Below are 123,055 nucleotides of genomic sequence, written 5' to 3'. Positions count from 1 at the left end.
CTACAGTTTGAGTACAACACGTTGCCTCGTGGAGTCATTCATAAGTGCATTACAAATTTGCAGTAATATTGTGGAGGACGAATTCATGAAAGGTATACAAGATGGTTTTCTAGATCAATATGTTGAGGAACCAACTAGAGAACTGGTTATTTTAGATCTAGTATTGAGCAATAAGAAAGGGTTAATTAACCTTGTAGTAAAGGGGCCCTTAGGGAAGAGTGACCATATGACAGAATTTTACATTAAGTTTGAAAGTGATTTAGTTAAATCTGAAACTAGGGTCTTAAATCTAAACAAAAGAAACTATGTAGGGGAGAGTTGGTTAAGGTAGATTGGGAAACTACATTAAAAGGTATGACGGTAGAAAATCAATGGCTAGCATTTTAAAAATTAATACATAATTTACAACAAACATACATTCATTTAGGGCACAAAAACCCCACAGGAATTGTGATCCAACCATGGCCAACAAGAGAAGTTAAAGACGGTATTAGATCAAAGAAAGATTCTTATAATGTTGCCAAAAAGAGCAGTAAGCCTGGGGATTGGGAAGATTTTAGGATTCAGCAAAGGAGGACCAAGAAATTGATAAAGAAAGGGAAAATAGAATATGAGAGTAAACTAGCAAGAGACAAAATAACAGATTGCAAAAGCTTCTATAGGTATATAAAAAGGAAAAGATTAGCAAAAGTAAATGTGGGTCCCTTACAGGCTGAGACAGGAGATATAATGGGGAACAATGAAATTGCAGGGAAATTAACGCATACTTTTTGTCTGTCTTCACAGAAAAAATGCAAAAAACTTGCCGGAACTACTGAAGAACCAAGGGTCTAGCGAGAATGAGGAACTAAAAAAAATTAGTATTAGTAAAAAAATGGTACTGGAGAAATAATGGGACTGAAAGCCAATAAATCTCCTGGACCTGATGGCCTACATCCTAGGGTATTGAAAAGGGTAGCTGTAGAAATAGTGGATGCATTAATTGCCATCTTGCAAAATTCCATAGATTCTAGAATGGTTCCCGTGGATTGGAAGATAGCAGATGTAACTGGGCTATCTAAGAACAGAGGGAGAGAGAAAATGGGGAACTACAGATCAGTTAGCCTGACATCAGTCATAGGGAAAATGCTAGATTCCATTATTAAGGACGTGGTAACAGGCACATAGAAAATAATAAGATTAGGCAGAGTCAATACAGCTTTAGGAAAGGGAAATCATCTTTGACAAATCTGTTAAGAGTTTTTTGAGGTTGTAACTAACAGAATAGATAAGGGGAAACCAATGGATGTGGTGTATTTGGAGTTTCAGAAAGCATTCGATCAGGTGCCACATGAGATAATTAAATTATGGCTCATGGGATTGGGGGTAATGTACTAGCATGGATTGCGGATTGGTTAACGGACAGAAAACAGAGAGTAGAAATAAATGGTTCATTTTCAGGTTGGCTGGCTGTATCTGGTGGGGCACCACAAGGATTGTGCTTGAGCCTCAGCAATTCACAATATATATCAATGATTTGGATGAGAGGACTAAATGTTATATATCCAAATTTGCTGATTATAGAAAGCTAGGTGGGACCGCAAGTTGTGAGGAGGATGCAAAGAGGCTTCAAGGGGATATACAGGCAGGCTAAGTGAGTGGGCAAGAACATGGTAAATGGAATATAATGTAGGTAACTGTGAAGATACTCACTTTGGTAGGAAAAATAGAAAAGCAGAGTATTTTTTAAATGCTGAGAGAAGTTGGTGTTCAGAGGGACCTGGGTGCCCTCATACAAAAATCACTGTAAGTTAACTTGCAGGTATAGCAATCAATTAAGAGAGCAAATGGTATGTTGGCCTTAATTACAAAATGATTTAAGTATAAGAGTAAACGCGTCAGTGTAAACATATAGGATCCTTGTGAGACCACATCTGGAATATTGTGTACAATTTTGATCTCCTTACCTGAGGAAGGATGTACTTGCCATAGAGTGAGTGCAATGAAGGTTCACCAGAATGGTTCTTGGGATGGGGGAATTGCCCCATGAGGAGAGATTGAGTAGTCTACAGTTTAGAAAAGTGAGAGTCAATCTCTTTGAAACATGCAAAATTCTTACAGGGCTTGATAGGGTAAATGCAGGGAGGATATTTCTCCAGGCTAGGGAGTCTAGAATAAGGGATCAGCAATTTAGGACTGAGATGAGGAGAAATTTCTTCACTCTGATGGTGGTGAATCTTTGGAATTCTCTGCCCCAGAGGGCAATGGAAGTTCAGTCTTTGTGTATATTCAAGACAGACATCGGTACATTTCGATGCTGATGTCGATGGCAGACTGGATCATTGGAGATGTCCAGCTGTGTCATAAGAACATAGGAGCAGGATTAGGCCATTTGGCCCATCGAGCCTGCTCCACCATTTAATAAGATCATGGCTGATCTGATCATGGACTCAGTTCACTTCCTTGCCTGCTAAGGGAATCAAAGGATATGGTAATAATGCAGGGAAGTGGAGTTGAGGTAGAAGATCAGCCATGATCTCATTGAATAGCGGAGCAGGCTCGTGGGGCCAAATGGCCTACTCCTGCTCCTAGTTCTATGTTCTTATGGTGACAGTAAGTAACAGGATAGGTAAAGCCAAACTGCAGGTGTACAGGTACAACCAAGGGGTCAATCTACCCAGTGACCAGAGGACACATGACTTATGAAGATGGGTTGAGTAGGTTGGGCCTATACACATTGGAGTTCAGAAGAATGAGAGGTGATCTTATCTAAACCTATAAGATAATGAGGGGTCTCAACAAGGTGGGTGCAGAAAGGATATTTTCACTGATAGGGGAAACTAAAACTAGGGGACATAGTCTCAGAATAAGGGGCCACCCATTTAAAACTGAGATGAGGAGGAGTTTCTTCTCTCTGAGGGGTGTAAATCTATGGAATTCTCTGCCCCAGAGAGTTGTGGAGGCTGGGTCATTGAAAATATTTAAGGCGGAGATAGACAGATTTTTGAGCTATAAGGGTGTAAAGGGAAGTGGAGCTGAGTCCATGATCAGATCAACCATAATCTTATTGAACGGCAGAGCAGGCTCCTATTTCTTATGTTCTTATTTTCTTATGACACAGCTGGACATCTCCAATGATCCAGTCCGCCATCGACGTCAGCATCGTGTTGGATCAATTGCTAAAAATGGTTCCTCGTTGGTTAACTGACAAAAATGGAAAACAAATGCTGTAGCTCGTTATGAAATAGTCTGTGTCCGGTTCTATGCTGAGATGCAGCTCCCCACCTCCCATTATATGAAGAGAGTTCGACGTGATCTAACCGAGCACTTTGAACCTCATTGATGCCAAGATAGAAACAGTCTATAATTTATCGAGAGCCGAAATGTGGAAGGAGAAAGATCTGGCTATTGCTATTTATCTGTGTGTCTTCCATCTCTTTTGTCACCTCTCCTCAACCCCTCTGCCCCCTTCTCCCTCTCTATCTCTTTGGGGGGGGAGGGGGGGGTTGTTCCTTTTTCTGATCAGCCAGCTCTCTCTGTGACAGTCATCCACTTTCTATCCGTCTGTCCCTCTCTACCTTTCCTCCTTTCTCTCTATGGTCTCTCCCTGGCGTGTGGCCACTCCCTCTCAAACGCAGCCATACCAGGCCACAGTCCCTCAAAAAGGCAAAGTCAGGGCCATGAGGGATCTTCTTATTCGTTAATGGAATAAGGACATCGCTGGCAAGGCCAACATTCATTGCCCATCCCTAATTGCCCGTGAGAAGATGGTGGTGAGCCACCTCCTTGAACAGCTGCAGTCCGTTTAGTGAATATACTCCCACAATGCTGTTAGATAAGGAGTTACAAGATTGTGAACCAGCGACCATGAAGGAACGGTGATATATTTCCCAGTCAGGGCGGTGTGTAACTTGGAGGGGAACTTGGAGGTGATGGTGTTCCTATGCGCCTGCTGCCCTTGACCTTCTATTTGCTGGAAGCCTTGGCGAGTTTCTGCAACTTGTAGATGGTACACACTGCAGCCACGGTGCGCAGGTGGAATGTCACCAAATAGACAAAAACAGGTTTGTTAAAACATATAAACAGCAACCAACAGCAATCCCAGCCGCTCAGATCAGGTATAACTGCCGTGTACTCTGGGTTGTAACGGTCCACATTAAGGACACAAATGAGATAATAACAAGGCATTGTTGTGTGTATTGTACCACATTGTAATGCCAGAGTCCAGGAGAGTTTGGAGGGAACATGATGAATGGTCTGAGAATAATTGTATTATGGGCAGGAGGTTAAGACTGACCAATGGCTGTGCTCCTGGAAGTGCAAATACGTCCCGCTCATACAGCTGTGTGGGGCAGAAGAAACAGACAGAAGGGCGGATATAGAATGACAGACTTTCCAATCTGCTGTCCATTCTATTACAACCACGGACCGCGACCTCTGCTGCAGACCCGGGATCACAGGATGGGGAAAATAGCAACCATCGCAAAGAAATGAAGGGACACCTGATCAGTGGACTCCTGGTAAACTAGGGGAGTGAGTAGGAGCTGGAACTCCAAATAGAGACATACTAATGATTAAAAAGGTTTAGATTCCAGAACTTACTGTTCATAGAGTTAAACATGTGAGGCTAAGGACACAGGAGTTAAACTGTGAGTAAATCCTTGATGGTTGTGACTGCTCCCGTGAGACCCGCAGTGGATCCCAGCAGAGGATCCGGCTGTAGATCATCACAGACCATGTAGGGAGTGCAAGGTACTGAAGGATTCTATCATGGCTCTTTAAAGAGAGGAAACATCCCCGATAAAGCATTATACACAAAGGTATAGTCCCAGAGATTCAGAATACATGGGAACAGCTCTTGTAGTCTGTCCACAAGTGAATGAGACCTTGAGGTCCGGTATCGATTGATAGAAATTCAGCGCCAGGATCAATTTCTCTGAGACCCTCTTTCCCGAATTCACTGATCTCCGGTCACTCTGAGCAAAGCCGAGCCTCTCCCCGCCATGGCCGGTGATTCCGGCAGGAAATAGTTTGTAAAGTTAGCTTATACCTCACCTGGGAGTGCGTGATCCTTACATGTACCGGGATTTCTGTCCTGTATTCATACCATGCTGTACATTGTGTGTTTCATTTGATGGTGTCAGAGGAGCTGCAGGCTGCTTTGGCCACATGCTGTATCTGAGTTTGTTCTGCTTGATGAATGACTACACAGTGAGATTTACACTGTATCTAACTCCTGTCTATCTGCTCTGGAAGATTTTGATGTGACTGTGTTGAGCGAGCTTGACTCTGTATCTGAAACGTGCTGTTTCTGTCCTGGGAGTGTCTTATGGGGCAGTGTAGAGGCAGCTTTTCGCTGTATCTAGCCCGTGCTGTACCTGCCCTGGGAGTGTTTTATGGGGCAGTGTCGAGGGAGCTTTACTCTGTATCTGAAACGTGCTTTTTCTCACCTGGGAGTGTTTGATGAGGCAGTGTAGAGGGAGCTTTACTCTATCTGAAACGTGCTGTTTCTCACCTGGGAGTGTTTTATGGGGCAGTGTAGAGGAAGCTTTACTCTGTATCTGAAACGTGCTGTTTTTCACCTGGGAGTGTTTTATGAGGCAGTGTAGAGGGAGCTTTTCGCTGTATCTAGTCCGTGCTGTGCATGCTCTGGGAGTGTTTGTTAGGAGTTTGTAGAGGGACCTTTACCTGACCTGGGAGGGTTTCACGGGATAGATTAGAGGGAGCTTTACTCAGTATTTATCTGGACTTGACGTGTGAGTGTTTTATGGCCACTTTAAACATGCTTTACAATGTATCTAATACATACTGTATCTGACCTGGGAGTGTTTGCTGGGTAGTTTAAATATGCTTTACACTGTATGTAAGCCAAGCTGTACGTGACCTGGCTGTGTTTGAAGGGACAGTGTAGATCAGTGATGGGAAAAATACGGCCCGTGGGCCTTTTCCGGCCCGCTGGATGGGACAGAAATAGAACGCGAGCCGGAGCTCGAGCTGTACATTCGTCTATCCATTTTCATTTCTCATGGATCAGAGAACCGAACTGCAGCCAAGGAAAAACAATAGTAATACTTCATTCAAATTAATTATTCGCAAAATCGATTCTTCCCAGCACGATTAAAAGGATCCGTTCCATGAGCCTGGGCCCCAATGGCGGACGTGCCTACCCAGAATGCACTGCATACTAGAATATGCCCTTTACATTTTAGAGTGCAGTCATGACTGCTCATCTCCACAGATCTTTTACCGAAGAAAGTGACCGGCGCTGCATCTTTCCTCTCCCTATATCCAGAGTATGACGGCAGGGGAGTTCTCATCTGTCACCAATTGGGCCGGCATTAGTAATCTTTGCAGAGGGACATAAGGATGCCTCAGGTGGGGAATTGAAGCTGACACAGGCTCTAAAGGGGCTACAGTTCTATTTCACAGCACTGATTTACAGAGACCAGAAGATACCACAACATTTTCAAATTTTTATCTTTGATTCATTTCTAGGCGGTATCGAATTCATGTTGTGATAGCATCTGACTATTATCTGAATTTATGTTTATGCACTGTTCTTGTTTATCAAATATTCCATCGAATTCTTTTCCGCACACGGTCCCTTTCAATTTGCTGCTCGGCCACTAGGCAGCTGCACATGCGCAGTGTCTCTTCCAGCGGCAGGAGCTGGGGAGCAGCCTGCGCGGGACCGCGCGATTGTTGCTGACCGTGCGGCCACGCGCCTTAGCGCCAACATTGGTGGGCGGCCCTCAACAGCTCAACAAAACTTGTTAAGTGGCTTTCAGCCCATATAATTGCCCAGCCCAGGCCTAGGTGATGGAAGCCATGGCAAGTTGCTGCATCTTGTAGATGGTACACACTGCAGCCACGGTGTACCAGTGCAATGTTAACAAATATAAACAGCAATCCCAGCTGCCCAGATCAGGTGTAACTGCCGTCTATTCTGGGTTGTAACGGTCCACATTAAGGACACACATGAGATAATAACAAGGCATTGTTGTGTGTATTGTACCACATTGTAATGCCAGAGTCCCGGAGAGTTTGGGCGGAACTTGATGAATGGTCTGAGAATAATTGCGTTATAGGCAGGAGGGCAACACTGACCAATGGCTGTGCCCCTGGAAGTGTAAATACATCCCGCTCTTACAACTGTGCGGTGCAGAGGAAACAGGCAGAAGGGCGGATATAGAATGACAGACTTTCCAATCTGGTGTCCATTCCATTATAACCACGTACCGCGACCTCTGCTGCTGACCCGGGATCACAGGATGGGAAAATAACAACCATCGCAAAGAAATGAAGGCACACCTGATCAGTGAACTCCTGGTAAACTAGGGGAGTGAGTAGGAGCTGGAACTCCAAATAGAGAAATACCACTGATTTAAAAAGGGTTAGGTTCCAGAACTTACTGATCATAGACTTAAACCTGTGGGGCTGAGGGCTCAGGAGTAAAACTGTGAGTAATGCCTTGCTGGTGTGACTACTCCAGTGAGATAACGCACTGGATCCCAGCAGAGGATCCGTCTGCAGATCCCCACAGACCATGTAGGGAGTGCAAGGCACTGAAGGATTCTATCACGGCTCTTTAAAGAGAGGAAACATTCCCGACAGACCATTATACACAAAGGGATAGTCCCAGAGATTCGGAACACATGGGAACAGCTCTTGGAGTCTGTCCACAGCTGAATGGGACCTTGAGGTCCGGTGTCGCTTGGTGGAAATTCAGCACCAGGATGAAGGGGCCGCCCATTTAAAACTGAGATGAGGAGAAATTTCTTCTCTCAGGGGGTTGTAAATCTGTGGAATTCGCTGCCTCAGAGAGCTGTGGAAGCTGGGACATTGAATAAATTTAAGACAGAAATAAACAGTTTCTTAAACGATAAGGGAATAAAGGGTTATGGGGAGCGGGCAATGAAGTGGACCTGAGTCCATGATCGAATTAAATGGCGGAGCAAGCTCGAGAGGCCGTATGGCCTACTCCTGTTCCTATTTCTGGTTATGTAAGATTGGTCTTTCCTGACCGCTGGGCCTCTGTACCTGCCTCGGACTGGCGCGGCTCTCTCGCGCCCTCTCCTGGCCCGCTGTATAATGTACGATTGCTGGTTGAGGGCCTTTCTTTAGTCTGCTCACCACATCCTCCCAACCTGACAGCCACCGACTCAATGCCCATTTTATTATATTGTTTGGATTGCCGGAAAGCACACAATGGTTTGTTCTGAGTTTTATGGATTCACTGAACATTGGACCCTATAGGTTCTCGTGAATGACTTGGACAGGTTTCATCATGACATGTAATCGACCAGTAAAACTGGAGCTGATGGTTTTTTTTAAACTGCCAGGCGAGGTTTCAGTGTCAACTCATTCTTGCCACTGGACCAAGACCTAACTCTATCAAGCCCATGTGGTGGCTGGTGTGCAACGGCACCACATTAAAAAATCCATGCAGAGGCATCTTCCACCCTTCAGCATGTGGTTCAGGACGTGGAATATTAGGTCCTTCATTGAAACACTTGTGAACTCATTCCTTTTTGGCATGGTAGCAAGTCATCCTCGATACAAGGGACCGCCTATGATGATGATGATAGCCTTCCCTAAATGCATTACCTCACACTTCTCCAGATTGAATTCCATTTGCCACTGTTCTGCCCACCAGACCAATCCCTTGCTATCTTCTTTCAGTCTGCAGATTTCTTCTTCTTTATAACTGTACAGTCAATTTTTATAACACCTGCAATCTTTTTAATCATACCCCCGCCATTCACGTCTAAGTCATTGATATAAAACTCAAAAAGCAAGGGACCAAGTTCTGGGAGGATCATGGGGATGGAGGAGATTTCATAGATAGGGCAGGGGTGGCCATATGGAGGGATTTGAACATGAGAATGAGAATTTTATAATCTAGAGATTGCTGGACAGAGAGCCAATGTAGTTCAATGGACAGTGACGTGTGAAAGGGACTTGGTGCGAGTTAAGTTATGGGCAGCAGAGTTTGGGTGAGTAAGTTTTTGCAGGGAGCAAGATGGGAATCAGGACAGGACAACATTGGATTGGTCCCGCCTGGAAGGGACAAAAGCCTGGAAGATTTTAGTGGCAAAAGGGGCGGAGCATGGAGAGGGAGCTATGCTGTACCTGCTTTGGGAGTGTTTGATGGGACAGTGCAGAGGGAGTTTTGCTCTGTACCTAACCGGTGCTGTACCTGCCCTGGGAGTGTTTGATAGGATAGTGTGGCGGGTGGGAAGGAGGGAAAGAGGGCAGGAGGGAAGAAAGGAATGAAGGAAGGGAATGGGAGGGAAAAAAAATGAAGGAAAGCAGGAAAGAAATAAAGAAAGAAAGGCTCTTCATGTTTTTGTGAATGAGTTGAAAAGAACAGGTTGGTTTCTCACAACACCCAACCTCCTGTTCTCACTCCTTTACTCATTGAGAGAACAGCTTAAAATAAAGGATGTATCTTTCTGTATTTCTCCCATCCCCAGAATGCCCATGCTCACTGATCTCCTCCTCCTCCTCCTCCTCTCCCCATCTCTTTCCCAGATGCGAGCTCAGAGTATCCGCTAGACTCCCGCCGCTGTCTCCAGATTTTTCAGGAAGGGCATGGAACTGAAGTGTGATGTCACGGGGCCCAGTAACCTTGACATGTCCTGGTACAGACAGGGCCCGGGGAGGGAGTGGGACTAAAGTGTGATGACACGGGTCCCAGTAACCCTGACATATCCTGGTACAGGCAGGACCCAGGGAGGAGCTGTAGTTGATGTTTTACTCACTAACTGTACCAAGTGTGAATCCAGAGGGGACAGTGGACAGTTTTACCGCCGAGCGACCGAGTGGCAACGAGTTGAAGCTTAAGTGCTCCAGCCTGTGGGCGGAGCAGTTGGCCATGTATTACTGTGGCTGGAGTCTGCACAGTGAGTCTAAGAGATGGAGGGGCTCGACACAAACCCCAGAGGGGCAGAGAGCACCTGTGGGACATAAAATCTCATGGTGCCTCGTCCTGTTGGGTTTATTCTGCAGAGCAAATGTGTTTTGACCAGAAGGGATATAAAATTAGATTTTAAAAAAGGCAATGGAAAAGGTGCAAAGAATGATTAAGTTAGATGTAGAGAAGAACGATAGAACGAAAGGAAGGTTAGAAAGGAAGATAGAAAGATCGATAGAAAGAATAAAAAGAATTGAAATAAATAAATTAAGAAAGATAGAAAGAATGATATGTAAGGAAAGAAGGCAGAGAAAAAAAGGATAGAAAGAATGAAAGACAAAGGAAGAAAGAAAGAAAGAACGAAAGAAGAAAGAAAGGGAGAAAGAATGTAAGAAACAAGGGAAGAATGATAGAAAGGAGGAGGCCATTCAGTTCCCTCGAGTCTGTTACTTAGGAACAGGAAAAGCTCATTAAGCCCCCTTGGGACCACATGCACAGGAACCGGAGGAGGCCCATTCAGCCCCTCAAGTCTGTCACCCGGGAACAGGAGGAGGCCCATTCAGCCCCTTGAGTCTGTTGCATAGAAATAGGAGAAGGCCCATTCATCCCCTCGAGCCTGTTACATCGGAACAAGAGGAGGTTATTCAGCCCCTCAAACCTGCTCTGCCAGCCATTGAGATCATGGTTGACGTGTTGATCTTCATTCTATCTGACCGCATTTGCACCATATCCCTTGATACCCTTACCAAACAAATATCTGTCAATCTCAGTCTCAAAGGCTCCAACTGACCCCAGCCTGAACAGACTGTTGAAGGAGAGTGTTCCATATTTACACTACCATTGTGTGAAGAAGTGTTTTTTGATGCAGCGCCTGAACGACCTAACTCTAATTTTAAGGTTATGCCCTCTTCTACTGGACCAGAAGTAGTAGTTTCTCTCTATCTACCCAATCAACTTATTTTAACATTAAAAAACTCAGTCAGTTCACCATCGAATCTTCTATACTTAAGGTAATATAGGCCAGGTTTTTGAAATCTGTCCTCATAATTTAACCCTCTGAGCCCCGGGTATTAGTCTGATGAATCTGCCCTGCACCCCTCCAAGTCTATTACATCTTTCCTGAGATGTGCTGTCCAGAACTCAGTACTCTAGATGGAGGCTAACTAAGGCTCCATATGCCACAAGCAAAACGTCTTGCCCATTGTATTCCAGATTCCTCGAGATAAAGGACAACATTCCTTTAGCCTGTTTGATTTATTTTTTCCCTGTTTACCGGCATTTAGTAATTTATTTACCTGAGCACTTAAAAGCCCTTCCTCCTCCACAGTTCCTAGCTTCCCACTATTTAGAAAATACTCTGATCTATCTTTATTAAGTCCAAAGTGGATGACCTCGCTCTTGCCCACATTAAATTCCTCCTTCTGCTGTTTTGACCGCTCACTTAATCGCTCTATGATTCCTTCGCTGCAATATGTCTTAATGCAATTATATAGGGCTCTGGTGAGATCACACCTGGAGCATTGTGGACAGTTTTGGTCTCCTTACCTAAGGAAAGACATACTTAAGAACATAAGAATTAGGAGCAGGAGTAGGCCATTCGAACCCTCGATCCTGCTCCACCATTCAATGAGATCATGGCTGATTTTCTACCTCAACTCCACTTTCCTGCATTGTCCCCATATCCCTGGATTCCCTTAATATTCAAAAATATATCGATCTCTATCTTGAAGGTACTAAAAGACAAGAGCCTCCACAGCTCTGGGATAGAGAATTCCAAAGATTCACCATCCTGAGTAAAGAAGTTTCTCCTCATCTCAGTCCTGATTGGAAGACCCCTTATCCTGAGACTGTGACCCCTGGTTCTAGACTCCCCAGCCAGAAGAAACATCCACCTTGCATCTACCCTGTCAAGCCCTGTAAAAATGTTGTATGCTTTAATGAGATCAGCTCTCATTCTTCTAAACTATAGAGAATATAGGCCTAGTCTACTCAATCACTCCTCAGAGGACAATCCACTCATGCCAGGAATCAGTCTGGTGCATTTCCTCTATGTTAAGTATACCCTTCGGTAAGACCAAAACTGTACACAATACTCCAGGTGCAGTCTCACCAGGGCCCTATAAAGTTGCAATAAGAGGTCTTTACTCTTGTACGCAAATCCTCCTGCAATAAAGACCAACATACTATTTCCTTTCTTAATTGTACCTGCATGTTAACTTTCAGTGATTCGTGTACAAGGACACCCAGGTCCCTCTGAACACCAACATTTCCCAATCTCTCGCCATTTAAAAAATACTCTGCTTTTCTATTTTTCCTACAAAAGTGAATAACTTCACATTTCTCCGCATTATATTCCATTTGCCATGTTCTTGTCCATTCACGTAGCCTGTCTATATCCCCTTGAAGCCTCTTTGTACCCTCCTCACAACTTGCATTCCCACCTAGCTTTGTATCATCAGCAAACTTGGATATATAACATTTAGTCCTCTCATCTAAATCACTGATATATATTGTGAATAGCTGTGGCCCAAGCATCGATCCTTGTGGTACCCCACTAGTTATAGCCTGACAACCTGAAAATGACCCGTTTATTCCTACTCTCTGTTTTATGTCCATTTACCAATCCTCAATCCGTGCTAGTATGTTATCCCCAATCCCATGAGCCCTAATTTTGTTCAATAACCTTGTGTGGCACCTTATCGAAAGTCATTGCTTTTCTACCATCATACCTTTTAATGGAGTTTCCCAATCTACCTTAACCAACTCCCCCCTCATACCTACATAGTTTCCTTGGTTTAGATTTTAGAGCTTAGTTTCAGATTTAACTAAGTCACTTTCAAATTTAATGTAAAATTCTATCATATTATGGTCACTCTTGCCTTTGGGCCCCTTTACTACAAGGTTATTAATTAATCCTTTCTTATTGCACAATACTAGATCTAAGATCTCTCGTTTGTTCCTCAACATACTGATCTAGAAAACCACCTTGTATACCGTCCATTAATTCGTCCTCCACACTATTACTGCAAATTTGGTTTGCCCAGTCTATATGCAGATTAAAGTCCCCCATGATTATTGTATTAACTTTGTTACAAGCACCTCTAATTTCCTGATTCATACTGTGCCCTACAGTACCACTACGGTTTGGGGGCCTATAAACAACTCCCACCAATGTTTTCAGCTCCTTGCTGTTTCTTAGCTCCACCCAAACTGATTCTACTTCTGGATTTCCCGAGCTAAGATCCTTTCCCTCTGCTGTCTTTATCCCATCCTTTATTATCAGGGCTACCCCTCCTTTTCCATTTGGCTATCTCTTCTAAAAGTTGCATATCCTGGAATATTTAGTTCCCAACTGTGGTCACTTTGCAACCATGTCTCTGTAATGGCTATTAAATCAAACCTATTAATTTCTATCTGTGCTATTAATTCGTCTATTCCGTTGTGAATATTTCACGCATTCAGATATAGTGTCTTTAGATTCAACTTTTTTCTATTTTTCTCCGATGTCACCTTAGTAAGTAATGCCCTATTACCTTTGTTACTCTCTCTGTCCCTTCCTGACCCACTCTGCTTATTGCTACCCAAAACTCTGCTCTGCACTAGAGCCTTGACATTTCTCTTGCTGCCTTTTCTCCGTATCTAAACCATGCTTATACTTTCCTGAATTCTCCCCCCACCCACTTCATTAGCTTAAAGCTCTGTGTAATGCCCTAGTTATTTGATTTGCCAGGACACTGGTTCCAGCCCAGATCAAGTGGAGCCCATCCCAACGGAACAGCTCCCTCTTTGCCCAGTACTGGTGCCAGTGCCCCATAAAGAACACCTCTGCCTCCCACACCACTCTGAGCCACACATTTAACATTCTAATCTGCTTATTCCTGTAACAATTGGTGTGGCTCAGGTAACAATCCAGAGATTATTACTTTTGAGGTTCAGTTTTTTCATTTGGACTCCAACTCCTCAAACTCTTTCAGCAGAACCCCATTCCTAGTTTTATCTATGTCATTCATTCCTACATAGCCCATGAAAACTGGATCCTCTCCTTCCCATTCTGTTGGGGCTCAAATTTCCATATTGCCGATTTTTAGCGGTGATGAAGAGTTACGGTCGATTTTTTTGTGCCCGATTACGACAAAAAAAAGTTGCAACTTTTGCCGTTTTAAATTTTGAATTTGGCGCGATGCAGATTGTCCTAAAGCTCTGTCGGTGGAGCCTAAGATCTGAGCTGAAAAATGGAGGCAGCCTTCTGTACATGCACCAAAAACAAATCCCCTTTTCCACATGACGAGTGTGCCTGCGCTTGCACAGTACACTTCCTGGTCTGCATTCAGCCGTTTTTAAACAGACAATTGTGTGTGAGAACTTGCTTGTGAGGAGAAAAATCAGAGCTGCAATATGGGATCAGGGGACAAGGACCAAGAATTTCCTACCAGAAGAAGTCGAAGCCTTGGTTTCTGTCATTGTGGGCCGATGGCACGAGCTTCAGAACAAAGGTCAAGTTAAAATAAAGCCAAAAGAAATGAACAAATGCTGGGACAAAGTTGCAGAAGATTTCTGTGGAATAGTGACCACCCTGATGACCAGCTGGCAGTGCAGAAAGTGGCAGGACCTTGGCCAAGCAATTGGTGTAAGTAATATTTTCATTTATGCACTGGAATTACAATTGTAAGCGTGACCATGTGTGTGTGCCACCCACCACAGCAGACAGACCTCTCTCTAAAGTTATTTTTGTCTTTGTAGAGGAAGGTGGCACATAACAGAGAGCAAAATCGAACTGGAGGAGGTCCGGCAAATCTGCACCCACTGACACCCCTGGAAGCGAGGGTCGCTGGTATGATTGGTGCTGGCTCTAGAAGGTCAACAAGCTGGGCCAAGACACCAGAGAGAGGGTACGTCCTGCAAATTCCACAGTCTGGCTTGGTGAAATGTTGAGTACTGCACAGGTTAGCTATGCTTCAGTTCATGGGATATACTCTCCGTCAGCAACGCTTCAGTTTATGCAACATGCTTTCATTCATCGTGCTCCTTCAAATGAGCCTGCGCTGTGTGAGCCTACTCATGCCACCCTGCCCTCTCTCCTGCTACTAACCCATTGTCTTGTCTGTTATATTTTGCAGAAGTTGCACCCATCCCTGAGGAAGCACAACCTGATGCCGCAGATCATTCAGACACAGAGGAGCCTGAACATGATCATGTCTTTCATGCCTAGCTTCCAGAGGAAGAGCAGGACGAGGATGAGCAGGGGGGCGAGGGGGGACGGGGAAGCCCCCAATCGTGACACTGTCACACTGAATCTGGAGGAGGTAGTACCACCCATTGATGTGCCAGCCCCTTTCCAGACTACTACGAGTGATGTGACATTTCATGGTGTCCCACATTGAGAGGTTGTGGGTCCCAGTGAGTTACAACAAGCCACACCCAGGATGAGGAGGGGAAGGAGAGCTCGACAGTGCTCTCCTGAAATGCAGGATGCAACAGACGTGGTTCAGACATGGCAATGAGTAGGGAGTGCATTGATATTACCTGATCACGCCTGGAAACCATCAGTGGGGTGGGTGATGAGATAGCGGGACTGTCGGCAGAAGTAACAGCACTCTAGTGCGAAATGGGAACACTGTCGGGGCATATTAGGGAGGGAATGTCACAGGTAGTTGATACGCTTTTGAGGCGGATTAGGGAGGGGATATCGGAGGTAGCTGCTGCAGTATAGGAACACACCCAGGCTGTCATTGCCCCGCGGCAATTGACAGAATCAACTGCTGCCACTCCCATTCCAAACTCCAGACCAACCTCAGGCAGTGTGTCGGTTCATCCACAGGCCGAGGAAGAGCTGAAGAGACCCAAGTCGGGCCTTCCACATTGCTGTCTGTCCATCCCCACCAACAGGAAATGCACATTCCCCAAGATGCTCGAAAAAAACAGCTTGGTACCAGCGGGAGAATGCCTGCACCACCACCTCCAGCCAAGGGTGGAGTCAACAAGGGCAAGTCTTAGAATAAGGGGGAGGAGAGATGGCTGCAGCTAAAGTTTGTTTGCTGCTGTTGTTATTCTTATGTTATTGTTATTTAACTGATCTCAATTGAAAAGTTTTTTCTAAGTGATGTAAATTTACAAGTGATCTTAACTGAAAAGTTTAAAATTTGATACAAAAATATTTTTATTAAAGTTAAGTACAAGTGTAAACATTTTTAACGAATGTTATTCTTTTTTCAATTAAAGCAGAATCACTAACATTACTTCTTCAATTAACACAACACAACATTATGGAACATGTCCAAACAGTAAACATGGTCAATTATGAAACGTGCTGCTGAGCCTTCATGTAGCAAAGGGTTCAAGGATTAGCTGCTGACGGAAGGTTCGAGCAATAGTAAAAGGTGCACGGTACCCACCCCCACCGTCATCCTGGGGGTTGAGGTACTTGCATGGTTTCCTCCACCTCCTCCTCGTATCAGCCTGTTCGTCATCATCCTCATCCCCTCTCGCCTGAGGTGGCTCTTCTACTTCCAGTTGCTGTTGCCTCATGATGGCCAAGTTGTGCAGCATGCAGCACATGACAGTGAACTGACCGACAGTCTCAGGGACATATTACAGGTAACCTCCAGTGATCCAGGCATCGGAAACGCTGCTTCAGTATGCCAATGGTCCTTTCAATGACGCTGCACGTTGTTATGTGGGACATGTAGTGACGCTCGGCTTCTGTCCGGGTTATGCATGGGGTGGTGGGGTGAGGGTGATCAGGCAGGTGACGAGGCCGTACCCTTTGCCCCCAGCAGCCAGCTCTGACCTTGTGGCTGCTGCTGAAAAATGGCAGATATAGCGCTCTCACGCAGCAGGAAGCTGCTCCCTGGGCATCTGGGCAACTGCCATGATGAGCTGGGTGTTCAGTGAGTGGAACCCTTTTCTGTTCCTGTACATCACGGAATCATCCAAAGGTGCTCGCAAGGTGATGTGTGTACAGTCAATGCAACCCTGTACCTTGGGGAAACCAGCAATCCTGGAAAAGCCCACAGCCCTGTCACGCATTGCCTAGGCGGTCATGGGAAACTTGATGTAGTCGTTCCTGCAGGCATACAGTGCAGCAGTCACCTGCTGAATGCAGATGTGTTGGATGTTGAGAGATGGAGCATACATTCCCAGTTGATGCCAGAGCCAGAGACATAGAAGGCAAGTGCTGCAGTAACCTTCACTTCTACAGGCTTCGAGGCTGCAGGTTTGCCTTGATTAATTCGCAGATCTGTTATGACCTTCCTTTCGAAAATGCAGCCTTCTGATGCAGTCTGCCTCACTCAGGTGCAGGTATAAATGCCTCTCTCTCTCTCTCTATACCCGATTTGGGTAAGGCCTCCTGGCCATCATCCGCCGTGCTCTCTGGTTCCTGATGTGATGCCGTCGTATCAATCGTCTCCTCTGCATCACCATGATGCAGAAGGCTATTACTAAGTAAGGCATTATTAATATTGCCCACATTATTTGTTCTAAGTTTGAAATGCAATGAAAATAGTAGCAGAAAGCACTCACACCTTCTTCCCTCTAAGATTGAAGCTCTAGTCATGGACCACACCCTGGTCTGCGCATGCACAACACGAGGCTCGGTTTCTACGGCGATGCAACGCTCACAAGGCAGACATTTGGGACACAAAATATACATTATAATAATGACTGGGGGCAATATTTAATATTTTTCATTGTTGCTGTGCAAAGAAATGTTTCTGTGCCGTCTCCGATGCTCACCGGGCTCGAGGCACACAGGGTCGGAACATCGGCCGGCAGCATCGATCCCTTGGTCGGACACAGGAGCTTAGGGCTCGGCTTCTACCCCTCGGGCTTCTTTTGAAGCTGAGTGCCAAGCTCCCGTGTCCGGCCAAGGGAGCGATGCTGCCGGCCGGCACTCTGACCCTCGAGCCTGGTGAGAAGAGGTTCAGTGGTGAGGTGGAACTTGGTCAAAAGTCACAATTTCCATTTAGACATTCAAATAAATGTAGTTTCTCCCTTTTCATTCTCCAAAAATGAACATGTATCATGCATTAATGCCTCCTTCACTCCCTCCAAAACCTCGGCTAAAAACAATGGCGTCTTATCTGCGCCGATTTTGTTATGTGACTGATTTTGTTAAAAGCCCAGAAGGTTTTTCAGCGCGGTCCAATACGTCATCTTAAAAGAAATCGCGGTTGGCCAAACTCGCTTAAATGGCAAGAAATGGTACAGCCGGCAGGTTACGCCCCCAGTGACATCAAAAAATCGTAGCATTTAAAAAAAAATCGTACCCAAGTGATTTACGATGGCGCAGAAACTTTGGGGAGATTTTAGTTTGCTCAAAAAAAACAGTGGACGCCAAAAAAACAGCACAGAATGGTGGGGAAAATTGAGCCCCAAGTTCTGACTCTGAGCTGCCCCAGGGAGGGCGCAATGTGAGATGTCCCTGTGGGGGTGCAGTATGTTCAGTATCTGGCCCTGAGCTGCCCCAGGGAGGGGGCAGTGTGTGATGTCCCTGTGGGGGTGCAGTATGTTCAGTGTCTGACCCTGAGCTGCCCTCATTCCGCCTGCTCTAGGGGGCAGTCACTCTCCTCTCAGTCAGAGTTAGTTGGAGGGACAGCGTCATCTACTGGACACCGGCGGTATTTCAAGGCACATCATCTCCGGCTCCATCCCAGAGAAATCCCAAACCAATCTGCAGATTCAATTCATTTTATCAATGGTTCAAGAACTTTTAGCTCTATTTGTTGCAGTTTTCAGTATTTGAAGAAAACCATTTAAACAGTGAAATATGGATGCAAACAAAATCAACATTATTTTTACCTGACCCTTTTCCCGTTGATTAATTGGTCAAATATCCAGAATATTAAACTCCAGTCCAGTTATAGGGGGAATCAGTATTTGCAGAAAGAAACCCCAACTGTCAGAATGGACACGATTCAGGCTGGAATAAAAGTAGAATCCAATCCTTCCAGTCACTTGTGAACTCGCTGGTGTGTCAGCAGGTTGGATGAGGTTGTGAATCCCTTCCCACACATGGAGCAGGTGAACGGTCTCTCCCCAGTGTGAACTCGCTGGTGTGTTAGCAGGTTGGATGAGGTAGTGAATCCCTTCCCACACTCAGAGCAGGTGAACGGCCTCTCCCCAGTGTGAACTCGTTGGTGAGTTAGAAGGTTGGATAAACAAGCGAATCCCTTCCCACACTCAGAACAAGTGAATGGCCTCTCCCCAGTGTGAACTCGCTGGTGTATCAGCTGGTTGGATGAACAAGTGAAGCCCTCCCCACACTTGGAGCAGGTGAACGGCCTCTCCCCGGTGTGAACGCGCTGGTGTACCAGCAGGTTGCATTTCAAAGTGAATCCCTTCCCACACACTGAGCAGGTGAATGGCCGCTCCCCAGTGTGACTGCGCCGATGAACTACTAGATCAGACGGGTAATTGAATCTCTTTCCACAGTTCCCACATTCCCACGGTTTATCCGTGGTGCGAGTGTCCTTGTGTCTCTCCAGGTTGGATGATAAGTTGAAGCCTCGTCCACACACAGAACACGTGTACGGTTTCTCCCCGCTGTGAATGGTGCGATGTTTTTTCAGTCTGTGTAACTGGTTACAGCTCTTTCCACAGGCAGTGCACTGGAACACTCTCACTCGGGTGTGTGTGCTTTGATGCTTTTCCAGTCACACTGATGTTTGAAATCTGTTCCCACAGACAGAACAGACAAACATTTCTCCTTCAATATTCAAAGGCCGATGATATTCAGGTCCTGATGAATCAAGTGATTCAGTCAGATCTTGACATGATGTTTGGTTTGAGTTTCCTGTCTGCAAATGCTACCCTTCGAATACCCTGGAAAAGGAGTTTACAAAAATAATTACGTCAAGTACAGGACAGAAATTCAGAACAGACAATTCTAGATTCCATGGAACATTCTTTCCTCTCTTGTTCCTCCAGAACTGTAAATCCCTGTCCCATACACTCTCCGTACTCACTGTTCTGAAATTCGAACACATTGCACGTCTTAAGACAGCATATCCGCCACTCCCAGTTTCACCACCAACTCTGTCTGGGTTCAGTTCTACACTCACTGGTTCCCCTCCCTCTCCTCCCCTGAAGGTGCTGACTCTGGCTGGGTTCGGTTCTACACTCACTGGTTCCCCTCCCTCTCCTCCCCTGAAGGTGCTGACTCTGGCTGGGTTCAGTTCTACACTCACTGGTTCCCCTCCCTCCCCTGAAGGTGCTGACTCTGGCTGGGTTCTGTTCTACACTCACTGGTTCCCCCCCTCCCCTGAAGTCGGCATCTCAATGCCCGGCCCACAATTGTGACTGAATTACTGCCGATAAAAGGGAATTATTGATCTACATCACCATTAATCTATACCTATATATCCGACCAGAGTGAAGGGGGAATAGGAAGCAGCCGCTGCTGACGGGGTGATTTGGAGATTAGATTTAAAGGGAGGGAGTGCGAGTGAGATTGAGCCGAGCGAGGTAGCGGCTGGAGTCCAGCACAGCCGGAGAGAGGGCGATAAAGCTCCGAAGCTGCAAACACCGGTAGTTCAGGTTATTATTCCCAGTTTGCGGCGTACACCAATTGTTTATGAAGCCTCCCTGTCCATCTGTCGGACTGCAAGAGCAAGATTGATTATCAAAGATGTTATCTGGCTATTATGTAGGCCCTGAGCTGGCTAAACAGAAGGTATGCTTAAAACTGCACATACGCATACAGCCACAAGATGACCACTCGTTGAAGGTATGCTTAAAACTGCACATACACAAGATGACCACTCGTTGACCTCACGCGCAAGGGTGCAAGATAATCTAAGGCGAGTGACACTTGGAAGGAGGGAACAAATGGGTATTTGATCATGCGTTGGTACAACCAATCATGTCATTGTTAAGGTCTGTCCATGTGCTAAACCCTGTATAATTAAGGTGCAATTTGAACAGCTCATTGGAGGTCCTTTCTCAGGGGCTGAGAAGTGAGATGCTCCCCCTTCACATCTTGGAATTAAAGTCATTGAAACTTATCCAAGGTGTTCGTCTGTTGAATCTGGGCTTGTTGAGAGGAGAAGGGCGATTCTCCCCATCAACTGGCGTAGTTTTGCAGGATACAGTCTCGCTCGCCCGAAAATGATGTTGGAGTGAGTACGTTTTAAATACCACCTACAAGTTAGAGCTGTTACACTCTTTACGGGAAAGGAGGAAACCTGTAGAAAGAACAAATAAATGAGCCACGGGGAGGATGAAGACCAAGGAATAAGTATGACTTGGGGTATGAGTCGGCTCTAACACGGTCACAACTGGGGTGCGGTACTAACGAACAAGTATCGGTCAGGAGACGCGATGGAGGTACAAGAGTAGCCCACTAAGGGAAAGGTAGCCCCTTAGCAATCTTAGAAATGGCCGGCGAATATGACTGGGGACCCGAGGGATCTATAGGGAAAATGCTAGCAGATAAAAACATGAAACTAATTGAGGGAATGATGAAAAAGGGATGGCAACGAGACGACTCACCGGAGAGGCAGGCAAAATGGTGGGAGTGCCAGCCAAGAAATAAAGGGGACCTGGCTCATATAGTAGTATTAGCTGCTATCGGGAACAAAATAAAGAGATGGAACGAAAGGGTCAGGTAATACAGGAAAGATGTGATTGCACTGGAAAGGATGCAGAGGAGATTTACAAGAATGTTGCCTGGACTGGAGAATTTTGGCTGTGCAGAAAGATTCGAGAGGCTGGGTCTCTTTTCTTTGGAATAGAGGAGGCCTGGGGGGAGACTTTATTGAGGTGTATAAAATTAGGTGGGGCCTAGATAGAGTGATAGGAAGATCCTGTTTCCTTGGGAAGAGAGGTCAACAACCAGAGAGCATAGGTTTAAAGTAACTGAAGGGAGGTTTAGAGGAGATGTGATAGGGATCAGAAATTGAAAATTGATTTAAGGAATAATGGATAAATAGTTATGACTGAATCAAAAGGAGAAAAGGGAAGATCATGTTTCTTTCTTACTGTTTTCCTTTGATGTTTCAGTAAAGTTTTAGGAAACATGTGCGATTGTTCCTTTGTTTGGCTGTGGCCCCTCCCCCTTTTCAAAGTGGCATTGGGAAGTTTAATATTGGAGTTACTGAGGTTAATTAACCTATTAAAAACCAGACTTTTATTATGGCCATGATCAAATTCTGGTTGATGTAACTTGTGTGAAGAGTCTGTTTTTAAAAAATTCTGACCAATGTGTAACTGGGGAGAAAAGGATAAATACTATTATGTGTAAAGATGTTTTTCTGAATATTTATTTTGAGAATAAAAATGCGGAGACTTTATAAAAGTAACATTCTTAACTGGAGAGTTTAAACTGAAAAAGGCTGCAGGCTGAAGTCGACAATGATTAATGGTGTCTGTGTTTGTCAGCTTTCGAAACAAAGGAAGTTAACTCTTTCACAGGCAGCTGTGAACTGTTTTAACTCAATGGGTGATACCTTTTGAATATTGGAAATCTTAATTTGAAGAGAATCACCAGAGATTCTGTTTTTTTTTGTTTTAAATAGATGACCATCGGAAAGAAGCGATGTTGTTTAAAGGGGTTAGTGGATTATTCCTGAGGGGTCAGGAGGGCACACCACTGTAACCGACTACATCTGAAAATAAATCTCAAGTGGGATTCGTCCTCTCCAGGGGAATGAGGAAGAAGGGGTGCCGAATAGGATACCCCCACCTAATGAGGTACAGTATGATCCAAAGGGAAGTGGACAGGACACGGGAACTGGAAAAATCTCCTCGGGTCCCAGATTTGGAACTATCTCCTGTCCACAGACATACCTCGCAAACCCCGCCAATCTCACAAAGTAGTAAGAGTCATGTCGTGAATGGTAGAAGTAAGGACAGCCGAGGGTATAGGATAGGGGTACATTTACAGTGGCATGGTAATCATACCACTATAACCGCCCATTATATCAAGGACGGGAGCGCAGTTGTACAAGCAGTAGAGTTTTAAAAAAGACTCATCCAAAGGCTCCTTCTCCAACGAATAAACAGATTTGTGGGAAAAGCGAATTGTTTGTCATAAATGGGCTAATGGTAATCTCAACTCAGGTGATATTGTACCATGATGTGCATCACAAAGTGGTACCTGTAATATTGAATCTTTGAACCCAGACCTATTGTTGAGTGTTAATTTTAAATACTCCATACAATAGGCGTCACGAATAGGATCTGAAGCGGGCGGCGGACACCGGCTGATGGAGGCCATGTCAAAGGCGTGAATACGTTTAAATTACCATGCAGTTAGGACAAAGGGCAGAAATCTGTCTGATGTCAGTTGCCGGAGAGATCCGAATCTGCAGGTCTGGCCGAGACTTCAAGTAGTTAGCGGAAGATCCCAGGTGAAACAATTGCGATCGGTTATATAGAAGCGTGTCTGTGTAACGTTGCGATTGATAATTGATAAGTTTGCAAGTAACGGTCTCACTCGTGAGGAATAAGTAAGGGACGTACTGCTGACAACCTATAGCCATGGGAAGTGAGAAACTCGAGTGGGGACCAGGGATCCCTGACACGTTACCTGACACGTTACCTAGCAGACAAAAATTGAAAACTAATTGAAAATGATTAAACAAAATTGGAACCAGACGACCCACCCGCTGAACAAAGAAAATGGTGGGAGTCGGAAAAGAAACAAAAAGGAGGAAACCCTCGTTTTAGTCACTCACGCGTATTATCAATTAAGTAAATGGACCAGGCTATTGACTGAGAAAATGATGAAATAAACTGATAGTAGATGTGACGAAGATAGCATCCATCAGGACACATAAAAAGGAACAACTGCCAGCAGTCCCCATCAATTAGAAACAGTGGGGGACACCCGAAGACTGTTATAACTGCAACAGACTGACAAACATGGTGGAAATGTAGAGAGAGAGGCTCTTTGTAATGCAAGAAATGAGGGGTCGAAGTTAGTTGCTCCGGTGACTTTTTTTTTAAAAAGCAGGAAGCAATTCTAAAAGGAGATATTTAGTGGGAATCCAAACCATGAAGTGTAGGCATATAGCAGCAAAAAGTGCTAAAAACTACAGAGGCAGCAGATTATAAAATAAACATTAAATGGTACGACACTGAAAAGTGTAGAGGAACAAAGGGGCCTTGGAGTATAGGTCCACAAACCCCTGAAGCTAGCAGGCTAGGTAGATAAGGTGATTAAGAAGGCATATAGAATACTTGCCTTTATTAGTCGAGGTATGGAATACAGGAGCAGAGACGTCAGACTTGAACTGTAGAAAACTCGAGTTGGGTTACCACATTACAGGAAAGGGATGGGTAGATATGCCGCCCCGGATTTTAATGAAATTAAGGGCAACCCCAAACCGGACCACCGGATTCACGCCATTCAAACTAATGACAAGAAGGGCAATGAGATTACCTGAGGTTCTAGTGACAGGGAGTGATGGCGTCGGACCCTACCGGGACCCAGTAAGGAGATTTGTGATGGAATTATGTAAACAATTACATGATCTGAAGGCACACGCCAGGGATCAGCAAGTGATCAAGGACTTGGAAACTGGCACCAAGGAACAAAAGGCTCAGATACCACAGGTTGGGAGCAAGGTAATGGTAAAAATAAACCCCAAAAAGCCAGGATTCTCACCAAAATGGACAGGCCCTCACCAGGTAATAATGGTAAGCGATGTGTGCGTGGCAATAGATGGAACCGGACGGTGGAAACATTGGACAGTTAGAACATTGTGTAACATGAGACCCTAACTGACCGGTGACATGTTGTGTTTTATAGGACCTTAGTCCTAGTAGGAGGAATACTGGGTAACCCCATCTTATACCATGACCCAGCAGTAAGTTGCCCAGACAGCTATCAAGGAAATATTTCCACTACAAACTCAATCTTTTGCGGAAAATGCCAAAGGGGGCGACTTGAAGTGGAATGGACAAGCCTGGATAAAGGACACTCATGGCAGAACCAATCATGGACATGCATGAATAGCATGAATGCAAGGAAATCCATGCAAGTGTGTGTGGGTAAGATGTAACCTCACCAGGGAGGCAGAGGGGACTACCCCCATACCCATCAGGGAATCACAATGCGGTAATGGTTCCTTATAGAGAATGTTCGTGTGTAAGATAGAGATCCCAACCACCACAAAAGCCCCAACCACAACGACCCCAGAACCCCCAAGATGCCCAAACATGACACGGGGCAAGCGGAGGGTTAGTAATAAAAAGAACTGAAGACAAAATCCATTTCAGGGTACGCCAAAGGGTAATTACGGTATTATTAAATCTAACGAACATAACTGTTCCACTGTTTTGCGGTAAGAAAACTAAGCTTATATAAAAACCTAACCCCCATGAGCCCTCGAGGGGCCCGAATCCAAGTTATGAAGTTCAGCATAAAAAAGCTGAACAAAAACGGGAAAGGCGGGAGGAGAAAGAGGGGAATATTAGAAATGGTGGGAGCAGGATATGCGGTGGGTGTTGCGACAGTTAATACAATAGATCTTCAAACAATAGAAGAGCAGGTCATCATCCTCACACAGACCTTAAAAGGACTGCTGGAAAGGGGAGATAAGAAGAAAATGCAGGCCCAGCTAGGGGATGGGGTGGAATGGGAAATGCGACAGGTTGCCCATACATTGCGGTACCATGCAAAAACAATAAATTTGGTAAACCAGGCTGGACAAACTATGAGTAAAAGAATGGCAGCCGAGATAGCTTGTGCAGGATATGGGACTTGAATGCTCAATGCGGTAGAACATAACCTAGAACAACTCCAGAATGGAGGAGTGCCGGATTGGATAATCAATGATGTATTTGCTGAATGGGCAAGAATGATACCCAAGCCTGTGAGACCCGGAGGAATAGCCATGCCTGGGTCCCTTAGAACAGGTGTGTAACCTGACATCAGAATATAATAGGGTTTGTGTTATCAATACCACAATACGACGTGACAAAGGGAAACACATTGTACCAAGTAAGCAATGTAGGAGAAATAAGAAATCAGACCCGTGTGAGGTATCACAAATTGCACCAGTACATAATTAAAAAGGGAAACAATACCAAAGGTATCTATATTAATCATTGTTATAAGAATAATCAAGTTGTTTTATGCTGAGAGCACCCAGAGCTCGATAACAACGACTGTGGATATGGCCAAACAGAAGGATGTGTGTTGAGTGTCACACCGCTAACACTGGACTCTGAAACGACCTCAGCCTCACTAGAAAAGAGAGGATGGTGTGTGAGCACCACGGCAGTCAACATGACTGTGGGGGGAGTTACCCACTGCCCTATCACGACCACCGACTTCTGTTTTGCGCCAAAATTCGTCGTCGATATTCAGAGAGATATCATATATCCGGAATTGAAAGGAGAGTCCGTCAATGGGACGGTGGTGGACACTATCAAAGCAGGGTATAAAGGTTTCGAGGAACCACAAGGACGACATATACCCAGACTTAGTGAAGAACAAACTAAGTTGGAACAGGACATCCATGAACAACAGCAGAAGTACATCATCCTGATGAAGAAGATTGACAAACTCCAGAAGGACACTAAAGAAATGTTGGCAAACCAACCCTGGTATGCCAGGCTTTGGAACTTTGAACTAAACATGCAGGTACACCCCTGGATAAGAATAATAACCCATGTATTGGTGATTGTGCAATGTGTGGTTTTAATGGTTGAATTATGTTGGAGATGTAAACGACTGGCGAGGAAAGCTATAGCTCAGGCCCCCATAAAAGCCTTAGAAGAAACTAAACCTTTATTTTCTAAGGAAAAATCTGTAAAACAGGTAAGTGGTGTGTAAAGGAAGAGATACGAGAAGCCATCCGTAAGCAAAGGCTTGGCCACCCAGACGGACGGATTAAGCTGACAATATCACTTCCCCTTTGGATGAAATAATGAGGCGATGGCACATTGGCCTATCTTGGAGTATATAGCCAAGGGCCAAAAAGGGGGATTGCAAGAGCAAGATTGATTATCAAAGATGTTTTCTGGCTATTATGTAGGCCCTGAGCTGGCTAAACAGAAGGTATGCTTAAAACTGCACGTACGTGTAGAGCCACAAGATGACCACTTGTTGAAGGTATGCTTAAAACTGCACATACACAAGATGGCCACTCGTTGACCTCGGGCTCAAGGGAGCAATATAATATAAGGCGAGTGACACTTGGAAGGAGGGAACAAATGGGTATTTGATCATGCGTTGGTACAACCAATCACGTCACTGTTAAGATCTGTCCATGTGCTAAACCCTGCATAATTAAGGTGCAATTTGAACAACTCATTGGCGATCCTTTCTCAGGGGCTGAGAAGTGAGATGCTCCCCCTTCACATGTTGGAATTAAAGTCATTGAAACTTATCCAAGGTGTTCGTATGTTGAATCCGGGCTTGTTAAGAGAGAAGAAGGGCGATTCTCCCCATCACGGACCATTAGTGCCCTCTGCTCCACCGGCCCGCAACCACCTCTCCTGCTACAGATAATCCACCGACAGCAACTCAAATATTCATTTCAAAACTAAAATCCGAGGTTCCTATTTGTTTCATGCTGTCTTGTAGCTAATTACATCTGGAGAGAGCAGAGTGGGAAGGCTGAAGGGATTTGCAGTGATCAGGATCAAACTGCAACCGGAGCGAGTGTGTGCCGGTGTAAACAATAAATTGAGTAGAAAAGGACCTGTTTGATGGGACAATGTAGAGGGAGCTTACCTCTGTATTTGAAACTGGAAACTATATAGAAATTATATCTCTAAGTTGAAACTGGCACAGGACAGAATGTGGAGAGCTCCAGTTCATACAATCACAGGACAGAGAGTGGAGAGCATCAGTTCATACAATCACAGGACAGAGAGTGGAGAGCACCAGTTCATACAATCACAGGACAGAATGTGGAGAGCTCCAGTTCATACAATCACAGGACAGAGAGTGGAGAGCATCAGTTCATACAATCACAGGACAGAGAGTGGAGAGCATCAGTTCATACAATCACAGGACAGAGAGTGGAGAGCACCAGTTCATACAATCACAGGACAGTGAGTGGAGAGCTCCAGTTCATACAATCACAGGACAGAGAGTGGAGAGCATCAGTTCATACAATCACAGGACAGAGAGTGGAGAGCTCCAGTTCATACAATCACAGGACAGAGAGTGCAGAGCACCAGTTCATACAATCACAGGACAGAGAGTGGAGAGCTCCAGTTCATACAATCACAGGACAGAGAGTGGAGAGCATCAGTTCATACAATCACAGGACAGAGAGTGGAGAGCTCCAGTTCATACAATCACAGGACAGAGAGTGGAGAGTGGAGAGCACCAGTTCATACAATCACAGGACAGAGTGGAGAGCTCCAGTTCATACAATCACAGGACAGAGAGTGGAGAGCTCCAGTTCATACAATCACAGGACAGAGAGTGGAGAGCTCCAGTTCATACAATCACAGGACAGAGAGTGGAGAGCATCAGTTCATACAATCACAGGACAGAGAGTGGAGAGCTCCAGTTCATACAATCACAGGACAGAGAGTGCAGAGCACCAGTTCATACAATCACAGGACAGAGAGTGGAGAGCTCCAGTTCATACAATCACAGGACAGAGAGTGGAGAGCATCAGTTCATACAATCACAGGACAGAGAGTGGAGAGCTCCAGTTCATACAATCACAGGACAGAGAGTGGAGAGCACCAGTTCATACAATCACAGGACAGAGAGTGGAGAGCTCCAGTTCATACAATCACAGGACAGAGAGTGGAGAGCTCCAGTTCATACAATCACAGGACAGAGAGTGCAGAGCACCAGTTCATACAATCACAGGACAGAGAGTGGAGAGCTCCAGTTCATACAATCACAGGACAGAGAGTGGAGAGCATCAGTTCATACAATCACAGGACAGAGAGTGGAGAGCTCCAGTTCATACAATCACAGGACAGAGAGTGGAGAGCACCAGTTCATACAATCACAGGACAGAGAGTGGAGAGCTCCAGTTCATACAATCACAGGACAGAGAGTGGAGAGCTCCAGTTCATACAATCACAGGACAGAGAGTGGAGAGCTCCAGTTCATACAATTACAGGACAGAGAGTGGAGAGCTCCAGTTCATACAATCACAGGACAGAGAGTGGAGAGCACCAGTTCATACAATCACAGGACAGAGAGTGGAGAGCTCCAGTTCATACAATCACAGGACAGAAGTTGGATCAATGGTCTTTGGAATGATTACTTCTCATTGTGTCTTTTGATCTACCCGAGAATTGATTTACTGATTTAATGAGACAGCTAGAGACTGATTTAACTTTTCAATTATTCAAATTCTGATTTTAAGTTTACTTATAATTAATCTATATATTAATCAATTTTGTTTCAATATAATTGATCTTGATTATACTGATTGTGCTATTGTAGAATCCCTATTGTAGTATTCCCTATTCACTGTGTAAACTGAGTTTTTTCCTCCCAGTGTCCAATTGCTGCCATTTTGGCTGCCGCTTTGGACCCGAGCCATTCCCTTCTATTTCCACTTCCTTCTCCTGCCACTGTCCCAGGCTCGACTCCCTTTGAGACAAGCCTGCAGCTTCCCTCTGTGCTCCTCTTGGCATCTGCCGAAGGGCCCACCGAGGCACTCGTCGCTGTCTCCTCACGAGCAACAGCCCCAACTGTCCCATCCTCCTCTCACCGACCTTGTCCCCAGCTTGCCTGGGGGGGGGGGCTGACCTTGCCAATCTCCTCCCATCCAACTCATCCCTCCAATCCCTGACCCTGTGGATGCTGGCAGTGGGTCAGCCATCATCGATCCTCTCTGCATCTCCTTGCAGAATGTCCGTTCACTTGCGGACAAGGCCCTTGCCATCCATGAGCTTATTGTGGATGATAGATGGCCCTGACGGAAAGTTGGCTGAGGGATGATGGCACATTACCTTTAAAGGAAGCCGCCCCTCCCGGCTATACCTTCCACTACTTGCCCCGCCCAGACCGCCGTGGTGGTGGTGTGGTTCATCATCAAATCACACCTTGGTCTGTCCTCCTACTCCTCCAGCACTTTCTCCTCCTTTGAACATCTCACCTTATTTAAAATTCTTGTTCTCCACCACCATCCCAAGTATGATTAAAATGTTATCGCGGATATATCCTCACTGCTCTCCTCCCTCAGCCTCTGCACCGAGTGACTTCTCATCCTCGGTGATTTCAACATCCATCTCAATCTCCTGAGTGCACTACCCTCCTGTCCTCCCTTAATCTCTCCCTCCATGTGAACTCCTCAACCCATACTCACAGCCTCCCCCTTGACCTTGCCATTTCTCGTGGCCTCGATATTCCTACTGTGTCAATTACAGATAAGGCCATCTCTGACCATTACCTTGTATCGCTCTCCACCCACATCCCCCGTCCCCCACCCAAATCTACTTCCTTCTGCATCCTCCCCTGGAAAAAACTCTCTCCAAACTCTCTTATAGCTGCACTTATCAACTCCAAACTGTCCAGCCTTTGGCCCTCCTTTCACCATGACATTTCTGCAGCCACCGATCTGCTCACCCACACCCTCACTACCACCTTTGATGCCCTAGTCCCTATTATTACTCTCTCTCACCCTGGCCGTTCCCCCCGGTACAGCCCTTATCTGCGCTCCCTCAAGTCCAAGGGGCACAGACCTGATCGGATGTGGTGGACAAGTGGTTTAGTCATTCACCTGCAGATCTGGCTCGACCACATAAAGCATTATCGGGTCCTACTCTTGTCTGCAAAAACTGCTCACTGTTTTAGGATTATTCTGAAATGCAAAGCTAATCCCCAGCTACTATTCTCTACTGCTAACCGTCTCCTTAAACCCCTCTCCCCTGTCTCCACCACACTCACCTCCAACAAGTGTGAGGAGCTCATGGACTTATTTGCCTCAAAGATTGAGACCATCCGATCGTCTGCCTCTTCCAGTTGTTCCCTTCCTTCCCCGAGCCCACGGGGACAAAGTTCCTGAGGTGTCCCCTTGCCTTAGTTCTAAACTCGCATCTTTCTCTAGTTTCTCTCTGATCTCCCCTCTTGACCTCTCCACGCTCATCTTGTCCGTGAGACCCACTTCCTGCTCCCTTGACCCTATTCCCAATAAACTGCTGATCACACAACTTCCTGTTCTAGCTCCCATGTTATCTGACATTGCTAACGGTTCTCTCTCCTCAGGTACTGTCCCCTTCATGGTCGACAGAGCAGTAGTGAAAGCCACCCTCCTATATGCTTTAGAGACAGACAGCAGGCACCTCAAGGCACTGGAGAAGTACCAACGTTGCCTGCGCAAGATCCTGCAAATCCATTGGCAGGAAAGGCACACCATCAGTGTTCTCACTCAGGCCAACATCCCCAGCATCGAGGCATTGACCACACTCAATCAGCTCCGATGGATGAGCCACATTGTCCGCATGGCCGATACTGGACTCCGAAACAAGCGCTCGACTCAGAGCTTCGACACGGTAAGCAAACCCAGGTGGGCAGAGGAAACACTGCAAGGGCACCCTTAAAACTTCCTTGAAAAAGTGCAACATCCCCACTGACAACTGGGAATCCCTGGCCGAAGACCGCTCAAAGTGGAGGAGAAGCATCCGGGAAGGCGCCGAACACAGAGTCTCTTCACGGAAGACAAGCGCAAACAGCAGAAGGAGCGCACGGCAACCCAAGCAATCCACCCACCCGTCCCTTCAACCAACGTCCATTCAACCACCATCTGTCCCACCTGTGACAGAGACTGTAGGTCCCGCATTGGACTATCAGTCACACGAGAACTCATTAATATGGAAGCAAGTCATCCTCGACTCCGAGGGACTGCCGAAGAACTGTCCACCTCTCCTTCAAATCTGCGGTCATCACCCCTCTCCTCAAAAACAACCTGACTCCACTGTGCTGGTTAGCTACTGCCCCATCTCTAACTCCCTTTCTTCTCCACAGTCGTTGAATGTGTTGTCTCCTCCCAAATTCAAGCCCATCTTTCCCAGAACTCCTCGTTTGAATCCCTTCAATCTGATTTCTGCCCTTGCCACAGTACTGAAACTGCTCTAATCAAAGTCACAAATGACAGTCTTTGTGACTGTGACAAAGGTAAATTATCCCTCCTCATCCTGTCTGCAGCCTTTGACACAGTTGACCACTCCATCCTCCTCCAACGCCTCTCCAACATCGTCCAGCTGGGTGTGACTGCACTCGCCTGGTTCCATTCCTATCTATCTAATCATAACCAGAAAATCTCCTGCAATGGCTTCCCTTCCCGACCCCGCATCAGTACCTCTGGTGTCCCCCAAGGATCTATCCTTGGTCCCTCCTATTTCTCATCCATATGCTGCCCCTTGTTGATGTCATCCGAAAACACGGAGTCAGGTTCCACGTGTACGCTGATGACACCCAGCTCTACCTCTCCACCACTTCTCTCGACCCCTCCATGGTCTCTAAATTGTCAGACTGCTTGTCCAACATCCAGTACTGGATGAGCAGAAATGTTCTTCAATTAAATATTGTGAAGACCGAAGCCATTGTCTATGGTCCACGCCACAAACTGCGTTCCCCAGCCACCGACACCATCCCTCTCCCTAGCATCTATCTGAGGCTAAACCAGACTGTTCGCAACCTAGGCATCATATTTGATCTTGAAATTAGCTTCTAGCAACATATCTGCAGCATATTTAAATCCATCTATTGCCACCTCTAATATTGCCTGCATCTGCCCCTGTCTCAGCTCATCTGCTGCTGAAACCCTCATCCATGCCTTTGTTACCTCTAGACTGGACTACTCCAACGCACTCCTGAATGGTCTCCCACATTCTACCCTACGTAATCTTGAGGTAATCCACAACTCGACTGCCCGTGTTTTAATTTGTATCAAGTCTCCGATCACTCATCACCTCTTTGCTCATGACCGACATTGGTTAAGCAACGCCTCGATTTCAAAATTCTCATCCTTGTTTAAAAATCCCTCCATGGCCTCACCCCTCCCTATCTCTAATCTCTTTCAGCCTCACAACACCACATGATGTCTGCATTCTTCAAAATCTGCCCTCTGGAGCATTCCTGATTAGAACTGTTCAACCATCGGCAGACGTGCCTTCAGCTGCCTGAGCCCTAAGCTCTGGAACTCCCTCCCTAAACCTCTCCATCTCTGGACATTTCTTATCTCCTTTAAGACTCTCCATAAAACCTCCCTCTTTGACCAAGCTTTTAGTCATCTGCTGTAATATGTTGTTATGTGGCTCAGTGCCAAATTTATTTTTTGTCTTATATCACAGTTGTGAAGCACCTTGGGACATTATACTACGTTAAAAGCATTATATAAATAAAAGTTGTTGTTGTTGATAGCAATGGGAGCTCGTACAACCGGAGCTCCAATTATTATCAATGCGAATACTAGATGTTCATTGGTGGTCCAGGCCCACGTGATCCCAGGATACAAATACATACCTGGAAGAAATGTTCCTGTACGCTGCACTGCGAAACTAGGACTCCGACTGCAATCCTATGTTCCTCCAGGACCACCAGGTAATTTTGTTAAAAAAATTCCCGTCGGGGGCGTTCACCCAAAGGAAGCCTCCAACCACAATTTCCCCCCCAAAGAATGTGTTTAATTTCTCTGCCATTTCTTTATTCCCCAATATAATTTCTTCTGCCTCAGCCTGTAGGGGACCCACATTTACTTTTGTTAATCTTTTCCTTTTTAACATACGTATAGAAGCTTTTACAGTCTGTTTTTATGTCTGTTGCTAGTTTACTCTTATATTCTATTTTCCCTTTCTTTATCAGTTTCTTGGTCCTCCTTTGCTGAATTCTAAAATGCTCCCAATCCCCAGGCTTACTGCTCTTTTGGCAACATTATAACCCTGTTCCTTTGATCTAAAACTATCTTTAACTTCTCTCGTTAGCCACGATTGACCACCTTTCCTGTGGGGTTTGTGTGCCTCAAAGGAATGAATGTTTGTTGTAAATTATGTATTAATTCTTTAATGCGCACCATTGCTTATCTACCTTCATGCCTTTTAATGTAGTTTCCCAATCTACCTTAACCAACTCGCCCCTCATACCTAAAAATTTTGTTTGCTTAAATTTAAGATCCCAGTTTTGGATTTAACGAAATCACTTTCAAACTTAATGTAACATTCCATCATATTATGGTCATTCTTCCGTTACCAACACGTCCCATGTACAAATAAACAAAATAAACAAGACTCGCGGTTAAAAGTTGTTGTTGTTAATAATCACAAGTCACTTTTTACAAATCACTCCAGGGCCTCGCCCCTCCCGATCTCTGGAATCTGTTGCAGCCCACAAGATGTCTGCGCTCCTCAAATTCTGCCCTTTTGACCATCCCTGATTATAATCGCTCCACCATCGGTGTCCGGCCCTTCAGCTGCCTGGGCCCCGAGCTCTGGAACTCCCTCCCTAAACCTCTCCGCCTCTTTCCTACTTTCAGACCCTCCTTTAAAACCTACCTCTTTGACCCAGCTTTTGGTCATCTGCCGCAATTTCTGCTTCTGTGGCTCGGTGACAAATGTATGTGTTGTGTCCTGTAACACTGCTGTGAAGCGCCTTGGGACGTTTAAGACTCTCTATAAAGAAAAATTATTAATAATACTGTCGGAGTGAGGGATTGACTGAGCTGCGAGTCCAGCACAGGCGCACTGCGAGCAGTCCCACCCCTCAGCTGTGACGTCACAGGTGATGTGGGCGGGGCTGTGACGTTTCCTGGTAACGGTTGAACGGCCGGAATTTTTGAAATCAGGAGCCACGTGACCCACGAGCTGCCCAGCGCTCCTTCATCACAGTGGGCGGGGCTCTGGGGTGCTGCCGGCTCCTATTAGTGAGAGTGGTGGCAATCCGTTTCGTGCAGCCAATAGACGGCCGGGAATTCGCTGAAGGTCATTAATTTATATAGGAAGTCGCCCTGTCGCCCCAGTGCGCATGCTCGGTGCAGCCCTCCCCACCCCCCAGTCCCCGGATACGGCGCAGTTTGCTGGAACCAGCAGTTGCACAATGTGGGGAACCGGGGGCAGCAGGGAACCGGACTGATGGTGGGCGGCTGGGGCTGGGGCTGGGGCTGGGGCTGGGGCTGGGACTGGGACCGAGGCCGAGCGCTCGGCCGGGGAGCGTGCGGTGAGTCTGTGAGGGAAAACACCGAACAGCCCCGGAGCTCAGGGTTTGGGGACATGCGGGAGATAGACTGAAACTTCCAGTGAGCTCAGACAGTGTGTAACCCGGGGGCCCAGTGAGCTCAGACATTGTGTAACCCGGGGGCCCAGTGAGATCAGACATTGTGTAACCCGGGGGACCAGTGAGATCAGACAGTGTGTAACCCGGGGGCCCAGTGAGCTCAGACATTGTGTAACCCGGGGGCCCAGTGAGCTCAGACATTGTGTAACCCGGGGGCCCAGTGAGCTCAGACAGTGTGTAACCCGGGGGCCCGGTGAGATCAGACAGTGTGTAACCCGGGGGCCCGGTGAGATCAGACAGTGTGTAACCCCAGGGCCCGGTGAGATCAGACAATGTGTAACCCCAGGGCCCGGTGAGATCAGACAGTGTGTAACCCGGGGGCCCAGTGAGATCAGACAGTGTGTAACCCGGGGGCCTGGTGAGATCAGACAGTGTGTAACCCGGGGGCCCGGTGAGATCAGACAGTGTGTAACCCCAGGGCCCAGTGAGATCAGACAGTGTGTAACCCGGGGGCCCAGAGAGATCAGACAGTGTGTAACCCGGGGGCCCAGTGAGATCAGACAGTGTGTAACCCGGGGGCCCAGTGAGCTCAGACAGTGTGTAACCCGGGGGGCCAGTGAGCTCAGACAGTGTGTAACCCGGGGGCCCGGTGAGCTCAGACAGTGTGTAACCCGGGGGCCCGGTGAGATCAGACAGTGTGTAACCCGGGGGCCCGGTGAGATCAGACAGTGTGTAACCCGGGGGCCCGGTGAGATCAGACAGTGTGTAACCCAGGGGCCCAGTGAGATCAGACAGCGTATAACCCGGGGGCCCAGTGAGATCAGACAGTGTGTAACCCGGGGAAAATTCTGGTGATTTTCTGTAAGTCCAGACGGGCGGGACAGGAATCTTGAGGAATAGGATAAAATCAAACAGAAATACTGGACATATACTTTTCTGAAACATTGGAAAAACACTTTACATTCCACTTCACAACATTAATATTCTTCTAATTTTCTGCCCTGCCATAATTAGATCTCCCGGTCAATGGCGGAGTGATTGAGAAAGTTCCACAGCTGGAAGGAAACAGGGATTGTGGACTGAGGAACAACAGCAGGTGAACCAGCACAGGATTGTGAGATCACCAACCAGGGAGCCCCTTCCGATTGAAAGTGCTTCAATAGATCGACTGGGGAGAAAGGTAAGAGAAAGTGCCATTTACTCAGATGCACACCGGTCCTGTAGACCGGTGTGTATCTGTACAAGGTAAGACAGGAAATGAGACTGGGAGAGTCTGACCACCGAGCACAATTATCCAGCATGAGGCCGTGCAATGGGATGTGAAGTGAGATCAGTTTCTGTCTCGAAACACAGTCACAGTGAATCTTGTGTGTGTTTTAGAGTAAAGGGCTTTGATCTAAGAGGTGACTCCAGTTTGAGGCAGAGACCAGCAGATGGACCCGTCTCTGTACATTCGGTGGGGCTGAACTCACACCGACACCATCAGATCTCAATGTTCAAATATTTCCCATCTGGTGAGAAAGCCATTGGGAAGATTGAACCGGAAGCATCATAGTCAATTCATTGATCACGATGCACAAACCAATCTGAAATACCAGCACAGCTTAATATCGACAGAATCAATTATTCAATCATGAATATTTGGAATTAACAGAAAATATGTTGATAAGTACTACTCTTGAAGCATTGATCACTCGAGGTGTGTAGTATTCGAATAAACAAACACAGATATATAGAGTTGCAATTTATTGATTGGCGTTGTACTTGACCCCGAGATGAGCTTCTGAACCCATATTCCCTCAATCACCAAGTACGTTTACTTCCAGCTCCATAACATCGCCGGTCTCTGCCCCTTCCTCAGCTCATCTGCTCAAACCCTCATCCATGTCTCTGTTACCACTACATTGGACTATTCCATTGCTTTCCTGATCGGCCTCACACCTCGCACTCTCCGCAAGCTTAAGCTTATCAAAAAACAATCCTTACTCAAGAACACAAATAGCAACAGGCATAGGCCATATGGCCCCCCCGTCTGCTCCACCATTCAGTAAGATCTCTATTTGATAGAGAATTTCAAAGATTCACAACTCTTAAGTGAAGAAATATCTCATCTCAGTCTTAAATGGCCAATCTCTTATCCTAATACTAGGACCCCTAGCTCTAGACTATCCAGCCTGTGTCAATTCTATGTTTCAATGATATCACCTTCCATTCTTCGAAACTCCAGAGAATATAGGCTTATTCGAATCAATCTGTCCTCAGCCCTCTCATCCCAACTTGTACTAATTTCCATTCACCCATCACCCCTGTGCTCACTGAACTACATTGGCTCCTGCTCCATCGATTTCAAAATGCTCATCCTTGCTTTGAAATCCGTCCAGGACCTTGCCCCTCCCAATTGCTGTAACCTCCTCCAGCCCTACAACCCTCAGAGATCTTTGCACTCCTCCAACTCTGGCCTCTTGAGCAGCCCCAATTTTCATCCCTCCAATATTGGTGGCCATACCTTCAGCTGCCGAGACCATAAGCTCTGGAATTCCCTCCTTAAACTTCTCCAGCTTCAAAATGCTCCTTAATACCTACCCTTTTGAACAAGCTTTTAATCCTGTGCTAATATTTCGTTACGTGACTGGGTGTCAAATTCTGTTCGCTAACAGTCCTGTGAAGTGCCTTGGGACATTTTACTATGTTTAAGGTGTGATATAAATGCAATTTGTTGCTGATAACTGAAGATATTTTAAATTGTAATATAACTAAACTACAGGCATGGGAAATTGCAATAGATTGATAACTGCAGAGGAAGAGGATTGTTTTGTATTGCTAACGGCGTGAATTATTTTAACGTGAGGTGGCCCTTGCACATTAGCTACCACACGGGCTTGGCAAAGCAAGGTCTTGGTCCAATGGCAAGGGGATCCAAGACGACTGGACACCAGGCTCTGCTGCATGATTCCTCTGGCACTGACTCTCACTGGGGTACAGTTTCCTCTGGCACTGACTCTCACTGGGGTACAGTTTCCTCTGGCACTGACTCTCACTGGGGTACAGTTTCCTCTGGCACTGACTCTCACTGGGGTACAGTTTCCTCTGGCACTGACTCACTGGGGTACAGTTTCCTCTGGCACTGACTCACTGGGGTACAGTTTCCTCTGGCACTGACTCACTGGGGTACAGTTTCCTCTGGCACTGACTCTCACTGGGGTACAGTTTCCTCTGGCACTGACTCTCTCTGGGGTACAGTTTCCTCTGGCACTGACTCTCACTGGGGTACATTTTCCTCTGGCACTGACTCTCATTGGGGTACAGTTTCCTCTGGCACTGACTCTCACTGGGGTACAGTTTCCTCTGGCACTGACTCTCACTGGGGTACAGTTTCCTCTGGCACTGACTCTCACTGGGGTACAGTTTCCTCTGGCACTGACTCTCACTGGGGTACAGTTTCCTCTGGCACTGACTCTCTCTGGGGTACAGTTTCCTCTGGCACTGACTCTCAATGGGATACAGTTTCCTCTGGCACTGACTCTCAATGGGATACAGTTTCCTCTGGCACTGACTCTCACTGGGGTACAGTTTCCTCTGGCACTGACTCTCACTGGGATACAGTTTCCTCTGGCACTGACTCTCACTGGGATGCAGTTTCCTCTGACACAGATTACTGTGTATCTAATTCGTACTGTCCCTGCCCTGGGAGTGCTTGATGGGACAGTATAAAGGGAGCTTCGCTCTTTACTGAACCCGTGTTGTACATGTCCTGTGATTGTTTGTTGGGACAGTGTAGAGGGAGCTTTGCTCTATCTAACCCGTGCTCTGCCTGCCCTGTGAGCTTTGATGGGTCGCTGTAGGGGAAGCTTTTCTCTGAATCTAACCTGTATTCTACCTGCCCGAGTGGTATCTGATGAGACAGTGTAGAGAGAGGTTTACTCTGTATCTCATCATCATCATTGGCAGTCCCTTGAAACATAGAAAATAGGTGCAGGAGTAGGCCATTCGGCCCTTCGAGCCTGCACCACCATTCAATATGATCATGGCTGATCATGCAACTTCAGTACCCCATTCCTGCTTTCTCTCCATACCCCTTGATCCTTTTAGCCATAAGGGTCACATCTAACTCCCTTTTGAATATATCTAACGAACTGGCTTCAACAACTTTTTGTGGTGGAGAATTCCACAGGTTCACAATTCACTGAGTGAAGAAGTTTCTCTTCATCTCGGTCCTAAATGGCTTATCCTTCGACTGTGACCCCTGGTTCTGGACTTCTCCAACATCGGGAACATTCTTCTTGCATCTAATCTGTCCAATCCTATTAGAATGTTATATTTTTCTGTGAGATCCCCTCTCATTCTTCTAAATTCCAGTGAATATAAGCCTAGTCGATCCAGTCTTTCTTCATATGTCAGTCCTGCCATCCCGGGAATCAGTCTGGTGAACCTTCGCTGCACTCCCTCAAGAGCAAGAATATCCTTCCTCAGATTAGGATACCAAAACTGTACACAATATTCAAGGTGTTGCCTCACCAAGGCCCTGTACAACTGCAATAAGGCCTCCCTGCTTCTATACTCAAATCCTCTCGCTATGAAGGCCAACATGCCATTTACCTTCTTCACCGCCTGCTGTGCCTGTATGCCAACTTTCAATGACTGATGTACCATGACACCCAGGTCTCGTTGCACCTTCCCTTTTCCTAATCTGTTACCATTCAGATAATATTCTGCCTTCCTGTTTTTGCCACCAAAGTGGATAACCTCACATTTGCCTACATTATACTGCATCTGCCATGCATTTGCCCACTCACCTAACCTGTCCAAGTCACCCTGCAGCCTCTTAACATCCTCCTCACAGCTCACACTGCCACCCAGCTTAGTGTCATCTGCAAACGAGGATGACTTGCTTCCACGCCAAAAAAGGATGAGTTCACAGGTGTTTCAATGAAGGACCTAATATTCCAGATCCTGAACTACATCCTGAAGGGTGGAAGATGCCTGTGCGTGGCTTTTTTTAACGTGTGGTGGCCATTGCACGGCAGCCACCACATGGGAAACTCAGTATCTAATCTGTGCTGTGCCTGCCCTGGCATTGTTTGATGGGATAATATAGAGGGAGTTTTACTCTGTATTTAACCCAAGCTGTACCTGCCCTGGGAGTGTCTGATAGGACAGTGTAGATGGAGGTTTACTCTGTATCTAACCTGTACTGTAACTGCCTTGGGAGTGTTTGACGGGACAGTATAAATTGGGCTTTATGCTGTATCTAATGTGTACTGTACCCGCCTTGGAAGTATTTGATGGGACAGTGTAGAGGGAACTTTACGCTGTATCCAATCTGTGCTATACCAGTCCTGTGAGTGTTTGATGGGACAGTGTAAAGGGAGCTTTACTCTGAATCTAACCCGTGCTGTACCTGCCCTGCGAGTGTTTGAATAGACAGTGTAGAGGGAGCTTTGCTGTATATCTAACCAGTACTGTACCTGCTCTGGGAGTGTTTTTGGGACAGTGCAGAGGGAGCTTTACTCTGCACCTAACCCGTGTTGTACCTGCACTGGGAGTGCTTGATGGGATAATGTAGAGAGAGGTTTACTGTGTATCTAACCTGTGCTAACCTAGCAAGTTGTGAGGAGGACGCAAAGAATCTACAAACGAATATAGATAGGCTAAGTGAGTGGGAAAAGCTTTGGCAGATGGAGTATAATGTGGGAAAATGTGAGGGTATCCATGTTAGAAGTAATAAAAAAGCAAATTATTATTTAAATTGTGAGAGATTACAAAATGCGGTGGTACAGAGGGATCTGGGGGTCCTTGTACATGAAACACAAACATTCAGCATGCAGTTACTGCAATTAATTAGGAAGGCAAATGGAATGTTGGTCTTTATTGCAAGGGGGATGGAGTATAAAAGTAGGGAAGTCCTGCTGCAAATGTACATGGTGTTGGTGAGACCACAACTGGAGTACTGCGTACAGTTTTGGTCTCCTTATTTCAGGAAGGATATACTTGCACTGGAGGCAGTTCAGAGAAGGTTCACGAGGTTGATTGCTGAGATGAAGGGGTTGTCATAATGAGAAAGGTTGAGCAGGTTGGGACTGTACTCATTGGAGTTTAGAAAACGTAGAGGTGATCTTATTGAAACGTATAAGATTGTGAGGGGGCTTGACAGGGTAGATACAGAGAGGATGTTTCCCCACGTGGGGGAATCTAACACTAGGGGGCATAGTTTCAGAATAAGGGGTCGGTCATTTAAAAGGGAAATGAGGAGGGATTTCTTCTCTGAGGGTTGTGAATCTTTGGAATTCGTTACCTTAGAGAGCTGTGGGGGCTGGGTCATTGAATATATTTAAGGTGGGGATAGACAGATTTTTGAAAGATAAGGATTATGGGGAGTGGGCGGGGAAGTGGAGTTAAGGCCTGGATTTGATCAGCCATGATCTTATTGAATGGCGGAGCAGGCTCGAGGGGCCAAATGGCCTACTCTGCTCCTATTTCTTATGTTCCATACCTGCCCTTGGAGTATTTGATGGGATAGTGTAGAGGGAGACTTACTCTGTATCTAACCCATGCTGTACCTGCCCTGGGAATGTTTAATTGGACAGTGTAGAGGGAGTATTACTCTGTATCTAACCCATGCTGTACATGCCCCGGGAGTTTTTGACAGGACAGTGTACAGAGAGCTTTATGCTGTATCTAATCAGTGCTGTACCTGCCCTGGTAGTGTCTGATGGGACAGTGTAGAGAGAACTTTACTCTCTGCATAACCCGTGCTGTACCTGTCTTGTAAGTGATTGATGGGACACTGCAGAGGGAGCTTTGCTCTGTATCTAACCCATGCTCTACCTACCCTGTGAGCTTTGATGGGTTAGTGTAGGGGGAGCTTTCCTCTGTGTCTGACCCGTACTCTACCTGCCCTAGTTATGTTTGATGGGACAGTGTAGAGGGAGCTTTAGGCTGTATGTAATCCGTGCTGTACCTATCCTGGGAGTGTTTGTTGGGACAATATAGAGGGAGGTTTATTCTATTTAATCCGTGCTGTACCTGCCCTGCAAATATTTGATGGGACAGTGTAGACGAAGCCTTACTCTGTTTCTGACCTGTGCTGTACCTGCTCTGGGAGTGTTTGATGGGACAGTGTAGAGGGAACTATACTCTGTATCTGACCCATGCTATACATGCCCTGCGAGTGTTTGATGGGACAGTGTAGATCGAGGTTTATTCTGTACCTGACCTGTACTGTCCCTGCCCTGGCAGTGTTTTTGGGACAGTGCAGAGGGAGCTTTAATCGGTACCTAACCCGTGCTGTAGCTGCCCTGAGAGTATTTGATGTGACAGTGTAGAGGCAACTTTACAATGTATCTAATCCATACTGTACCTGTCCTGGGCGTGTTTGATGGGCTAATGGAGACAGAGATTTGCCGTGTACTGAACCTGTGCTAACCTAGGAAGTTGTGAGAAGGACACAAAGAATCTACAAAGGGATATAGATGGGCTAAGTGAGTGGGCAAAAAATTGGCAGATGGAGTATAATGTGGGAAAATGTGAGGTTATCCACTTTGGTAGGAAAAATAAAAAAGCAAATTATTATTTAAATGGGGAGAGATTACAAAATGCGGTGGTACAGAGGGATCTGGGGGTCCTTGTACATTAAACACAAAAAGTTAGCATGCAGGTACAGCAAGTAATTAGGAATGCAAATGGAATGTTGTCCTTTAATGCAAGGGGGATGGAGTATAAAAGTAAAAAAGTCCTTCTACAACTGTACAGGTCGTTGGTAAGACCACACCTGGACAACTGCGTGCAGTTTTGGTCTCCGTATTTAAGGAGGGGTATACTTGCACTGGAGGCAGTTCAGAGAGGTTCACGAGGGGTTGATTACTGAGATGAAGGGATTGTCATATGAAGGAAGGTAAAGCAGGTTGGGCCTATACACATTGGAGTTTAGAAGACTTAGAGGTGATCTTATTGAAATGTATAAAATTTTAAGGGGGCTTGACATTGTAGATGCAGAGAGGATGTTTCCCCTCTTGGGGGAATGTAGAACTAGGGGACATAGTTTCAGAATAAGAGGTCACCTGTTTAAAACTGAAAGGAGGAGGAATTTCTTATCTGAGTGTCGTGAATTTTTGGAATTCTCTACCTCAGAGAGCTGTGGAGGCTGGGTCATTGAATGTACTTAAGGCGGGGATAGAGACATTTTTGAATGATAAGAGAGTCAACGGTTATGGAGAGCGGGAGGGGAAGTGGAGTTGAGGCCAGGATCAGATCAGCCATGAGCTTATTGAATGGCGGAGCAGGCTCGAGGGGCCAAATGGCCTACTCCTGCTCCTATTTCTTATGTTCTGTATCTATCCTTTGAGGTTTTGATGGGACAGTGGAGAGAGAGATTTGCTCTGTATCTAATCTGCTGTACCTGCCCTGGGAGTGTTTGATGGGACAGTGTCGAGGGAGCTTGACTCTCTGCCTAACCCATTGCTGTACCTGCCTTGTGAGTGTTTGATGGGACAGTGTAGTGGGAGCTTTCCGCTATATCTAATCCGCGCTGTACCTGCCCTAGGAATGTTTGATGAGGCAGTTTAGAGGGAGATTTGTTCTGCATCTAACCCGTGCTGTACCTGCCTTGCCATTGTTTGATGGGGAAGTATAGAGGAAGCTTTACCCTCTGCCTAACCCATGCTTTACCTGCCCTTGGCATGTTTGTTGGCCGGTGTAGAGGGATTTTTACTTTGCATCGAACCTGTGCTGTGCCGGCCCTGGGAGTATTTGATAGGACAGTGTAGAGGGAACTTTACTGTGTATTAAGACCTGAGGTTGCAAGCCATCAGGTCCAAGGGACTTTTCCACCTTTCGTCCCATTATTTTACTGAGCACTTTTTCTTTGGTGATTGCTTTAAGTTTCCCCCTCGCTATAGCCCCTTGATTATCTATTATTGGGGTGTTTTTAGTGTCTTCTACCGTGAAGACTGATACAAAATATTTGTTCCAAGTCTCTGCCATTTCCCTGTTCCCTATTATTAATTCCCCAGTCTCATCCTCTAAAGACCAACATTTACTTTAGCTACCCTATCCTTTTTACATACCTGTAGAAGCTCTTTTTATATTGCTTGCTAGTTTACTCTCATAATCTATCTTCCCTCTCTTTATTATTTCTTAAGTCATCATTTGCTGTTTTTAAAAACATTTGCCAATGCTCTGGCCTCCCACTAACCTTGGTCACTTTGTATGCCATTGTTTTCAATTTGATCCCATCCTTTACTTCCTTCATTAACCACGGATAGTTCCCTCGTCGCTTAAAGTCTTTCCTTCTCACCAAAATATATTTGCTTGTGGCTCGGGTAGTAATCCAGAGATTATTGCCTTTGTGATTCTGCTTTTTAATTTGGACCCTAGCTGCTCAAAATCCTCAGCAGAACTCCTTTCTTGTTCTGCCTATGTCATTGGTACGTGGACCACGACAACTGGATCTTCCCCCTCCTACTCCAATCCCTCTTCAGCCCAGAGGAGATGTCCTTAACCTTGGCACCGCGCAGGCATCACAGCCTTCAGGACTCACACACTTGGCTGCAGAGAACAGTATCTATCTCTGAAACTATACTGTTTCCTACCACTGCAACATTTCTTTTTACTCCCCCCACTTGAATGGCCTCCTGTACCACGGCGCTGTGGTCAGTTTGCTCATCCTCCCTGCAGTCCCTGCCCTCGTCCAAACAGGGAGCAAAAATCTCGTACCTGTTGGACAATTGCAAGGACTGAGGCTCCTCCATCACTACCTCCTGGGTCCCCACAGCTGCCTCACTCGTAGTCACACCATCCTGTCCCTAACCACGGACCAAATTTGAATTGATGAATCTAAGGGGTGTGACTGCCTCCTGGAACACAAGGTCCAGGTAACTCTCCCCCTCCCTGATGTGTCGCAGTGTCTGCAGCTCGGACTTCAGCTCATCAACGTGGACACGAAGTTCCTCGAGCAGCCAACACTTACTGCAGATGTGGTCGCCGTGGACCTCAATGGGGTCAACCAGCTCCCACATGCAGCAGCAGTAACACATCGCCTGCCCTGCCATCTCGAATGTATTCAATTAATTAAGTTTTTACATTTTGAAAGTTTAGATTTTTAATCCTAGCTCTTAATTTAAACCAATGCCCAAGAAAAGAGAGAAAAACTGACCAACCAATCACTTGCCTGCTTTTCTGTGATGTCACACTTTGAATCTTTTTACTTCTTCTCCTCCCAGGTCACTTGGTGCTGTTTCGGCTGTCTGCTCGGCTGACTCACGCCCTTTGTAGGCTTACCGCTGCTCCCACTCTCGCGCCCTTTCCGAAGTCCCGCTGCTCGGCTGACTCATGTCCTTTGTAGGCTTACCGCTGCTCCCGCTCTCGTGCCCTTTCCGAAGGGATGGGCGCAAGTCGGGTTTTCCCCTCATATATTGGTTCTCTCAGCACCTGCTGCAGGCCCAGTCTGGCAGCTATGTCCTTCAGCACTCGGCCAGCTCAGTCACTAGTGAGCCAGTCTTGATGGACATTGAAGTCCCCCACCCAGAGTACATTCGGTGCACCTTGCTACTCTCAGTGCTTCTTCTGAGTGATGTTCAACATGGAGGAGTACTGATTCATCAGCTGAGGGAGGGCGGTAGGTGGTCATCAGCAGGAGGTTTCCTTATCCATGCTTGACCTGAAGCCACGAGACTTCATGGGGTTCGGAGTCAATGTTGAGGACTCCCAGAGCCACACTCTCCCGACTGTATACTACTGTGCCGCCACCGGTGGGACAGGACACACCCAGGGATGGTGATGGAGGAGTCTGGGACATTGGCTGAAAGGTATGATTCTGTGAGTATGACTATGTCAGGCTGTTGCTTGACTAGTCTGGGACATCTCTTCCAATTTTGGCACAAGTCCCCAGATGTTGGTGAGAAAGACTGGGCTGGGTGTGCCGTTGTCGGGTCCGTAGCTGGTGCGGAGGTCGATGCCGAGTGGTCCGTCCGGTTTTATTCTTATTGTTTTTTGTAGCGGTGGATCAATTGATGAATCGATATGATCTTATTGAATGGTGGAGCAGGCTCGAGGGGCCAAAGGGCCTACTCCTGCTTCTAATTCTTATGTGCTTATACCCTAGCCCAGACCCTGTCTCTATATTAAGAGCAATGGTCCCCACACTGACCTGGGGACACCACTGTTTACATCCCTCCAGTCTGAAGAACATCCATTAACCACTACTCTCTGTTTTCTGCCCTTTACCCAACTTCCTCTCCACGCGGCCCCACTCCCTTTAATACCATGAGCCTTAATTTGATCAACAAGCCTCCTGTCTGGCACCTTATCAAACACCTTTTGACAATCCATCCACTGCATTCACTACATCTATTGCATTTCCTTTCTCACTGCACTGTGTTATTTCCTGCAATAATCCCTGCTGTCTGTCCTGAATGAATCCATTTCATTACCAAATGTTGCGACGTTTACTTCTGTAACCAGAATCCCCCGCGCAGGGGTAAAGTCCTCTATCAATAACACCAGGAGCCCAGACACGGGACCGGGCTGTGCTCTGAGCAGGCGCAGTGCCAGTGGTGGAGGTGGTCTGAGGCGGAAGAGACGTTCCGCAAGTCAGTAGGAGCTTGTGGGCTCAGCGGAGGAATTGGATCCCTGGGTGGGCAGCTTCATAAACACCTGGTGTAGGCCTCAGGCACCTAATATGAACCGGCAGGACACATGTTTGACCCGCGGTGATGGACCCGACGCTCGGGGTAACTAACCGAATTCTTAGACACGATCAGCGTGCCTGAGCGGCCATCTTGGTACAGGAGCAGAGGGCGGGCGGGGCTTTAGGGTCCCAGTGATCTGGAGAGACAATCATTTCCTCATTTATTCTCAGTCTGCACAGACAGAATGTAGAACTGAACCCCACCAGAGAAGAGGGAGTGAGAAAACTGCAGATGGAAGAAAGAAATGATGGAGGTGGTGCGATGAGTTTGGATTTCAGCACAGGGTGGAGGGAGAGTGTGTGAAACGGGAATTTACAGCTTTGGAGAACAAGAGAGGAAAGAATGTTCCAGAAAAAGTAGGATTGTCTGTCCTCAATTTCTATCCTGCACTTCCAGTGCTGACTTTTGTAAACACCTTTTACAGGATATTAGAAAAGGAGGATTTACAGACGGGAAACTAGAACCAATCATATCAAGATCTGACAGAGTCACTCGATTCACTTGAATATCATGAATGTGAAAGGAGAAATGTTTGTCTGTTCTGTCTGTGGGAAAAGATTTAAAACATCAGTGTGACTGGAAAAGCACCAAGACACACACACCCGAGTGAGAGTGTTCCAGTGCACTGACTGTGGAAAGAGCTTTGACCAGTTACACAGCCTGAAAAAACATCTCACCATTCACAGCGGGGAGAAACCGCACACGTGTTCTGTGTGTGGACGAGGCTTCAACTGATCGTCCAACCTGGAGAGACACATGGACACCCGCACCATGGAGAAAATGTGGGGACTGTGGGAAGGGATTCAATTGTCCCTCTGCGCTGGAAACTCATCGACGCAGTCACACCGGGGAGAGGCCATTCACCTGCCCCGGGTGTGGGAAGGGATTCACTCGTACATCCAACCTCACTGAACACCAGCGTGTTCACACTGGGGAGAGGCCGTTCACCTGCACTGTGTGTGGGAAGGGATTCACTCGTTCATCCCACCTCACTGAACACCAGCGAGTTCACACTGGGGAGAGGTCGTTCACCTGCACTGTGTGTGGGAAGGGATTCACTTATTCATCCAGCCTGCTGGCACACCAGCGAATTCACACTGAGGAGAGACCGTTCACCTGCTCAGTGTGTGAGAAAGGATTCACTTGTTCATCCAGCCTGGTGAGACACCAGCGTGTTCACACTGGGGAGAGGCCGTTTACCTCTCCCGTATGTGGGAAGAAATTCACTGCATCTTCACACCTCATTAAACACAAGCGAGTTCACACTGGGGAGAGACCGTCCGTCTGTCCCGTATGTGGGAAACGGTTTGCTAAATCATCTCATCATCTGAGTCACCAGCGAGCTCACACAGGAGAGAGGCTGTTCATCTGCTCTGTGTGTGGAAAGGGATTCACTAATTCATTCGAGCTTCATGCTCACCAGCGTATTCATACCGGGGAGAGACCTTTTACCTGTTCTGTGTGTGGGAAGGCATTCACTCGTTCATCCCACCTCACTGAACACCAACTTGTTCACACCAGTAAGAGACCGTTTAAATGTTCTGACTGTGAAAGGAGCTATAAAAGCAGAAATGATCTGATGAAACACCAACGCACTCACACTGGGGAGAGGCCGTTCATCTGCTCCGAGTGTGGGAAGGGCTTCACTCTTTCATCCAACCTGCTGACACACCAACGCACTCACTGGGGAGAGGCCATTCATCTGCTCCGAGTGTGGGAAGGGCTTCACTCGTTTATCCAACCTTCAGTTACACCAGCGAGTTCACAAGTGACTGCAGGGGTTGGATTCTGCTTTTATTGTTGCCGTTAATCACATCCAGGACTGAACCCTGTTCACTTGGACAGTTGGAGTTTGTTGCTGCTGGTGTAATTAATCCCTATAACTGGGCTGGAGTTTAATTTTCTGGATATCATAGAATCATAGAATAGTTACAGCACAGAAGGAGGCCTTTCGGACCGTCGAGTCCGTGCCGGCTCTCTGCAAGTCCCACTCCCCACCCTTTCCCCGTGGCCCTGCAAATGTTTTATTTCTGGTACTTATCCAATGCCCTTTTTGAAAGCCACGATTGAATCTGCCTCCACCAGCCTTTCAGGCCGTGCATTCCAGATCCTAACCACTCGCTTTTTTCTCATGTCGCCTTTGGTTCTTTTGCCAATCACCTTGAATCTGTGTCCTCTGGTTCTCAATCCTTCCGCCAATGGGAATATTTTCTCTCTACTCTGTCCAGACCCCTCATGATTTTCGAGCACCTCTATCAAATTCCTCTCAACCTTCTCTGTTCTAAGAAGAACAACCCCAGCTTCACCAGTCTATCCATGTAACTGAAGTCCCTCATCCCTGGAATCATTCTTGTAAATCTTTTCTGCACCCTCTGTCAAACAACAATCAAATAAATCAGCTTTGTTTCCTACATACAGTGAGTCGATTCCTTGATTTCTCCAAGAGGAGACTAATTGATGTCCTGTTATCGACTGTTCCTTTTCTCCTTTGTATTTATAAAGTGCCTTTCACGGCCTCTGTTTTAGTGATGTTGGTTGAGGGATAAACGTTAGCCAGGACACCAGAGAGATTTCTTCGAAATAACGTCATGGAATCTTTTATGCCCACTTGAGAGGTCAGATGGTTCTGATTCTCAGAAGATCAAGATGTAGAATCAGTATGGGTGGAGATAAGAAATAATAAGGGAAAGAAGTCACTGGTGGGAGTAGCCTATCAGGACAGCATATAAATCAAGAAATAATGGAGGCTTATAAGAAAGGTACTGCAATAAGCATAGACGATTTAAATCTTTATATTGATTGGATATATCAATATAAAGATTAGGTAGCCTTGAGGAAGAGTTCATAGTGTATTCGGGATGTTTTCTTAGAACAATGCGCTGTGGAACCAACCAGGGAGCAGACTATTTTAGAATTGGTAATGTGTAATGCGACTGGGATTAATTCATGATCTCATAGTAAAGGATCCTCTTGGGAAGAGTGATCATAGTATGGTAGAATTCCAAATTCGGTTTGAGGGTGAGAAACTTGGGTCTCAAAATAGTGCCCTGAAAAATAAAGGCAATTACAAAGGAAGGGTAAGACAGTAGATAAGGAGTGGCAGACATTTAAGGAGCTATTTCATAACTCAGCAAAGGTATATTCCAATGAGAAAGAAAGACTCTAAGAAGGATGAACCATCCATGGCTAACTAAGAAGTAAAGGGTGGTATCAAATTGAAAACAAAGGCATACAATGTTGCGAAGATTAATGAAAGGCCAGAAGATTGGGAACTTTTTAGAAAATAGCAAAGGACAACGAGAAAAAAAAAGTGAATAGATTGAGAGTAAACTAGCAAGAAATATAAAAACAGACAATAAGAGCTTCTACAGATATATAAAAAGGAAGAGAGTAGCTAAGTTGGTCCCTTAGAAGAGGAGACTGGGGAATTAATAATGGGAAACAAGGAAATGGCAGAGAATTTAAATAAATATTTTGTATCGGTCTTCGCTGTAAAAGACACTGAAAGCATCCCAATAATAATCAAGGGGCTATTGGGAGGGGAGAACTTAAAACAATCACTATTGCTAGGGAAAAAAGGTACTAGGCAAACTAATGGGACTAAAGGTGGACAAGTCCCCTGGTCCTAATAGCCTGCATCCTAGGGTCTTAAAAGAAATGGCTGCAGAGATGGTGGCCACATTGGTTGTAATCTACCAAAAATCCCTGGATTCTGGAGAGGTCCCAGCAGATTGGAAAATAGCAAATGTAATTCCCCTATTTAAGAATGGAGGGAGACAGAAAGCGGGAAACTGTAGACCAGTTAGACTAACATGTCATTGGGAAAATGCTGGAGTCCATTATTTAGAAAATCATAATGCAGTCAAGCAGAGTCAGCATGGTTTTATGAAAGGGAAATCATGTTTGACAAATTTGATGGAGTTCTTTGAGGATGTAATGAACAGGGTGGATAAAGGGGAACCAGTAGATGTCGTGTGTTTGGATTTTCAGAAGGCATTCGATAAGGTGCCACATAAAAGATTACTGCACAAGATAAAAGCTCACGGGATTGGGGGTAATATATTAGCATGGATAGAGGATTGGCTAACAAACAGAAAACAGAGAGTAGGGATAAATGGGTCATTTTCAGGCTGGCAAACTGTAACAAGTGGGGTGCCACAGTGATCAGTGCTGGGGCCTCAACTATTTACAATCTATATTAATGACTTGGATGAAGGGACCGATTGAATGTAGCTAAACATGCTGATGATACAAAGATAAGTGGGAAAGCAAGTTGTGAGGAAGACGCAAATAATCTACAAAGGGACATAGATCAGCTCAGTGAGTGGGCAAAAGTTTGGCAGATGGAGTATAATGTGGGAAAATGTGAGGAAAAATAAAAAAGCAAATTATTATTTAAATGGGGAGAGATTAGAAAATGCTGCAATACAGAGGAGTCCTTGTACATGATACACAAAAAGTTATCTTGCAGGTACAGCGTAATTAAGAAGGCAAATGGAATGTTGGCCTTTATTGCAAGGGAGATGCAGTATAAAAGTAGGGAAGTCCTGCTACAACTACACTGTTGGTGAGACCACACCTGGAGTACTGCGTACAGTTTTGATCATCTTATTTAAGGAAGGATATACTTGCATTGGGGGCAGTTCAGAGGAGGTTCACGAGGTTGATTCCTGAGATGAAAGGGTTGTCATGAAGAAAGATTGAGCAGGTAGGGCCTATATTCATTGGAGTTTAGAAGAATGAGAGGTGATCTTATTGAAACATATAAGATTCTGAGAGGGCTTGACAGGATAGACGCAGAGAGGATGTTTCCCCCTGTGGAGGAATCTAACACTAGGGGGCATAGTTTCAGAATAAGGGGTCGCTCATTTAAAAGGGAAATCGGGAGCAATTTCTTCTGAATCTTTGGAATTCGCTACCTCAGAGAGCTGTAGAAGCTGGGTCATTAAATATGTTTAAGGTGGAGATAGACAGATTTTTGAACGATAAGGAAGTCGAGGGTTATGAGGAGTGGGCAGGGAAGTGGAGTTGAAGGCAAGATCAGATCAGATCAGCCATGATCATTAAATGATGGAGCAGATTCGAGGGGCCAAATGGCCTACTCCTGCTCCTATTTCTTATGCTCTTATGGGGCCTCATGTGAAAGACGGCACCCCTGACAGTGCAGCGCTCCCTCTGCACTGCATTGGAATGTCGGCTTTGATTTTATGCTCCATGCTCTGGGAGTGGACTTGAACCCACAACCTACTGACTCAGAGACTACCACTGAGCCATGACTAACACCGCATTGCTCGGGATTATTTGAGTTCTCTTGCCGTCTGTTACTCCCACGGACAAGTCCGAGCTCCCCATACCTTCAAGAGCGTCTCTCCTAGCCTTGCGATCAGAGAATCATAGAAATTTACAGCACAGAAGGAGGCCATTCAGCCCATCATGTCCGTGCTTGCTGACAAAGAGCTTTCCAGCCTGATCCCACTTTCCAGCTCTTGGATCGTAGCCTTGTAGGTTGCGGCACTTCAAGTGCATATCCAAGTACTTTTTAAATGCTATGAGGGTTTCTGCCTCTACCACTCTTTCAGGCAGTGAGTTTCAGACCCCCACCAACCTTGGTGAAAATATTTCTCCTCAAATCCCCACTAAACCTCCTACCACTTACTTTAAATCTATGCCCCCTGGTTATTCAACCCTCTTCTGAGGGAAATAGGTCCTTCCTATCTGCTCTATCTAGGCCCCTCATAATTTTATACACCTCAATTAGGTCTCCTAAGCCTCCTCTGTTCCAAAGAAAACAACCCCAGCCTATCCAATCTTTCCTCATAGCTAAAATTCTCCAGTCCAGGCAACATCCTCGTAAATTTCCTCTATCCTCTCTGGGGCAGTCACATCTTTCCTGTACTGTGGTGACCAGAACTGCACGCAGTACTCTAACTGTGGCCTAAGTAGTTTTTTATACAGTTCAAGCATAACCTCCCTAATCTTCTATTCTATGCCTCGGCTAATAAAGGCAAGTATCCCGTATGCCTTCTTAACCACCTTATCTACCTGTCCTGCTACCTTCTAGAATCTGTGGACATGCACTCCAAGGTCCCTTTGTCCCTCGACACTTCTCAGTGTCCTACCATTTATTGTGTATTCGATTTCCTTGTTAGTCCTCCCCAAATGCATTACCTCACACTTCTCCGGATTGAGTTCCATTTGACACTGTTCTGCCCACCTGACCAGTCCATTGATACCTTCCTGCAGTCTACCGCTTCTTCATTATCAAGCACAGGGCCAATTTTTGTATCATCTGCAAACTTCTTAATCATACCTCCTACATTCAAGTCCAAATCATTGATTATATATATATCACAAAAAGCAGGGGACCAAGTACTGAGCCCTCCGGAAGCCCACTGGAAACTGCCCTGGGAGGGTGTAGAAGGAGATTTACTCTGTATCTAAACCAAGCTGTAGTTGGCCTGGGAGTGTTTGATGGGGAGTATAAAGGGAGCTTTACTCTCTATATGTCGAGGGAACTTAACTCTATACCTTGCCCGTGCTATATATGACCTGGAAATGTTTGATGGGACAGTGCAGAGGGAGCATTACTTTGTCACTAACCCGTGTTGTCTATGCCCTGGGAGTGTTTGAAGGGTCAGTGTGGAGGGAGCTTTACTCTGTATCTAATCCGTGCTGTACTACATGTCTTATTACATTAATATACTTGCAGAATTGGCATATAATGAATTTCAACACTGATAAATGTGAGGTATTGCATTTTGGTAACAGAAATAAGGAGGTCACATATTAGTTGGAAAACCAGAATCTAAATGGGGCAGAAGAGCAAAGTAATCTCGGAATACAAATGCAAAAATCACCAAAAGTAGCGACGTAGGTTAATAAGGCCGTTAAAAAGAGTAAACCAAGCACTCGGGTTTATTTCCAGGGCGATTGAATTGAAAAGTAGCTAAGTTATGCTGAACTTGTATCGAACCTTGGTTAGACCACATTTGGAGTACTGTGTACAATTGTGATCTTTATATTATAAAAAGGATATAGAGGAATTGGTGAGATTGGAAATTAGATTTACAATTATGATACCAGAAATGTGAGGTTATGCCTATTAGGAAAGGATGAACAGGCTGGGTCTCTTCCTCTTGAAAAGAGAAGGTGACTTTTTAAAAAAAAATGTGTTCATGGGATGTGGGCTTCGCTGGCAAGGCCAGCATTTATTATCCATCTCTAATTGCCCTTGAGAAGATGGTTGTGAGCCACCTTCTTGAACCGCTGCAGTCCATGTGATGGAGCGGCGAGGTCAGGGCGAAGGAGCGGCGAGAGATTGTAGAGGGATATGACCGGGGCCCAGGAGAGGTGTGAGTTTGGGGACCAGAAGAGGCGAGAGCCCAGGGGCAGCACTGGCCGTCCACACTGCGATATATGTGCGCATTAGGTCCGTGCAGCAGAGCTGGTCTCCAGTCGTTTTGGTTAATCCTTGCCACTGGACCAAGACCTAGCTCTGTCAAGCCCGTGTGGTGGCTGGTGTGCAACGGACACCACACGTTAAAAAAAATCCACGCACAGGCATCTTCCACCCTTCAACATGTAGTACGGGACCTGGTATTTTAGGTCCTTCATTGAAACACCTGTGAACTTTTTGACGTGGAAGCAAGTCATCCTCGATTCGAGGGACTGCCTATGATGATGATGAGGGAGGGAGTGCCAGGATTTTGACCCAGCGACGAAGGAACGGTGATATTCTTACATATCAGGATGGTGTGTGACTTGGAGGGGAACGTGCTGGTGGTGGTGTTCCCATGTGCTTGCTGCCCTTGTCCTTCTAGATGGTAGAGGTCGAGGGTTTGTGAGGGGCTGCCGAAGAAGCACTCTCATATCTCCACCTGTTTCTTTCTCAATTTCTCTCTCTCCCCCACCTTGTTCTCTCTCTCTCTAATTCACATTTGCTCTATTATGAACATAAGAAATAGGAGCAGGAGTAGGCCATTTTGCCCCTCGAGCCTGCTCCGCCATTCAATAAGATCTCTACCTCTCTCATTTCTCTCTGCCTCACTGTCTCTCACTCTTTCCACCTTTCTCTTCTCTGCTTCTCTGTTCCTCTTTCTGCTATGCTCTCAGTCTACCTCTCTCCGCCTCTTTCGCCCCTCTCTTCTCTCTGCCCCATTCTCTTCTCCCTTGCCATCCCGGCCAATACCTTCTCTTTCTTTCCTTTCTTTCTCTGCCTCATTCTGTCTCTCCCACTTCCCCTTTTGGATTTAAGTCTCACTCTGTCTCACTTACTTTGCTGTCTGTTTGATCTCACTCTGTCCAGCTCTCTCTCCCTTCCGTGTCAATCTTTGTCTCACTCATTCGCTCTCTCTCCCTTCGTGCGGATTGGAAGGTACCAAATATAACCCCACTATTTAAGAAAGGAGGGAGAGAGAAAACAAAGAACCACAGATCAGTTAGCCTGACATCAGTAGTAAAGAAAATGCTCGATTCTATTATAAGGATGTGGTAACAGGGCACTATTAAAAATAATAACAGGATTGGGCAGAGTCAATACGGATTTATAAAACTGAAATCATGTTTGACAAATCTGTTAGCGTTTTTTGAGGTGGTAACTAGCAGAACAGATAAGGGGGGAACTAGTGGATGTGGTGTATTTGGATTTTCAGAAGGCATTCGACAAGAGATAATTAAACAAAATTAGAGCTCATAAGATTGGGGGTAATATACTCACATGGATTGAGGATTGGTTATAAAATCATAAAATAGTAAAGGACAATATAAGCTTAAACCAGAGTGAGTAATAGAATAGGTTAAATTATAATGTGTGATGTTTATACCTATAATTATGAAACTATAAGAAATAACTAACAGCAGGCAGGGGAGTTTAGGGATAATCAGAAAATTGCTGAAGAAAAGTAACTGCTGGGAACCAGGGAAAGTGTCCTTGTAAATCACAGATTAGAGAAGTTCCAGCTGTCTTTTCCCAGCTTCCTGCCCAAACCCAGCAGAGAAGACAAAGAAGAGTCAGGTGCCAGAGGTGGATCACTGCAGGGTATAAAAGTGAGGGGAGACTGATGTAAGGGGGCAGTCGGGACTGGAGACACCGGAGATCAAGCTCAGGGTGCCCGAGGTTCCATCCAGCGGGCTGACCTTGTGTCATTTACTGTGGACACGAGCATGGATTGAGGATTGGTTAATGGACAGAAAACAGAGTCGGAATAAACGGGTAATTTTCGGGTTGGCAGGCTGTAACTAGTGGAGTGGTACGGTAAGGATCAGGGCTTGGGCCCCAGCTATTCACAATCTATATCATTGATTTGGATGATATCCAAGTTTGCTGATGATACAAAGCTAGGTGGGAATGTAATTGTGAGGATGATGCAAAATGCAAAGAAACTTCAAAGGGATATAGATGGACTAAGTGAGTGGGCAAGAAGATGGAAAATGGAATATAATGTGAAGTTATCCACTTTGGTAGGAAAAATAGAAAAGCAGAGTAGTTTGTAAATGCTGAAAGATTGGAAAATGCTGTTGTTCAGAGGGTCCTGGGTGTCCATGTATATGAATCACTGAAAGTTAACCTGCAGGTACAGGAAGCAATTAAGAAAGCAAATGGTATGTTGACCTTTATTATAAAAGGATTTGAGTATAAGAGTAAAGATGTCTTACTGCAATTACATACTGCCCTGGTGAGACCCCATTTGAAGTATTGTGTACAGTTTTGATCTCCTTGCCTAAGAAAGGATATACTTGCCATTGAGGAATGGAGGTTCACCAGACTGATTCCTGGGATGGGGGATTGTCCTATGAAGAGAGATTGAGTAGATTAGGCCTATATTCTCTGTAGTTTAGAAGAATGAGAGGTGATCTAATTGAAACATACACAATTCTTAAAGGGCTTGACAGGGTAGATGCAGGAAGGATATTTCCTCTGGCTGGGAGTCTGGAACCAGGAGTCACAATCTCAGAATAAGTGTCGGCCATTTAGGACTGAGATGAAGATACATTTCTTCACTCAGAGGATGGTGAATCTTTGGAAGTCTCTCCCCCAAAGGGCTATGGATGCTCAGTGTTTGAGTATATTCAAGGCAGCTTGATACATTTTTGAATATTAAGGGGTGAAGGGATATGAGGAAAGTGGAGTTGAGGTAGAAGATCAGCTATGACATTATTGAATGGTGGATCAGGCTCGAGGGGCCGAATGGCCTGCTCCTATTTTTTGTGTTCTTATAACATAAGTGAATTGGAGTCACTGTTAATCTAGTGGAAAACTTGCTTTAGGTTCTAACCTCTGCTGCACCTGACACAGTTGACTACTCCATCCTCCTCCAACGCCTCTCCATCAATGTCCAGCTAGGTGGGACTGCACTCGCCTGGTTCCATTCTTGCCTATCTAATCATAGCCAGAAAATATCGTGCAATGGCTTCTCTTCCCACTCCTGCATTGTTACCTCTGGTGTCCCCTAAAGATCTGTCCTTGTTTCCCTCTTATTTCTCATCTATATGCTGCCCCTTGGAGATATCATCTGAAAACACAGAGTCAGTTTCTACATGTACGCTGATGATACCCAGCTCTACCTCTCCACCACTTGTCTTGACCCATGCTTGGTATCTAAATTGTCAGATTGCTTGTCCGACATCCAGTACTGGATGAGCAGAAATTTTCTCCAATTAACTATTGGGAAGACCGAAGCCATTATCTTTGGTCCCCGCCACAAACTGCGTTCCCTAACCACTGACTCCATCCCTCTCCTTAGCATCAATCTGAGGGTGAACAAAACTGTTCACAATCTAGGTGTCATATTTGACCCTGAAATGAGTTTCCAGCCACATATCCATGGCATAACTAAAACCACCTTTTTCCACCTCCATAACATTACCCACCTCCGCTCCTGCCTCAGCTCTTGTGCTGCTGAAACCCTCATCCATGCCTTTGTTATCTCTAGGCTTGACTACTCCAACTCACTCCTGGCCGGTCTCCCACATTCCTCACTACGTAAATTTGAAGTCATCCAAATCTCAGCCCCCCATGTACTAACCCGCATCAAGTCAAGATCACCCATCACTCCTGTGCTTTCTGACCTACATTGGCTCCCAGTTAAACAAAGCCTCGATTTCAAAATTCTCATCCTTGTTTACAAATCATTCCATGGTCTCGCTCCTCCCTATCTCTCTCATCTTTTTCAGCCTCACAACCCCACAAGATATCTTGCTCCTCAAATTCTGGCCTCTTGAACATCCCTCATTATAACTGCTCAACCACCATTTTCCAATCCTCTCTGGCTTTAGATATGGTGCTGGAGGACTACTAATGTGGTACTTTTGTTTAAGAAGGGTGAAAGGGATAGACCGAGTAATTACAAACCAGTCAGCCCAACCTCAGTGGTAGGAGAATTATTGGAAAAAATCCTGAAGGACAGGATAAATCTTCACTTAGAAAGACACGGCTTAATCAAGGACAGTCAGCACGGATTTGTTAAGGAAAGGTCGTGTCTAACTAATTTGATTGCATTTTTCGAGGAGGTAACCAGGAGGGTGGATGAGGGCCAAGCGTATGATGTAGTGTATATATCTTTTAGCAAAGCTTTTCATGATAGTCCCACATGGCAGTTTGGTCACGAAAGTAAAAGCCCATGAGATCCAGGGCAAAGTGGCAAGTTGGATCCAAAATTGGCTCAGAGGCAGGACGCAAAGGGTAATGGTTGATGGATGTTTTTGTGACTGGAAGGATGTTTCCAGTGGGGTTCCGCAGGGCTCAGTACTAGGTCCCTTGCTTTTTGTGATATACTTGAATATAGGGAGTATGATTAGGAATTTTGCAGATGATACTAAAATCGGCTGTGTGGTTGATAATGAAGAAAGCTGAGGACTGCAGGAAGATATCAATCAACTGGTCAAAACAGTGGCAAATGGAATTTAATCCAGAGAAGTGTGAGGTAATGCATGTGGGGAGGGCTAACAAGGAAAGGGAATACACATTAAATGGTCGGACACTGAGAAGTGTAGAGGAACAAAGGGACCTTGGAGTGCATGTCCACAGATCCCTGAAAGTAGCAGTACAGGTAGATAAGGTGGTTAAGAATGCATACGGAATGCTTGCCTTTATTAGCCGAGGCACAGAATACAAGAGCAGGGGGTTATGCTTGAACTGTTTTTTTTTAAAAAAAGCTGAGTACTGTGTGCAGTTCTGGTCACCACATTACAGGAAGGACATGATTGCACTGGAGAGGGTACAGAGGAGATTTATGAGGCTGTTGCCGGGAGTGGAGAATCTTGGCTATGAGGACAGATTGGATAGGCTGGATTTGTTTTCCTTGGAACAGAGGAGGCTGAGAGGAGACCTCATTGAGGTGTATAAAATTATGAGGGCCTAGATATTGTAGATAGAAAGGACCTATTTCCCTAAGCAGAGGGTTCAACAACCAGTGGGCATAAATTAAAATAATTGGTAGAAGATTTAGAGGGGATTTGAGGGGAAATTTATTCACGCAGAGGGTTGTGGGATTCTGGAACTCACTGCCTGAAAGGGTGGTAGAGGCAGAAACCCTCACCCACATTAAAAAATACTTGGATGTGCACTTGAAGTGTCGTAACCTGCAGGGTTACAGCTGGATAGCCTCTTGTTGGCCGGCACGATGTGCCAAAATGGCCTCCTTCCGTGCTGTAAACTTCTATGATTCTACTTCCAATATAAATAGCTGTGACGTGGTGCATTTTGGTAGGTGGAATAAGGAGGCCAGGTACTCAGCTGTGTCAGCTGTGGCTCAGTGAGTAGCACTCTCACCTCTGAGTTATAAGATTGTGGGTACAATTCCCACACCAGGGATTTGAGCACAAAAATCTAGGCTGACAATCCAGTGCAATGCTGAGGGAGTGCTGCACTATCAGGTGCCGTCTTTCAGAAGCGACGTTAAACCACAGCCCCGTCTGCTCCCTCAGGTGCATGTGAAAGGTCCCATGACACTATTTCGAGGAAGCGCAGAGGAGTTATTCCTGGTTTCCTGGCCAGTATTTATCCTTCAACATTACAAAAACAGATTGTCTGGTCGTTATCCCCTAGAGGATGAGATGGGGAATTAATAATGGAGAACAGGGAAATCGCAGAGACGTTGAACAAATATTTTGCATCGGTCTTCACGGTAGAAGGCATTAAAAACATCCCAATAGTGGAATAACAAAGGACTATATGGAGGGAGGAACTTAACACTATCACTAATGGAGTAGTACTTGGTAAAATAATGGGACTAAAGACAGACAAGTCCCCAGGACCTGATGGCTTACATCTTTGGGTCTTAAAACAGGTGGCTGCAGAGATACTGGATGCATTGGTTGTAATCTACCAAAATTCCCTGGATTCTGGGGCGGTCCCAGTGGATTGGAAAACCGCAAATGTAACGCCCCTATTTAAAAAAGGAGGCAGACAAAAAGCAGGAAACTATAGACCAGTTCGCCTAACATCTGTCATTGGGAAAATGCTAGAGTCCATTATTAAGGAAGCAGTAGCAGGACATTTGGAAAAGCATAATTCAATCAAGCAGAGTCAGCATGGTTTTATGAAAGGGAAATCATGTTTGACAAATTTGCTGGAGCTCTTTGAGGATGTAACGAGCAGGGTGGATAAGGGGGAACCAGTGGATGTGGTTTAATTGGATTTCCAGAAGGCATTCGATAAGGTGCCACATAAAAGGTTACTGCACAAGATAAAAGTTCACGGGATAGGGGGCAATATATTTGCATGGGTAGAGGATTGGCTAACTAACAGAAAACAGAGAGTCGGGATAAATGGGTCATTTTCCAGTTGGCCAACAGTGAATGATGGGGTGTCGCAGGGTGCTTGGTCCTCAACTATTTACAATTTATATTAATGACTTGGATGAAGGGACCGAGTGTAATGTAGCCAAGTTTGCTGATGATACAAAGATGGGTGGGAAAGCAAGTTGTGAGGAGGACACACAAAATCTGCAGAGGATATAGATAGGCTAAGTGAGTGGGCAAAGATTTGGCAGATGGAGTATAATGTGGGAAAGTCTGAGGTTGTCCACTTTCGCAGAAAGAATTAAAAAGCAAATTATTATTTAAATGGAGCAAAATTGCAAAGTGCTACAGTACCGAGGGGCCTGGGCATCCTTGTGCATGAAACACAAAAAGTTAGTATGGGGTACAGCACGTAATCAGGAAGGCAAATGGAATGTTGGCCTTTATTGCAAGGGGGATAGAGTATAAAAGCAGAGAAGTTCTGCTACAACTGTACAGGGTATTGGTGAGGCCACACCTGGAGTACTGCATACAGTTTTGGTCTCTGTATTTAAGGAAGGATATACTTGCATTAGAGGCTGTTCAGAGAAGGTTCATTAGGTTGACTTATGAAGATGGGTTGAGTAGATTGGGCCTATACACATTGGAGTTCAGAAGAATGAGAGGTGATTATATCGAAACATACAAGATAATGAGAGGGCTCGACAAGGTGGATGCACAAAGGATATTTCCACTCATAGGGGAACTAAAACTTGGGGACATCGTCTCAGAATAAGGGGCCCATTTAAAACTGAGATGAGGAGGAACTTCTTCTCTGAGGGTTGTAAATCTGTGGCATTCTCTGCCCCAGAGAGCTGTGGAGACTGGGTCTTTGAATATCTTTAAGGTGGAGATAGACAGATTTTTGAGTGATAAGGGAATACAGGGTTATAGGGAGCGGGCAGGGAAGTGGAGCTGAGTCCATAATCAGAACAGCCATAATCTTATTGAATGGCGGAGCAGGCTCAATGGGCCGAATGGCCTACTCCTGCTCCTATTTCTTATGTTCTCATCACATTGCTGTTTGTGGGAGCTTGCTGTGTGCAAATTGGTGCTGAGTTTCCCACATTACAACAATGGCTACGCTCCAAAAGTACTTCATTTGCTTTAAAGCTTTGTTTTGAGATATGTGGTGGTGGTGAAAGGTGCAATATAAATGCAAGTACTCCATTTTCGGGAAAAAAGTATCTAAATGGTGTTGAGGAGCAAAGAGATCTCGGGCAGGGTAGGCAATTATTTGGGCTGGAGGGCCACTTAACAAAGTTTTGGTGAGCTGTTGAGTGCCGCCTACCAATATTCCACCAATCGCTGGGTCCCGCACAGACTGATACCCAGCTCCTGCCACTGGAAGAGACACTGCGCATGTGCAGCTGCATCGTGCCCGGCTGTGCAGCACATTTAAAGGGACCGTGCACAAAAAAATAAAACATTGCATAAACATAAATTCATGTAGTAGTCAGATGCTATCTTACACACACAACTTGTATCCGGTACTGCTTATAAATGAAACATAGAAACATAGAAAATAGGTGCAGGAGTAGGCTGTTCGGCCCTTCGAGGCTGCACCACCATTCATTATAATCATGCACTTCAGTACCCCATTCCTGCTTTCTCTCCATACCCCTTGATCCCTTTAGCCGTAAGGGCCACATCTCATTCCCTTTTGAATATATCTAACGAACTGGCCTCAACAGCTTCCTGTGGTAGATAATTCCACATGCTCACAACTCTCTGAGTGAAGAAGTTTCTTCTCATCTCGGTCCTAAATGGCTTACCCCTTATCCTTAGACTATGACCCCTGGTTCTAGACTTCCCTAACATCGGGAACATTCTTCCTGCATCTAACCTGTCCAATCCCGTCAGAATTTTATATGTTTCTATGAGATCCCCTATCATTCTTCTAAATTTCATTGAATATAAGCCTAGTCGATCCAGTCTTTCTTCATATGTCAGTCCTGTCAGCCCAGGAATCAGTCTAGTGAACCTTCGCTGCACTCCCTCAATAGCAAGAATGTCTTTCCTCAGATTAGGAGAACAAAACTGTACACAATATTCAAGGTGTGGCCTCACCAAGGCCCTGAACAACTATAGTAAGACCTCTCTGCTCCTATACACAAATCCTCTCGCTATGAAGGCCAACATGCCATTTGCCTTCTTCACCGCCTGCTGTACGTGTATGCCAACTTTCAATGACTGATGTACCATGAAATCCAGGTCTCGTTGCACCTCCCCTTTTACTAACCTGTCATAATTCAGATAATCTGCCTTCCTGTTTTTACCACCAAACATTTATCTACATTATATCGCATCTGCCATGTATTTGCCCACTTACCTAACCTGTCCAAGTCACCCTGCAGCCTCTTAGCATCCTCCTCATAGCTCACACTGCCACCCAGCTTAGTGTCATCTGCAAACTTGGAGATGTTACATTCAATTCCTTCGTCTAAATCATTAATGTATATTGTAAATAACTGGGGTCCCAGCACTGAACCTTGCGGTACCCCACTAGTCACTGCCTGCCATTCTGAAAAGACCTGTTTATTCCTACTCTTTGCTTCCTGTCTGCCAACCACATCAGTATATTACCCCCAATACCATGTGCTTTAATTTTGCACATAATCTCTTGAGTGGGACCTTGTCAAAAGCCTTTTGAAAGTCTAAATACGCCACATCCACAGGCTCTCTCTTGTCCATTCTACTAGTTACATCCTCAAACAATTCTAGACGATTTCTCAAGCATGATTTCTCTTTCATAAATCCATGCTGACTTGGACCGAATCAAAGATAAAAGTTGAAAATGTTGTGGTATCTTCTGGTCTCTGTAAATCAGTGCTGTGAAATAGAACTGTAGCCCCTTTAGAGCCTATGTCAGCATCATTTTCCCACCTCAGTCATCATTATGTCCCTCTGCAAAGATTACTAATGCTGTCCCAATTTGTGCGAGATGAGAACTCCCCTGCCATTGTACCGGGAGAAGAAAGATGCAGCGCCAGTCACTTTCTTCGGTAAAAGATTTGTGGAGATGAGCAGCCATGACTCCACTCTAAATTGCATAGGGCATATTCTAGTACGCAGTGCATTCTGGGTACTGATGTCTGCCATTGGCACCTAGAATTACTCAACGGATCCTTTTTAAGATCAGGCCAGAGAGAATCGCTTTGGCGAATTATTAATTTAAATGAAATATTACTATGTTTTTTCCTTGGCTGCAGTTCGGGTCTGTCTCTGACTCATGAGAAGTGAAAATGGATAGACGAATGTGCAGCTCGAGATCTGGCTCGCGTTCTATTTCTGTCCCATCCAGCAGGACGGATAGAATGTCTTGGCGGGCCAGATATGGCCCATGGGCTGTATTTTGCCCACCAGTGATCGAGGGGAACAGATGCACAAATCATTAAAAGCAGGTTAACAAGGCAATGGAAATGTAAATAAAGCACTGGGTCTCATTTCTAGAGTAAGAGAATTACAAAGCAGAGAAGTTTTGTTAAACGTATATAGAACCTTGATTAGACCACACTTGGAATACTGTGTTCAGTTTTGGTCTCCATATTATGAAAAAGATATACAGGCACTGTGGCTGTTGCAAAAAAGATTTCCAAGGATGACACCAGAAATGAGAGGTTATAAGTATCCAGAATGGCTGAACATGCTGGGGCTCTTTCTCTAGAAAAGAGAAGGCTCATAGAGATCTTTATAATTATGTAGCTGTTTGTTAGGATAGATGTAGAGAAGATGTTCGCACTTGTGAGGAGTCCAAAACTAGGAACTAAATATAAGATAGTCACTAATAAATCCAATAAGAAATTCAGGAGAAACCTCTTTACCCAGAGAGTGGTTAGAATGTAGAGCTTGCTAGCACGTAGAGTTAAGGTGAATAGCTGAGCGCCTTTAAGGGGAAGCTAGATACGTACATGAGAGAGAAAGGAATAGAAGGATATGATAGGGTGAGGTGAACTAAGGTGAGAGAATGCTCGTGTGGAGCATAAACACCGTCATGGACATGTTGGGCAGAATGACCTGTTTCTGTGAAGTAAATACTATGTAATTTTATAGTGAATTCTGAAAACACATGGTACAGCACTCGAAACAATCTTCAGCAATGAGCTGGGTGTCACAAAGGGTCAAAATACTGACCTTTCACCCCTACCAATCTGAAGGACTTGTGTAAAATGAATGTGGTGAGTTCAAACAGAGTCCTTGGTGAGAGGTCAGATTTGTACCAAACCAGGCACGAAATTGGCAGATGGACTGACGAACAAGTGCCTTTAAAAGTCTGCTTAATCCCTTTCAGTCCACCTGCACCCTTCACCCATGTGTGTGTTTCAGCATGTTTGTGTGTGTGTTTGTCTTTGTGTGTCAATATACAGACACAGAACCCAACCTAACAAAAATCAGTCAGTCTGAGTCTTGAATGTTTCAGTTGAGCTCCAGCTTTTTGGGGGAGAGATTTACAGATTGCGACTGACCTTTGTGTGAAGAAGTGCATTCTGGCCTCACTCCTGAATGGCCTAGCTTTAACTTTTAAGTTTATTCCCCTTGTTCTGGACTCTCCCACCAGATGAAATAGTATCTCTCTATCATCTTAAACGTGTCAATGATATCATCCTTCATTTTCTATCTTCAAGGAAGTAAAAGACTTGTCTATGCCACCTGCCCTCATAATTTAATCCTTTTAGCCCCGGTATCAATCTGCTGAATCTGTGCTGCACACCCGCCAAAGCTAATACATCATTCATGAGGTCCAGAACTGAACACAATTCTCTCGATGGGCTCTTCCTTTGCATGGTTTAGTTTGCGCGGATGCAATTCATCCAGTCCTGAGGATTTATCGTTTCTACATTTTCCTAGTTTATAAATTCAGGAACAGAAATGGTTTGGAGTAGGGCTGGGGACAGAGTGACAGTAGTAATGCCAAGATAATGAGGATGTGCCCTGGGAGTGCTTGATAGTGACACTGGAGATAAACTGGAAGAAGGAACATCGGAACAGGAACAGGCCATTCAGCTCCTCAAGCCTGTTCCCCCATTCAGTGAGATCAGGGCTGATCTGTCTCTTAACTCTGTAGATACTGGATTCTTTTCCCTTCAATCTGTTTCAGCGAATTCACTGACACACGAACACTTTTAGTCTTAGCAACATAAGACCTTTATTAGAGATTCTCCGGCCGGGACCTGTTAAGATAAAGGGAACACCCTCGATTTGAGCCTGTCCACCTCTCTCCTGACACGGCCCGTAACAGTACAAAAGCTCAATATTTATACATTGTTACAGCAGAACGTATTTGAGTGACACTCAGTTTATACAATCATTGGTCGACTTCCCCCAATAGCATACCCAATTGCAGGCTAACAACTCTCCAAATAGGGCGGGCTCCAGGGATGTGTTTATAGTTTCGATTTTACATAGCATTTCCCTATTTTATGGCTGGTTATTAGCAGCCCCTCGTCTGACTCATGCCTGACTTTGCTTTTTGCGTAACTCGTGTTTGACCACAACTCTGAGTAACCCCTTTTTGTGTCGACATTGCAAATATCTCAGCTTGACATTTTCTTTTAGCCATCTTCCCATGATCCTATTCAACTGACACATTCACAACTCTTCTATTCACATTCTCAACTCCTTCCACCTGCTTTACCTCCGTATCTTTTTATACCCCTCCCCCGAAAAATCTCTGCTCATCCACAGCTCCGAGCTTCTCGCCGTTAGAGAAGTGTATGTGTGTCAATCTTTGTAGCTGTGTATGTGTATGTATATATTTTGATATATGAATGTGTACGTGCTTGTGTATGTGCTTCTGTGGGTATGTCTCTACGTGTGTGTATGTGTCTGTGTGAGATTGTCTCTTCCTCCTTGTTCTGTTGCTCACTAAATGCAGTTCAGTATCAATGTGTCTCGGCCATTCACCTCCCCAGAAAGTGCTGAATTTTCTGTTTCAATTGGTGCATTCTGATCAATTTGATTCTGGTATTTAACAGCAGAAAACAACTGCTGCAGAGTCTCAGCAAATGAATCTCTATTTGGATTATTTCACCGGTCCTGGCAACTGCTCCATAGGAACAGGAGTAGGCCATTGAGCCCCTCGAGCCTGTTCCCCAATTCAATGAGATGATGGCTGATCTGTGACCTTACTCCATATACCCACCTTTGACCAGATCCTTTAATACCTTTAGTTAACAAACAGCTATCAATCTCCGATTTAAAATTAACAACTGATCTAGCATCAATTGGTGTTTGAGGAAGCAAGTTCCAAACTTCTACCACCCATTATGTGTACATGTGTTTCCTCATTTCACTGCTAAAAGTTCTGGCTCTAATTTTTAGACTGTCCCGAGTCTTAGAATCCCCAACCAGCGGAAATAGTTTCTCTCTCTCTACCCCATCTGTTCCGCTTAATATCTTAAACTTCGATCAGATCAGCCCTTAACCTAAATTCTAGGAGATACAGCCCTAATTTGTGTAATTTTTCCTCATACCTTAAATCTTGGAGTCCAAGTATCATTGTGGTAAATCTACGCTGCACTCGCTCCAAGGCCAATATAACCTTCCTAAGGCATGGTGCCCAGAACTGCTCACAGTGCTCCAGGTGTTGGCTAACCAGGGCTTTGTATAGCTGCAGCATAACCTCTACCCCCTAGTATTCTAGTGCTCTAGATGTAAAAACCAGCGTTCCATTAGCCTTTCTGATTATTTTCTGTACTTGTTCATGACATTTTAATGATCTCTGTACCTGGACTCCCAAGTCTCTGTGGACCTCCACTGTTTTTAGCTTTTTATCATTTAGAAAGTACCCTCTTGTATCCTTTTTAGGTCCAAAGTGGATGACCTCACATTTGTCTACATTGAAATCGATTTGACGCAGTTTTGCTCATTAACTTAATCTATCGCTATCCCTTTGAAATTTGATGCTTTCAACTACACTGCCTGCAATGCCATCTTTTTTTTGTGTCAGCGGCAAATTTAGATATATGACTTTCTATTGCCATCAACTAAGTCATTAATAAATACTGGGAATAGTTGAATCCCCAACACAGATCCCTGTGGGACACCACATCCTGCCAACTTGAGAACCAACCTTTGTCCCTACCCTCTGTCTCCTACAGCTCAGTCAATTTCCTAACCAGGTCAATAATTTGCAATGAATTCCTACTATCACCAAATTCCTCCACCCTGCTTGCAATCCACATATCTGTGATGTTACAAGAAAAAGCTATATTCCAATCTGGTGATTATTTACCTTACTCACCGAATACCTACCAGTGAATTCGTACTATCACCAAATTAATCCACTCGGCTTGTGTGAACGATCCAGTGATGGATTCCCACCAGCCCGAGCTCTCTCTCTAAATCTACTGGGCCTTGTTTTCCATTATTTTTGACAGCCCGTGTCTGTTTTTGAAGCAGTTTGGTCATTTTGTGCATTTATCTGAAACTTTTGAATAATCGGCAAGCGACACGTACTGATCTGCTGAGTTTATTTCCAGAGGACACCTATGCCGCGAGGGAGCAGGTTTCATAGACAGGTTAAAATAGAATAAACCCAAACTCACATTCCAGAGATTGACGGGTACAAAAAAAACCTACACTCTCATACTAGAAGCTGACAGGTAGAGTAAAACCCGCACTCGCATAGCAGAGACTGACAGGTACAGAATTAAACCCACATTCCCATAGCATAAACTGATAGGAACAGAATTGAACCCACACTCACATAGCAGAAACTAAGAGATACAGAATAAAACACACACTCACATAGCAGAGACTGACAGGTACAGAATAAAACCCACACCCAGTTATCAGAACAATAATATGCAGCAAGTAAAACCCATAGTCCCCTATCATAGTCCCTGACAGGGACAAACTCACACACCAGAGACTGACAGAAAGAGTAAAACTCTCTAGGAAATCCCACTCCAGTGTCCGGCTCACCGAATCATTTTGTTGGTAATTCGGATTATAATTAAAATTCTCTCAATGTGGCCCATTTAATTAGTGATAAAAGCAACTTGTGAAACAATCCCATTTTTGCTGATTTAAATAGTGACAAAAAGATGGTCTGAGCATGCACTAAATACATGCTGCTCCCCCCTCTCACCGCCTAGTGTTTAAACCGATGGGAAGGGCCCATGTGAGCTCCCCTCCCCCAGCTCTGTCAGCGGCTGCCGTTTCCTCTGTGCTGGGCTGATGATCGTTGAACACATCAGGAAGCGGAGATATCCCGGGCCCGAGTAAGGGAGCAAACAGCAGCCTCCTTACAGCAGCTCATCACATTGGGACCGTGTCCACAGATGGGCTTTGAGTCGGGGTAAGTTCAGCGGCAGTCGGGGGCTGTCTGTAAGAGGTGGTGTGGAGCAGGAATTAGTTCTGGAACATGGAGTGAGTGGGGGAAGGGAGAGGCCATTCTCGGGCTGTGTGTGTACGGTGTAAGGTAACAGAGAAAGTAAATCACCTCGCTCTTTCAAATCAGTGCTGCCTTCTTTCCCCAAATCAGTAGTGAATGTTCCTGATTCAGTTCCAATCTCAGTGTCTGTTGTTCTTGGACATTGAACAGTGGAAACACAGCCTGACTGAGGAGTGTCACAAAGTGCATCTATTGCAGGCACCAGGAGAGGAGTGTGACAGGAGACATTTCAATAATCGGTTATTTTGTTTCGGTGTGTTGAATTCTCTAGAACCGTGTTGCTGGTGATCGAGAGATACATTGTCGCTCCCTCAGATACATCTGTGACATTCTGTTAACTGTACAGGCTCTCAGCTCTGTTTCATTAGACTGAAAACAATTGTTGTACAGCCCAGGTACCTGTGGTTATAATCCAGGAAGCGATTCAGAATTTTACAGATTGTCCCATGGGAGTGGGAGATATAAACCTGGACTGTGCCAGTCGGGTGGTCCCATTCATGGACCAGTGCTGGGTTTGGGTTGTGTCTGGATGCTGATAACTTACTATAGAACCGTCTGACACAGCTGGTGTGGGGAATCTGATCACTCGCCACACCTCCGCCACAACCGTCCCGCTCCTCTGCTCATGGTCGTGGCGGAGGTGCGGTGAGTGATCGAGGTGGAGGGTCATTGAGGGATCGTGGCTGAGATTCGGTGGGTGATCGTGGCGGAGGTTCGGCGAATGTTTGGTGTGGATGTGCGGTGGGAGATCATGGCGGAGGTGCGGCGAATGTTTGTGGCGGAGGAGCGCGAGAGATTGTGACGGAGGTGTGGCGAATGAGGGTACAAGGCTCAGAAGAGCCGATGGCCCAGGGGCAGCACAGGCCAGCCCACACTGGGTCTGTGCGCACTAGGTCCGTGCAGCCGAGCAGGTCTCCAGTCCTGGTCTACCCTTGCCACTGGATAAAGCTCTGTCAAGCCTGTGTGGTGGCTGATGTGCAACGGTCACCACACGTTAAAAAAAATCCACGCACAGGCATCTTCCACCCTTTCAATTGGAGTCAGGACTGGAATATCAGGTCCTTCATTGAAACATCTGTGAGCTCACGTGGAAGCAAGTCATCCTGGTTCGAGGGACTGCCTATGATGATGATGATGATGATGAGAGTATCTGAGTGCCACTGTACTGCAGTGAGGTCAGACAATGTCACTGTTTGTATCGCGCATTCCTCTCTCCAGATACTTTACTTTATTATAAAGAAACACATTAATTATAACTTTATTGTTATAGTCTACAGGCACCTGTCCATGACTTGTACCTAATATTTTTCTCATATTATTATTCTCAGAGCAAATTACTTCACCCCCAGAATAAATGTGATCTTTCCGCCACCTGGAACACAAGGAACAGTGCAGGCAGCTCCTTCTCACACACAGTAAGTACATTATCACTCACAGAGCGCAGAGACACAGAACTGACCTCAATCATATTGTCACAGGTAGCAGAAGCTGTCTAGTCCCACAGTGATCCGAATCCCAGAGTTACATTATGAATCCCACAGTCACTTGGAACAGTACAATAAGATGTTGTTTCAAAGTCCAAACATAACGCTCTGAGAGGCAGATCCATTTTCACTCCCTTACTCACACACAAGGACTGACTGACACGGTGTCAATCCACAATGGGGTCTGTACACTGACTCTCAAACCCAGCAACTAACATACAAGAGCAGAGAAACGGAGGTAATGGACTGAACCAAATCTCCTCCTGAGATAATCACAGATAATCTCAAACTAGCATAGGCCGAAAGAAGGAACAGAATCCAACAGTCACACAGCAAGAATAGCTGACAACAAGAGACTGTCAATTACATAATAACTCTCGCACTCATACACATCACCATTCTAACAGAGACATAGTGAACCCCACACCCACAAACAGTGCCAGGGATTGAGAGACACAGAATGGACCCCACACCCACAAACAGTGCCAGGGATTGAGAGACACAGAATGGACCCCACACCCACAAACAGTGCCAGGGATTGAGAGACACAGAATGGACCCCACACCCACAAACAGTGCCAGGGATTGAGAGACACAGAATGGACCCCACACCCACACACAGTGCCAGGGACTGAGACACAGAATGGACCCCACACCTACACACAGTGCCAGGGACTGAGAGACACAGAATGGATCCCACACCTACAAACAGAGCCAGGGACTGAGAGACACAGAATGGATCCCACACCTACAAACAGAGCCAGGGACTGAGACACAGAATGGACCCCACACCTACACACAGTGCCAGGGACTGAGACACAGAATGGACCCCACACCCACACACAGTGCCAGGGACTGAGACACAGAATGGATCCCACACCTACACACAGTGCCAGGGACTGAGAGACACAGAATGGACCCCACACCCACACACAGTGCCAGGGACTGAGACACAGAATGGATCCCACACCTACACACAGTGCCAGGGACTGAGAGACACAGAATGGATCCCACACCTACAAACAGTGCCAGGGACTGAGAGAGACAGAATGATACATACTCTCGGGCATAGTGAATGACGGATTGAGATTGAATCACAATCACATATGGTAACACACTGACTGACTGGCAGATATCGGTTAAAATCCACACTCACATATCGAAAAGTGACTGGTGCAGAGTAAAATGGATATTCACATAACTTTTATTCTGTACCTCTCAGTTTTTGTTAATACATTCTGTAAACCAGCTGATACAGAATAAAATACATACTTGCATCCCAGAGTCAGACAGCTATAAAGTAAAACACACACTCACATACCAGAGACTGGAAGATATGACTAATATCCACACTCCTGTACAAGAAACTGGCAGGTACTGATTAAAATACACAATCACATCCTGGAAACTAACAATTGGAGAGTAACAACAACAGACAAATACCAGAAATTGACAGATAAAGATTAAAACCAAACTCGCATTCCAAAGACTGACAGATACAGAGTAAAGCCCACACTCACACCACAGAGAGTGACACATACAGTCTATGACACACTCACACATGAGAAAATGACAGCTACAGAGTCAAACCCACATTCACACCCCAGAGAGTGACAGCTACAGAGCAAAATCAACAACCACATATAAGATACTGATCGATGCAGAGTCAAACACACGCTCACATCCCACAGCCTAACAGGTACAGATTAAAACAGACTCACACATCAGAAACTGACAGATACAGCACAAAAGCAGCACTATCACAGCAGAAACTGACAGGTACAGATTAAAACCCCTATTAATATACTAGAAACTGACAGGGACAAAATAAAACCCAACTCAGATTTGAGAAAATGAAAGTTGCAGAGTACAACCCAGACTCATATCGCAGATATTAACATACAGAGTAAAACTCTCACTTTCATCCCAGAGCTTGAATGATAGAGGAAAACCACACTTGCATACCAGAAACTGACAGATACAGAGTAAAACTCACACACTCACATCAGAGACTAACAGATACAGAGTAAAATCCACACTTGCATCACACAGACAGACAGCTATAGAGTAAATTCTGCACTCCCATATCCGAGACTTAGCTATACAGAGTAAAACTTACACTTACATAAAAGACAATGAGAGATACCCACTCTCAGATATCATAAACTGACAGATACAGGCTAAAATCCACTCTCGCATATCAGAAACTGCCAGGTACTGATTAAAGCCCACGTTAACATACGAGAAAATGACAGGTACAGAATAAAACCCCACTCACATACCAGAGTCTGAATGATAAAGTGTAAAATCACACTCGCATAGCAGAGAAAGACAGCTATAGAATAAAACCCACTCACATACCAAAGACGTGACTGATACAGAGTAAAACGCACACTCACATCCCAGAGACTGAGAACTACATAGTTTTACCTACATTCCTATACCGGAAACAGACAGGTACAGACAAAAACTTAACACTCACATCCCAGAAACTGGCAGGTACAGAAGAAAACCCATGTTACAAATTCAGAAAATAACAGGTACAGAATAAAACTCACATAACAGAAACTGACAAGTACAGAATAAATTCCCAATCACATACGAGAAACTGACAGGTACAGGATAATACCCACATTGACATACCAGAGACCGACAGGTACAGAGTAAAATCCACACTCACATCCCGGAGACAGGCAAAAACAGAGTGGAACTTGCAGTCACATTCCAGAAGCTGACATGGTGTATAATAAAACCCACTTTTGCCCACCAAAAACTGAAGAAAGAACAACACTCACGTAACAGATACTGACAGCTGTAAGAGAATAAGAAATAGTAGGCGGTAAGGCCGCTCGAGCCTGCTCCACAATTCATTACATTCATGGCTGAACTTCACCCTGAACTCCTGCCTGATACCCATTTCCCTTGATTCCCTTTGTTCTCTGTCTTGAATATACTCAATGACTGAGTGTCTCAGACCTATGTGTATAGAATTCCAAAGATTCACATCCCTCTGAGTGAATACATTGCTCCTCATCTCAGTCCTAAGTGTCCAATCCCTTATCCTGAGACTATGACCCCTAGATCGAGACTATCCAGCAAAGGAAAACATCCTCACAGCATCTACCCTGCCAAGATTTCTAAGATTTTTTTTAGGTTTCAATGAGCTCAGCTCTCATTCTTCTAAACTCCAGAGTGTATAGGTGCATTTCACTCAATCTCCCTATCCCAGGATTCAATGTTGCACCCCCTCTAATATCCTTCCTTAGGCAATGAGACCAAAACTGTGCCCAGTAATCCAGGTGTGGTCTCACCAAAGCCCTACATAATTGCAGCCACATTTCTTTACTCTTATACTCCAAACCCCTTGTAATAAAGGCCAACGTATCCTTTACCTTCCTAATTGCTTGCAGTAGCTGCAAGTTAACTATATGTGATTCGTGTACAATGACACTCAAATCCCCCTGAATAACTATATTTGCTAGTCTCTCCTCTTTTAAACATTCTGCTTTTTGATTCATATAAAATTTAACACACACTCACATCCCATAGTCTGAATTATACAGTGTAAAACACACACTCACATCCCATAGTCTGAACTATACAGTATAAAACCCACACTCACATCCCATAGTCTGAACGATACACTGTAAAGCACACATTCACATCCCATAGTCTGAACTGCACAGTGCAAAACACACACTCACATCCCATAGTCTGAACTATACAGGGTGACAGATTGAGCAGAGACAGCGGCCTCTGAGCTTCCAGATCCACCTCCAAACTTCACACTCGAGCATTGAAATATTTGCCTGCTCCCCCCCCACCCCCGGCCACTCGTCTCCCCGCCCAGTGTTTAAACCGACGGGAAGGGCCCATGCGACCTCTCCTCCCCCAACTCTGCCAGTGGCTGCCATTTCCTCTGTGCTGGGCTGATAATCGTTGAACACATCAGGGAGCGGAGATATCCTGGGCCAGAGTAAGGGAGCAAACAGCAGCCACCTTACAGCAGCTCATCGCGTTGGGACTGTGTCCGCAAATGGGCTTTGTGTCAGGGAATCGGGGGCTGTTTGTAAGAGGCAGAATGGAGCAGGAAGTAGTTCGGGAACGTGGAGTGAGTGGGGGAAGGGAGCGGGGATATCCCGGGCTGTGTGTGTACAGTGTAAGGTAACAGAGAAAGTTAATCACCACACTCTTTCAAATCATTGCTGGTTTCTGTCACCAAACCAGTAGTGAATGTTCCTGATTCAGTCCCAATCTCACCGTGTCTGCCCTTCTTGGACATTGAACAGTGGAAACACAGCCTGATAGTGAGGATGTGAGGAGTATCACAAAGTGCATCTATTGCAGGCACCAAGACAGAAAGTAGACATTTCAAATTTGGTAATTTTGTTTCAGTGTGTTGAGTTCTCCAGAACCGTGTTGAAGGTGATCGAGAGATACATTGTCGCTCCCTCAGATACATCATGATCCGGGCTCTGTGACATTCTGTTGACTGCACAGGCACTTAACTCGGTTCCAACAGACTGAGAACAATTGTTGTACAGCCCAGGTACCTGTGGTTATAATCCAGAAAGCGATTCAGAATTTTACAGGTAGTTCTATGGGAGTGGAGGATATAAACCTCGATTGTATTAATCGGGTGATCCCATTCATGGACCAGTGCTGGGTTTGAGTTGTGTCTAGATGCTGATAACTTTCTATAGAACCGTCCTACACACCTGGTGTGGAAAATCTGAGTGCTGCTGTACTGCAGTGAGGTCAGACAAGGACACTGTTTGTATCACGGTTTCCCCTCTCCAGATACTTTACTTTATTATAAACATATACATTCATTACAACTTTATTTTATATTTTCCCCATCAGTTGTCCATATCATAACTAATATTTTTCTGGTATTATTATTCTCAAAGCAAAATACTTCATTGAGCCAGTATAAATATGATATTTCTTCCACCCAGAACACAAGAAAAAGTGCAGGCAGCTCCTTCTCGCATACAGTAAGTACATTATCACTCACAGAGCGCAGAGACACAGAACTGACCTCAATCCTGTTATCACAGGCAGCAGAAGCTGTCAGTCCAACAGTGATCTGAAGTGGCTGAGTTTCATTGTGAATCTTACAGCCACACAGAGCGGTAGGATCAAATGCTGTTTCACCATTGAAACATATCACATTCATATACCAGATACTGAAATATACAGAATAAAACCCACACTTGCACACCAGAAACTGATGGGTATAGATTAAACCCACACTCATCGACCAGAAACTGACAGGTACAGATTAAAACACATACTTTTTATCAGAAACTGATGGTTACAGATTAAACCCCACACATAGACCAGAAACTGACAGCTATGGGATAAAACCAACACTCAAATACCAGGAACTGACAGGTACAGATTAATCCCCACTTTCACATATCAAAGACTGAAAGGTACATCTGAAAACCACTCTCTCATACCAGAAACAGACAGATACAGAATATCACCCACACTCACATACCAGAAACTAATAGGTACAGATTAAAGCCCACAATAATAGACCAGAAATTGATAGGTACAGATTAACCCCACACTCATATACCAGAAACTGATATGTACAGATTAAACCCACACTCACATACCAGAAACTGACAGATACAGGTTAAACCCCACATTCATATATCAGAGATAGACAGGTACAGAATAAAATGCACACTCTCATACCATAATCTGACACCATCAGTTCCGGTGAGATCCAGACCGCTGTGCGCCTGCTGCTGCCCGGGGAGCTGGCCAAACACGCCGCGTCGGAAGGGACAAAGGCGGTGACCAAGTACACCAGCTCCCAGTAAAACTCCACGCTGTCCTGAGAGAACAAACCAGAAACACAACGGCTCTTTTAAGAGCCACCCACAACCTCTCTGAAAGACCTAAAGCACATCACCCTTTAGACTCAATTTACTGTAATTATTTCCTGAACAAGTGTGTTTGGGAACCTTTGCAGTTCCAGCTGTGGAGTTAGTTTTGAATTCTCATAAGCAGCTTCACTGTCTGGTTCGACGTTAGGACTGCTGTTGAATTTCCCGCCATTCAAGCTACAAACACGATTCCTTGTCGCTCGTTCCCATTTACAGCGCCTGCCGAGGAATTAAGAGCTTGTTTAGGGAATGAGGCTCAGATTTCAGTCACCTCATTCTCTCGCAAGCCCTTTACAAGTTTATTTTTCAATTCCTGTTACGGTCAATCCGTTTATTAACCCGGGACTCCCTGCAATGTAAAAACCCAGAATGGGAGTTCATACAGAGACCAGAACGGGAGCAGTGTGAACACTCTATCCCTCTTCCCTTTTCACAGAAGGGCTCCCAGTTCTGGTCTCACTCCCGCCTGTGCGGAAGATCAATCCTTGATTTGTGATTCCCAACTTTTACACAGTTTGAGCTGGAATGTGTCCTGTTACAGAATCAGTGAGGATTGATTGCCGTCCGTTACAGACAGATTGACAGTGAACGCGAATTTAATTTTGATTGTAACAGCCTGGAATTAGTAAGGGAAATATGGAATAAAATAAAATGAAGTAAAACCTGTTTGTAAACCTTTGGCTAATGGTGCATTTGTTAACATAATCCACACTTTAAAAAATTATTGGCGGTGTTTTTGAAATTAAAAATCGTTCGAGGTATGACTGTTGAGGACAGGAATTTCCGCCCTCGTTTCATTGGTGGTCTCAACAGACAATGGGTAAGGCGAGAGATTAACATTCAGCGGCGATTTCAGTAAAGAATCATCATGACTGGAGGAGGTAAAGGAGGCAAAGGACTGGGTAAAGGCAGAGCCAAATGGCACCATAAAGTGCTCCGTAATAACATCCAGGGCATCACCAAACCAGCCATCCGCCTCCTGGCTCGCCGTGGCCGTGTCAAGCGGATCTCGGGCCTGATCTACGAGGAGACCCGCGGGGTGCTGAAGGTTTTTCTGGAGAATGTGATCAGGGATGCGGTCACCGACACTGAGCACGCCAAGCGCAAGACTGTCACTGCCATGGATGTGGTGTACGCTCTGAAACAGCAGAGCCGTACTCTCTTTGGATTCGGCGGCTGAATAACGTGACCCTTTCCCCCAAACACAACACAAAGGCTCTTCTCAGAGCCACCCACCTCCTCACAGAGAGAGCAGTGACCTGGGGAACGGGGGCGAGATAGTTGATTTACATTTTGTTCTGTATAGATATGTTTTTTGCCAAGATCTATATTGTGGTGTTAGGTGTTTTAAATCAGCATATACACGATGGACAGAATGTCCTTTTAGTCTTCAAATCATAGACATTTACGGCGCATTCCAGATGAAGGTAATACTGAAAAAACTAATGTAGTTAGAACATAAGAACATAAAAACATAAGAACATAAGAAATAGGAGCAAATGTAGGCCATACGGCCCCTCGAGCCTGCTCCGCCATTTAATACGATCATGGACTCGGGTCTACTTCCCTGCCCCATATTCCCTTATTCCCTTATTATTAAGAAACTGTCTGTTTCTGTCTTAAATTTATTCAATGTCCCAGCTCTCTGAGGCAGCGAATTCCACAGATTCACAATCCTCAGAGAAGAAATTTCTCCTCATCTCAGTTTTAAATGGGCGACCTCTTATTCTAAGATTAAGCCCTCTAGTTCTAGTTTCCCCTAGCAGTGGAAACATCCTCTCTGCATTAAGACCCCTCATAATCTTATATGTTTCGATAAGATCACCTCTCATTCTTCTGAATTCCAATGAGTAGAGGCCCAACCTACTCAACCTTTCCTCAAGTCAACCCCCTCATTCCGGAATCAACCTTGTGAAACTTCTCTGAACTGCCTCCAAAGCAAGTATATCCTTTTGTAAATATGGAAACCAAAACTGCATGCAGTATTCCAGGTGTGGCCTAACCAATACCCTGTACAACTGTAGCAAGACTTCCCTGCTTTTATACTCCATCCCCTTTGCAATAAAGGCCAGATTCCATTGGCCTTCCTGATCACTTGCTGTACCTGCATACTAACCTTTTGTGTTTCATGCACAAGTACCCCCAGGTCCTGCTGCACTGCAGCACTTTGCAATCTTTCTCCATTGAAATAATAACTTGCACTTTGGCAGAAAAAAAATCAAAGAGCATGACCTCACACTTTCCAATATTATACTCCATCTGCTAAATCCTTGCTCACTCACTTAGCCTGTCTATGTCCTTTTGCAGAATTTTTGTGTCCTCCTCATCCATTGCTTTTCCTCCCATCTTTGTATCGTCAGCAAACTTGGCTGCGTTACACTCGGTCCCTTCTTCCAAGTCATTAATATAGATCATAAATAGTTGGAGTCCTAGCACTGATCCCTGTGGCATCCCATTGGTTACTGATTGCCAACCTGTGAATAAACCATTTATCCCCACTCTCTGGTTTCTGTTTGTTAGCCAATCCTCTATCCATGCTAATATATTACCCCCAACCCCGTGAACTTTTATCTTGTGCAGTCAGTAACCTTTTATGTGGCACCTTGTCAAATGCGTTCTGGAAGTCCAAATACACCACATCCACTGCTTCCCCATTATCCACCCTGTTCGTGACATCCTCAAAGAATTCTAGCAAATTTGTCAAACATGACTTCCCCTTCATAAATCCATGCTGTTACATCCATGTTACAGCAGTGACAGATAAGAAAGGTGTTGAATTAAACGATGGAGACATTGCCCTCATAGAAGGACTCCTAAGTCCTGATCAGAAGTGACCCTCAGGCAATCTCGGTTACAAACCGGTCAATGTCTCGAACATGTAGAAATGTAGATCGACAAACACAGCTGTTCAGATTATTGAATGTATATATAGAAAAAAACGTGAATGAACCTTCCTCATAAGTCCGGCCGTCATTAACCATTTTTGCCTGAGAGCAGAATAGAAACATAAAGAACGGAGTATAAATCGGGAGTATAAATTGTTGACCTAATTCAAGAATTTGAGATTGTGGCGAGCAATAAATCTGATTGGATGTTTAAAGATACCAATCAGAGAGATACAGAACAATGGAAATTGACAACGCAGCCAATGAACCAATCACAGTCATTGCCTTCACCCATCCCTCATTAGCATAGGGCTGTGGGCGGAGTGTGGGGCTGCCTATATAATGCGAGCCCAGAGCAAAATTTCCTTCATATCTGTGCCTGACTGAACAAGACGATGCCTGAGGAAAAGAAACCAGCTTCGAAAAAGGGTGCCAAGAAAGTCATCAAGAAAACACCACCAAAGGGCGGCAAGAAGCGCCGAAAGTCGAGGAAGGAGAGTTATGCTATCTACATCTACAAAGTGATGAAGCAGGTTCACCCAGACACCGGCATCTCCTCCAAAGCCATGGGCATCATGAACTCGTTTGTGAACGATATTTTCGAGCGAATTGCGGGTGAGGCTTCCCGCCTGGCCCATTACAACAAGCGCCGCACCATCAGTTCCCGGGAGATTCAGACCGCCGTGCGCCTGCTGCTGCCCGGGGAGCTGGCCAAGCACGCTGTGTCGGAAGGGACAAAGGCGGTGACCAAGTACACCAGCTCCAAGTAAAACTCCACGTTGTCCTGACAGAACAAACCCCAAACACAACGGCTCTTTTAAGAGCCACCCACAACATCATTGAAAGAGCTGCACAAACACATCAGCCTTTAGACTGAATTTACTGTAATTATTTCCCGAACAAGTGTGTGTGAGAACCTTTGTAGTTCCAGCTGTAGATTTAGTTTTGAATTCTCAGAAGTAGCTTCACTGACCAGCTTGACCTTGGCGTCGCTGGAATTTCCTGCAGTGAATAAACTACAAACACGGTCCCTGGTCGCTTTTCCTTTGTTCTCAGACCCGTTCATTCACAGCGCCTGCCGACGAATTTATTTTGGGGGACGGGGAAACTCCGATTTCAGTCACATTCTCACTCAAGCCCTTTTCACGTGTTTTTTTATTCCGTTGCGCTCAGTCCATTTATTAACCCGAGACTCCCCGCAGTGTAACAACCCAGAATGGGAGTTCTTAGAGACTAGAACAGGGGCAGTTTGAACACACTGTCCCTCTTCTCTTTTTACAGAAGGACTCTCCGTTCTGGTCTCACCCCCACAGCAGCTCCTGTGAAAACAAGTTCACTTTTACAAAGATGGAGCTGGAATGTGTCCCGTTATAGAATCAGTGGGGACTGAGTCCCGCCCGTTACAGACAGTTTGAAACTGAAGCCAAATTTAATCCTGATTGTAACAGGTTGGAATTTGCAAGGGGAACATGGAATAAGACAAAAGGAAACAAAGTGTTTTGAAGTATTTGGCTAATGGTGAAGTTACTAACATAATCCGCAATTTTAACAATTATTGGCGGGATTTTTGAATTTAAAAAATCGTTAGGTTCTGGCTGTTGGGAACCAGTAATTTCCGCCCTCTTTTCATTGCTGGACTAAACAGGCTGTGATTGGTCATCGGAAACAGCCAATGAAATCCACGACAGAGTGGCCAATCACAAGTTTGCTCCCTGCATCCATCCAGAAGGTATAAGAAGGGCAGATATAGGAGGCGTTTCTCATTCCTTGTCTGAAACTGCGGATCGTGGAAATGTCTGGAAGAGGAAAAACCGGCGGTAAAGCTCGGGCCAAGGCCAAGTCTCGCTCCTCCCGGGCAGGACTGCAGTTCCCTGTGGGCCGTGTTCACAGGCTCCTGCGTAAGGGGAACTACGCTGAGCGTGTGGGTGCCGGAGCCCCGGTCTACATGGCTGCTGTGCTCGAGTATCTGACCGCTGAAATCCTGGAGCTGGCTGGCAACGCGGCCCGTGACAACAAGAAGACCCGCATCATCCCCAGACACCTGCAGCTGGCCATCCGCAACGACGAGGAGCTCAACAAGCTGCTGGGAAAGGTGACCATCGCTCAGGGCGGGGTGCTGCCTAATATCCAGGCTGTGCTGCTGCCCAAGAAAACCACCACTTCGTCCAAGACCAAGTAAAGCGGACAAGATTTAAACTAATAACCCAAAGGCTCTTTTCAGAGCCACTCACAGTATCTATGAAAGGGCTGCTTACTGTATTAATGGAGACCTTGTGTTCAGGTACCAATAAATTGGTATTTTTCAGTTCCTGGTATCTGCATTACGGTTCTCTGCTCGCGCAAACTGTTTTAGTTAGCAGCTAATAATTAAACTACAGTTGTCAGAGACTCAAAAATTGTATAAATACCGCAACCGGTTCCCTAAATATTATTTAATCTATCAATGAAAGCTGTATGAAGAAATTAGGCGGTTATTAAAAGGGCCTAGTTTAATTCTGGTCTGGTTTGAGAGTTTGAATGCTGGTTCTGTTCCCAGGATCTCCGGCCGTTCCGGGCTGTGTATTTCTCCTAAGCCGGTCAGTTTAGGCCTACACTGAGCAGCCAAGCGCAAGACGGTCACTGCCATGGATGTGGTGTACACTCTGAAACGGCAGGGCCGCACTTTCTATGGATTCAAGCGACCCTCTCCCCCAAGCACAAAGCAAAGGCTCGTCTACGTGCTACCCACCGCCTCACGGGGGGAGGGAAGGGGATGCAGGGAGGGAGATATAGTTCATTTAAATTTTGTTCGGTTTAGATATATATTTTTCGCCAAGGTCTATATGTTTTAAATCAGCATATGCACGATGGACGGAATATCCTTTTAGTTTCAGAATTATAGACATTTATCATAGAAGCTTACAACACGGAATGAGGCCACTTCGGCCCATCGTGTCCGTGCCGGCCAACAAAAGGCTATCCAGCCGAATCCCACTTTCCAGCTCTAGGTCCGTAACCCTGCAGGTTACGGCACTTCAAGTGCACGTTCAAGTAGTTTTAAATGTGGTGAGGTTTTCTGCCTCTACCACCCTTTCAGGCAGTGAGTTTCAGACCGCAGCCACCCTCTGCGTGAAGATATTTCCCCTCTAAATCCTCTACCAATTACTTGAAATTTATGCTTCCTGTGCTAAGGGAAATGGGCCCTTTACGGCACAGAAGGTACGGCATATTCCAGGTGAAGGTAACACTGAAACAACTAATGTAGTTACAGCAGTGACAGATAAGAAAGGTGTTGAATTAAATGCTGGGAGGAAGGCAGCATCAGGGCGGAAGGACAGTGAGGGCCTTTTGCCTCATAGAAGGACTCCCAAGTCCTGACCAGAAGTGACCCTCAGGCAATCTCGGTTACAAACCGGTCAATGTCTGTCGAACATGTAGACATCTAGATCGATAAAGAACAGAATATGGCTCGGGAGGGGATGTAAGTGATGACATAATTCAAGAATTTGAGATTGTGGCGAGCAGTAAATCTGATTGGATGTTTAAAGAGACCAATCAGAGAATTACAGAACAATGGAAATTGACAACGCAGCGAGTGAACCAATCACAATCGTTGCCTTCACCATCCCTCATTAGCATAGGGCTGTGGGCGGAGTGTGGGGCTGCCTATATAATGCGAGCTCCGAGCTAAGTTTACGTCATGTCTGGGTTGAATTGAACAAGACAATGCCTGAAGAGAAGAAATCAGTTACTGCCAAGAAAGGCGCCAAGAAAGTGATCAAGAAAACACCACCGAAGGGCGGTAAGAAGCGCAGGAAATCGAGGAAGGAGAGTTACTCCATCTACATCTACAAAGTGATGAAGCAGGTTCACCCCGACACCGGCATCTCCTCCAAGGCCATGGGCATCATGAACTCTTTTGTGAACGATATTTTTGAGCGTATCGCGGGTGAGGCTTCCCGCCTGGCCCATTACAACAAGCGATCCACCATCAGCTCCCGGGAGATCCAGACCGCCGTGCGCCTGCTGCTGCCCGGGGAGCTGGCCAAGCACGCCGTGTCGGAAGGGACAAAGGCGGTGACCAAGTACACCAGTTCCAAGTAAAACTCCACGCTGTCCTGATACAACACCAGAAACCCAACGGCTCTTTTAAGAGCCACCCACAACGTCTCTGAAAGAGCTGCACAAACACATCACCCTTTTAACTCAATTTACTGTAATTATTTCCTGAGCAAATGTTTGACAACATTTAAAGTTGAGTTAGATTTGAATTCTCATAAGCGATTTTACTGTCCGGTTCAACCTTAGCTTCTCTGATAAATTTCCCTCCCAGTAAACTGCACACACTGTCCCTGGCCGCCTGCCAATGAATTATGATCTTGCTTTAGGAGGTGACATTCAGACTTTAGTCACCTCATTCTCTCTCAAACCCTTTACAATATAAAAAAAATTCTAGTTCGGTTCAACCCGCTTATTAATCCGAGATTCCGAGTGCAACAGCCCAGACTGGGAGTTTTTACAGAGACCAGAACAGGGAGTTTGAACCCTGTGTCCCTCTTTTTTCACAGAAGAACTCCCAGTTCTGGTCTCACTCCCGCCTGTGCGGAGGATCGATCCATGATCTGTGATTCCCAAATTGTACAAAGATTGAGCTGGAATGTGTCCCGTTACAGAACGTTTGAAACTGAACCCGAATTTAAACCTGATTGTAACATCCTGGAATTTGGACGGTAATATGGAATACGGCAAAAGGAAATAAAAAGTGTTTGGAAATCTTTGGCTAATGGTGAATTTATCATAATCCGCATTGTAAAAATTATTGGCGGGGTTTTTGAAATTGAAGATTCGTTGGAAGTCGAACAGTAATTTTCGCCCTCTTTTCATTGGCGGGCTAAACAGACGGCGATTGGTCAGCGGAAAAGACCAATGAAATCCACTTCAGAGCGACCAATCACAAGTTTGCTCCCTGCATCCCTCCAGAAGCTATAAGAAGGGCAGATGTGGGAGGAGTTTCTCATTCTTTTTCTGTGGATCGTGGAAATGTCTGGAAGAGGAAAAACAGGCGGTAAAGCTCGCGCCAAGGCCAAGTCTCGCTCCTCCCGAGCCGGACTGCAGTTCCCTGTGGGCCGTGTTCACAGGCACCTGCGAAAGGGGAACTACGCTCAGCGTGTGGGTGCCGGAGCCCCGGTCTACATGGCTGCTGTGCTCGAGTATCTGACCGCTGAAATCCTGGAGCTGGCCGGCAACGCGGCCCGCGACAACAAGAAGACCCGCATCATCCCCAGACACTTGCAGCTGGCCATCCGCAACGACGAGGAGCTCAACAAGCTGCTGGGAAAGGTGACCATCGCTCAGGGCGGGGTGCTGCCGAATATCCAGGCTGTGCTGCTGCCCAAGAAAACCACCACTTCGTCCAAGACCAAGTAAAGCGGACAAGATTTAATCTAATAACCCAAAGGCTCTTTTCAGAGCCACCCACAGTATCTGAAAGGGCTGCTTACTGTCTTAATGGAGTCAGAGCCCTTTAATTCATGTACTGATAGATTGGCCTGTTTTAGACCTGTAAACATAGAAAATAGGTGCAGGAGCAGGCCGTTCGGCCCTTCGAACCTGCACCACCATTCAATAAGATCATGGCTGATTATTCCCTCAGTACCCCTTTTCTGCTTTCTCTCAATATCTCTAGCCATAAGGGCCACGTCAAACTCCCTCTTGAATATATCTAACGAACTGGCATCAACAACTCTCTGCGGTAGGTAATTCCACAGGTTAACAACTCTTGAGTGAATAAGTTTCTCCTCATCTCAGTCCTAAATGATTTACCCCCTTATCCGTATGCGGGAGTTTTCAGTTCCCGGTCTCTGCATTACGGTTCTCTGATCACACATACATTCTTCCCGTTAACAGCGAATAATTGAACTACAGTTGTCACTCAACAATTGTATAAATACCGCCACCGGTTCTTTAAATATTCTTTAATCTGTCTGAAAACGAGAGAGTCGGCGATGATGAATTAATGTAGTAATAAAAGGGCCTAGTTTAATTCTGGTCTGGTTTGAGATAGTTTGAATGCTGGTTTTGTTCTCGGGAGCTCCCGGGCTCTGTATTTCGCTGCTAAGCCAGTCAGTTTAGACCGCACTGCATCAGCGAGCGATGCACAACATACAGGATCCGGGTCCATTGCAGTGCTTCCCAGATCTGCCTGCCCCCATTCTCCGGCAACACCGAATGAGGAAATCTATGCTCTGCCCCGGGGAAGTAGAGGTCAGAGCGACGCAAAGCCGATGTCAGTTTCCGAAAAAATTAAAGGGCTCATCAGTTAATCGTCAATAACTCCCATGTGAACGGAGCTGGTATATGAACACACGATCAGTAATCAGTCCCACACCCTCTGCCCGTCCCTACAATGGGTTAATGAACACGAAGCTCTGGTAATAGGAGATGGCAGCTCTTTCCTTTGCTGATTTGTTGGCTCTGAAAAGAGCCGTTGTTGCACTTGGTGCTGAAGCTTGGAGCCGAGGCAGGGGGAGTCTAAGCGCGCTCCCCGCGGATGCGGCGGGCGAGCTGGATGTCTTTGGGCATGATGGTGACTCGCTTGGCGTGGATGGCGCATAGGTTGGTATCCTCAAAGAGCCCCACCAGGTAAGCCTCACTGGCCTCCTGCAGGGCCATGACGGCCGAGCTCTGGAAGCGCAGGTCGGTCTTGAAGTCCTGAGCGATCTCCCGCACCAGGCGCTGGAAGGGCAGTTTGCGGATCAGCAGCTCGGTGGATTTCTGGTAGCGGCGGATCTCCCTCAGAGCCACGGTGCCGGGTCGGTAGCGATGAGGCTTCTTCACTCCGCCCGTGGCCGGAGCACTCTTCCGGGCCGCTTTGGTCGCCAGCTGTTTGCGAGGAGCTTTCCCTCCGGTGGATTTGCGCGCTGTCTGCTTGGTCCTGGCCATTTTCTGAACGGATCTCAACACAATCTGGGATACAGGAACTGTTAATGCGGAGCCTCCTCTGGGGCCTCCTTTTAAAGTGTGTGAGGGTCCGCCCCGGGGCTGTGATTGGCTGCAACCCGACCGCCAATCAAGTTTGACCCAAGCACCGAGAGTGAAAATGAAGGGCGGGGATTACTGGATCCTGATTGGCTGAACTGAAACTGACAGTTGGTCAATTTCAAAAAGCCCGCCAATTTCAGAATATCAACCAACAGAGATTAAATAAAATCTAATTTCCCGCCAGCAATTTAAGAATCCCGCTCTTTATAACGGCGATTGTGCCCCATTATAAGTCACCAATCCCATTCTGTCACATTCCGGTTTGAATTCTGAAGCCTCTAGCTTTCTGCAGCCGCCAATTTCAAACCGTTTTCCCACAATAGAACCGAAACACAGCGCTCCGCACAAATCCTAACAGACTCGGAATTCATCTTCAAGACTTCCAGGAACCAGAAGCTTTTAAATAAGGTCCCGTTACAATTAACAATCGCGAATATTCCCGCCTATATACAGCCCCTTCCCTGTCAATCTCAGACCTTGTTCCATCTCCCCACACTTCCTCTCACAGACGGGTTCAGCAGTTTACAAACACCGTATTCCAGCTGATTTGGAGACTGTGGTGTTTGGGGTTTGAGTTGTGAGGCGGGGTATCTCCGCCAGTATCACCGGCTCACAGACTCTCCCCCTGAATCTGTGAAATGACAATGACCAGGAACTGAGACTGGAGCCGAACACATCCCCAGTTACAGTGAGGCCCGGGCCGGACATCCCATTCTGTGTGTTTTATTGCAGACACTGGGGGAGGGGTGGGTGCAGCCAATGTCAGCGAGTCACCAGGGATCCTGGCTTCATGTTCAATGATTTCTGTCTGAAATCTGAGCCCGGCCCCGGGACAGGGATCATTTGATTCGGGGATCAGCTCTTTTCTGAGAGGCGTGGGTGGCTCTGAGAAGAGCCTTTGGGTTCAGATGTTTACAAGTTGCACTTTTTATTTACTTTTTGTGCGCTGCTTTCTTGGGTCTTGCTGATTTGGCCTTGGCCCTCGGTTTTTCCACCTTTTTGGCCGCCTTCACCTTTGCGCCCGAGGCCTTCTTGGGGCTCTTGGGCTTCGCTGCAGCCGGCTTCTTCCCAGCCGCCGCTTTCGCTGACTTTTTTACTGTTAGCGCCTTCTTGGTGCTCGTTTTCTTGGCTGGAGATTTCTTGGCTGCTGGTTTCTTGGCCGGAGATTTCTTGGCTGCTGGTTTCTTGGCTGGAGATTTCTTGGCTGCTGGTTTCTTGGCTGGAGATTTCTTGGCTGCTGGTTTCTTGGCTGGAGAGTTCTTGGCTGCTGGTTTCTTCACCTTCCTTCCCACTTTACCCTGGTTTTCCTTCTTAGCGACTTTGAAGGAGCCCGAGGCGCCCGTGCCCTTGGTCTGCACCAGGAAGCCATTTGTCACATTCCTCTTGATACTGAACCTGATCTGGGACCCGCGCTTCTCCACATCCACGCCTTTGGCCGTCAGAGCCTTCTTTATCGCGGCCAGGGACATCCCCTTACGATCGCTGCCATCGGCCACAGCCTTTAGGATCTGTTCGCCCAACGTGGGACCGGCTGGCTTGGAGCGGGGAGCCGCCTTCTTCTTGCTGGGAGCCTTGATTTGAGTGGCGGCGGCAGGAGGGGCCGTTTCGGCGGCTGCAGTGTCAGTCATGTCTGCGACTCTGTGGAAAATCTCTCTGACAGTCAAAGCTCGGTCAGGAATGAAACGGGAGGCGGCGGCACAGAGCAACTTAAAGGCAGCGAGCGGACGGGGCGGAGACATCCTGCTGTCAGCTCCCCGCCCCTCCAGCCTCTCTGTGTTTCTCTCTCCTCATTAACTGTCCGATTCCAATTCAACCCGGGCCCTCCAGATTCCCAGACTGGCCTCTTTCTGTTCCGAACACCGGGATGTTTGCTGTCGAGAAAGTTTCATCCGAATTGAAGGCAGCAATTTGGATTTAAACCCGTTTCATTGCTGCACTGATCGCGCTCTCTCACCTGATCGCGGATATTTTTTCTGTTTTTTGATTGAAATTTGAAATCAAATCAAACTTGACGTTTAATTCCCACTTTAGACCTGAGCAGGGGAGCAGGGCGATCCTGTGACAGGGAAATCTTTGAATTTTACACAAGAGGGACTCTGGAATCCGGCGATGAGACGGACACACAAACACAGTGATATTAGTCTCACCGGGCCGCCCCTTTAACACACTCTCGCTCACACAATGTTCACATCTGCACATTCACAACACAAACTGTCCCAGATTTACAGCTCCCAGCACAGAGTTTCCTCTCCGCTCGGCCTGTGCTGCCGATTCTCGGGGTTAGTTGTAGTTTCCCAGCTCACTAAGTGTTAAACACTCCGAGGCCGGCGCTTCTCACAATATCTGTTCCCCAGATTCAGGAGCAGGAGCCAATCACAGCAGTGGCTGGCTTAACCCATATCTGCTGTTAAGTTGTTATATTGTTCGAATGCAGAAACATGTTTGATTAACATGAAAATATAAATTATATGTTCACCGTCCCTCCAGCATTTCTTTGTCTCTCTCACCTCCTAAGCTGAGGGACATTTAACAGTCACTAGTGTCCTATCCATCCCATGCTCATCACCCAGAGACGTGTCTCCATATTACGCTCAATACTAGTGTCAGACATTCATGTACCGCACTACGAAAGATAGAGAGAGACACACACACACTTTATCAGTCTTACACTTGGTATCAGTGTTCCCATATTACGCTCAATACTAGTGTCAGACATCCATGTACAGCACCAGAGAGAGAAACAGAAACAGTATCAGGATTGTACTTCCAATAGTGTTTCCACATCATGCTCAATAGCGTTATCCCGCCTTCACAGACAGTACAAGAGAAAGAGGATTGTAACAGAGTCAGAGATAGGGGGAAGAGTGCTGAGCGCGAGACAGCAAAGATCGAGGTCGGGCGGTGAGACACAGAAACATGCACAGTATCAGTTCCAGACTGACCTGTGAGGTCCGGTTTTATCCTGAAAGTCCCCATTGGGGAGATAGAGATGCAGTCCCCTCTCTCACTGATATTGTACCACAGAGGGAGACATTATTAATTCCACACTGTGGGACAGTGTCAGAGAGTGAGAGAAACAATGCCCCACATTTAACCCTCGCTTCCCTGTTGTAGTCTCTGTAATTTTGCAGCTCAGGGCTGTTCGGTATTATTCTCAGTGACCGAGTGTTTCACTCCAATTAAATTAACCTGGGACTTTTACTGTCAGATATTAACTCCTGCACAGTCCCAGCAAACACTCCTGCTCCCTCGCCCCTCCGATGTTTCTGCAGGATTGCTTTGTGAAGACGGGCTCACGAAGAGAAAAACACCCTGCATGGCATGATCCAAAATTGAGCATCTCAAAGGGACAAGGTCCCCAGCTTTAAACATTCTCTGTCCTCCAGGCCTCCATAACCAGTGCCTGCCAAGAGATACTTGGTCACTCAACCAGAAAACACCAGGACTGGTTTGATGAGAATGATCAGGAGATCCAAGAACTAATAGATCGCAAGCACAGAGCATTTCTGAGCCTCAAGCAAAAACACAACTCGGGAGCAGCAAAGCAACATTACAGGTAGCTCAAGTCTGAGGTCCAACAAAAAACCTGGGACCTAACAAACAGCTGGTGGATGGAGAAAGCACAGGAGTTACAACAACTAGCCAACAGCCATGATGTGCTAGGATTCTTCATCGCAGTCAAGGCCACCTATGGTCCAAACACCCAAGGCCCCACCCCACTGCTGGCCAAGAACGGGGAAACCGTCAAGGACACCAAGGCTGTCAGGGCCTGCTGGAAAAGGACTTCAAAGATCTCCTCAATCAAGACTCTGCCTTTGAGTCGAGTGTTCTCAATTCCATCCCGCAGCTTGCGACCCACCACCACCTCAGCGAAACCCCAATGGTGCATGAGGTTGGAAAAACCATAAGACAGCTCAAGAACAACAAGGCTATGGGAGCGGATGGAATCCCTGCTGAGACACTAAAGTATGGTGGAGAGGCACTGTTGACGCAGATACATGACCTCATCTTTCTCATCTGGAGTGAGGAGAGCATGCCGGGAGATCTCAGAGATGCAGTGATCATGACCAGCATTAAAAAAGGGGACAAGTCCACTGCGGCAATTACAGGGGAATCTCCCTGCTATCAACCACTGGGAAGGTTGCTGCTAGAGTCCTCCTCAACCATCTTCACCCTGTGGCCGAGGAGATCCTCCCAAAGTCACAGTGCGGATTTCGTCCCCTATGGTGCATAGAAACATAGGAACATAGAAAATAGGTGCAGGAGTAGGCCCTACGAGCCTGCACCACCATTCAGTAATATCATGCCTGATCATTCAACTCAGTACCCCTTTCCTGCTTTCTCTCCATAACTCTAGATCCCTTTAGCCGTAAGGGCCATATCTAACTCCCTCTTGAATATATCCAATCAACTGGCATCAACAACTCTCTGCAGTAGGGAATTCCACAGGTTAACAACTCTATGAGTGAAGAGGTTTTTTCTCATATCGGTCCTAAATGGCTTACCCCTTATCCTTAGACTGTGACCCCTGGTTCTGGACTTCCCCAACATCAGGAACATTCTTCCTGCATCTAACCTGTCCAGTCTCGTCAGAATTTAAAATGTTTCTATGAGATCCTCTCTCATCCTTCTAAACCCCAGTGAATAAAAGCCCAGTCAATCCAGTCTCTCCTCATATGTCAGTCCAGCCATCCCCGGAATCAGTCTGGTGAACCTTCGCTGCACTCCCTCAATAGCAAGAACGTCCTTCCTCAGATTAGGAGACCAAAACTGAACACAATATTCCAGGTGAGGCCTCACCAAGGCCCTGTCGAACTGTAGTAAGACTTCCCTGCTCCTATACTCAAATCCCCTAGCTATGAAGGCCAACATACTATTTGCCTTCTTCACCACCTGCTGTACCTGAATGCAAACTTTCAATGACTGATGTACCATGACACCCAGGTCTCATTGCACCCCAGCCCCCCCCTCCCCATTACCTAATCTGCCGCCATTCAGATAATATTCTGCCTTTGTGTTTTTGCCCCCAAAGTGGATAACCTCACATTCATCCACATTATACTGCATCTGCCATGCATTTGCCCACTCACCTAACCTGTCCAGGTCACCCTGCAGCCTCTTAGCATTCTCCTCACAGCTCACACCACCACCCAGTTTAGTGTCATCTGGAAACTTGGAGATATTACACTCAATTCCCTCATCCAAATCATTAATGTATATTGTAAATAGCTGGGGTCCCAGCACTGAGCCCTGTAGCACCCCACTAGTCACTGCCTGCCATTCTGAAAAGGACCCGTTAATCCCGACTCTCTGCTTCCTGTCTGCCAACCAGTTCTCTATCCACGTCAGTACATTACCCCCAATAACATGTGCTTTAATTTTGCACACCAATCTCTTGTGTAGGACCTTGTCAAAAGGCCAAATACACCAGCTCCACTGGTTCTCCCCTGTCCACTCTACAAGTTACATCCTGAAAAAATTCCAGAAGATTAGTCAAGCATGATTTCCCTTTCATGTTGACTTTGACCGATCCTGTCACTGCTTTCCAAATGCGCTGTTATTTCATTTTTAATAATTGATTCCAACATTTTCCCCACTACTGATGTTAGGCTAACTTGTCTATAATTATCCATTTTCTCTCTCCCTCATTTTTTAAAAAGTGGTGTTACATTAGCTACCCTCCAGTTCATAGGAACTGATCCAGAGTCGATAGAATGTTGGAAAATGACCACCAATGCATCCACTATTTCTAGGGCCACTTCCTTACATACTCTGGGATGCAGACTATCATGCCCCGGAGATTTATCGGCCTTCAATCCCATCAAATTCCCTAACACAATTTCCCGCCTAATAAGGATATCCTTCAGTTCCTCCTTCTCACTAGACCCTCGGTCCACTAGTACTTCCAGAAGAGTATTTGTGTCTTCCTTCATGAATACAGAAGCAAAGTATTTGTTCAATTAGTCTGCCATTTCTTTGTTCCCCATTATAAATTCACCTGAATCTGACTGCAAGGGACCTATGTTTGTCTTTACTAATCTTTTTCTCTTCACATATCAATAAAAGCTTTTGCAGTCAGTTTTTATGTACTCGGAAAGCTTCCTCTCATACTCTATTTTCCCCCTCCTAATTAAACCCTTTGTCCTCCTCTGCTGAATTCTAAATTTCTCCCAGTCCTCAGTTTTCTGCTTTTTCTGGCCAATTTATATGACGCTTCCTTGGATTTAACACTATCCTTAATTTCCTTTGTTAGCCACGGTTGAGCCACCTTCCCCATTTTATTTTTACTCCAGACAGGTATGTACAATTGTTGAAGTTCATCCATGTGATCCTTAAATGCTTGCCATTGCCTATCCACCATCAACCCTTTAAGGATCAGTTGCCAGTCTATTCTAGCCAATTCACATCTCATACCATCGAAGTTACTTTTCCTCAAGTTCAGGATCCTAGTCTCTGAAGTAACTGTGGCACTATCCATCTTAATAAAGAATTTTACCATATTATGGTCACTCTTCCTCAAGGGGCCTCGATCAACAAGATTGCTAATTAGTCCTTTCTCATTACACATCACCCAATCTAGGATGCCCCCCCACCCCCTCTAGTTGGTTCATCGACATATTGGTCGACAAAACCATCCCTAACACACTCCAGGAAATCCTCCTCCACTGTATTGCTACCAGTTTGGTCAGCCCAATCTATATGTAGATTAAAGTCACCCATGATAACTGCTGTACCTTTATTGCACACATCCCTTATTTCTTGTTTGATGCTGTCCCCAACCTCATTACTACTGTTGAGTGGTCTGTACACAACTCCCACTAGCGTTTTCCACCCTTTGGCAACATACCACCCTGCAGTCTTGATTGTGGCCACAGAAACGTCTATCTATTCCCCTTACAATAGAATCCCCTACCACTATAGCTCTCCCACTCTTTTTCCTGCCCTCCTGTGCAGCAGAGCCACCCACGGTGCCATGGACTTGGCTGCTGTTGTCCTGCCCTGATGAGTCATCCCCCCCAACAATACCCAAAGTGGTGTATCTGTTTTGGAGGGGGATGACCACAGGGAAATCTGCACCACCTTCCTTCCACTGCTCTTCCTGTTGGTCATCCATTCCCTATCTGTTGTGTAACCCTGACCTGTGGTAAGACCAACTCACTAAACGTGCTATTCATGGCATCCTCAGCATCGTGCATGCTCCAGAGAGAATCCACCCGCAGATCCTGTGCCACAATGCAGTCTGTCAGGAGCTGCAGCAGAGTACACTTCCTGCTAATGTAGCCATCAGGGACACTGGAAACATCCCTGCATTCCCACATAGCATAGGAGGAGCATGACACCTGTCCGAGCTCTCCTGCCAAGGCTTAACCCTTAGATCAACTTAATTTGGAAACAACAATGATAAAGGTTACCTACTGATAGGGAAAAGAAAAAGAAAAACTACTCACCAATCACCAGCCAATCATTTACCCCCTTGGCTGTGACGTCACCTTGCGATTTATTCTACTTCTTTGTTTACCTTCTGCAGCTGCACCTGCACCAGCTGGCCTCTCCGACTGTTGGGCCTTTTATAGGCCTCTCCGATGCTGCCCCAGACTCCCGCTGCTCGAACACCCGCCTCTCCGACTGTTGGGCCTTTTATAGGCCTCTCCGATGCTGCCCCAGACTCCCGCTGCTCGAACACCCGCCTCTCCGACTGTTGGGCCTTTTATAGGCCTCTCCGATGCTGCCCCAGACTCCCGCTGCTCGAACTCCCGCCTCTCCGACTGTTGGGCCTTTTATAGGCCTCTCCTATGCTGTTCCAGACTCCCACTGCTCGAACGCCCGCCTCTCCAATGCCGAGCCTTTTATAGGCCTCTCCGACACTGCTCCAAACTCCCGCTGCTCGAATTCCCACCTCTCCAATGCCAAGCCTTTTATAGGCCTCTCTGACGCTGCACCGGGGCACAATGGACATGATATTTTCAGCGCGACAGCTGCAGAAAAAATGCAGGGAGCAGCGCCAGCCCTTATACATGGCCTTTTTCAACCTTACAAAGGCCTTTGTCAATGTCAACCACGAGGGTCTATGGAACTTCCTCCTCCATTTCGGATGCTCCCAAAAGTTTGTCAACATCCTTCAGCTGCTCCAAAGGACATGCAGGCCATGATCCTTACCAATGGATCCATTACAGACCCAATCCACGTCCGGACCGGGGTCACATATGGCTGTGTCATTGCTCCAACCCTCTTCTCAATCGTCCTTGCTGCCATGCTCCACCTCACAGTCAACAAGCTCCCCATTGCAGTGGAACTAAATTACATAACCAGTGGGAAGTTGTTTAAACTTTGCCGCCTCTAGGCCAGGTCCACGATCACCCCAACCTCTGTCGTTGAGCTACAGCACGCAGATGACACCTGCGTCTGCACACATTCTGAAGTTGAACTCCAGGATATAGTCGATGTAGTTACTGAGGAATTCAAGAGCATGGGCCTTACGCTAAACATCTGAAAGACAAAGGTCCTCCATCAGCCTGTCCTTGATCCACGGTGCAGCCCTCGACAACATGGATCATTTCCCATACCTCGGGAGCCTTGTATCAACAAAAGCAGACATTGATGACGAGATTCAACACCCCCTGCAGTGTGTAAGTGCAGCCTTCGGCCGCCTGAGGAAAAGAGTGTTCGAAGACCAGGCCCTCAGGTCTACCACCAAGCTCGTGTTCTACAGGACTGTGGTAATACCTGCCCTCCTGTATGGCTCAGAGGCATGGACCATGTACAGCAGACACCTCAAGTTTCTGGAGAAATATCACCAATGATATCTCCGCAAGATCGTACAAATCCCCTGGGAGGGCAGGTGCACCAATATCAGCGTCCTTGTCCAGGCTAACATTCCCAGCATTGAAGCACTGACCACACTCGATCAGCACCGCTGGGCAGGCCACATAGTTCACATGCCAGACACGAGACTCCCAAAGCAAGTGCTCTATGCGGAGCTCCTTCATGGCAAATGAGCCAAAGGTGGGCAAGGGAAACATTACAAGGACACCCTCAAAGCCTCCCTGATAAAGTGCGACATCCCCACTGACACCTGGAAGTCCCTGGCCAAAGACGGCCCTAAGTGGAGGAAGTGCATCCGAGAGGGCGCTGAGCACTTCAAGTCTCATCGCTGAGAGCATGCAGAAACCAAGCGCAGGCAGCGGAAAGAGCGTGTGGCAAACCAGTCCCACGCACCCCTTCCCTCAACGACTGTCTGTCCCACCTGCGACACAGTCTGTGGCTCTCGTATTGGACTGTTCAGCCAACAAAGAACTCACTTCAGGAGTGGAAGCAAGTCTTCCTCGATTCCGAGGGACTGCCTATGATGATGATAATGATAAACATTCTCTGTCCTTGCTCCCCAGGCCCAGTTCCTTTGCTCAGATTCTGCTAAAAGTAAATTGGGAAAAGTTCACTTTGATTTTTAAAGGCTGAATTATTGCAGAGAGCTGCGCATGCGGGGATAAGCCCCGCCCCCTGTGTCGATTTCCAGTGAGCAGAAGAGCGCATGCGCCCTCCCCTCCCCCAGCCTGTGAGCGCCATTCACTCAGTGAGCGGAAGCAGATGGTTTAAACAGCCGGGAATGGAGACACCGAGGTCCCGCGGTAAGGCAGCGAGCAGCAGCCTCCTTACATCAGCACATCGGTTTGGGAGCGTGTCCGCAGATGGGCTCAGAGATCGGCACTGAGTCCGGGGGAAGTTCAGGGGGAGTCGGGGTCTGTGTATAACAGGCGGAGTGGAGCAAGAACTGGTCTGAGTGCGTGGAGTGAGTGGGGGAAGGGAGAGGCCATTCTCGGGCTGTGTGTGGACAGCGTGTGTCCCGGGTAAGGGAGACAGAATGGGAAAGATCTGCTGTTTACAATCATTGCTGCTTTCTCCCTGCAAACCAGTAGTGAACGTTCCTGCTTTAGTTCCAGTCTCACTGTGTTTGTTGTCATTGGACAGCGAGCAGTGGAAGCAGAGCCGGACACTGAGGATTTATACAAGGAGCATCTATTGCAGGCACCGGGTGAGAAATGTGAAGGACACGTTTTAAACAGCGGCTCTTTGTTTTTGGTTGAACGGTTAGTGCCCTGGGAGAGGGGAGCAGCAATCTGAGCTGTGTAAAAGTCCGTGCTCCATCGGGTAGTCCCATTCCTGAAGCAGGGCAGGGGTTGGGTTGTGTCTGGATGTCAGTAAATTGCTGTAAATCTGCCCAACAGACTTGGTATGCAGAAGCTGAGTGCTGCAGTACTGCAGTGGAGTCAGACACTGACACTGTTTGTATCGCTGGCTTCCCTTTGTGAATGTTCATAATGAATATTAAGTGAACGATTACATTCATCACTTTAGTCTTTTCTACCTCTCCTGTTCTTGAATGATCAGAGATACATTTTCTTCTTACAGGCAAGGAATTGAAGGAACCGGAAATGTGAAGTTTCTTCCACCTGAGACATTTGGAACAGTGTAACCAGCTGCTTGTAAACACAGTAGGTACGGTACCTATCACAGTGTCATCATCACAGCAGTCCCTTGAACGAGGGTAACTTGCTTCCACATGAGTTCACAGATGTTTCAATGAAGGACCCGATATTCCAGTCCTGAACTCCAATTGAAGGGTGGAAGATGCCTGTGCCTGGTTTGTTTTAACGTGTGGTGACCGTTGCAAATCAACCACCACATGGGCTTGACAGAGCTCGGCCTTTATCCAGTGGCAAGGGTTAACCAAGATGACTGGAGACCTGCTCTGCTGCACGGATCTAATGCGCACACATATCACAGTGTGGGCTGGCCCATTCTGCCCTGGGCTTCTAGTGTGCAGGTACACAGACAGGTTATCCGAATTAAACATGTTTGTGGTGCTGAATGGCCTCCTCCTATTCCTGTGTAACAGGCCCGAGGGGGTTAATAGTCACCTCCTGTTCCTAATTTAACAGACTGGAGATACTGAGTGGTCTTCTCATGTTCCTAATGTAATAAACACGAGGGACATAATGGCTTCCTCCTGTTCATATGTAACAAGGTCTAGGGGCAGAATGGCCTCCCCCTGTACCTTTGTATCAGGCTAGAATGGGATGAATGGTCTCCTTTAGTTCTTATGTAACAGGTTCCAGGGGCTGAATAGCCACTTCTATTCCTGTGTCACAGACTCCAGGGGCTAAATAGTCTCCTCCAGTTCCTATGTAACAAGCTCGAGGGGCTGAATGCCCTCCTCCTGTTCCCCTGAAACAGTCCCACGGGGATGAATGCTCTTGTCCTATTCCTAATGTAACAGACCCGAGGGGCAGAATTGCTTCCTCCTACTGCTTTCTAACTCCAATTGCTGAATAGCCCTCTCCAGTTCCTAATGTAATCAGCTCGAGTTGCTGTATGGCCTCCTCCAGTCCCTATATGATATCCTCGAAGGGTTGAACGGCCTTCTCCTGTTCCCATGTCACAGGGTCAAAGGGCTGAATGGCCTGCTTGTGATCCTAATTTAACATGCTTGAGGGGCTGAATATCCTCCCCCAGTTCCTATATAACATGTGCGAGGGGCTGAAAGACCTCTTCCAATTCCTTTAACAGGCTGGAGGTGCTGAATGAGCACCTCCTGTTCCTGGTTAACAGTTCCGAGGGGTGGAATTGACCTACTCCTGTTCCGATGTAACAGACCCAAGGGACTGAGGGTCTTCTCCTGTTCCTAATGTAAGAAGCACGAGGGGATGAAAAACTTCCTGCTGTTCCCATGTCACAGAATCAAAGGCTGAGTGGTCTGCTTGTGTTTCTAATGTTAGAGAGGCTGAATTTCCTCTTCCCATATAACAGAATGGAAGGGCTGAATGGCATCCTCCTGATCCAATGTAACAGGCTCGAGGGGAAGAATAGCCTCATCCTGCTCCTGTCTAACAACATTCAGTGCTGAACAGCCACCTCCTGTTCCTGTGTAATAAGTTAAATGGGATGAGTGGCCTCCTCCAGTTGCAATATAACATGTACGACTGGCTTATTGGCCTCTTCTAGTTCCTATAACATTGTCGGTGGGCTGAATGGCCTACTCCAGTTCCTACATAACATGCTTGAGAGTCTGAATGGCCTACTCCAGTTCAGATGTGAAAGGCTCCAGAGGATGGATGGCCTCCTCTATTCCTGTGTAACAGTATCCAGTCGATGCATCGCCTCCACCAATTCCTTTATAGCAAGGCTGTGGTTCTGAATGCCCACCTCCTGTTTCTATGCAACAAACTTGAGGGTCTGAATGGCTGCCTATTCATTTGTAACAGGTTTGAGGGGCTGAATGGTGTCCATCTATTCCTGTAAAGCAAACTCCAGGGCTAAAAGGCCCACTCCAGTTCCTAATGTAACAGAGTCGAAGGGCAGAATGGCTTACTGTTCCTGTGTAACAGGATCCAAGGACTGAATGGGCCTCCTCCACTTCTAATGAATGGCCTCCCCCTGTTCCAAATGTAACAGACACGAGGAATTGAATGGGCCTCCTCCAGTTCCAATGTAACAGGCTCGAGGGACTGAATGGTCTCCTCCTGTTCCTTATGTAACAGACTCGAGGGACTGAATTGCCTCCTCCTGTTCCAATGTAACAGACTCGAGGGACTGAATGGCCTCCTCCTGTTCCAATGTAACAGACTCGAGAGACTGAATGGCCTCCCCCTATTCCTTATATAACAGGCTCATAAGAACATAAGAATTAGGAACAGGAGTAGGCCATCTAGACCCTTGAGCCTGCTCCGCCACTCAACAAGATCATGGCTGATCTGGCCGTGGACTCGGCTCCACTTACCCGCCCGCTCCCCGTAACCCTTAATTCCCTTATTGGTTAAAAATCTATCTATCTGTAATTTGAATACATTCAATGAGCTAGCCTCAACTGTTTCCCTGGGAAGAGAATTCCACAGATTCACAACCCTCTGGGAGAAGAAATTCCTTCTCAACTCGGTTTTAAATTAGCTCCCCTGTATTTTGAGGCTATGCCCCCAAGTTCTAGTCTCCCCGACCAGTGGAAACAACCTCTCTGCCTCTATTTTGTCTATCCCTTTCATTATTTTAAATCTTTCTATAAGATCACCACTCATCCTTCTGAACTCCGAGTAAAGACTCAGTCTACTCAATCTATCATCATAAGGTAACCCCCTCATCTCCGGAATCAGCCTAGTGAATCGTCTCTGTACCCCCTCCAAAGCTAGTATATCCTTCCTTAAGTAAGGTGACCAAAAGTGCATGCAGTACTCCAGGTGCGGCCTCACCAATACCCTATACAGTTGCAGCAAGACCTCCCTGCTTTTGTACTCCATCCCTCTCGCAATGAAGGCCAACATTCCATTCGCCTTCCTGATTACCTGCTGCATCTGCAAACTAACTTTTTGGGATTCATGCACAAGGACCCCCAGGTCCCTCTGCATCGCAGCATGTTGTAATTTCTCCCTATGCAAATAATATTCCCTTTTGCTGTTTTTTTTCCAAGGTGGATGACCTCACATTTTCCGACATTGTATTCCATCTGCCAAACCTTAGCCCATTCGCTTAACCTATCTAAATCTCTTTGCAGCCTCTCTGTGTCCTCTACACAACCCGCTTTCCCACTAATCTTTGTGTCATCTGCAAATTTTGTTACACTACACTCTGTCCCCTCTTCCAGGTCATCTATGTATATTGTAAACAGTTGTGGTCCCAGCACCGATCCCTGTGGCACACCACTAACCACCGATTTCCAACCCAAAAAGGACCCATTTATCCCGACTCTCTGCTTTCTGTTAGCCAGCCAATTCTCGATCCATGCTAATACATTTCCTCTGACTCCGCATACCTTTATCTTCTGCAGTAACCTTTTGTGTGGCACCTTATCGAATACCTTTTGGAAATCTAAATACACGACATCCATTGGTACACCTCTATCCACCATGCTCTTTATATCCTCAAAGAATTCCAGTAAATTAGTTAAACATGATTTCCCCTTCATGAATCCATGTTGCGTCTGCTTGATTGCACTATTCCTATCTAGATGTCCCACTATTTCTTCCTTAATGATAGCTTCAAGCATTTTCCTCAAGACAGATGTTAAACTAACCAGCCTATAGTTACCTGCCTTTTGTCTGCCCTCTTTTTTTTAAACAAAGGCGTTACATTAGCTGCTTTCCAATCTGCTGGTACCTCCCCAGAGTCCAGAGAATTTTGGTAGATTATAATGAATGAATCTGCTATAACTTCCATCTCTTTTAATACCCTGGGATGCATTTCATCAGGACCAGGGGACTTGTCTACCTTGAGATCCATTAGCCTGTCCAGCACTACCCCCCTAGTGATAGTGATTATCTCAAGGTCCTCCCTTCCCACATTCCTGTGACCAGCAATTTTTGGCATGGTTTTTGTGTCTTCCACTGTGAAGACCGAAGCAAAATAATTGTTTAAGGTCTCAGCCATTTCCACATTTCCCATTATTAAATCCCCCTTCTCATCTTCTAAGGGACCAACATTTACTTTAGTCACTCTTTTCCGGTTTATCTATCGGTAAAAGCTTTTACTATCTGTTTTTATGTTTTGCGCAAGTTTACTTTCGTAATCTATCTTTCCTTTCTTTATTGCTTTCTTAGTCATTCTTTGCTGTCGTTTAAAATTTTCTCAATCTTCTAGTTTCCCACTAACCTTGGCCACCTTATACGCATTGGTTTTTAACTTGATACTCTCCTTTATTTCCTTAGTTATCCACGGCTGGTTATCCCTTCTCTTACCGCCCTTCTTTTTCACTGGAATATATTTTTGTTGAGCACTGTGAAAGTACTCCTTAAAAGTCCTCCCCTGTTCCTCAATTGTGCCACCGTTTAGTCTTTGTTTCCAGTCTACTTTAGCCAACTCTGCCCTCATCCCACTGTATTCCCCTTTTTTAAGCATAGTATGCTCGTTTGAGACACTACTTCCTCACCCTCAATCTGTATTACAAATTCAACCATACTGTGATCACTCAATCCGAGAGGATCTTTGACTAGGAGATCGTTTATTATTCCTATCTCATTACACAGGACCAGATCTAAGATAGCTTTCTCCCTTTGTAGGTTCTGTAACATACTGTACGAAGAAACAATCCCGTATGCATTCTATGAATTCCTCCTCAAGGCTACCCTGTGCGATTTGATTTGACCAATCGATATGTAGGTTAAAATCGCTCATGATTACTGCTGCTCCTTTTTCACATGCCTCCATTATTCCCTTGATTATTGTCTGCCCCACCGTGAAGTTATTATTTGGGGTCCTATAAACTATGCCCACCAGTGACTTTTTCCCCTTACTATCTCTAATCTCCACCCACAATGATTCAACATTTTGTTCATTAGAGCCAATATCGTCTCTCACAACTGCCCTGATATCATCCTTGATTAACAGAGCTACCCCACCTCCTTTCCCTTCTTGTCTATCTTTCTGAATTGTCAGATACCCCTGTATGTTTAATTCCCAGTCTTGGCCACCCTGCAACCATGTTTCTGTGATGGCCACCAAATCATACCCATTTGTAATGATTTGTGCCATCAACTCATTTACTTTGTTTCGAATGCTGCGTGTGTTTAGGTAAAGTGTTTTAATACTCGTTTTTAAACCATGATTTTTAGTTCTGACCCCTCCTGCAGCCCCTTTATATTCATACATATTGTCCCTTCCTATCACCAGGTTCGAGGGACTGAATGGCCTCCTCCTGTTCCAATGTAACAGGCTCGAAGGACTGAATGGCCTCCCCCTGTTCCTAATGTAACAGGCTCGAAGGACTGAATGGCCTCCTCCTGTTCATTATGTATGAGGTTCGAGGGACTGAATGGCCTCCTCCTGTTCCTAATGTAACAGGCTCGAAGGACTGAATGGCCTCCTCCTGTTCATTATGTATGAGGTTCGAGGGACTGAATGGCCTCCTCCTGTTCCTTATGTAACAGGCTCGAGATACTGAATGGCCTCCTCCTGTTCCTTATGTAACAGACTCGAAGGACTGAATGGATTCCTCCTGTTCCAATATAACAGACTCGAGGGACTGAATGGCCTCCCCCTGTTCCTTATGTAACAGACTCAAGGGATTGAATGGCCTCCCCTGTTCCAGTGTAACAGACTCGAGGGACTGAATGGCCTCCTCCTGTTCCTTATGTAACAGGCTCGAGGGACTGAATGGCCTCCTCCTGTTCCTTATGTAACAGGCTCGAGATACTGAATGGCCTCCTCCTGTTCCTTATGTAACGGACTCGAAGGACTGAATGGCTTCCTCCTGTTCCAATATAACAGACTCGAGGAACTGACTGGCCTCCCCCTGTTCCAGTGTAACAGGCTCAAGGGACTGAATGGCCTCCTCCTGTTCCTTATGTAACAGACTCGAGGGACTGAATGGTCTCCTCCTGTTCCTTATGCAACAGGCTCGAGGGACTGAATGGTCTCCTCCTGTTCCTTATGTAACAGGCTCGAGGGACTGAATGGCCTCCTCCTGTTCCTTATGTAAAGGCTCGAAGGGATGATTTTCCTCCAGGTTCCATGCGCTGAAAGGCCTCCTCAAGTTCCAAGATCCAGGGACTGTTCTTCCCCGTTGTTTTGGAAATAGCATCGGGCAGTAAACAGGAGCTCAATGCTTCTTGCCCGCCAGCTCTCTGATCGGGCTCCTCGCACTGATTATGTTTTATCATCTCGCTCAAACGTTCCCAAATGTTGCTTTCTTTTCCATCACCTCTAGGGTTATTAGCCAAGTTTGCATCGAGCAAATCGTGATCTCACCAGTAACAGCACTTTCCCAATGGTTATCCACGAGGCTGCTTCTGACATTTTCTTCTGTGTAAATGTTAACCACCGTAAGTAACTGAAAAGTTTCATTTCTACAGCAACAACAAACACTTGCATTTATGACAGATACCGAATAAATCCCACACTCACTCCCTGTACCCCTGACTGATAGATACAGAGCGAATCCCACACTCACTCCCTGTACCCCTGACTGATAGATACAGAATGAATCCCACACTCACTCCCTGTACCCCTGACTGACACATACAGAGTGAATCCCACACTCACTCACTGTACCACAGACTCAGATACAGAGTGAATCCCACACTCACTCACTGTACCACAGACTCAGATACAGAGTGAATCCCACACTCACTCACTGTACCACAGACTCAGATACAGAGTGAATCCCACACTCACTCCCTGTACCCCTGACTCTCAGATATAGAATGAATTGCACACTCACTCACAGTACCCCTGACAGCTATGGTTTATATCATGTACTAATAGCTCGTCTCTACTCCAAATATTTCTGAATCTCATTCATCCAATATAATGCGAAAAACTATTGTCTGTTGGGGTAGTCTCTGATCTGTAAATTTCACAGATGTAGGATAAAACAACTCGCATACCAGGAACTGACAGGTACAGAGGAAACACCCACTCACTTACCCCAGAATGAGAGATACAGAATAAAACCCACACTCACATACCAGAAACTGACAGATACAGAATAAAACCCACACTCACATACCAGAAACTGACAGATACAGAATAATACCCACACTCACATACCACAAACTGACAGATATAGAATAAAACCCACACTCATATACCGGAAACTAACAGGTACAGAGGAAACACACACTCGCTTACCCCAGATTGAGAGATACAGAATAAATCCACATTCACATTGCACAAACTGATATATAAAGGTAAAAATCCACACTCAGATACCAGAAACTGACACCCCGCACATCTACCACAAACTGACAGGTACAAAAAAAACACAATCACATCCCAGAAACTGACAGGTACATATTAATTCCTACACTCACACAGCAGAAACTGACAGGTACAGAATGCAATCCACACTTAGATATCAGAAAGTGACCAGTGCAGATTAAAACCAAAGTCACATATCAGAAACTGACAGGTACCAATTAAATCCGAAACTCCCATGCCAGAATCTGATAGATACAGAATGCAATCCACACTCTGATCCAAAAAACTGACAGATACTGGTCAATATCCACATTCACATGCCAGAAGCTGACGATATAGGTTAACGTACACACTCATCTACCAGAAACTGACCAGTACATGATAAAACACACACTGACATAACAGAAACTGACAGATACAGATAAAGACCACACTCAGATACCAGAAACTGACAGATACAGAATAAAACCCACACACACATACCAGAAACTGACCGACTGACAGAAATGAAGGACAGTATCCAACTAAAAACAAGGGCGTACAAAGTGGCCAAAACTAGTGGGAGGACAGAAGACTGGGAAGCTTTTAAAAGCCAGCGAAGAATGACTAAAAAAATTATTAAGAAAGGGAAGATAGACTATGAAAGTAAACTAGCACAAAATATAAAAACAGACAGCAAGAGTTTCTATAGGTATATAAAAAGGAAAAGAGTGGTTAAGGTAAATGTTGGTCCCTTAGAGGACGAGACCGGGGAATTAGTAATGGGGCACATGGAGATGGCAGAAACTCTGAACAAATATTTTGTATCAGTCTTTATGGTAGAGGGCACTAACAATATTCCAACAGTGTATAGTCAAGTGGCTATAGTGGGGAGGAGATGGTACTCAGTAAGGTAATGGGATTAAAGGCAGATAAATCCCCTGGACCTGATGTCTTGCATCCGAGGGTCTGAAGAGAAGTAGCGGCAGGGATAATGGATGCATTGGTTGTAATTTACCATAATTCCCTGGATTCTGCGGAGGTCCCAGCAGATTGGAAAACTGAAAATGTAACGCCCCTATTTCAAAAAGGAAGCAGACAAAAAGCAAGAAACAATGAACCAGTTAGCCTAACATCTGTGGTTGGGGAAAATGTTGGAGTCCATTATTAAAGAAGCAGTAGCAGGACATTTGGATAAGCGAAATTCGGTCAGGCAGAGTCAGCATGGAATAATGAAGGGGAAGTCATAGAAACATAGAAAATAGGTGCAGGAGTAGGCCATTCGGCCCTTCGAGCCTGCACCACCATTCAATAAGATCATGGCTGATCATTCACCTCAGTACCGCTTTCCTGCTTTCTCTCTATACCCCTTGATCCCTTTAGCCGTAAGGGCCTTATCTAACTCTCCCTTGAATATATCCAATGAACTGGCATCAACAACTCTCTGCGGTAGGGAATTCCACAGCTTAATAACTCTCTGAGTGAAGAAGTTTCTGCTCCTTTCAGTCCTAAATGGCTTAGCCCTTCTCCTTAGACTATGTCCCCTGGTTCTGGACTTCCCCAACATCGGGAACATTCTTCCTGTGTCCAACCTGTCCAGTCCCGTCAGAATTTAAAATGTTCGAGATCCCCTCTCATCCTTCTAAATTCCAGTGAATACAGTCCGAGTCGATCCAGTCCCTCGTCATATGTCAGTCCTGCCATCCCGGGAAGCAGTCTGGTGAATCGTCGCTGCACTTCCTCAATAGCAAAAACATCCTTCCTCAGATTAGGAGACCAAAACTGAACACAATATTCCAGGTGAGGCCTCACTAAGGCTCTGTAGAACTGCAGTAAGACCTCCCTGCTCCTATACTCAAATCCCCTAGCTATGAAGGCCAACATACCATTTGCCTTCTTCACCACCTGCTGTACCTGCATGCCAAATTTCAATGACTGATGTACCATGACACCCAGGTCTCGCTGCACCTCCCTTTTTCCTAATCTGCTGCCATTCAGATAATATTCTGCCTTTGTGTTTTTGCCACCAAAGTGGATAACCTCACATTTATCCACATTATACTGCATCTGCCTCGCCTTTGCCCACTCACCTAACCTGTCCAAGTCACCCTGCAGCCTTTTAGCGTCCTCCTCACAGCTCACACTGCCACCCAGCTTAGTGTTATCTGCAAACTTGGCGATATTACACTCAATTCCCTCATCCAAATCATTAATGTATATTGTAAATAGCTGGGGTCCCAGCACTGAGCCCTGCGGTATCCCACTAGTCACTGCCTGCCATTCTGAAAAGGACCCGTTTATTCCGACTCTCTGCTTCCTGTCTGCCAACCAGTTCTCTATCCACGTCAGTACATTACCCCCAATACCATGTGCTTTAATTTTGCACACCAATCTCTTGTGTGGGACCTTGTCAAAAGCCTTTTGAAAGTCCAAATACACCACATCCACTGGTTCTCCCTTGTCCACTCTACCAGTTACATCCTAAAAAAATTCTAGAAGATTTGTCAAGCATGATTTCCCTTTCATAAATCCCTGCTGACTTGGGCTGATCCCAACACTGCTTTCCAAATGTGCTGCTATTTCATCTTTAATAATTTATTCCAACATTTTCCCCACTTCTGATGTCAGGCTAACCAATCTATAATTATCCATTTTCTCTCTCCCTCCTTTTTTAAAAAGTGGTGTTACATTAGCTACCCTCCAGTTCAAAGGAACTTATCCAGAGTCGATAGACTGTTGGAAAATGATCACCAATGCATCCACTATTTCTAGGGCTACTTCCTTAAGTACTCTGGGATGAAGACTATCAGGGCCCAGGGATTTATCGGCCTTCAATCCCATCAATTTCCCTAACACCATTTCCCGCCTAATAAGGATTTCCTTCAGTTCCTCCTTCTCACTAGACCCTCGGTCCCCTAGTATTTCCGGAAGGTTATTTGTGTCTTCCTTCGTGAAGACAGAACCAAAGTACTTGTTTAACTCGTCCGCCATTTCTTTGTTCCCCATTATAAATTGACCCGAATCTGACTACAAGGGACCTACGTTTGTTTTCACTAATCTTTTTCTTTTCACATATCTATAGAAGCTTTTGCGGTCAGTTTTCACGTTCCCAGCAAGCTTCCTCTCATACTCTTTTTCCCATCCTAATTAAACCCTTTGTCCTCCTCTGCTGTATTACAAAATTCTCCCAGTCCTCAGTTTGCTGCTTTTTCTGGCCAATTTATATGCCTCTTTCTTGGATTCAACACTATCCTTAATTTACCTTGTTAGCCAGTGTTGAGCCACCTTCCCTGTTTTATTTTTACTCCAGACAGGGATGTTGAAGTTCATCCATGTGATCTTTAAATGTTTGCCATTGCCTATCCACCGTCAACCCTTTAAGTATTACTCGCCAGTCTATTCTAGCCAATTCATGTCTCATACCATCAAAGTTACCTTTCCTTAAGTTCAGGACCCTAATCTCTGAATTAACTGTGTCACTCTCCATCTTAATGAAGAATTCTACCATATTATAGTCACTCTTCCCCAAAGGGCCTCGCACAACAAGATTGTTAATTAGCCCTTTCTCATTACACATCACCCAGTCTATGATGGCCAGCCCTCTAGTTGATTTCTCGACATTGGTCTAGAAAACCATCCCCAATACACTCCAGGACATACTCCTCCACCGCATTGCTACCAGTTTGGTTAGCCCAATCAATATGTAGATTAAAGTCGCCCATGATAACTGCTGTATCTTTATTGCACGCATCCATAATTTCTTGTTTGATGCTGTCCCCAATCTCACTACTACTGTTTGGTGGTCTGTACACAACTCACAACTAGTGTTTTCTGCCCATTGGTATTCCGCAGCTCCACCCATACCGATGCCACATCATCCAGGCTAATGTCCTTCCTTACTATTGCATTAATTTCCTCTTTAACCAGCACTGCCACCCCACCTCCTTTTTCTTTCTGTCTATTCTTCCTAAATGTTGAATACCCTTGGATGTTGAGTTCCCAGCCTTGGTCACCCTGGAGCCATGTCTCCGTGATGCCAATTACATCATATCCGTTAATTGCTATCTGCGCAGTTAATTCGTCCACCTTATTCCGAATACTCCTCGCATTGAGGCACAGAGCCTTCAGGCTTGTCTTTTTAACACTCTTTGTCCCTTTAGAATTTTGCTGTAATTTGGCCCTTTTTGCTTTTTGCCTTGGGTTTCTCTGCCCTCCACTTTTACTTTTCTTCTTTCTATCTTTTGCTTCTGTCCCCATTCTACTTCCCTCCATCTCTCTGCATAGGTTCCCATCCTGCTGCCATATTAGTTTAACTCCTCCCCAACAGCACTAGCAAGCACGCCCCCTAGGACATTGGTTCAGATCCTGCCCAGGTGCAGACCATCCGGTTTGTACTGGTTCCACCTCCCCCAGAACCGGTTTCAAAGTCCCAGGAATTTGAATCCCTCCCTTCTGCACCACTCCTCAAGCCACATATTCATCTGAGCTATCCTGCGATTCCTACTTTGACTTGCACGTGGCACTGGTAGCAATCCTGAGATGAATACTTTTGAGGTCCTACTTTTAATTTAGCTCCGAGCTCCCTAAATTCGTCTTGTAGGACCTCATCCCGTTTTTTGACAAATTTGCTGGATTTCTTTGAGGATGTAACGAACAGGGTGGATAAAGGGGAAGCAGTGGATGTGGTGTATTTGGACTCTCAGAAGGCATTTGACAAGGTGCCACATAAAAGGTTACTGCACAAGATAAAAGTTCATGGGGTTGGGGGTAATATATTAGCATGGATAGAGGATTGGCTAACTAACAGAGAATCGGGATAAATGGTTCATTCTCTGGTTGGCAACCATTAACTAGTGGGATGCCACAGGGATCAGTGCTGGGACTCCAACTATTTACAATCTATACTAATGACTTGGAAGAAGGGACTGAGTGTAACATAGCCAAGTTTGCTGATGATACAAAGATGGGAGGAAAAGCAATGTGTGAGGAGGACACACAAAATCTGCAAAAAGACATAGACATGCTAAGTGAGTGGGAAAAAATTTGGCAGATGGAGTATAATGTTGGAAAGTGTGAGGTTATACACTTTGGCAGAAAAAAATCAAAGAGAAAGTTATTATTTAAATGGAGAAAGATTGCAAAGTGCCACAGTACAGCGGGACCTGGGGGTACTTGTGCATGAAACACAAAAGGATAGTATGCAGGTGCAGCAAGTGATCAGGAAGGCCAATGGTATCTTGGCCTTTATTACAAAGGGGATGGAGTATCAAAGCAGGGAAGTCTTGCTACAGCTATACAAGGTTTTGGTGAGGCCACACCTGGAATACTGCATGCAGTTTTGGTTTCCATATTTACAAAAGGATATACTTGCTTTAGAGGCAGTTCAGAGAAGGCTCACTAAGTTGATTCCAGGGATAAGAGGGTTGACTTATGAGGAAAGGTTGAGTAGGTTGGGCCTCTACTCATTGGAGTTCAGAAGAATGAGAGGTGATCTTATCGAAACGTATAAGATTATGAGGGGGCTTGACAAGGTGGATGCAGAGAGGATGTTTCAACTGATGGGGGAGACTCGAGCTAGAGGGCATGATCTTACAATAAGGGCCACCCATTTAAAACTGAGATGAGGAGAATTTCTTCTCTCAGGGTTGTAAATCTGAGGAATTCGCTGCCTCAGAGAGCTGTGGAAGCTGGGACATTGAATAAGTTTAAGACAGAAATAGACAGTTTCTTCAATGATGAGGGGTTATGGGGAGCGGGCGGGATAGTGGAGCTGAGTCCATGATCAGATCAGCCATGATCTTATTGAATGGCGGAGCAGGCGCGAGGGGCCATATCGCCTACTCTTGTTTCTATTTCTTATGTTGTTATCATACAGAATAAAACCCATACTCACATGTCAAAACTTGACAGGTACACAATAAGTCCCAACTTACGTAGCAGAGATTGACAGGTGCAGAATAAATCTCACAATCACTTCACAAAAACTGACAGGTACAGAATAAAACACACACTCAAATACCAGAAACAGAGAGTTACAGAATAAATCCCACATTCACATAGCAGAAACTGACAGGTACAGTATGAAACCCACATCCATGTATCTGAACAATAATATGCAAGTAAAACCCATACCTGCCTATTAGAAACTGACAGCGAAACACTCACACACCAGAGACTGATGGAATGAGTAAAACAGTTTAGGCACTCTTACCCCAGTGTCAGGCTCACACAATCGTTTTTTCAGTAATTCGGATGATAACTAACATGTTCTCAATGTGGCCCATTTAATTAGTGATAAAAGCAACTTGTGAAACAATCCCATTTTTGCTAATTTAATTTGAGACAAAAAGATGGTCTGAGCATGTGCTAAATATATGCTGCTCCTCCCCTCCCCACACAGTGCTTAAACCGACGGGAAGGGCCTATGCGAGCTCCCCTCCCCCAGCTCTGTCAGCAGCTGCCGTTTCCTCTGTGCTCGGCTGATGATCGTTGAACACATCAGGGAGCGGAGATACCCCGGGCCCGAGTAAGGGAGCAAACAGCAGCCTCCTTACAGCAGCTCATCACATTGGGACTGTGTCCACAGATGGGCTTTGAGTCGGGGTAAGTTCAGCTTTAGTCGGGGGCTGTCTGTAAGAGGCAGAGTGGAGCAGGAACTAGTTCTGGAACATGGAGTGAATGGGGGAAGGGAGAGGCCATTTTCGGGCTGTGTGTGGACAGTGTAAGGTAACAGTGAAAGTAAATCACCTCGCTATTTCAAATCATTGCTACTTTCTTTCTCCAAATCAGTAATAAATGTTCCTGATTCAGTTCCAATCTCAGTGTCTGTTGTTCTTGGACAGTGAACAGTGAAAACACAGCCTGAGAGTGAGGATGTGAGGAGTTTCACAAGTGCATCTATTGCAGGCATCAGGAGAGGAGTGTGACAGGAGACACTTCAAAAATGGGTTATTTTGTTTTGGTGCATTGAATTCTCAGAACAGTGTTGCTGATGATCGAGAGATACATTGTCGCTCCCTCCGATACATCGGGTAACTGGGACATTCTGTTAATGACACAGGTCCGCAACTCGGTTCCAATAGACTGAGAACAATTGTTGTACAGCCCAGGTACCTGTGGTTATATTCCAGGAAGCAATTCAGAATTTTACAGGTAGTTCCATGGGAGTGGGAGATATAAACCTGGACAGTGCCAATCGGGTGTTCCCATTCATGGACCAGTGCTGGGTTTTGGTTGTGTCTGGATGCTGATAACTTACTATAGAACCATCCTACACACCTGGTGTGGTGAATCTGAGTGCCACTGTACTGCAGTGAGGTCAGATGACACAGATTCCTCTCTCCAGATACTTTACTTTATTATAAACAAACACATTAATTATAAATCTTTTTATATTCTCTCCATCACCTGTCCATATCATAACTAATAGTGTTCTCCTATTATTATTCTCAGAGCAAAATACTTCACCAAGCCGGAATAAATTTGATCTTTCCTCAACCCAGAACACAAGGAACAGTGCAGGTAGCTCCTTCTCACACACAGTAAGTACATTATCACTCACAGAGCGCAGAGACACAGAACTGACCTCAATCATATTGTCACAGGCAGCAGAAGCTGTCAGTCCCACAGTGATCCGAATTTGCAGAGTTACATTATGAACCCCACAGTCACTTGGAGCAGTACAATAATATGTTATTTCAAAGTCCAATCATATCGCATTGAAAGGCAGATCCAATTTCACTCCCTTACTCATGCACACAAACAGATAGACACTGACACAGTGTCAATCCACACTGGTGTCTGTACACTGACTCTCAAACCCAACAGCTAACATACAAAAGCAGAGAAATGGAGGTAATGGACTGAACCAAACCTTCTCCTGAGACAGTCATCGATAATCGCAAGCTATCATCCGCCTTCAGCAGGTGGAGAAGGAACCAAATCCAACAGTAACACAGAGCAAGAATAGCTCAGTACAAGAGACTGTCAATTATATAATGAATCTCACACTCGCACATCACCAGTCTAACAGATACATAATCAATCCCACACTCTCACACATCACCAGTCTAACAGATACATAATCAATCCCACACTCTCACACATCACCAGTCTAACAGATACATAATCAATCTCACACACGCACATCACCAGTCTAAAAGATAAATAATCAATCCCACACTCACACACATCACCAGTCTAACAGATACATAATCAATCCCACACTCACACATCACCAATCTAACAGATACATAATCAATCCCACACTCTCACACATCACCAGTCTAACAGATACATAATCAATCCCACACTCTCACACATCACCAGTCTAACAGATACATAATCAATCCCACACTCTCACATCACCAGTCTAACAGATACATAATCAATCCCACACTCTCACATCACCAGTCTAACAGATACATAATCAATCCCACACTCTCACATCACCAGTCTAACAGATACATAATCAATCTCACACACGCACATCACCAGTCTAACAGATAAATAATCAATCCCACACTCACACACATCACCAGTCTAACAGATACATAATCAATCCCACACTCACACATCACCAGTCTAACAGATACATAATCAATCCCACACTCACAAACAGTACCAGAGACTGAGAGAAACATAATGATTCATACACTCAGACACATTGAATGACAGATTGAGAGAGAATCATAATCACTTCCAGTACCTGAGATTGACTGACCGTGAAACTCACACTCCCAAACCAGGCCCTTACAGCTACAGACAAATACTCACATTCGCATACCAGAGACAGATAGTTGGAGAGTGAACTCCAGTCACTCACCAGAAACTGACAAGTACGGAAAAAAAACACTTTTGCATTCCAGAGACCGATAGATACAGAGTAATACCCACACTTACATTCCAGAGACTGATAGATACAGAGTAATACCCACACTCGCATTCCAGAGACTGATAGTTACAGAGTAATACCCACACTCACATTCCAGAGACCGATAGATCCAGAGTAATACCCACACTCACGTTCCAGAGACTGATAGATACAGACTGAAAATAACACTCATAACAAAAAACTTACAGGTTCTGATTAAAACCCTTACTCAAATATCAGAAACACAGATACAGAATAAAACCCACACTCACTTCCCAGAGACGGACAGATACAGAATAAAACACATACCAGAGAGTGACAGATAGAGAGTAAAATCAGCACTCACCTGAAAGTGACTGTCTGATTCAATGTCAAACCCACAATACCACATCTGTACCAGACACTTAAAGGCACAGAATGAAATCAACATTCATATAATAGCAACTGATAGGTACAGAAAACATACACACATTCACATACCAGTGACAGACAGGTAGACTGCACACTCACATAACAGAAACTGTGATATAGAGAATATAACCCCACTCATAACAGAAACAGACAGGTACAGCTAAAAAGTGCCACACTCACACACAAGAGACTGACAGTGAAATCCACATTCATACTTGAATAAAACCCACATGCACATCCCAGAGACTGACATTCACAGATTAATACCCACACTCACATACCATAGACTGATTGATACAGAGTAAAACCCACACTCACATACCATAGATTGATGGATACAGAATAAAACCCACACTCTCATACCATAGACTAACAGATACAGAGTACAACCCACACTCTCATACCATAGACTGACAGATACAGAGTGAATCCCACACTCGCATACCATAGACTGACAGATACAGAGTGAATCCCACACTCGCATACCATAGACTAACAGATACAGAGTAAAACCCACACTCTCATACCATAGACTAACAGATACAGAGTACAACCCACACTCTCATACCATAGACTGACAGATACAGAGTAAAACCCACACTCACATACCATAGACTGATGGATACAGAATAAAACCCACGCTCTCATACCATAGACTGACAGATAAAGAGTAAAACCCACACTCACATACCATAGACTGACAGATACAGAGTGAATCCCACACTCGCATACCATAGACTAACAGATACAGAGTAAAACCCATACTCACATACCATAGACTGACAGATACAGAGTAAAACCCACACTCACACCAAAGACTAATAGATACAGAGTGAAGATCACACTCACATCCCAGAGAATGACAGCTGTAGAGTAAAATCCACACACACATAAAAGTGAGTGACAGATAAAGAATAAAACGCACACTAACATCCCAGAGAGTGAAAGATACAGACAAAAATACACATTCATGTTACCGAGATTGACACATACAGATAATACCCAAACCCATATACCAGAAACTGACAGATACACAGAAATACCCACACTCAAATCCCAGAGACTGACAGATAAAGAATAAAACTCACACATACATCCTCGAGAGTGATAGATACAGACTGAAATATGCACTCCCTTACCAGAAACTGGGAGGTATTGTATTGATTAAAACACTTACTCATATAACACAAGCTGACAGGTACAGAGTAAAATCCACACTCACACAAGAGATACTGAAAGGTGCAGAATGAAACAACAATATCAACTTATAGTTTCTAGCATATAAATATCAGGTACAGGACAAAACCCACACTCGCATACCAGAAACTGGGAAACACAGAATAAAACCCACACTCACATACCAGAAGCTGACAGGTACAGAGTAAAACCCACACTCACATCAGGGAAACTGAAAGGTGCAGAATGAAGCTCCACTCAAATACCAGAAACAGAGAGGTACAGACAAAAGCCCATATTACCTGAAACTGACCAAGAGTAAAACCCACACTCACCTACCAGAGATTGAAATTTACAGATACAATCCACACATATACCAGAGACTGAAAGGTAGAGTGTGAAAATCTCACACACACACCAGTAACTGACAGATACAGATTAGAACCCACACTCACATATCAAACACTGAAAAACAAAGAGTAAAACCGCACTCACAAAGAAAATCAACACTCAAATACCAAAAGTTGACAGTGCTGGAGGAAAACCCAAAATGACAGAGTAGAAACAGTCATGGACAGAGTAAAATGCACACTCACATTTCAGAAACTGATAGGTACAGAATACAGCTCGCATTCACATAACAGAAACTGACTGGGATAGAGACATCGCAAATTCATCATCATAGGCAGTCCCTCGAAATGAGGATGACTTGCTTCCACGCCAAAAAGGGATGAGTTCACAGTTTTTTCAGTGAAGGACCTAATATTCCAGATCCCAATCTACATCTTGAAGGGTGGAAGATGCCTGTGCGTGGATTTTTTTAACATGTGGTGACCGTTGCACACCAGCCACCACATGGGCTTGACCGAGCTAGGTCTTGGTCCAGTGGCAAAGAGGAATCGCAAACTAACATACCAGAGACTGACAAGTATAGAGTAAAATCCACACTCACACAACAAAAACTGATATATACAGAGTAAAATTCACACTCACATACCATAGACTGAGAGATAGAGTAATACCCACACACAAATATCAGAAACAGACAGGCACAGGTAAAACCCACACTCACATATCAGAAAATGACAGGGACTGTGTAAATCCAACACTCACATACCAGAGAATTTCAGATACAGAATGAAACCCACACTCACTTACCAGTAATTGACATGTACAGAGTGAAAACCTCTCTTCCATACCATAAACTTACAGGTATAAAGGAAAAGCCACACTTGCTAACCAAAGACTGACCGATACAAAATAAATACTACACTCACTGGTAGGCATAGTCTATAGGCCCCCTAACAGTAACTACACTGTTGGATGGAGTATAAATCAAGAAATAATGGAGGCTTGTAAAAAATAAATGGGAATAATCATGGGCAATTTTAATCCTCATATTAATTGAACAAACCAAATAGGCCATGGTAGCCTTGAGCATAGCGTGTATCTGGGATAGTTTCCATAAACGGTACATTGTGGAACCGACCAGGGAGCAGGCTATCTTAGATCTGGTACAGTGTAATGAGAACATAAGAACATAAGAAATAGGAGCAGGAGCATGCCATTTGGCCCCTCAAGCCTGCTCCGTTATTTAATAAGAACATGGCTGGTCTGATCATGGACTCATCTCCACTTCCTTGCCCGCCCTTCATAACCCTTTATTCCCTTATCACTCAAAATACTGTCTATCTCTGCCTTAAATATATTTAATGACCCAGCCACCACAACTCTCTGGACAGAGAATTCCACAGATTTACAACCCCTCACCTCAGTTTTAGATGGGCAACCCCTTATTCTGAAACTATGTCACCTAGTTCTAGATTCACCCTATGAGTGGAAATATCCTCATTGCATCCACCTTGTCAAGCCCCCTCATTATCTTATGTTTCAATAAGATCAGCTCTCATTCTTCTGAACTCCAATGAGTATAGGCCCTTCATAATCATCATCAACCCCCTCATCTCCGGAATCAACCTAGTGAACCTTCTCTGAACAGCCTCCAATGCAAGTATATCCTTTCTTAAATAAGGAGACTAAAACTGTATGCAGTACTCTAGGTTTGGCATCACCAATACCCTGTCCAGTTGTAGCAGGACTTCTCTGCTTTTATACTCTATCCCCCTTGCAATAAAGGCCAACATTCCATTTGCCTTCCTGATTACTTGCTGTACCTGCGTACTAACTTTTTGTGTTTCATGCACAAGGATGTCCAAGTCCCTCGGTACTGCAGTACTTTGCAATTTTTCTCCATTTAAATAAAAATTTGCTTTTTTATTTTTTCTGCCAAATTGGACAACCTCACATTTTCCCACATTATACTCCATCTGCCAAATTCCTGCCCACTTACTTAGCCTTTCTATATCCTTTTTCAGATTTTGTGTGTCCTCACAACTTGCTTTCCCACCCATCTTTTAATCATCAGCAAACTTGGTTACATTACACTCCGTCCCTTCATCCAAATCATTAGTATAGATTGTAAATAGTTGAGGCCCCAGCACCAATCCCTGTGGCATTAGTTAATGTTTGTCAACTGGAAATTGATCTATTTATCCCGACTCTCTGTTTTCTATTAGTTAACCAATCCTCTATCCATGGTAATATAATATCCTCAACCCGTGAACTTTCAACTTGTGCAGTAACCTTTTATGCGGCACCTTATCGAATGCCATCCAGAAATCCAAATACACCACATTCACTGGTTCCCCCCTTTCCCACCCTGCCCATTACATCCTCAAAGAACTCCAGCAAATTAGTCAAACATGATTTCCCTTTCATAAAACCATGCTGACTCTGCTTGACTGAATTATGCTTTTCCAAATGTCCTGCAACAGATGTTGGGCTAATTCGTCTTGTAAACTGTTGTGAAGCACCTTGGGACATTGTACTAAATTAAAGGTGCTATATAAATAAAATATATTATTAATAAAGGAAAGCTACAGGTTTGTGCGCTGCCATCGAGATTCATGGAGCTTTAGCACCCATGTGTGGCCATCTTTGCAAAAGAGCAATGTGTGGGCAGGGCTTCAGGGTCCCAGTGAACCCAGCCAGAGTCAGCACCTTCAGGGGAGGAGAGCGAGGGGCACCAATGAGTGTAGAACTGAACCCAGCCAGAGTCAGCACCTTCAGGGGAGGAGAGGGAGGGGCACCAATGAGTGTAGAACTGAACCCAGCCAGAGTCAGCACCTTCAGCGGAGGAGAGGGAGGGGAACCAGTGAGTGTAGAACTGAACCCAGACAGAATCAGCACTTTCGGGAGAGGGAGAGGGAGAGGGAGAGGGAGAGGGAGAGGGAGAGGGAGAGGGAGAGGCACCAGTGAGTGTAGAACTGAACCCAGCCAGAGTCAGCACCTTCAGGGGAGGAGAAGGAGGGGCACCAGTGAGTGTGGAACTGAACCCAGCCAGAGTCAGCACCTTCAGGGGAGGAGAGAGAGGGGCACCAGTGAGTGTAGAACTGAACCCAGCCAGAGTCAGCACCTTCAGGGGAGGGGAGGAGAGAGAGGGGAACCAGTGAGTGTAGAACTGAACCCAGCCAGAGTTGGTGGTGAAAACTGGGTGCGGAGGATAAGCTGTCTTCAGACATTCGATGTGTTTGAATTTCAGGACAGGGAGGATGGAGAGTGTATGGGATGGGGATTTAGAGCTTTGGAGGAACACGGGAGGCAAGAATGTTCCATGAAATCTAGAATTGTTTGTTCTTAATTTCTGTCCTGTACTTACAGTAATGATTTTTGTAAACTCCTTTTCCGGGGTATCAGAAGGGCAGGATTTGCAAACGGGAAACTCAAACCAAACATCAGATCAAGATCTGACAGAGTCACTCGATTCCTCAGGACCTGAATATCATCGGCCTTTGAATGTGGAAGGAGAAATGTTTGTGGGAACAGATTTCAAACATCAGTGTGAGTGGAAAAGCACGGAGACACACTCACCCGAGGGGGAGTGTTCCAGTGCACTGCCTGTGGAAAGAGCTTTAACCAGTTACACAGCCTGAAAAAACATCTCACCTTTCACAGCGGGGAGAAACCATATACGTGTTCTGTGTGTGGACGAGGCTTCAACTGATCAACCTGGAGCGACACAAGGACAACCACACCATGAAGAAACCGGGGAATGTGGGGACTGTGGGAAGAGATTCAGATCCCCATCTGAACTGGGAAAAAAGTCACACTGCGAAGAGGCTGTTCATCTGCTCCATGTGTGGGGATCGATTCACTTGGTCAAGCGACATGTTGACACACCAGCGAATTCACACCGGGTTGAGACCGTACACTTGCCCCGTGTGTGGGGAGGGATTCACTTGTTATTTCAACCTTCTAACTCACCAGCGAATTCACTCTGGGAAGAGCCCGATCACCTGCTCTTTGTGTGGGGAGGGATTCGCTCGGTCATCCCATCTAATGGTACACCAGCGAGTTCATACTAGGGAGAAGCTGTTCACCTGCTCCGTGTGTGGGAAAGAATACGTTCGGTCATCCTACCTGCTAAGACACCAGCGAGTTCACAAGTGATTGCAGGGTTTGGATTCTGCTGTTATCCCAGACTGAATCGTGTCCATTCTGACAGTTGTGGTTTCTTTCTGCTGATATTGATGACCCCGAACTGGGCTGGAGTTTAATATTCTGGATATTTGACCATTTAATAAACGGGAAAAGGGTCAGATAAAAATAATGCTGATTGTGTTTGCATCCATACTTAACTCTTTTTAAAGAGATTCCTTCAAATACTGGAAGTTGCAACAAATGGAGCTAAACTTTGTTAACAATTGATAATAAAATGAATTGAATCTGCGGGTTGGTTTTGGTTTTCTCTGGGATGGAGCCAGACATGATGTTCCTTGAAATACCGCCGGTGTCCAGTAGATGATGCTGTTTCTCCAACTAACTCCGACTGTGCGGAGAGTGACTGCCCCCGAGAGCATGAGGAATGTGGGCAACTCAGGGTCAGACATTGAACTCACTCATCCCACAGGGACCTGACGCACTGCCCCCTCCCTGGGGCAGCCGCAGGTCAGACACTGAACATACTGCATCCCACAAGGACATCACTCACTACTTCCTCGCTGGGGCAGCCCAGGGTCAGACACTGAACATACTGCACCCCACAGGGACATCACACACTGCCCCCTCCCTGGGGCAGCTCAGGGTCAGACACTGAACATACTGCCCCCCACAGGGACATCACACACTGCCCCCCTCCCTGGGGCAGCTCAGGTCAGACACTGAACATACTGCCCCCCACAGGGACAGCACACTCTGCCCCCTCCCTGGGACAGATCGGGGTCAGAACTTGGAATGGGAAGGGGAGGATCCAGTTGTTGTCGACCATGTAGGAACCAACGACGTAGGTAGGACTAGGAATGAGTTTCTGCTGAAAGAGATGGAGGAGTTGGGGTCCAAATGAAAAAGCTGAACCTCAAAGGTAATAATCTCTGGATTGTTACCTGAGCCCCACACCAATTGTTACAGGGATAAGCAGATTAGAATGTTAAATGTGTGGCTCAAATGGTTATGTGGGAGGCAGGTGTTTTGCTTTACGCACACTGGAACCAGCACTGGGCAAAAAGGGAGCTCTTTCCTTGTGATGGGCTCCACTTGAACTGGGCAGGAACCAGTGTCCTGGCGAATCGAATAACTAGGGCAGTAAACAGGGCTTTAAAATAATTAAGGCAGGGTGGGGAGATCCAGGAAAGTACAGTACGGTTTAGATACAGAGAAAAAGCAACAAGAGAAGAGACATGTCAAGGCTCTAGAGCAGAGCAGAATTTTGGGTAAAAATAAGCAGAATGGGTCAGGAAGGGACAGAGAGAGTAACAAAGGTAATAGGGCATTACTGACTGAGGAGACATTAAGGAAAAATAGAAGAAAGTCTAAGCTAAAGGCACTATATCTGAATGCATGAAATATTCACAATAAAATAGATGAATTAATAGCACAGATAGAAATTAATAGGTTTGATCTAATAGCCATTATGGAGACATGGTTGCAACGTGACCATGGTTGGGAACTAAATATTCCAGAATACCGAACTTTTGGTAGAAATGGCAAAATGAAAAAGGAGAGGGCGCAACCCTGATAATAAAGGATGGGCTAAAGACAGCAGAGGGAAAGGATCTGAGCTCGGAAAATCAAGAAGTAGGATCAGTTTGGGTGGAGCTAAGAAACAGCAAGGGGCAGAAAACATTGGGAGGGGGGGGATGTTTATAGTGGTAATGTAGGGCACAGTATAAATCAGGAAATTAATGGTGCTTGTAACAAAGGTAATACAGTAATCATGGGGACTTTCATCTGCATATAGACTGGGAAAACCAAACTTGCAGTAATAGTGTGGAGGATGAATTCATGGAAGGTATACAAGATGGTTTTCTAGATCAATATTTTGAGGAACCAACTAGGGAACAGGCTATTTTAGATCTAGTATTATTCAATAAGAAAGGGTTAATTAATAATCTTGTAGGAAAGTGGCCCTTGGGGAAGAGTGGCCATAACATGATAGAATTTTGCATTAAGTTTGAAAGTGATTTACTTAAATCCAAACTATGATCTTAAATCTAAACAAAGGAAACTATGTAGGTATGAGGGGAGAGTTGGCTAAGGTAGATTGAGAAACTACATTAAAAGGTATAATGGTAGAAAAGGAATGGCTAGCATTTAAAAAATTAATTCATAATTTACAACAAACATACATTCATTTAAGGCACAAAAAACCCCACAGGTATAGTGGTCCAATCGTGGCCAACAAGAGAAGCTAAAGATAGTATTAGATGAAAGGAAGATGCTTATAATGTGGCCAAAAAGAGCAGTAAGCATAGGAAGATTTTAGAATTCAGCAAAGGAGGACCAGGAAATTGAGGGAAAAAAAGGCAACTAGAATAAGAGAGTAAACTATTGAGGGACAACATAAGAGACTGCAAAAGCTTCTATAGGTATGTAAAAAGGAAAAGATTAGCAAAAATAAATGTGGGTCCTCTACAGGCTGAGACAGGAGAAATTATAATGGGGAACAAGGAAATGGCAGAGAAATTAACCGCATACTTTGTGTCTGTCTTCATGGAAGAAGGAGCAAAAAAATTGGAGAACCCAGGTCTAGTGAGAATGAGGAACTAATAGAAATTAGTATTAGTAAAAAAATGGTATTGGCGAAAATAATCGGACTGAAAACCGATAAATCATTTGGACCTGATGCCCTACATCCTAGAGTATTGAAAAGGGTAGCTATAGAAATAGTGGATGCATTGGTTGTCATGTTCCAAAATTCCATAGATTCTAGAATGGTTCACATGGTTTGGAAGGTAGCAAATGTAACTGGGCTATTTAAGAAAGGAGGGAGAGAGAAAATGGGGAACTGCAGACCAGTTAGCCTGACATCAGTAGTAGGGAAAATGCTGAATTCTATTATTAAGGATGTGGTAACAGGCACTTAGCGAATATTATTAGGCAGAATCAACACGGCTTTATGAAAAGGAAATTATGTTTGAGAAATCTGTTAAGAGTTTTTTGAGGTTGTAACTAGCAGAACAGATACGGAGGAACCAGTGGATGCGGCGTATTTAGATTTTCAGAAGGCATACGATAAGGTGCCACATGAGGTTATTGAACAAAATTAGGGCTCAAGGGATTGGGGGCAATATACTAGCATAGATTGATGATTGGTTAATGGACAGAAAACAGAGAGTAGGAATAAAGGGTTCATTTTCAGATTAGCAGGCTGCAACTGGTGGTGTACCACAAGGATTGGTGCTTGGGTCTCAGCTATTCACAATATATATCAATGGATGAGAGGACCAAATGTTAAACAGTTGGACGTCTCTGGCCCAGCATCCTTGGGACCTGACTAGTGCCGGACCATAGCATTTTCCGGACCACGGGAGGTCAGCTGCTGACAGCAACCCGGACGTGTTCTGTCATGCATGGGGAGAGAAGGGACGGGATGGGAGAGAAGCGGCGGGGCGAGAAGCAGCAGAAGCGTTTGGGCGGGGGGAGAGAGAGCTAAGCCGCCGAGCCTCGCGCTGAGCCACGACAGCGGCAGGGGGAGAGCGGGCGGCGGCAGGGTGTTGTAATGGTTCACATTAAGGACACACATAATATAATAACAAGGCATTGTTGTGTGTAATGTACCACATTATAATGCCAGAGACCCGGAGAATTTGAAGGGAACTTGATGAATGGTCTGAGAATAATTGTGTTATGGGCAGGAGGGTAAGACTGACCACTGGCTGTGCTCCGAGAAGTGCAAATACACCCCGCTCTAACAGCTGTGCGGGACAGAGGAAACAGACAGAAGGGCGGATATCGAATGACAGACTTTCCAACCTGCTGTCCATTCCATTATAACCAAGTACCGCGACCTCTGCTGCAGACCCGGGGATCACAGGATGGGGTAAATAACAACCATCGCAATGAAATGAAGAGACACCTGATCAGTGAACTCCTGGTAAACTAGGGAAGTGAGTCGGAGCTGGAAATCCAAATAGAGAAATACTAATGATTAAAAAGGGTTAGATTCCAGAACTTCCTGTTCATAGAGTTAAACCCGTGGGGCTAAGGACGCGGGAGTAAAACTGTGAGTGAGGCCTTGATGGCTGTGACGGCTCCCGTGAGACTCCGCATTAGATCCCAGCAGAGAATCCGGCTGTAGATCCCCACAGACCATGGTACTGAAGGATGCTATCACGGCTCTTTAAAGAGAGGAAACATTCCCGATAAACCATTACACACAAAGGGATAGTCCCAGAGATTAGGAACACATG

At 45.6% G+C, this 123,055-nt stretch overlaps 2 protein-coding genes, 2 long non-coding RNA genes and 1 pseudogene across 7 annotated transcripts; 3 read left to right on the top strand and 2 right to left on the bottom strand.

The window, feature by feature from the left end:
* The first annotated feature begins 34,946 nt into the window (after nt 1–34,946).
* On the top strand, nt 34,947–70,284 carry LOC139273745 (uncharacterized). 2 transcript variants are annotated; one of them, XR_011595338.1, is made up of 3 exons: nt 34,947–34,982; nt 36,054–36,219; nt 70,229–70,284. It is a non-coding gene; the product is annotated as an uncharacterized lncRNA (long non-coding RNA). The 2 variants fall into 2 exon arrangements; XR_011595337.1 differs by lacking the exon at nt 70,229–70,284 and adding an exon at nt 46,894–46,953.
* Nucleotides 46,985–49,102, top strand: LOC139272887 (zinc finger protein 436-like; annotated as a pseudogene).
* A 15,397-nt stretch (nt 70,285–85,681) lies between the features above and the next one.
* LOC139273729 (histone H3) lies at nt 85,682–86,092 on the bottom strand. The gene has a single exon (XM_070890792.1). It carries the CDS (start codon nt 86,090–86,092, stop codon nt 85,682–85,684), a length of 411 nt encoding a protein of 136 aa, XP_070746893.1.
* A 1,031-nt stretch (nt 86,093–87,123) lies between these two features.
* On the bottom strand, nt 87,124–87,819 carry LOC139273723 (histone H1-like). Its single transcript, XM_070890767.1, has one exon. The coding sequence runs from the start codon at nt 87,817–87,819 to the stop codon at nt 87,124–87,126; it is 696 nt and encodes a 231-aa protein (XP_070746868.1).
* A 7,917-nt stretch (nt 87,820–95,736) lies between these two features.
* On the top strand, nt 95,737–119,096 carry LOC139273740 (uncharacterized). 3 transcript variants are annotated; one of them, XR_011595328.1, is made up of 6 exons: nt 95,737–95,817; nt 96,599–96,685; nt 102,879–102,993; nt 110,250–110,452; nt 111,302–111,390; nt 118,029–119,096. It is a non-coding gene; the product is annotated as an uncharacterized lncRNA (long non-coding RNA). The 3 variants fall into 3 exon arrangements; XR_011595327.1 differs by lacking the exon at nt 110,250–110,452; XR_011595329.1 differs by lacking the exons at nt 110,250–110,452; nt 111,302–111,390.
* The last annotated feature ends 3,959 nt before the right edge of the window (nt 119,097–123,055 follow it).

The sequence above is a fragment of the Pristiophorus japonicus genome, chromosome 9 (assembly GCF_044704955.1).
Source record: "Pristiophorus japonicus isolate sPriJap1 chromosome 9, sPriJap1.hap1, whole genome shotgun sequence".
In the NCBI taxonomy this organism is placed as follows: Eukaryota; Metazoa; Chordata; class Chondrichthyes; family Pristiophoridae; genus Pristiophorus; species Pristiophorus japonicus.
This window is presented reverse-complemented; position numbering and strand designations above follow the sequence as displayed.

Coding starts and splice junctions, on each gene's coding strand:
- LOC139273729 (XM_070890792.1), bottom strand. CDS start 86,092: ATGGCCAGGACCAAGCAGACAGCGCGCAAATCCACCGGAGGGAAAGCT.
- LOC139273723 (XM_070890767.1), bottom strand. CDS start 87,819: ATGACTGACACTGCAGCCGCCGAAACGGCCCCTCCTGCCGCCGCCACT.